General features: G+C 37.6%; 1 protein-coding gene and 1 pseudogene across 14 annotated transcripts; one reads left to right on the top strand and one right to left on the bottom strand.

Annotated features, from left to right (window-relative positions):
• Window positions 1-1,022: 1,022 nt before the first annotated feature.
• On the bottom strand, window positions 1,023-118,946 carry THOC2 (THO complex 2). 14 transcript variants are annotated; one of them, XM_045994883.1, is made up of 40 exons: window positions 118,851-118,946; window positions 99,432-99,490; window positions 93,956-94,047; window positions 91,564-91,615; window positions 86,999-87,069; window positions 86,001-86,122; window positions 85,303-85,436; window positions 71,644-71,810; window positions 61,150-61,242; window positions 58,161-58,316; window positions 57,405-57,577; window positions 55,948-56,143; window positions 54,770-54,793; window positions 45,039-45,080; window positions 44,478-44,608; window positions 44,278-44,379; window positions 37,361-37,445; window positions 36,646-36,739; window positions 36,169-36,249; window positions 34,446-34,542; window positions 32,140-32,257; window positions 31,411-31,590; window positions 30,463-30,627; window positions 25,776-26,051; window positions 24,540-24,681; window positions 23,918-24,075; window positions 22,678-22,806; window positions 22,190-22,321; window positions 21,919-22,103; window positions 21,234-21,412; window positions 20,887-20,989; window positions 19,759-20,189; window positions 19,483-19,541; window positions 17,958-18,074; window positions 12,858-12,995; window positions 12,444-12,513; window positions 12,204-12,361; window positions 10,100-10,176; window positions 9,573-9,612; window positions 1,023-1,860 (listed from the first exon to the last, which is right to left on the bottom strand). In XM_045994883.1, exons 1-39 carry the CDS (start codon window positions 118,919-118,921, stop codon window positions 9,591-9,593), a joined length of 4,881 nt encoding a protein of 1,626 aa, XP_045850839.1. In that variant the 5' UTR covers window positions 118,922-118,946; the 3' UTR covers window positions 1,023-1,860; window positions 9,573-9,590. The 14 variants fall into 14 exon arrangements, with proteins under 14 accessions (XP_045850839.1, XP_045850835.1, XP_045850845.1 ...); XM_045994879.1 differs by having other exon boundaries at window positions 9,573-9,618; XM_045994886.1 differs by lacking the exon at window positions 1,023-1,860 and adding an exon at window positions 3,790-3,920 and having other exon boundaries at window positions 9,573-9,618; window positions 24,540-24,633.
• On the top strand, window positions 1,855-4,118 carry LOC123934801 (annotated as a pseudogene).
• Window positions 118,947-144,179: the final 25,233 nt, after the last annotated feature.

Genomic DNA, 144,179 nt, shown 5'->3' on the forward strand with positions numbered 1-144,179 from the left:
ACCTATGGCTGCTTTCATGCTATAATGACAGAGCCCAGTTGCAACAGGGTATAAACAGCCCATTAAGTCTCAAATATTTACTATCCAGTCCTTTACAGAAATAGTTTGCTGACCCCCAATAGCACTCATTTGGCCCTTATCTCAAGCTAGACTGGAAGCACCCTAGGTACAGGAATTAGGTCTTAATACCCCATTGTATCTAGAGCAGAGTAGATGCTTAAAAACAGCTATCACTACACAAATATAGATTTCCTACTTTCAACATAAATTATTTTTGCACAGTTAAATCCAAAGTTAGTATTATCCATCCTCAATGCATTTCTAGCAAGGATACAACCAAAGTTCACCTGTGTTCAATTAATTTGAGGGATCACCTGTGTTCAATTAATTTGAGGGACAAGGAGAAAAGATCCTGATCCTAAGCAAGTAGTGATCCTTCTGGTTCAAACTCATAATCATGTATTCTTTAAATGTGAATGCAACATAACTGGAGAGCTCCTCCCTGCTACGTTTCAGACAAATGATTCTAAGGTGAACCATAGCTATTTTCTCAATGTCAAAATCATTTTAATAATGCATAATTTCTTTTTATGCCAGGCACATTATGGGTGCTCAACAGTCACTGAATGGATCATTCTCCCATAATTACTGTGTTCATCAATTTTTGCAAATTACAATTACCTGAAAAGGGGCATCAAGATTTATATCCCTATGCCAATTCTCAAATATGCTCAGTATTTCTCAATCCTTTAAAAAATTATAGCCTTGTCATTCTCTAAAAAAAAAAAAATTTAATTTGCATAGATATCATTAGTTCCAAAGAATTGAAGAATAAATGGATAATTTTAGGCACGATTACAACCCACCATTTACCCCAGGTGCAGAGGTTAACAAATAAGATTTTTTCATATTATCGGATGAGAGGTCATTTGAAAACACTGCAGATCATGGACTAAGAAATGAAAAGGGCTAGGAGCCTTACTGAACTATCTTTACTAAGTTATTGTGAATAAGCAACAATATACACAATGATATACAATCATTTGAGAAAACTATTGTTTATTTAGAAAAAAGGTTACACTGGTAGAATTCAGTAGATAAAAAAATTTTCTTTTAAAAATGTCACTGTGAAACTTTTCCAGACGAAAGTTCAGCAATACAAAGCTCCTGTAGCTGTAGAATTAAAACACAATTAACTTTTGGTTGTCCCCACCCCCAGATTTGTCTAACATAATTACAAGAAAAAAATGGCAAGGGACAAGTGAGTGCTGGTACCTTTTTCTTTTTTTAAACAGATTTTAATGTTGTACATGTACTATATAAAATGATTCCTAAGCATTGCATAAGACACTGCTCCCACTTCGTTTTTAGTGACTAATATTAAAAACAGGCCAAATAATAAATTAAAACTGAGTTTTAAAATGAGGTAAATTCAAAATGGTTCAATAATTGTTTATTTTCAGTTTCAAACAATAAAAAGGAAGCAATTCAGATAAAAAAAAAAAAAACAAAAAAACAAAACTAAACCCAGGCAATATTTAGTTATTAACCTAAAGTGAAATTCTGTACATATGTAACCTTATTTGCTTGTTGGGAACCGTATGCAGCACATTGTGCTAAAAATATGGAACAGTTAACACTTTCAGCCATTTACTGAAAATAAACATGTAGAAACTAAGCAACAAGTTAAATACAGTAATGCACAACTCAACAATTTTAAGTTTTCGGCATGGAGCAATAAAGCAGATAACTGAATAACTTAAGAAGATGCAAATGGGCCCTCTTGATTCATAATTCTCGGCAATCTACTCAGGAAAATTAATTTCTGGTCACAGCTGAACAATTTCATTCCAATCTCACCTGAAAGAAACAAAGTGATTATATTGATAGATAAGAAAGGAAGAAGAGAAGGAAGGACACAGGGAAAAGAAAGGGAAGCGGGGGATGGAAAAAGGGACAGAGAGAGGGAAGGAGAAACCAGGGAGGGAAGGAATGGAAGGGAGGAAAGAAGGAAAACAAGAAGGAAGGAAAGAAGGAAGATTTAAGAAACAAAGAAAAATTAATGAGTTCTATCAATAACAAAGGCTTGAATTAAGTCCCTAGATAAGAATGAAATATTTGTGTATTTCTCATCACTTCCCCCTCTCAGAAACCATTAAAGATAGGCACAATATGAGGAGTTAAAAAAAAACACTGAATATTTTGTCTATGAGAGAGGGAGAAGTTGGGGAGGGGAGGGAGGATAAAATGAAAGAGAAACAAGAAAATATTCCACAGGGGCAAGCAATAGCTTGTCAAACGTAAACAGAACAGAGCAATGAAAAGGAACCAATTTTACATGATCAACAAAAAAAAGAAAAATGACATCACATTTTTCACAAGGACACGATTTTAATAGTGACTTATATTAAGATGCAATGTCTGCTAAATTATAAAAATTGCTTTAAAAATATATTGACTTAATTATACTCATTTCCTTTCCTTTATGTACTGACATTTTCAAATACTGCATATTGAAATAAATTCAAAACATGATCATTACAACATGTGGCAAATAACTTCATATCTGCCTAACATTGTTCTCAAATTTTAAACTAATGCTTAAAGCATTAAACTTTATTGACGAAAATACTACATTCACATATTTCATAAAACCAGAGCTAGAAGGGCCTTGGGAAGTAATCACACTTGCATGAAATCCTGGCAAATAATTTACACATCATTTCTATACAGCATTCTGTTCACACCATGTATAACCTTGACATTACCAATTATAACTATGGATACACTAATGTTGAACTTACAATTTTAATACTTAAAAATCATTGTTCCTGTCCATCACTGATGAATGGATAAACAAAATGTGGTACACATTCATACAATGGAGCATTACTCAATTATAAAAAGAAATGAAGTTCTGATACATGCTATAACATGGATGAACCTTGAAAACATGATGCTAAGTGAAAGAAGCCAGACACAAAAGGCGACATATTGCATGATTCCATTTTTATGAAATGTCCAAAACAGGTAAATCCATTGAAACAGAAAGTACATTAGTTGTTTCCAGGGGAGGGGAAGGAAAGAACTGGGAGTGACTGCTAATATGTATGGGGTCTCTTTTGGAGGTGATGGAAATGTTCTGGAATTAGTGGTGATGGCTATTAACATAGTGAATATACTAAAAACCACTTTAAAATTGCAAATTTTGTTATGTAAATTTTATCTCAATTTTTTAAACTGCAAAAGAAAAAAACAAAAGAAAGTGTTGCAATAAAGAGTATCATGATTTCAGTATGGCCATAACTAGAATAAGAAATGGGGGTCTCAATCATGATGATGTCACAGTAGAATTACCGGGCAAGGAAACTTTTGCTGACATACTTAAGGGCACATTAAGGGATAAAACTCCTGTTGCCATTAAAACATGTAAAGATGATCTTTCCCAGGAACTGAAATTAAAATTTTTACAAGAAGCCAAAATCCTCAAACAATATAACCATCCCGATATTGTCAAACTTATAGGAGTTCGCACACAAATACAGCCTATCTATATCATTAAGGAACTGGTTCCAGGCGATTTCCTCTCCTTTCTGAGAAAGAAGGATGAACTAAAACAGTTAGTGAAATTTTCATTAGATGCTGCTTCTGGATGGCGAATCTCGGGTAAAAATTGTATACACAGGGACCTTGCTGCAAGAAACTGCCTGGAGGTGAAAATAATGTTCTGAAAATCAGTGACTTTGGAATGTCTCGTCAAGAGGATGGTGGTGTGTATTCATCTTCTGACTTAAAGCAGATTCCCATTAAATGGACAGCACCAGAAGCTCTTAATTATGGGAGATATCGTTCTGAGAGTGACGCATGGAGCTTTGGCATCCTCCTCTGGGAGACCTTCAGCTTAGGGGTCTGTCCATACCCTGGAATGACAAATCAGCAGGCACAAGAGCAAGTGGAAAGAAGATACTGGATGTCAGTCTCTCAGCAGTGTCCAGAGCGTATTTACCAATACAATGTTGAAGTGTTGGGATTACAAACTTGAAAACCGCCCCAACTTCAGTGAACTTCAGAAAGAACTGCCATCAAGAAGAAAAGTCATATAGTGATGAAACAGTGCCAAACTCAGCCTTCAGGACTCTATCTTCCAGCAGAGTAATGTTTTCTTCTCATTAAAAATGCGTTTATACCACATTACCTGGAACATTCTCCTAAGGTTATTGTTTTATTTTTTTAAATATGTGCCACTCTAATGATTGTAAATAAGAAAGCACAGGTGCTAAATCCAAGAGATAACACAGATCTTTTTCATACTTAGGACTGCTGAGTTTCACAGGGCTTCTACTTCAGGCTGGGTCAGAGCTGGCTGTCCTCCACCTTAGACATCTCTACTCTATCAGTGCTATCAACTGCACTGGTAATACTGTGCTTGCAGAAAGACAAGATTACCTTTAAAAACATCACCTTTTACTAGGTATTATCTGGCTATGCAGGATATCCTGAGGTTTTCTTCCTCCCTCCCCCAACCCCCACCCCTAGAAATTGGCCCTGTTGTATTAGTAAGCTTGCAATTTCCCTAGGTTCTACCACACCCTCCTCCTGGGCATCAGAAAACTGCATGAAATGCCCTTGAAGAGCATGCTCTCAGAGCTGAGTCAGCTAGTTTTAAATGATGTTACTTTATACAGAGCTGTGACAGCAAGAAGCAAGTCTGAAAAGTAGAGTGGTCTGGAGAAAAGAACAGCTAGACCAGCGATCAAAATAGAGAAGAGAAGCAAATATAGATTCAGTCTTCTTATCCAAGGTATGCCCTTATAAACACACACATATTCTAATTTTATGATCAAATTCACCAAAAGATCCTAAGAAATGTTTTAATAGCATAGATTCCTCATAAAGGAGCCCTCTTGATGGCAACAGAATTTTTTTAGAGAAACTAGAAAACACAGGTCCACAGAATTAATAAGATTGCTTTGGGTTAAGTGTCTTCACCTCAAAGGAGGCATCTGAGAATCGGATTCCCTTCATTTCCACCAGTTTCTGAAGTTATCAGGATTTTGTAATCCTATTACACACACACACACACACACACACACACACACACACACACACACACACACAGAGTAGAAAGGCATATATGGATGAAGCTGACAGTTAAAAAGTCAAATGAACATTTATGAAGAAGAAAGTAGACACAGGAGAAAGACATAGGGATAGCCATCTTTTTTTTTTTACGATTTTATTTATTTGACAGACAAAGATCACAAGTAGGCAGAGGGACAGGCAGAGAGAGGAGGAAGCAGGCTCCCTGCGGAGCAGAGAGCCTGATGCGGGGCTCGATCCCAGGACTCTGGGATCATGACCTGAGCCAAAAGCAGAGGCTTTAACCCACTGAGCCACCTAGGTGCCCAGGGATAGTCATCTTAATTCCACTTTACTCCACCATTTACTCTCCTTATACTACTGCTACCTAGGAATTCTTATCATAGTAAACATACTTCCTGAGATGGTCCATGTAGATAAACGTAACAAAGAATTAAAACTGGGATTCTGTTGAACTCTATCTTAGCAGACCTACGGGTGCCTCTCAGGATAAATGCATGAATAAGGGATAGTCATACTCAGGGATAAATGTGGCATGGGAGCCCTTTTCTAGGTGCTCATGCCTAAATCCTAATAAAAACAGCACAGCACCTAGTGAATATTTGGTCTACCCTATGTGAGAGAAAGAAAATAGAAAATTCCTCCTATTCTGTCCAACTTTTTGATATCCTATGAATATCAGTGCAAAGAACACACACCCACTGAATAGTATAAATAAGGGAAATGAAGAGAAAAATAGTTTGTGTCTATCATTTCAATCTCCTAACAAAACTTTCCAATGCATTTAATGATTACTACATATAGATCTAAATGAAAGCAAAAAAACCAGCCCTCAAAAATATGTTGTAACACACAAAGCAACCTCTTCTTAAACAGGGTACTACCAAATGCCATCAGTGAACTTTGAGGGCAAAAAAAGTCCAATGCTCTTTCTCATCAATCCCAAAGAGATATACATAATACTTCTGCACATAGCTCTCCCTGTAGAGTTAACTGAATATCTGAAACATAGCAGGCAATAAAGAAAAATACCTGGTTGGTTGATTAAAAGGAAAGGATGAAGTTTCTGCCTTCAACAAGATCACAATCTAAGGAGAGGGATATGTAACATACTCATATATTACACAGGAATCTGTGAATGAGACTCTGTAGGCAAGCTGACATGCCCACATGTAAGCAATGGGAAACTAAGAAAGAAACTTAACTGAACACTCCCCCTCCTCAATGGGTATTACCAGGACCTAGGACTGTGCTTCACCATGATGACACATTCCTAAAATAAGCAATCTTTGAGCACGTAGGAGGTCAGTTTCCAAGTATGGACTGAAGAAAAAAGGTTCAGAACAGGAACTGCAAAATCAATTGTTTACAGAGGCTAGTATATAATGTAAACAAATGAAGTAAGCTGGGTGGGAACTGACTGAGGTAACTATTAAATAAAAAAAGACCCACTCTCTACCTAAGGGGGGCAGCTCCTAGGATGCCCAGCTGATTGTGACCATGCAGAAACTGGACACAGTGCTGTCAGATGTTCCAATTCTTCAAGAGAAACTGAAATTTGGACTTTTTCATATTGATTAAAACAAAGTTAAATATTATATGAGGCCAAGAAAGTACATTTAACAAGCCACATTCTGCCCAGGGGCTGAGAGTTTGCCCTTGGGCAGAATGTGGTTTAAAGGATAAAAGAGTTAGGTTACACCTATGATACCCGGAGGTAAGAGAAGGACCTGCAAAACAGATTAGGCCTCATTGGAGCATTGGAGTGGAGGATTAGAACAAGAATGTAGTATACAAAAAATACGTATGGGTAGGATAGAGCTTAACTGCTAATGTTCTTTGAAATCAAGAATCAAAGTCCAAGAAGACTGAGCTTCTCAATCTGGGAGCCAAGTCTCAGTACAGCATCTGGTTCACAAAAGGACTCTCAAAAGTTAGCTAAAACCTGACACTTAACAGAGGATCACACAAATCAAATTAAAATTGAGATGCTAAAGGAACCTGGATCGAAGAGAAAAATTTCAATTGGCAGAAGTTTTTAGAGATTAAACTAGAGGAAAAAGTTAAAGGTAAAGCAACTAGTAGTGTTCAAGAGACTAACTCAAGGAGAGGAAAGATGAATTTGGACAAAAACGTTAGCAATAACAAGTAACAGAAGATATAGAGAATAAGGAGAAAGGATTTTACAACTAAAAATCATGAGATAGGAAAAGACAACAGAAGACTTTGGAAGCAATCTAATCTGGGTCACATTTATATATTATATTTTCTTATCTCTAATGTGATCATTTTAATTTTCCGGAAATCAGGGCAATATTTACAAATCAATGTCATTTCCCTATCCACTCTGCTCAAAAAAAAAAGTTCTAGAAACCAACAGTGGATCTTAGAATTAATAACATCTCTGAATCATGGAAATGTGACATTATGCGGCAGTTCTCTTTTATGTAGAATGTAAAATAACTTAAAAAGGGAGCAGCAGATTTGAAGTAGCCTAAAGGTAAATGGTGCCAATCAGAAATGATGAGATTTCTAAAGGATCAAGAACAAGAGAAAGACCTGACCAATCCTAGAATGTACCCAAATAGAAGGAGGCAGCCAGAACAGCTGGAAGAAGGAAAAATCAACCAGAGCCTCAAAAAAATTAAGAGTCTACCCAAGGATAAAGTACAGGACATGGTTGTCAGGAAAAAATTTAACAGCATGAACATCAAGTCAAATATATCTGATATCTGAATTGAGAAGGTTTGCTACAAGACCACTAATCAAACATTTAATACCCAAACCAGTCTTTTCATGCCTTTGGTCCTGAAAGCTTATCGAAAGAGGTAAAATACAAATCCATGGCCCATGTTAATAAGAACGCAAAAGAAATCTGTCATAAAACCTTCACATACCAAAGAATAATATTTAGGTACTAAGTAAAGAGACAATATATAAAATCACAGTGAAAGTGGTCAGTCACAATGGTTGACCCATTCCTAATGAAGATGTAAGTGGTAGGTTTTTTGCTTTCTTTAATAAGGAGACCATGTGAAAGCAAGAAGTAAAAAGCAAGATGCCAAAATAAAAGAAAGTAAAGTGAAGAATAAAAAAAAGAAGTTTATAGTTCGCTGGGGAAGACAGCTAGTTTGTTGGGGCGAGGGATGACTAGAACTGAGGAATGGGCCATCTTTCTAAAGGTCTTCAAGAAAACCTACTAAATTCTAAGTGTTCTCTCATAATTCTCATTTAGCCTATTCTACTACTTAGATAACAAGCAGAGAATAACAAAACTGAAAAGGCACACACCACTTGTTAGAACGTTACCCAGGTGGCCTGTTCTGCAGCCAAAATAAATGGGACAAAATCCATACCCTAAAACTGATACCCTTACACAGAACGGGCTCTCACGCATTTCTGGCTCTTAATTTAAACAACTGCAAATAGCCTTAGTTATCTCTGGTTTCATAAAAGCAGCAGCAAATAATATTAGGGGGAGGGTGGAGACGCAAGTATACTTTATATAGTATATAGAGGTGAATATAAAGTATACTTTATATCATTAAGAAATGATAGCTAATAAGGAAGCAAGAAAATGGGCTATAAAAGAGTTGACAACTTCAAATACAGCCATCTCAATTAAATGTAGAGGGTAAAGCATCTTATAAACCTCAAGAATCCTAAAGCATCACCAAACAAGAGCTATTCAGATGACGATCTGAGTACTCAAAAAAAAAAAAAAAACAAACTAAAGTTCTGAACACTCTCTTCACTAAAAGTGAACTACTGTACACATACAATTTATTTAAAATGGTTAAACACTTTTAAAATCTCATATAGGGCAGAATTACCTTGAAAACGAAACTGCGTATTTTAAATTCCAGAACAAAAAGCACAGACCATATTTTCTGGCCTTGCAAAACATGGCCTGTGGTAGCAAAAGAGGCATAAAAACTTAGAACAAAAATTTCTGGATAACACATCTGCAGGAAAAGGCAAAAAGAGGAACAGAGAACACTAAAGGGCAAGAAAACCTATGTGTGAATACTGGCTCTGTCAGCTAATACCTCTGCTAGCCTCTTCAACTTAACCCCTCAGAGTCTCAGGTTCTTCACCTGTAAGGTGCAGATATCAGCACCACCCACAAGGCTATAGGTACTTTTTAAAAAAAAGGTGATTAATTATCCAGAGAAGTTGGGAATGAGTGGTGAAGAGAAAGCCAGATGTTCTTAAATACATCTTGGTGCTAAAAAAACACAAACAAACAAACAAACAAAAAACCCCTGCATGGCTAATCAGCGAGCTTAAGATGAAAGCAGCTTAAAAATAACTGTGATTCTTGTTTTGCATCTGTACCTGAAGACCTGGTCATTAAGAGTTAGGTGCAAAATTCAAGTTGCATCTTGCAAAATGTATCTAGTTTCTTCAACATTATCAGACCTCGTTTCATATTTCTATCTTTAAATAAAAGGAGGTGAGAAAACACTCACCTTGATTGAAAGTCTTCATTATCTGTGCTTGTCCGAGGACTTATGAGTAGATGACAAATTAAGGGAAAACAACTTTGGGAAAAAAAAAAAAAAGGAATGGTGTCTCAATTTTTAGTGCAGTCCTTCAGTTTGCAGGCCTAATTGGCTCTGACCAGCCTGGTAGCTTCAACTTCCACCAGCTCTGCTCATCTGCTGCATCATCTTGCCCTTCTAATTCCCATGCCCCCGGCCCAAGGGACTCCCTGTTCCCTTTCTTCCTCTCAGTAGTAATACAACCAGAGAGAATCGAAATCCCTTCACAGCATAAAACAACCTCAGTCACCACAGAAGTTAAAAAAGAAATGTATCAAGTCTCCCACTTCCGCATTTCGTACATTTGAGAGGGTTAACTGAAGAGACTATTTAAAAGCTAATAAGCCCTTAAACTTTATTCAGACCACATACTACAAGGGTACAATTCTAAACATGACCAGTATCAAAGCTTTCCATTACACTGATTAAAAACTCCAATAAGATGAAAAGGATATTGTTTCTTCTCTTCCTTTCCTCCTGAACTGTCCCGTTTCTCTTTCTTTTCTATCTTTTCTTTATCATGCCTGGACTCCTATAAGGAATGGTGGAATTAGTTTGGGAAGTGAAAACCAAATATAAAAATCAGCTCCAAATCCCTTTTTTTCACCCACTAGTCATACATTTTTCTTCAAAAACGTATTTAATGATGCCAAAAGCACAAGCAACAAAAGAAAAAAATTGGACTTTGTCAAAAACAAAAACTTTCATGCATCAAAGAACACTAGCAAGAAAGTGAAAATACAATGTACAGAATGGGGGAAAATATTTGCAAATCACACATCTCATATGGGTCTAGTATCTAGACTATATAAAGAAGTCTTACAACAGAGCAACAAAAAGACAGACAATCCAATTTAAAAATGGCCACAGCATCTGAACAGATTTCTCCCAAGAAGGTATACAAATGGCCAACAAACACATGAAAAGATGCTCAACATCATTAGTCATTAAGGAAATGCAAAATAAAACCACAATGAGATACCACTTCACACCCACTAGGATGGCTATAATAAAAAAAATTTTTTAATAAAAATAAAAAAAAAAAAACAGAAAATAACAAGTGTTGGCAATGATTTAGAGAAACTGGCACCCTCATACATTGCTGGTAAAATAGAAGCAGTCCAGCCACTGTGGAAAAGTTTGTTGGTTCCTCAAAAAGTTAAACATAGCATTACTATATAACCCAGAAATTCCACTCCTGGGTATACGCACAAGAGAACTAAAAACGGGTCTTCAAACACTTCAGAGCAGCACATGAACATTCATAGCAGCACTATTCACTACAGCCAAAGGGAAACAACAAAAAAGTCCCATCAACTGAAAAATGGATGAACAAATGTGGTATATGCATATAATGGAATATTATTCAGCCATAAAAAGAAATGGAAGTACTGATACATGCTACAGCATGGAAGAATCTCAAAATATTATGCTAAGTGAAAGAAGTCAGACACAAAAGGCCACATTATTATGCGATTCCATTTATATAAAATATCCAAAACCGGCAAGCCCATAGAGACAGAAAGCAAATTAGTAACTGACAGGAGCTAAAAGGAGAGGGAAATGGGGAATGACTGCTTAATGGGTATGGGGTTTCTCTCTGGGATGATGACAATGTTTTGGAACTTGATAGACATAATGATTGCACAACACTGTAAATATACTAAATGCCACGGAATTGTACATTTTACAATGGCTATCTTTATGTTATGTTAATTTTACCTCAATTAAAAAAAACACTTATTTAAAAGGAGCAGCATCACTTTTAAAACATACAGAAATTTTTTTTTTTAAGTAGGCTCCATGCCCAGGATAGGGCCCAAGGCAGGGCTTGAATTCACAACCCTGAGATCAAGACCTGAGCCGAGATCAAGAGTCGGAAGCTTAACCGACTGAGCCACCCAGGCGCCCCAAAGCACAGAGAAATTTTAAAATGATTACCTTATAATTTTCCAAAACTGCTTTTAAGAACTATGACTATGTATACAATAATGCTTTTGAAACACTTTATACCTTAGTAATGACTTGCCTACTTTATGGCAGATGCATGAAATGTATTATGAATATCATCCATGAGTATCTAAGAAAATGCACATTATACTTAGTTTGAAAATCAAATACAAGTTACAAACACACAAGTTTATTAGGAGAAAATGTTATAAAAATGTTTTTAAAATCACAAATAATAAAGACTTTATGACAATGTAATGATCAGGGAGAAAGAATACACATGACCATATTTTAATCTCATGAATGTAAAGAAACCAAAACACTGCTGGCGAGGAGGAATAAAAGAAAACACAAAAAGAAAAGGTAAAGGGTAAAGCTCAATGAATAGAAGCAGGTGGGGGTGGAATGGAGAGAAAAGGAATTTCAGAGATAAACTAATTCTACTCCCCAAATTGGCTGGAATTCCCCCCAGATAACCCTCCCCCACTGACTCCTCTTCCCACCCTCAAATAATTAAACAAAGACTTTGATTATCAAATTAACTCAGTATTTGCTAAATACTCAATTTTTTAAGAAAAAGCCTTTTGTTCCACTGTTTCCCTAATTTACCTTTTTGCCACCGGAGGAGATTTTATCCATCTTTTCAGATTTAAAAGAATCGCCACCTTTTTCTTTGCCTGAAGATTTTGACTTATTTTTTTCCTTGTCTTTCTCATTTGGGTAAGGAGACTCACACGGACTTTCACTTTTGTGTTTTGAAACCCCCACTAAAAGTATAAAAGAAAATCATGAAAGCCTTTTCCAGTTCAGTTTGACGACAGCTTTGAAAGCATTAATAAATCTACCTACTTGTTCCATTTTCCTCTTTTCGCCTCTTGGCTAAGTCCGGTGGCACTTCCCGGTCATTGTTTGAATGATCCTAGAACCAAGAATTGTGAACTACATTGATCAAGAGTTTATGTTTTTGTTTTAAAATATTACTTTTATACAAGGGCACAGCTAACTAGCATTGGAGAGTATTGTCAGTCCTTTCACACTGCAAAATGACATGAAAGACAAGCAGAGCTGGTAGAGATTGTTAGGCTGAATGAAGATCCTTACTACTGTAGAAGATTCAATTCAAACATGTTTTAGGTGAAAATACCACTTAAAACACCAAATAACAGCCTGCCATGCAACAAACTAGTACTTTAAAAGAGGCAAAAACACACTACCATACACGATATAATGACTTTCCAAACTAGTTTTTAAGAAGTTACAAACCCTTTTCCGTTCTTTCCTGTCCTTTTCATCTTTTTTCTCTCTTTCTCTGGATCTTTCCCTTGACTTGTCCAAGTCTTTCTTGTCCATTTCTCTCTCCTTACTCTTGGACAGTGGTGGAGGAGTATGATTAATGTAGAGCTGTTAAATTAAGGCAATATTACTAAAGATTATTAGTTTTCCAGTATCGGCATCATCTGCTTGATTCTTTATTTAATGAAAAGACAATTGGTAGTTAGACCCAAAGTCAAAACTGGTCAGCTGTCTGGATTACAAGAGGTGAAATAAAAGCATGGCACAAATTATGCAAAGACTTCAATTCTTGGCCTTACAAAAATTTTCATTTAAACTCAACCAGTTCATTCTAGTCTTAAATGAGACTGAGACTTAATGGAGACTTTTATAGCTCTATTGTAAAGATCCATAAGCACCACTACAGGAGTCCATATGTGAAAAATAATGACTGAACTCTTACTGTTAAAAAAAAAAAAGATACAAACCTCTACACAATCAGGAAAATTTTAAACAGTTTTACCATCCACTTACAAGGCAAGTGATGACAGTGAGCCAAAGTATAAAATAAAACCTCACCATGACTTTACTAATAAGTCTTCTTTGCCTCAGCATATACCATGCATACGTTATCTTAAAATTTTTTTTGTAAATATAAAGGCTGCATATTCTCTACTTCTGAAAGCACTCCGATTTCTACCAAATAATCACAATGGACTGCAAAATTTGTCTCACTGGTTCTAAGGAGCTCAGAAAACCATTTGGTCACCTGAGGATGATTAAAAAAAAACTCAGAGACTGAAAAATGATGAACTGATATCTGCCTATTGTTTCAAGAGGCCCACAAACAATAAACAGCCAAAGATAAAGGATGTGCTACCTAAATAATTAAGAGACAACCTTAATAACTTACGCAAGTTGTAAATATGGAAATCTAGTATAAAAGAAAACATTAAGAAAGTAATCAGATACCTATCCTTACAGCATTTATAACTGTGCTACAAGCTTATATTCAATTTTAGACATTACAAGTAATAGGTAGCAGAATATGAAATACAACTCATTACATTAACTACACAATCCTAGATATACCTTAGGAATGAAAACAAATAGTGAGTCAAAAGCCAAATAGTTTTACATGAGGAAATCCTTTGTATTCAAAGGAATACATAAAAAAAAGACCATCAGTTTGGAAATTAAAGAAACACTTATTTTTTAACACCATCAAATATTTTCAATTCAGTTGGCTGAGAAATACTGCCATAGCAATGCAGAAGTAGATTCTTTAAAATGTCAATGTTTAAAAGTTGATGATCAACTGAAATAGACAAAATGTTTATTAACAACAAAGAGCAAAAGAATGAGAAACAGTCATGAAAGTGCTTGTCCAAATCGTACTTTTGCTGGGTTAATGCCCTATACAACACTTCAAGATTTTCTAATTGTGAAGTTTATTTATATTTAATATTACTTATGAAACTGGTAAGACAAAAGAAATAATATATTCCTATAATACGCAAAGATTTCTCTAAGGGAAGTACTGCTTAATTCTCCTGATAAAAGAAAAAAGGGGGTTGTGATTACAAATAAGTACACACAAGCATACACATGCACACACGTGCACATGCACACACACACTACTCAAGAATGAAGTTTTTAATTGTGCCTAACTTGAATTCTGTATTGCAAGGAATTGAGAAACTTATATATTCTTACTTCAGAAATGTACCTAATTCTATTCATTCTTCCTACCTTTCTAAGAATAATTCTGATAATAATTCTGATCACAAGATTCTTTTCCACAGTAACATGCAGTCTCTAACTGCCTACAGAATAAAATGCATACTCCTTAGCTTAGGTACTTCCAATCTCTTCACAATCTTTGTACAATTATATCCTACTATGGGGCAACACAATGCACTCCATGCTGTGGCTACCACTGGCTCCCTAACACTCTATCCTTTCCAGCAGTTCTCTTCACTAGAATGGTCACTCACATTTCTCTTAATCTCTTAAAATTCTACTAGCTTTCAAAGAACTCAAAAGCCATCAGCACTTCAATTGTCTCTGAACTCTGCAACTCACTTTCAACTCACTTTCTGTTGCATTCCTATATTTATTATTTTATATTAACCTTTTTTTGTGACAGGCATTTTCTATTAATTTCATGTCACTTATATTTGTCCATAACAGTTTCCAGTATGGCATGGAAGCTTGTTTTTTCTACTTTAACACACTTCCTAGTGCCTTATACACAACCGAGTACTCAATACGTGTTTGCCAAACAAAATGAATGACTTGTTAAATTGATCGGCATATAACGTTGGCGGATTTTACTTTTGATTTGCTTTTATTCTTAACATTCGGATCAATAAGTCCAAAGACATGACTGATTTTCAAAATCTGTTAACAATACTATACTGACTTTTTTAAGACTACAGTATATAAAGATGGTCTCACTTGTAGGTTTCCATTTGATTATAAATCCTTGTTTTAAGATGATGAACAGAATTAAAACCTGAATTCTGTTTCGAGTGGTCACTGTTGCTCTCCTCAATTACAGAGAGGCATGGGTAAAGGAAAATGCTTTTCACACTTCCTTCATCAAATGTAGCTGCTAGGTTTGCTAGTTGAATACATGAAATACGCCAATTGGAAATTGGGGGTGGAAGGCAAACAGACAGAAAAGATTTGGATATTAAGCTAGATTTTTCTCCCATTAAAAAATCCCACTTGAAAAGCTAAATCTATGTATTACTTTTACCATGGATTAGAAAGTGAAAATAATAATGTAATAAAAAAAAAGATCATCCCAGGGAAAAAGCATTAACTAAATAATTAAAGCATAGAAACAATTTTATATGTACAACTGACAACAGAACATGAAAAAAGACACAGATCATTCAAATCCTCTAAAAAGTAAAAGCTACCCCAGAAACAGTGAGGGATATAGATTGTCAATTTTAAAGATCACTCAAAGTCTGGTAAATTTTTTTTTCTGAGACATTCATATGCTATTGAACCTTCCCTACACATATAAAAATGCAGACCAGTAATCTGTGGATACTTTACCAAACTCCAAAGGTGTAAGAGTTCATTTCAAATAATTATAACACCTAATCATATCACCGAATTAACTATACTGAGAGCTCTAAGGATCTGAAAAGTGGTATGAATCACGTGATTTTTACAAGTGCATTCAGTGCCATTTTCAAAAATTTCTGGTTGAATGTGGAATAAATCTATTGAATTTTAAATACCAGAAAATCACTATCTTTTTTCAGAGGGGGAATAAAGAGACTGACTTAAAGCACTGTAATTTTAAAAACAAGGCAAACACACTAAAGGAGTTAGGAACCCGTTTTGACCACTGCTGAAATGGGTGCTAAGAATCAAGGGACCCCGGCTCCTGGGTGGCTCAGTGGGTTAAAGCCTCTGCCTTCGGCTTAGGTCATGATCCCAGGGTCCTGAAGTGGAGCCCTGCATCGGGCTCCCTGCTCAGCAGGGAGTCTGCTTCCTCCTCTCTCTGACTGTCTCTCTGCCTACTTGTGATCTCTGTCAAATAAATAAAATCAATCTTAAAAAAAAAAAAAAAAAGAATCAAGGAACCATACATTTTTTTGCAATATTTTTTCATTCAGGTAAGAATATTTGAAGAACCTTAATTTCAGTCCAAGTTTTGGTGCCACTGGGAAAAGATAAAGAACTTTTCTAGTTTCTTATTTGTCCAAAAGACACTACCCTCCTGCCCTATCTACCTCACAGCACTGTTATGAGCATGAAATGAAATAACGTGTTTATCTCACATGTTTTATTTTCAAAAGGCTTTTACAAATGTAAGAAACCATAATTTTCATCTCTTATGAGAAATTCCAGTTAACTGTAACAGCAGGTTTCAAACTGCTTCAAAGTATGTTTCAGGAAATAAATACTCCCCAGGTAACATTGTTAACCCATGAATTTAAAATAGCCCGCACAAGCCACTGATGTTTAAAACTGACATACACAATCCCAAACTGGTTATGAAAACCAACTGTATTGCAATACATACTTAATTTAGCCAATAAAAAGTTTTACTTTTTTAAAAGAAAGCATTCACACAGTACAGCTAATACTCTTTTGATTAATACAGTATATTCTAAAAACAATGCTACAATTTCAGGACAAAGGCACATTAGCTAACCTAGACTATTAAAAAATTAGTGCTTACTGCCCAATATCCACAGACATTTCATTATAAAACTAGAGATCTAAAAGAAGTTTGTAATGTCAACTGCCTTTGTTTCAAAATTTCATTTTGTATTGGTCCACCAGTAAGAGATAATACTTATCAGATATAAGAGGAGGCAAAGTAGAAAATCAAAGTGAAATAAGGTACAAATTTTATAGTAAGTAGACAAAATAACATGAACAATGGACAATTCAACTACAATAATGAGGTGAACTCTGTAATAAGATACACAAACTGCACATTATTTTTAGAAGAAGAATACTCAAGAAAGTAGAGTAATAGGCAAGAATTAATACTGGCATGTAAACACGATCATCAAGTTGAGTATTCCCCACCAAGAGAATGGTTAGTTGACATTAGCCAGATTTCTTAATATTCTGCTACAACTACCAAAAAGGTAGCTCAGCAGAGGCAAGAGAAAGAGTTTTATAGATTGAGATGGGCTCAGTTTTTAGAACAGTATGTGAATGCATCAAATTTCTTTTCTGGTCTTTTGGGTTGTCTAAAAAAGTCAGAAAACAACCTGACAGATTTGTTTTGAGAAATTAAGTAAGCTTACTCCCCAAAACAAACCAACAACCCCTTCCCCAAACCTTAAACTTATTTCCAGATTTTGAAGCATAAAAGGATAATGCATAACACAGCAAGCAAAGAGATTATAGAAATGTTGCCACATTACACGCATTTAGTAACAATCTCCTTAAAAGGGACCGCTGTCATCCATTGTTTCAGTTTGTGATAGGTATTTTTAAAGGTTATTCACTAGCTTACTGAATTTACTAGGGTGAAGGTATCTATTAAATAAATGAAGAATTCTTTTTTTGTTTTACTTAGGCATGATGATTTTAAAAGACTCAAACCTTTGCTGAAGACTCCTTGAGTTCGATGAGACTGTCCTGTAGAAAATGAATGGAGATGACAGGTGAGCTGGCATAGTTCTCAGAACCCAGAGGAACTTTGGGAAGTATGGCTGTAACCTGGAAATAAACCAGCTACTTCTTGTGAGGATAAATCTTGTGGTGTCAATTACTATATGAGTATCAACAATAGAAAACAAAAGCAAAACCATGTAATGGAACTGTAATGTTAAAAAAACTAAATTATATGTACTCAACATAACAAATAAAAATCTCTCTGCTCATAATTTAAAGATAAATGTCAATGCCACATTTTTCATAACACAGTACTTAGGCTATAAGTAACGTTAAGAGGCTTTAGAAAGCAAAACACTTTTCTGCCTCCACAGAAAGTTTAAAACAGTGGAGGTCACTGTGGAAGAACATTATCTTACATTTTCATAGTTGTTAATTGGGAGGTTTCAAATTATACTTATGACTCTACCATAAATATAGACATGTTTAATCCTAGCCAAAAGACTTAGTGGCATTATATTAACAAGAAAACAAAATGTATTCTCTACAAGAGTAGTCACTTTTTTGCAAAGTGCCTCTGATGGTGAATCTCATGCCTCCCATTAAAAAAAAGCACTTTAAAAAAAGAAAGAAAGAAAAAGAAATCAACTACAGTATTTCACCACAGTGCTCTTGATGAAGAATTAGTTAACTTACAGTTTTAAAAGTTCAACGTACTGCAAATTCAAAGATTCCATGAAATTAGATGACTTTAGAATTAAAATTAAATATGGAGCAAGGAATGGCTACCCTGAGTCTTCAAGAAGGCTACACCCACGATTTTGTGCTGCAGTTGAATGCCTGGGGTTTCTCTTTGCTGGGTGGTAGGATTGGATGCCACATCTGCTTTTATCGTAACGCAAGGTTCAACTTGTTGGGAACCCAATGGGTATAAACAAACCTCCAAGGGAAGATACAACAGAAGCTGCATGCTCACTGAATATACACAACTACAGGAGAACTGATCACCAAGGAGACTTTAAAATGGAACTCCTTTCAAGATTCCTTCTTAGAAGGCACACATCGGTATGATGCTCATCAAGAAGCTTGATGAATTCAGAGGTATCTTGTTTATCCTGTATCATCCAGGAAGTCTTCAGTGCTATGTATTCTTCAATATTTATGCTGAAAAATAGGCTTCATTCTGCTGAAAAGATTCATTTGCTTGTAGCTACCATTGCACTCCAAAAAAGACTGCTTAAAGCAGTGAGGCACTTCTGGGTAAAATTTTTCTTGCACTTTGAAACACTACAAAATTAGTGCTAGGTCCTTGAAGTTTTAATATTTTTATAATAAAAATACTCAATAGGAAAAAATATCAGTCCACCAATATGTAAAAAATTCATTTTCTAATGCAATATAAAACCTCCAGTGGCTCCAGTGAATACTTGGCACAAGACTTGAAGGAAGTCAGGACACGTATTCCAACCAGGTGAGCCTAACATGGACGCTGCCTTCCTCAGGCTATACTAACCTTTACTGTTGAGGAATGTGATGGAGAAGGGTGGGTATCAATTTTGCGGCGTTTTTGTTCTGTTGGTACAAAAAGAAATGGTCACAGTAAGATAGTTTTCTACTTTTTCCAAACACTTAAAAAAATCACCATTTTAAAAATCACCATTAAGGTCATCAAGTATCCGCTCCTCCCACAAGTAAAGTCCCTAGATAACTTGCCAAAACAAGGAGACAAGAACCAACTATACATTAACAAGCACCAAAAGTAAGCAAATATAAATAAAGGCAAACTTGCCCCTTTCAGGCTCTGCAACATCTGATCGGGGAACAGGTGACTTCAAGGACCCAGAAACTGGTGTTTTTTCTCCTCCTTTAACATTTTCCTTTGATTTCATTTCCTTTGCTATATCTCTTTCTCTGGATGGCTCTTTCTCTCTTTCCTTTTCTTGAATCGATTTTGATTCTACATTGGGGACAGAGGTTTTGAATTTCTCATCTTTAGCTTTTTCTTCCTTCTTGAATTTTTCTTTCTCTTTGTCAGACTTAGGTGTTCTTTCCTTCGTCTCTCTTGCTTTTTCATCTTTGTTTGGCCGCTCTTCCTTCGGTTTTTCTTTACCATCTTTACCAAGTACCCTGGCCTCTGGAGTAGTAGCTGGAGTCTTTTCTTTTTTCTCTTTTTCTTTCTCTTTCCCTTTTTCTTTTTCATTTTCTTTAACAGCTTTGCTGCTTAAGAATAAAAACATGAGATTTTAAGACAAACTGTCATAAAACATAGTCCATGTTACAAATTTTAAAGAGTTTCTTATCGACTCCAAAAATACTAGAAGAGTAGCCCTTTGAAAACTAAAGGACTTTAAAGACAAGTGAAAAGAAAGTACTACTTCTTTTTTTTATTTTTAGGAAGTACTTCTTTATTCAGTAAATAATAAATGACCAAGTTCATGAACAGCAGATTAAAAAAGAATGATTAAAATGATGTCAGGCCATTTTCTGTATGTTCATAACCTCTGAGGATTACTGGGTCACAACCAAAAATTATTCCACAAGCCGACCAAGGGTGCTACTATCAGAAGCAGGATTACTTGGCTGGATGGATCACGGGTCGAAATCAGTGTAGGCTTCTCTTATGTTCACTATCCTTACCCAGAATGCCCACAGCATGCACTCGATCCTAAAATGTTTTTCTAACTTCACCACTTACCTTCACCTGCGTGACTCAGCAGGGGAAACAATGTCAGTCTCAGCATTATATAAAACATAAGGAGGGCAGTTAAGCGCATCATCAAATTATGGGTACATATAAAATTTCAAGGTCCGGCATAAATGACTTTCATAGTATTCAAATACCAGCCTCTTTCATTCATGTCTAATGAGGTTAATCATATATGAATTCAGAATTCTGACATACAGTCAGTGTCCCTACCTGTTAGAGCTACTGTTTCCATTGCTTGAATTCCCTTTCGGTGTGGCACTAGAAGCTTTATTAACAGCTTTCACACCACACTGAGATCTCTCCCTTGATTTATCTGAAATAAAGTAAAGTTTTATTTGACAAGCCCCTAAATGTAAATAAACTACAATTTCACAGCAAAACAATTAGAGATTAATTAGAAAGAAACAAAGGGCTAATTTCTTCTTGACAGTTACATACTCCTACCTAAGGAATAAACTATAATACTAGCCAACATTTTTTTTTGTCATGTGATATAAAACATCTTAGGTTTGTTTAAACAAAGCATATTACTTATAAATTTCTACAAATAAGCGTACCAGTCTCCTCAGTACTGCTTTCATCTGACTTAGATGCACTTCCTATCGACGATGAAGAAGGCCCACCACCAGGCCCATTTTGTACACTGGCAACTGCATTCCTCGGAGGGGGGTCTTTGTGATGAAACTCATTTTCAGGTATCATGTATGACTTTCTACTTTTCAACTGCCCAGAGTAGCTGAAAGTCGCACAAAGTGTTTAAATATACAAATACAAATCAAAAGCACAAACTGGAGTTTAAAAGAATAAAACTAGCAAGTTATTCACTCTGCTACTTCGTTTCAGAGAATAAAAAATACTAATTTTCAATAAGTTTCTGAAGATCTTTATAGAGAGCCCCAGGTGCTTTCTTAAAAAATAAAAGTTTCAATGTAAACTAATTCTTAAACTAAGATGCCTTTTTTCCACTACTGAAGACCCAAAACTCAACTGACGATAAAATTACATTTCCTCCAAACCAAGACATATTGTATATGACTTTTGAAACTATCATCCAGTATAGACCGGAAGCTGATAATCAGAAGTGACAACTCTCACCAGCCTGTGGGAACATGATCGCATAATCTCCCATAATCTCCTGAAGTAAGGCAGAAGATAAACTTCAACACTGTAAAACATTTTAAAGTCTTCAGAATCCTTCTGTCATCTAGTCTCATAAATCACATTAAAGTATAATTGTGTTACCCCATAGCCAGTGCATATAGATCTGGCCTCTTCTCTTTTTCTTCTTGGCAGATTTTATGCACTCTTCTTTCCAAAGCCTGACCCAAATTCAAAACTTTCGGGTACCAAGGAAGTATTTTTGTTAGCACAATCAAAATATTCCTGATGTGAGTATATTCGCCTGTTTCAAGGCAATGTACGGATGCCTACAACAAACATTTTAAGATCTATTATTATAAAAGTACAAGTATAAAGAGAAAAATCACCTTTAAGAAACATAATTTTTTTTTACCTTGGTTAGTTTGTAATGCCATTTATGTACAACATGTCGAAAATTTTCATAATCTAACTGGTCAGCTTTATTTCCACCATCAAATCCAGTGGCCCGCAATATAGTTAGGAATCCTGGATAATTTCCACATTCCTTGAAAATAACAGGGGGTTGTTAAAGAAAAATTCTGCTCCTAAAATAGCAGGAGCTAAAAACTTAAGTGGACTAAATTAATGATTCCACACAAAAACAAGATGTGTATTTGAATGACAGGTAGTTTTCACAGAAAAGTTCAGTTTATTCAATGGTATGAATTTGCAATGTCAGTTTGAGATAGATTTTTTATATCTATCACCTTTTAATAATGAATGAATGATGTTTAAATTTTAAACACTGTTTTACAACTGACTCTTAAACTTGGCTTCCCTTTCAGAGCTGAACAACCTAAAGATTACTGAAAGCTGTTGTTAGATACATGGGTAAAATGTAAGGGTGTTTATTAACCATACCTTTTCATACGTGGCTCTGTCACTATGCCACCTGGTCACAGTCTCTAACATGCAGCAAAGAAATCTCCCATATCGACTAGCTTCATTTTCGGTACAGCTTGCAACTGTGTAAATTATATCAGAGAAAACCTACAGGAAAAATGTTTGAAAAATAAAAACAAATCAAGGTCAAAATTAGTTCAAAATAGTAAAACGCTGTTATAGCAAATCATAGTAAATTAAACAGGTTAGTTTAGTCAAAATGTATCTTCCCTTTCTATAGTCACAATTCCAGAAACCTTTATAGATTTTGGCCTTTGTGAGGAAATCGCACATTCATAAAGCAACAACAACAATTTTATTTTTAAAAAACTGATTTACAATGACAGTGGAAAAAACTATCATTATTATTACAACACAACTTCTTCAATGAAGACTTAGCCACAGATATTACCGGAGTTAGGAGGACAATAAGCAGAGACGAGGCTGACAGAAACTAGAAATAGGCAGCTGACATGCTATGACATATACTACATTTTTAAACCTCAAATGCAGTCATTTACTATTAAGAAAAAAGCCAGATGCGAAAACACATAAATGTGATCATACTGAAAAGCATCCCTGCTTTTATGTATGTGCGAAGGTATAAGCTGTTTTGTTTTTTGAGGGGGAGAAAGTGAAGGTTAAGAAAAGAGTTCTATATGGACTCTGAAAAACAACCAGAGGGTTATGAAGGGGCGGCAGGGGGGTGGGGGGGGGTGGGAGGTTGAGGAACCAGGTGGTGGGTAATAGGGAGGGCACGTACTGCATGGAGCACTGGGTGTGATGCCAAAACAATGAACACTGTTATGCTGTAAATAAACAAATAAAAATAAAAAAAATAAAAAAGAAAAGAGTTCTATTATGACAAACATATAAACCCATATTATGAGTTAAAAGATTAACTAGGAGTGCCTACTACATGTCCGGCACTATTCAAAGCACTTTTGTGTACAGTGACTCGTTAATCCTCACAACAATCTTACGAAGCAAGTACTATTATCCCATTTTATAGGTAAGAAAACTGAGGCACAGAGAGGTTAAAAAACTTGCCAAAGATCATATAGCTAAAAAGTAGCAGAGCTAGGATTCAAGTTCAGGCACTTGGCTCTAGAGTTCATACTTTTAACCACACACACAATTAATATCTCTATAGATTATAATGTTTAGCTATCTTTGTGTGAGACTTTTTTTTTTTAAGGTTGCAATAAAAAGAACTTACTCGATCATAGCAAAGAAGTGTGGAAAAATTTGGAGTTTTCTGTTGATGTACCAATTCAACAAAACGAGCACAGTAAACAGCATCAATTGCTGAAAAAATACATCGAGGGAATATACACAGCTGTAGAAATTTTGTGATGGTCTCATTTTTGGTAGATTCTAAAAATAAGGGAAGAATATATTAAGTGGTAAACTTCTTCCTCAAGTGCCTCAAGACCTCTAAACATGACAACATATTAGTTTTAGTGTAGAGAATGCTATCAAAAAAACCCCACAAACTCTTTATAGTTTGTAACCAAAAGGTCATGCTTTGAATAAAACTTTCATTTTCACTCTATGGACATAAATTTTCTATCTATAACTGCTCCAGAAACATGACTTCATACCGAAAGGCTGGATGATAAATTGCTAATATTGTAGTTATAAGTTAATTTCACCCTCAAACTAAATTAGTTCCTTCAGTGAACATGTGAGGTTGACTCTGCATTAATGAATAACCAAAGAATGGGACAGTGAACACTGAGCTGAAATACAAACATAATACACTTCAACACCTCTGAAGTTGCAGAGGTTTGCTTTTGTAATTTGGCAGTAGTAGGAATGTAACAGTTCCAACAACTTACTTGCTAAAAGCCAGTTGTCCTTTTCCAGTTTCAGTCTCTGTAGAACTCGCTGTACATGTTCCATCTGTTTCTTTTCTTCTTCAAGAAGCTTGTCCTGAAGGGCAGTACAACGCTCTTTCTCTTTTTTCTTTTTATTTGGAGGCTACGAAGTATAAGTTAGATACTTTTCTAACTACATGCACATTACCTCCCTTCCTTTTAATTAAAAAATTCAAAAAGATCAGTGCTGGTATTTTATATTAACTACTTCACAGGGATATTGAGGAGTCCACCTGAATGTGCTTTCACCACCATTCAACAAATCCAAAATCTGGTTTTCACATCAAAACAGGCTACCTTCCTAGCACTGATACTTTTAGTGTCAAGCATCAAGTCATCTTTGACTCTTCCTTCTCCTTCATTTCAGCATCCCAACTGCTTGTAAGTCTCATGCATTCCCACTACCCCCACCAATAGTCTATGTTCTCAGTACTTCACAGTGAATTACCCTAAGAGCCACCTAGCTGGACTCCAGCCTGATGCCAGTCCCTTCCCCTAATAAATGCATCTTTCAAGCCACTGTCAAGGGTAATCTTTCCAAAATACCGTTTTTTACCATTATCACTTCCCTGCTGAGGAATCTAATACAGCTCCCAATTTTATCAAGTCTTCTTTTCTATACTCTGGTTTCTCTTCAGATTGCATAAATCTTTCCCCTTTTACTAAAGTCTTCTTTTCTAACTTTAACTGCTCTACATAATCTGGTCCCATCCGAACCATTCAAATTTATCACTAAGCCCATTCACTACAGTCAAAGGGGTCTCTTAAAACCTTAAATTACTTCATACCTTTGCTAGAGCTCTTGAGTGGCCACTCTGCCTCCTTATTTCCAAACCTAATCTATCTTCAAAGCCTATCCAGCTCAAGACTCACCTCTTCAATAAAGCCTCCTCCTAAAGAGTTCTCCTTTTGGGAACTCCTACTGTTCTTGCAATTGGAGTCCCATGGATCATTTTAAGTTGCTAACACAATCTTCAGTTAGAAAAAAAAGGCAAACTCAAATACTTTTTGTGTGATCATAACTGCCACATATTCACCAAGCCCCTGCCCCCACCCACTCAGAGGTCACCATTAACTCACTTAGGAAAATACTATGTAGCAATAAGATCATAGCTTTAAGGAACCTGAACTAATACAAAGCATGGGTAATGTCAAATACCATGAAATTATTGTACTTGAGCTACTAGAACCACCTACCATTTCCTGATTGTCATCAATTGCTTTCATCTGGACTTTAAGTTTATTGACTTCCCGTTCATAGCTGGTGTGTGGAACTGCAAGGTCGTACATTGTCAATGACCAGAATGTGGCATAGAACTGAGGGCTGATATCATCCCAGACTTTGGAAACATGTAAGGAGACCACTGCTTCATGGACAGGAGCCATCACCATTTCACATGATGTAATGTACTTATGAACTTTATGTTGTTGTTTACTTCCCTTTTCTGATTTCTTAAGTTCATCATATTTAGACTGGAGATAAAAAGTAAAAACAAACACAACACAATTTATTGCACTAACCTTCATAGTATAAAAGCCTATGTTCCCTTTTCGAGAATCAGAAGACAACCAATCAAAACTGTTGTAAGAATTCTAAGTTCTTACCAATGACATTTATTTTAAGATAAATCATCCCTGGAAGCTGTTCTCATCTTTAGTCCTATGTGCTCACTAGGAGCTTTTAAGAAGATTCTTATTAAATCTGACCTGTTGCATAATAAATAGAGTATGTGTACCCCCTCCACCATCCATATCCCCAACCGTACTCTCTCTTACTACTACGTTAAGGATTGAACATACAGGGTTTCCATTCCTGCTTTTAAAATCTTCAAGGAAACCAAGTAAAGGGTCTTAACACTGGTAAAGAGGCATAATGGAACTAGTAACAGCCAATCAGCACAGGATGCTTTATTACTTCACACAGCCCCTATTGGCCATTACAATTTGTCGATTAAGAAATTGGATCAGGGAAAAAAAAAAAAAGAAAGAAAGTGGATCAGGGGTGCCTGGCTGGCTCAGTCAGTGGAACGTGCAATTCTTGATCTCAGGGTTGTGAGCTCAAACCCCACGCTGGGTGTAGAAATTACTTAAAAAATAAAATCTTTAAAAAAAAGAGTGAGAAAGAAATTGGATCAATATTAAGAAAGGCTATGAGAAAGTTACTATGAGAAAGTTGCTAAGTAGGGTGACTGACTATCCAGGCTATGAGAAAGTTACTATAAGACTGCTAAGTAGGGTGACTGACTATCCAGGTTTGCCAGTGAATGAGGGGATTCCCAGCATGTAAGAGTATAGTGCCAAAACTGGCAAAGTCTCAAGCAAACCAGGACGAAATGGTTACCCTAATGCTAAGCTAAATAAGACTTTTTGTTTTTAAGATTTTGTTTATTTGAGAGAGTGAGCTTGCACGAGAGAGAGAGCAAAGGCAGTGGGAGGGGCAAGAGAGGAAGGGGAAAACAGACTCTCCACCAAGCAAGGAGCCCAACATAGGGTTCAATTCCAGGACCCTAGAATCACAACCTGAACTGAAGGCTGATACTTAACCAGCTGAGCCACCCAGGCATCCCTAAGGAAGCCTCTCTATGAATGGATATGGTATGTTAGAGTTTAAAGCATGTGGGAATTGACACTGTAGCTTTTTTAGACTGGACTGGTTTATCCTAATTTGGAAGAGAGTAGGAGAAAGGCCATACTCTTAAGAGTATGAGGAAAAGAATCTGTTAGTACAATGGGAGGGAGCTACCTATTAGTTCATAGAGTATAACACCAAATGTAAAAAAGAAAATAATACCAAGTGTTGTTGCTATTGTCTCATGTCCTTCAGTCTCTTTAGGATGAAAATTTTGTTTGATGAACAAAAAAAGATGAACCTAAGAGGAGATCTAAAACTCACTTCTTTTTGTTAGAAAAGCATTAAATCATCACAGTTTGTGTATGAATTAATGTACACATTAATGCATAGAACCCCAGAACTAGAAGGTCACAGGTCAAAGGTTCCACTTCCAGTTCTGCATTGTGGTAGGCAACATTCTTGGCTCCTTACACTCCACCTGTCTTCCCTCCTAAGTGCCTCTGTAACCCAGGCTAACTGGACTGAAGATATACCAAGTACTTTGTTTCAGAGGGTATCTTAAGCAGCATCTTACAATTATTATAACTACAATCTGAGAATCTCACAATTTTTCTGTAAGTGGAAAGATTTACCTTGTTATTACCCCCATTTTAGAGAGCATGCTGATAATTATGGAGACCACACAGGTGAGAAACTACAGACAATATTACTTATGAGAGAGAGGTCCCAATTACATCACAGACCCTGAGAGATTAGCAGCAAGAATAAGGAAGTGTTTTTGCACTTTGAGGGAAGGTCCTGTCGATGGTAACCAGTATCAATCTATGTGAGGCAGAATAACATCTGCTAAGATTCTAAAAAACATAGGATAAGCAGAACCGAAACTACCTGTATAGGACAGCTTAACTACCTAATTTGGGCAAGATCTAGAACATAAACTGGAGGAAAGCCTTTCTTTCAGAACTGTGTTACATGGTGGGTCTCAACAATAGAACTGAAAATTAGGTTTATAGGTATGTGAGGGTAATGATGTGGTATAAGAGCCCCCACCTCCCCAGTCCTTGGGTTCTGAATTTGTCACTTTTATTGCTAGGTACTGACCTAGTCCCCATCTAGTTAAAAAAAAATTAGGCTTGATCAGAAAAGACAATTATACTTCACATTTAACTAGGATGAATAGTTCCTGATCTAAAGTTAGTTGAACTCCCTCTTCAAGCTTATACCTTTAGTCAAATGGAGAGTCATAACAGCTCTACATCTCAAGTTACCCAGTGAACTACATCTATGAAACAGAACTGATATCCACAGTTATTGCTATATTTCTAATTCCTGTTCAAAAAGCTCTTGTTGGCCCAATAACCTAAACAGTGTGTGGCTGGCTGAATTATTCCCATGAGAGCCTACTCAATTTATCAATTTATGGAAGGTCCTAACAGTCCTCCAATACTCATACCCTCTCATCAAAGGCTCTTCAAGAGAGGCTCTCACCCAAGAAGTAAAAGCAAGGATCCCCAGGGAAGTCTGGGTGTCCATCCAGTGCAATCAAGGGTGCCAAAGAACTCCTTTTCCAGAGGGTGTTATGTGGCCTATTGGTAACAGACTTACCCCTGATTTGGCTATATAGTCACCTCTATAGAGTTCTTTGTTTTCCTCTGCAACCCTGAGTGGGAAATTACATTTCTTTGTTTAGATTTTTGTATCTCTTAAATGACAAAGACACAATATTTTACAAAGGCTACAGAAAAGGTAGTTATTGGTATGAATGACCTATTCCATTCCTGACCTGGAAAAATTCAGGCAACCAGGTGTTCCTGTTTGCTAGGCTTCAATATCACTGATTAGTGTATTCACTTCTCAGTAACGCACAGGGCAGGTCAGAATTCCTGAAATGAAGCAACTCTCCCACCTCAGTCCTTCAAGAAATCAGGTCCCCTGCCCGCTGTATAGCTGAGACTTATCTATTGAAGGGTCAGGTGACAATGCAAGACATAACTACACAAAGAGAGCACACAATTTTCTGGATTGAAAGATTCTAAAGGTGGGAAAAGAGCCCTAATACTACCCCACCCCGTCCCCTTTTCCCTTCTAGAGAATATAGCATGGTATTGCTATGTAAGGCTAATCAAGTGATAATTAAATCAATTAACAGTTACTTGTTAGAGGGAAGTGTGACACTGTAGCAGCTGATATGTAAACACTAACAGCTGATGGTCAATTAAATGATCAATTAGACCCCAAATTTCTCAGTCACTTTTTTCCACACCTCTACTACACAACCCTATATTCCTACTGAGAGCAAAGAAGGGATCCTAGTTTAAGAGAAAGGACCAAGATCTTCCCCCTAGAATCTGTAGTGAAAGCCTTCCTTGAGCAGTACAGACTTAAAACCATCAACAAATAAACAGAAGGGCCAGAATTCAAGCCTACACAAAGATGAAGAATATGCTGGGGCTCCAGTCAGAATGGAGAAGTACTATAGTTTCCGAACACAGGCCTGACTGTGGTCTGAAAGAAAAGGAAGAGTCAATTCCCATTAGAGGTCACTGCTTTGCAGGCAGGAATCCAGGTGGCAGTTAGAGAAGAAGAGGGAGGGTAGTCTCCTCTTGTCCTAACCATCCTTACAGTCAGAACTGGGATGCCCTACTTGGGAAGGCTCTGGTTTGCTTCTGTGCTTTTCTCTTTTTAGTTGTCTCATTTAGGTGGAGAGAAATAAAACAAGAACTAAGAATACCTCTCCTAGAAGTTACACAACACAGCCTACAAGAGTTTTTAGAATGTTTGGGGATGGTTAGGTCTTTCTGTCTGTCTCAAGGTAGTATGAATAGCAAGTCAACTGACAAGGATATTATTCCTGAGGAAAGAGGATTCTCTGTATTCAACAGGAGTTTTTTGCAGAGTCACCAACCATATTTTCCTCCTTCAGAATCAATTAGTGCTTGTTAAAAAATAAGCAAACACAAAAACAAAACAGAAATTCCCAGGTATTACTGAAGGTTACTACATTAGAATCTAGGGACAGGGGATTGAGGGGATTGAGTCTCAAAGATGCTTCACTGGTGACTCTCATCTATAATAAGATTTGACTGCTACAGTTCTACAGGGCCCTTAAGATATCAACCTGGACAACTGGTGGTATAGTACTGGTAAGACTTACTTTTAAAGGGAGCATTTTCATTGTACACTGTTCAGAGATGAGTACTAACAAAAGAATAACTCTCTAAGAGACATAATCTGTATCTGTGTCAAACTAAAATACATTTACAGTTAAGAAATAATTCGGAATCATTCCTGAATGGCAGCAAAGACACTTACCGAAATATGGTGTGCATACATTGGCCTAGACAGGAAAAATGCTGCATCATGGGGTGTATGAAATTCATTACAGAGCACATCAATTGAAGGCACTCGCTTTATATAATCTTCTGTGCTTAGATTAGATGCTAAAAACCCACCAAACTGTACCAGGGTATCATGACACTAAATTTAAAAAATAAGACAAAAAACACAAATGTGCTACCATTTTATGAAACCAATATAAAAATTTTCCAAAATGATTGTAATGTCATTTTAACTGTATTTTGATTAACATTTAAGAATTCAAATTTTACAACTTAAAAGAACTTTAGAGACAATCAATAAACATCATCATGTAATCACATTACCAAATAAGATGTGAAGGCCCTGAAAAGTTGATGAATCTAAGGCTTTAATAGTCAACAAATTCTCAAGTTCCAAGCTATCATTCATCACTTTTAGTAACAGGATATATTTACCCTACATCACATACAACAATTTTATGTATACAGAATTTCCTTGACCTTAAAAGAGGAATACTTTATAAAATATATGGGATCTTTTTTCCCTTGTAATATAGTTGGTGATAAACATATTTTGTAAGCTAATCACAGGTTTTACTGCTTAATATTTATGGATATATTTTATAAAGATCACAACTACTTTGTTCTGATTGAAATTCCAGATTTCCGGAGACCAGAAAAGATGTGAAGAGCAAACTAACAACTTGTAGTTAACTAGTAGTTAACTAGTAGTACATACTACTACATCTCCTAGAGTTTTCTCTTAAATACCGTAATATGCGCAGAAATAGCCCCTATTTCCAGAATGTCTAGTTTACATTAGAGCTGTTTCACACTCATCTGATGTCCAAAATGACATTTTAAAAATTTTATCACATTCCATCTTCTCCATTATCAGGATATAAAAAAAATCCACATAAACACAAAAGTCACTTTAACTTGCCTGATCATAGAGTTTTCCCACAAGTTTCAAATGTTTCTCTCCACCTTCTTGGAAAATTACCCCATTCCTCTGCTGAGCCATAAGCAAACAGAGAGGAAGAGCAAGATCATGGTCCAATAGTGCATCCTTTAATCTCTGGGAGGATTTTTTAGTGTTTCTTATCTGCCCAAAATAACCACCCTGCACAAGAGAAGACATAAATTTACCAGTGCACACTACATTAAAATATGGTTTCTGATTTGAAAAAGACACAGAAAAGGCTCCATTACAATCCTGAAGATAAAAAATTTTACATTCCTTCCCTTTCTTCACAAATTTTAGTGATACCGTTGTTGATTACAGTCACTAGCTTAAAGATAACTGTCAAATGTCTTTCAACTTCTGCATATTTTCCATTTTCCACCTTGCAGTCCCTCATAAAGGATTATTATTTATTTGGTAACTATATTCAGCTTTACACCAGTTAGGATATCAAGGACCACAGAAGACTTGATATTTACTTCTCTTACAGATGTAACAGTCTTTTATACTTTGTTTCAGCTTTTTGAAAGGGTTAAAGTCACTAGTATATCTCAATTTTGAAAGGGAGGTGAGGGCAGTCATGAGTGAAGGGTACATATGACTTTGACCATTTGGTTTCATGTACTTGTGTGTTGTCTCGAGTCTTTAGTATGAGCATGCGTATATCTGAAACTTAAAAAGTCAATTAAAAAAATTAGCAACTCTCACCTCAGCTTTTAATTGCTCTCCACCAGTCATGGCTTCTAGTTGCTCCATCGTCATTTCCTCTGTAATTTCTATTCCTGCCATTTTTTGTACCACTTCTTTCAATATAAGCAGGTCAAAACTATTCAGAAAAAATAAGAAACAGTCTGTAGTTGAAACTTCAAACATAAAAGTGACAATATATATTATAATTAATATGTTGAGAATCCCCAAAATATTTGTATATAAATATAAGGAGAAGGGGCTGGAGTAGTTGTTAAGGAAAAACTGCATTTCCAGAACTATACTAAAAAATATTTGGGGCATGTATTGGGTTTATGCTTATTTTAACTTTTTCCTCAGGAATAATTTCAAACTTACAGGTAAGATGTAAAGACAGAAAATAGTACAAAGCACACCCATATGCCCTTTACCCCAACTTCGCCTATTACTAACATTCTTACTCCTGTTCACTTTATCATTTGTGTTTTCTCTCCCTCCCTCCCTTTCTACACACACACACACACACACACACACACACACACACACACACACTTTTTTTTTTAACCATTGGGAGTAACTTATGTAGTAAGCAACATCATTTTAAAGGCACATTTTACCCCTAAAATTCCAAAGGATGTATTTCCTAAGAGTGAATTTCCTAAGAATATCGTCTCTTAACCACAGCATAGTTACCAACTTTAGTAAACTTAACACTGATATAATACTTTATTGTTCATATTTCGTTTTTATCAGTTTGCCCAAGAGTCCTTCACAAAATTCTTTTAATGTTTTTTACTTTTTTAATTCAAGTATAATAAACATAGTTTATATTAGTTTTAGTCAGGTACAACATAGTGATTCAACAATTCCATGCATTATTCAGTGTTCATCATGGTTTAAGTGAACTCTTATCCCCCTTCACTTCTTCATAGTGTTTTTTTTATCCTCCAGTACAAGGTAGCCAATACATATATATGATGGTATAAAGCCATCTCTCTAAATAATCACACACACTTGGAAGGGATGGAGGGAGTGAGGGAGTGGAGAAAGAAAAGGAAGGGAATGGAAATTCTAAGTTGTGGTGTATGACCCTAAGAGGACAGCCTTAAGAACATTTGTTATTGTGCTAATAGTTATGCATTTTAATTCTCAAAGTTAAGAACTGTCAATGAAAATAACAACTTGTGACTTTCAAGATCTTCTTTAATTAGTTAAGTAATGAAGATAAAGTAGAAACCTTCTTTCCTACAAAACAAATACAGATGTTTTTCCAAAGGTAAAGCCAGACATACCCAAGACACAAGTTAATAACAGACAAAAGGCAGTTTTTGAAGATTCTTAAGTGCTTACTCTCTCACCTTGTCTACCTTCCCTAAACATAGTTTATGAAAATGAGCCTTCATGCAAATTAGTTTGCAACAAGTACCCAAAAAAGTTTTAATTTTTCTTTAAACTATCTTTTAATTAAATACTATATTCATAGTACAGAAAATTGAGCTATAGATTTAAAAATAATATTATATTCTCCTGGTCCATAGACACAGGAAAGTAAAGTGTATAGGAATGGTGGAGAGATGCACACAGTGTAAATGATACACTGATAAAATCCTAAATTTAAATTTTTTAACTTTTCCCCAATTCAAAATAATAATCTGTCACAAATTACTTAGGTAATACTTGTGTGGAACACCAGATAGCTTTACAAATTTTTGTTTGCTCTCTACCAGAAAGTTTTGGAAAACAATTTCTAGTTCTTTGATTCTCGTCAGTCTACTGCTGATGAGGTTTACTAATTCAAACTCTAAACATTGACAGTGGTCCAGAATAAAATAATAAAACCCAGTATTCATAAAGAAGACATTGTCCAAAAGGTATGTAAGCTGTATGAATCTCTGAAGTTCAAAATCAAAAGAAACTATGTTTTTAAAATACCGTATACACCCTCAAAATATGTTCCTACCATATGCTTATTAACGTAAAGGCCAATTACTGTCCAGCAGCACAATCAACAATGCAATACATTTTGTCGTAAGAGGATTTACAATATACCATATAAACCATTTACTCAAGAGCCTAACAGGTAGTCAAAATGAATTGTTTTTTTAATGAGTTACATATATAGCCAAATATTACATTTCTTTCTGCAAAAGAAGTGTTTATATATGAAATTACAATTTCTTTTAATTAAAGAATTCCATATAAGTGAGCAACTATTCTACTTAAGCCTACAAAACAGTTTTTCAGAATAATAGCAATCTCAATATCCCAATACCACCAGAAGTACTCTAATTATTGAATTTCATTTACATATGATTTGCTATGAATACCTTTTGCCTGCCTTTAGCTGATTAGCCACATACTGAAGAAGACCAGCAAGATCAATTGGATATTTACGAAAAACTGCACCACAGAAACTAGCCAGACCTATATGAAATAAAAAAATAGGGCTTTTAAAAAACAGTTCATAAAACCAAAAAAAAAAAAAAAACACAGTATTAAGTGGCATTTCTCAACTAACTCAATTTCTAAAACAAAATGAGGTAGGAATAATTGTACTGCTGATGCCACTGAATGGAGTTTTACAATTAATAATAGCTAGTATTTATTGAGCATACATATGCTAAGCACTATACTAAGTAAGCACTTTACGTTAATTAACTCATTTAATTTTTGCAATAATCATCTCAGGTTGGCTTAAACTCACTGATGAGGAAAATTTGGAACAGATATATCATGCAACTTGTTCATGTCACGTAGTTGGTATGAGGTAAAGCAGTGATTCAAAGCTATACGGCCTGACTCCAGAGCCAGTTGGGCCACAACAATTAACTGGGCCACAACAATTAACCAGGCCACAACAAAATCTTGCAGATCACTCAGTAAATTTGAATGATCAACAAAACACACTAATGAGTCAATCTCTAAGGAGCTGCACACAAAAAAATCTCCCAACTAGAAACATACTGCTAGTTGTGGAGAGGCAAGGAAACAGGTAAAGCACTGCCAGACCAAGAAGCAAACAAAAGGCCAATTTTAACCAATAGTCCTTACTTTATGAGTAGGGAGAAAGCCCCAGTCAAGACAAGAGGTCCTAGTAAAATCAAGTGATCTGTGACCTTTTTAATAATTATTTGCTGAGCACCTTAAAGCATAATGGACAAAGCACAGGTTCTGCCCTCAAGGAGCTTACAGTCTAGTGAGGGATACAGAAAAGTAAGCTGAAATAACCGATAAAAAAAAGGTTCCATGGGAGTACAGAGAAGAGCACCTAATTCTGACTTTTGGGTAGGAGCATTAGTAGGGAAAGTTTTCTGAAGAAAAGTGACCTCTAAGCTGAAATCTAATGAATATATAGATATGGTGGAGGAAATGAGTAGACATGGAAGGGTATTCCAAGTGGAGGCAATAACATGTACAAAAAGGCCACGGAAAGTGTAAGTATTCAGTATTAATGGAGGAGGGGCAAAAGATGAGCCTAATACATTGAGTAAAAGGACCTGATCCCACAAGAACTCACTTGTATGACTTAATGCAAATTTTAGACTTTAAAGGGCAATGGGGAGCTACCACAAGATTCAGCTATCAGATACAACAGGTTGAAAGAAAAGGGAACTCACAGCTAGAAATCAAAAGCACAAGATATTTAAAATAAAACAAGGCTAGGGTTTCCATTAACAACCACATTTTTCTTCTTTTAAGATGACTGAAACCTCAGAATGGAAAGGAGAGAAAGGAGAAGAGTTCCCTTAAGATTAATTCCTCTAAAAAAAAGATTAATTCCTCTAAAATAATAGAAGGGAATTTTTATCTCCCCAGTAATGCTTGCACAAATTCTATGAGAGCCAATACTGGACTCTTCAGTTGGAAAATTAGTAAGTACTATATGAACTTCCTTACACAGCCGAAGACTTAGAGACACTCTGAGAGCAAGCTGAGTAGCTAGGTATTCTCAAAACCTCTTTACAAACAGGCCCTTAGCATTAGCAATAGGATACTTAACATGGCAATTACAACAGATGGAAATTTCCTTAGAAAAATAAAAATACTTACTCTGAAGCCAACTTGAGATGGTTGTGTCATCATGTTTCATTCTCTCCTTTTCTGGATTAGCTAAAGCTTCAATGATACAATCTTTTGCACATTAAGGAAAAATTTTAGGTCACTACATCTCTAACAAAGACCCTTTAAATAATAAGAAAATGCCACATCTTGGGGAAAAAATAAAATTGTTAGCTTCAAGTTACTACAGATTATTGAAAATTACACTTACTGCAGTACCAACTTTTACATCTTTCAGGACATATTACCATGTTAAAAAGTTAACTTGTTCTCTCCCTATACACAACAGACACACACACACACCAACTCCTGACTGCCCAACCTTTAGATCAGCCAATGGAATTAACCTCATATGGTTATTAATGGAATTCAGAGTGAAAAAGAAAAATAAAAAGAATGAAAACAAATGTTCACCAGTTAAGACCTATGAAATGTGAAATTTATGTATTACTTCACTTGAAAGGATACAGGCCAAAACATCATAATTCAATGAAGTGAGGTATTTCAAAGAATCTACTACAGGTGTTATTAAATTATCATACTTCTGTATTTGTGACAAGATCTAGAAGATAGCAACAAAAGACAGATAGCATTTACTCATCAAAAGGGAACTTTTGTGCTAAATAATAGCTATACTTTTTGCTTTTCAAAAGAAACAATGCTTAAAATTAGTTTCCTTCTACTTTGTATTTATATAAAACCTACTATATTCTATCATTTCTTAGGAAGTATTTTCTTAGGCTATATTCTTTAATTAGGAAATAATTCCAGGACATATAACTTGACTTCTGGAATGATAAATGCCAAATGTCTTTCAGAAATCTTTCTAAATATGAAAGCATTACGTCGGAGTCACAATGAAATGCGATTCAAATGTTTCTAACAACTAAAATCAATAAGTAATGCATCTCTTTATTAATATTTTTCTAAATCAACATGGGGTAAATAAAACAATTTTAGACTGTTTGACAACAGCAGTTACATATGACCAAAAAAGCAGATCAACGTGTTAAATATACTGTATGCTGTTTTATTTTTAGAGTAACTATACAGTCTCATTTGCTAAAGATTTTTTCCCTTAAAACTATCATTTCTAAAACTTCATCATTCCATTTCCACTTGTGCTGATTTAAAGACAACAAAAAGGAAAATCCCTTAAAATAATATTAACCTCAAAACATACATAATCAAACAAAATGGTTGGATTGCTGTGGCTCAACTTCCCAATTTGTCTTCCGGAAGGCTTCACATTTTCCTTGGTTAGACGCCTACAAAGGGGAAAAAGGTGGCAGAAATCATGTTAAGTCTTTTCCCTTATAATGTTGATAGCTTTGTTATATCATAAAAAAACAAACAAAAAAACAATTCTTTCCCAAGTATCCAAAATGGATCCATGTAAAACCACCACATTCTTCATATACATTACTGTAGGCCTTAAGTTATTTTGGTTAGGCATTCTCCCAAAGGGTATTAATGCTTAACATTTATAATACGTACATTTCCATTTTACAGAAATAGTCTAATAAGCAAAAACTCTTAATGTACTCTGCAAGTATATAAAACTCCTCTTGAAGAAAATCATAATTATTTTTTTAAAGATTTTTCTATTTATTTATTTGTCAGAGAGAGAAGGTGCACAAGCAGGGGGAGCAGCAAGCAGAGGCAGAAAGCAGGCTCCCTGCTGAGCAAGTAGTCTGATGCAGGACTCAGTCCCAGGACCCTGGGATCATGACCTGAGCCAAAGGTAGATGCTTAAACAACTGAGCCACCCAGGCATCCCAAAAATCATAATTATTTTAGATTTAGAAGTGCTCATTTAAAACCCTCAGGTTGCCCCAACCTCCCACCCCTGACCCTTCAAAACCCTCAGGTTGTTTTTCAGAGTCCATAGTCTCTTATGGTTTTGAAGGGTCAGGGGTGGGAGGTTGGGGGAACAGGTGGTGGGTAATGGGGAGGGCACGTTTTGCATGGAGCACTGGGTGTTGTGCAAAAAGAATGAATACTGTTACGCTGAAAAAATAAATAAAATGGAAAAAAAAAAGAAGTGCTCATTTATCAGTTTAGGTATCAAATTCAGTGTAATGCAATCAAATACCTCATACCATCCGTCTAAATTACCCTAACAGAGTAACAGCTACCAATGCTGCATTCCTTGATAGAGGAAGTTCTCTGGTTTTCATGTAAACAATTTTTGAAAGTAAACAATTATTTTAAAAACTCAGTTCTACTCCTTTCCTTCCTCTTTAGTTCTTCCTCTGCTCAGTATTCTTTTAACTAACATTCTGGAAAACTTGTATCTATGAAATGCTTACAGCTCAAAATTATTACACAGCATCTTAAACTTCTGATATTATATAGTAAATCTAGAAACTTAAAAAAGCTGATGACTAAAAGCTTTCTAGAACGAAAATACAATAAAACGAAGCAAATAATGAATTCAATTGATAGTTCAAGGAATGGGACTATTCTGGAAGTAACAAACTTGATAATTATCTTAAGAAGTTTCTTTTTTTTTTGAAGATTTTATTTGTTTATTTGACAGAGATCACAAGTAGGCAGAGAGGCAGGCGGGGGGTGGGGGGGAGAAGCAGGCTCCCCGCTGAGCAGAGAGCCCCATGCGGGGCTTTATCCCAGGACCCTGAGATCATGACCTGAGCCAAAGGCAAAGGCTTAACACACTGAGCCACCCCGGCACCCCCTTAAGAAGTTTATGACAAAATTGACCCATCAATCAAAATTATTTCATCATCAATTGCTCCCCCTTCCCATTCTCCATTGTCCAGTTTCCTTTTTTCCCACAGAAAAGAGAGACCAATCAAGTTTGAAACTTTGGCTATACTCTATTCCACCTTCAAACTTACTGCCACCTGTCCCTACTTCTGACCCTACTACTTCAGGTGGTCCTCCTACTTGCCAAAGCAGATCCATCCTCTCTATACCTTTTATCCCATTCCCTTCTGCCTCCACCCTGGAGGGAAAAACAAAAAAAAAAATAAAATAAAAGGAAGACTTTCTTGATGATGTCTTACCCTTAAGCTACCATGGTGTCTGGCATATGGAACACAATCAATGACCATCTGTTGAATGAATTACTGAATGCCTTACAGCGGATGCATTTTTTAAACAGTAATCAAAACTTGTGAAATTCTGTAAGTAATAAATTAATACATTCTGTTCCCAAAATACAAAGTTTAATCAATACCAAAATCATATTGTTCAGGCCTGGTGAAATAATTACAAACAACAAAAATCCAAGTACATTAAAAATTCTATACATACTCTTCTCTAATACATATTTTTATTAATTCATTCATTCATATTAATGTCTTCTATAAAAGGCAAAGAGCTAAGCACGTGGAATACAAGGATGAATAATAGCTCCTGCTTACAAGCTTAGTCTAGCTGGGGAGAACACCTTAACCTATTTTTTTAAATTTTACATTCTTAAATCCAGCAAGTTACAGAACAGTATTTATTATATGCTATCAATAGTACAAAGGGGGAGAATAATGTTTTTACATTCACCTATACATACACAAAAATCTCTGGGAGGATAAATAAGAAACTAAACAGTGGCTACTTTTTTCCTTTAGGAGGACTGAGTCAATGGAGGATGGAATGAAGACTTTTTATTATCTATCTCTTTATATTTATTGAAAGGTAAGCCATGTGAATGTATAAACTATTTGAAAGATTAGATAATTAGATAAAAGAAAATAATCACAGCAATATCTAAACGGTATGATAGCATCATATGTATATGGGACAGCAGTGGCACAAACAATAAACAGTCAACTGTGCTTGGCAGTACGTACTACAGAAGGCTTTGTGAGGAGCTAACACTGAAGCCCACCCTCCAAGGATGATGAGGTCACCAGATTGAGAGAGGAAAAAGAGGTAAGGGAAAACCTGTTCAAACAGACGAAATGAAAAATATATGCAAAGAAAAAGGAGACCATAGTACATTCTGGGAAACTTAACTGACTAAGCTCAGCACAGCTGGAGGTAGAATTAGCTGGCAAAGAGGTTGGAAATGGGGAGGAACAGAGTATGAAAGATGTCTTACATCACCATGTCATAAAGATTGACATATAACCTACAGGCAACAGTTAGTCACCAAAGGATACTGAAGAAAGAATAAAGAATAAAGGTACCATAATACTCCAGATAAAAGAAGTTAGTGGCAGTAAAGACACAGATTCAAGAGATCTGATAATATTTACTATACAACTGACCTCTGAACAACATGGAGATTAGGGGCAACAAATCCCTACACAGTCGAAAATCTGTGTATAATTTGACCCCCCAAAAACCTTAGTTAAGGTTTTTAGCCTACTACTGACCAGAAAGAAGCCTGCCTAATAACATAAATAGCAGATTAACACATATTCTGTATCTCATATACTATATTCTTACAATGTAAGAAAGTTTTTTAAGTAAGAATATTACAAGTAAGCTAAAGAAAATGTTATTAAGAAAATCCTAAGGAAAATACATTTACACTACTGTCAATACTGTTAAGCTTACATTGTCTATCTACAAGATAAACAGTCTGTCAGTACCTACACCAGTATTATCTTATATGATACAAAACACTGTAGATGTTATATGCATCACTAACACTAGACATCAAAAATGAAAATAATGTGAAAAGAAATTCGTATTTATTTACAGGTATAATGATTCATGCATTGATAACAAAACAGCAATAATATGATTGCTTTATGGCAGCCTAATATAATTGATATGATTGCCTCATGGTAGCTTAGCCTATATGCTAATGAATGAATCGTTATCAAATTTTTATAGCATATAGCATTACAGCATATTCATAATACAGTACTGGAAATACTGTTACTTTTTTTAAAAACCCACTTATCTGTGATAGGCTGATAATGCAGTTTGTCCAATTACAAGAAAGGCATATTACACAATAATACAATTCTTTGAAAGCAAAGTTATAAAACAGTAAGAAAACAAACACATTATTAATTTTGTTAAATATCATTCACCTATGCCTATGTAAGGATAAGCTACCCACTTGTATACAAGTCTTGCACACAATATCCTACATGCCGATGATAAAGAGGACACAAAAATATCTCCTATAGTTCTTGCCAAAAGGTTAGATTTCACATGAAGACACACAAACACAACAGGTAAAATTTATTAACTGTATATCATGATGATTATTTACTATTCATTAAGTGGAAGTGAATTAACATAAAGGTCTTCACTCTCATGTTGGTTGGTCTTCTTGTCTCAGGGATGGCAGAGTAGAAGAGGCAGAGGAGGTGGAAGGAAGGCAGTTGAGACAGGCACACTCAGTGTAACTTTACGGAAGTAAATGGTAATTTCTGACTTTTTTGCTTTTCTACTTCTTTAAAAATGATTCTATATGGTACCTAGCCTTCTTTCACCATTTGCTTTAGTTTCAGTGCTCATATCACAGAAGGGTCCATGTCATAATAGAAGTCAAAAAGCAGTCTAGAATGTAAGAACCTTCTGCCAGATTGTCCAGTGTCAATTTGTTTCCTGGCACCTGGTATTTATCTTTTCCCTTCAAGGCTCAGGAGCTAGCAGCTTTATAGATAAGGGCACTCCAGATCATAAACCTGACTGTGTTTGCACAAAACAATAGAGTTAGCCTATCCCTTCCTACCTTAAATCCTGGTGCTTACTCTTCCTTCCTCACAAATAAATGTTCTTTGTGGCTTTATTTTCCAGAATAGGGCAACTTTTGTCTGCATTAAAAATCTGTTCAGGCAGATATCAATGATTTTCTTAATGGCATCTGGGAACTTATCTACTTTCTGCCTCTTGGTCAGCAGAAATGGCTTCTCCTGTCATCTTGACATTTTTTAAGCCAATCTCTCTAAAATTATCAAACCATCCTTTGCTGGCCTTAAATTCTCCAGCTTCTGATCCTTCACCTTCCTTTTGCTTTAAAGTTTTCATATAATGAGTTGGCATTTTCTCAAATTATATTAGAAATCAATAGATATTTCATCCTTAAAGCAATCCTGCACCCACAAAACAGCTGCATTTTCAATACAAGATAAAAAGGTATTTCACAAAAAGTACAAGGTTTTCACATCTGCTGGTATAGCTGCAGCAATGACCTCATGAATTTCCTTAAAAAAAAAAAAAAGTCCTTACACTGGATTCATTTCTCTCGAAACGGCAGATAGCAGCAGCTACAGACCTCAATCTATGGTACATTATTAAGCAATTCACCTTTTTCTTGTAATGTCATGACTTTTCTCTGCTTGTGAGCACTTCCAGCAGCACTAGAAGCACTTCGTATGGGTCCCAGGGTGTTATGCAAGGCGTAAGGTATCACAATAAACACGAAAAATATGTAAGAACCGTGAGAGATCACTTTTTACTGCAATACACAATTTGCTGGGGAGATGAACCGCTCACACAGAGATGATGAGCATCACACAGTATTTTAAGCAGATAACAACACTTGAGCTCACTGCATAGCAACAGGGGGTGGTTACAAAATTATTATAGTAGTATGGTATTACAGGTAGTTTTATGCAGTTATGACTTAATACTAAATCTTCACATATGTTTACATCTCTTGACTATGAATGGCACATTGTACAGTCTGTAAATGTGCATGTAAGTAAGTTCTGGTAAATTTTAACTCTGTAGAATAGATTGATGTATATTTTACTGTAGCAAATAATATATGCATTCATGACATACCTAACTTTTTCTTGATATTTTCAATATTTCTAGGCTATGTGATTTATAAGTTTTTTCAAATTTGTTTGAAATCTCCAAAAAAATTTCCAATACATTTATTGAAAAAAATTCACATATAAGTGAATCTACATAGTTCAAACCCATGTTTGTTCAAGGATCAACTGTATTATTAAATAATCCACCTAAAGCACTTAGTTCACGGCCTAGCACACATAAATATTAATGGCTCCATAAATATTAGCTGTTGTTGTTAAGCTTAGATTCCTAAGACCAGAACTCTTTTGCAAGAACCAATTCTAATATCATCTCCTTCTATGCCTTCCCCAACTTCCACAGGGTGAAATAACTCACTCTCTTCTCTATCCTCCCAAATAACATTATATATACTGCATAAAGCAACTACTAAACCAGACTGCAATTGTGCACACACCTGTTCCCCCAGTAGACTGTGGCCAGGGACAGTATCACTGGGCAGACAGTATCACTGCATACTGTCAAATCTAGTTAAACTAGAGAAGAAACTATTTTAATTAGAATAACCATACCACTGCATAAACATAAAAGATATGGCAATCAACAGCCTTGATGAAAACACTTGTAATACAGCAGTTATTTAGCAGCATATAAACTAAATATAATTATGATTTTCATAATTGAATTTCAGTTTGCCAAGAAGTAAAAGCACACAAATGAAGAGAACAGAAATTTTTCAGAAGTTGACTCAAGGAGGTAGTTCTGCATAATTCCATTAGATTTTCCAAAAAAACAAAAATTTTTTAAGATCTTATTTATTTGAGAAAGAGAGAGATAAAGCACACGTGCAAGCAGGGGTAAGAGAAGAGGGAGAGGAAAAGGCAGAGAATCCCAAGCAGACTGTGTGTGCTGAGCACAGAGCCCAATGCAGGGCAGGATCCACAACCCATGAGATCACAAATTAAGCCAAAACCAAGAGTCAGAAGCTTAACTGACTGAGCCACCAGGGCACCCCAGGAAAAATCTTTATTATGATAACTTTTGGCATAAGAAATTTCAGAACTTTGACCACATTTTATAAGCCATTAATTGTATTATGCAAATTGGACAAAGGCCATAGTAGGCTGTCTTTTAAAAACAGACTCACCCTATAATATGATGCATTAAAGATTATTAAATTTTACAGCTATGCAAACATGACAACTACAAAAACTAACTTGGCAGTCAAAATGAGCTAAAAGGCACAAAAATTGATAGTCATTCTATCTGCAGTATATAATCGGCTATACCATTAAGCAAATACTCTTGGGCTTTCTCAGAACTGAGGCTCAGACATAAGTTAGCTGGAAGAAAGGAAATTAATCCAGATATACTTTAGGTTAGTATGAAGAAAAGTAAATTAAAACTTACTTCATGATATACTTGGCTCTGTCTATTGTTTGGGCTTTAACTTTTACTAATAGTGGGTGACTGTTATAAGTTTCATTCTTCCATTGGCCATACAGACGATATCTTAAAAAATGATGAGATGAAGAATTAGGAAAAGTTAAATACTTAGAGGTTAATGCACAACAATAGTAGTTAAAAATACAAAAATATTATGTATTTACCTATGCTGATATGGAAATGTTTTAAACATTCCCCACAGTTCCTCAGACATACAAGCATTGCAGTCCATCAAAGAAAGAGATGGAAGAAGTACCTGGTCAGTAATGCTAAGTAAACAGCTAAGGATAACTTCCTAAGAAGAAGGGAGGAAAAATTATTTTAGTAAAAGGTCCACATTAACCCCCCCCCCCCAAAATAAGTCTATGTCAGCCTTGGAAAAACTGCCATTCCCTGATCTCATACCACACCTCATCTAATTTCCCACACTATCACTGCCCTTTTCACAATGGATATTTGTGCTTCTCCATCTAAGGGAGCAATGAGGTGAGGTAAGGAAAGGGGTAGCAAGAGAATAAGGGACTCATATTATCCCTCTTCCTTTCTCAACATGGTAATCCTCAAAAATGGGAGTTATCAATCTTAAAAGATATGTCAAAAACTATACTAAGCATGTGGAGTACAAAATATTCACACGGTGATTAAAGCTTGTTCACAGTAAAATTTACAGTATGCTGTACAAAGACAAATCAGATACAATACATTGGATTTTTCTAGTCTCTTACCGTTTTCTCTTTATCTTCTTGCTTGCTTCCATCAGACTGAAACTAAAATTAAAAAAAACTATAAATAAAATGCAAAAAGGTTAAGATTATGATGTCACAATTTAACATCTAATTTGAAAAAAATTAACTTGCACATGGTTGTGAATTTTTTCCTTACTTTCTAAATAAGTGTAGATTTTAAATATAACCAGTATTACTAATTAACATTTTTAAATTTCACCTATATTTCTAACTTCCAAATCATTTGCAATATTCATGAATTTTAAATGTCAATTTTATAAGCCAATTCTTTTCTCAACCTCATTAACACAAACCAAGCATCTTAAAAATTGACCTAAGTATTTATTATAAGATTGTATCCAGCACAATTTAGTTATGATGCATTTGTATTTTTCCATCCAAAAGTTCTGATTTTCTGCTACGGATTTAGTAAAATCTAAGACTAAAGCAATAACACAAAAGATTAAACTATGTTTTAATTCACCATTACTTAAACTCTCAATGAGAAGCCCAAAATATTAGTAACATTACTGACAAAGACCAAACCACTGCCTAAGTTGGCCTGAATGAAAAAACTTGGGTCATTTCCTATCAGTGATTTGCAGATGGACCGCTGAAGTACCATGTTTGATGCTGATGCTGTCCATTCATTCAAAATGAAACAGTAGTACTTGTATGTACACACAGGCAAGTGGAGAGTTAGAGGAGCGTGCAAAGGCCAAAAGGACAATTGAAGCACTGATAGCCAAGGACAATCTAGATTTCTGGGAAGAATTTAACTCAATACCAAGTGACAAAGGGGAAAAATGCTAACATGCAGCTAACAAGCTTATTACCTTCTTGGCAGAGATGGGTATTTTGTGCACGTATGTTTTCATACTTGGTAATTTAATGGATACTACTAAAGAGAAATCTAACTTCTGTGCAACATTTCCACATAAGACTAGTTCTGGGACTGCCATGTCATCTTGATGGGGGGAAAAACACATAATCCCCCCCCCCACTTTTTTTAATCAGCAAGTTAAAAAGATATGGTTCCCTTTCACAGAAACAGCTATTAAGTCAACATATATCCTGGTCAGCAAGTAAAGGTCAGGTTATGAAGGAATGGCCTGGCAGAAAACAAAGTAGATAGCTGCTTTGGTTTGGTTTGGGGCAGGGGGGTAATTCTGGTGGCATATTAGGAAGAACTAGATTTACAGTATATTCTGTCAGGGATAAGGACAGTTAAGCCACTCCTTTTCTAGTATATTATCATTCTAATGAAGCTAACCATAGTTTTCTACATAGAAATAAAACATTTTCTTACCTACTAAACTGTCTTAATTCCTTTACTAAATACTTATTTACGTTTGTAATGTCTATATGTCAGTTAGATACATTCCAATCCCTTGATGCTTTTTCTTTTAGTTTAATTTGCTTTTTAATTTAGAGTAAATATAAAACTCTCCATTCCCATAGTACAACACAAAAATTTTATTGAATGGCCAGTCCAGGAAGAAAGGGAGGAAGAAAAGAGGGGGAGAAACAAAATATACCCATTTCATTCATTCATTTACTATGTGCCAGACACTCGGGATTCAAAGATGAACAGAACAGAGCTCCTATCTTTGAGGAAGTGACAAAGACAGTTCCCATCTTTGAGGATCTCTTGAAGCGTAGTTTACACGTACCAATGTACAATGAGGAACTGAATTTTTATGTCTGAATAAAATCAAGCATAATTATGCCTAGACAGACCATCAACTGAAAATAGCCCCATGCAGGTTCCATTCTTGCCCTATAGTGAGGGAGGAGATGACAAGGCTGCATAAAAGAACTGGGCAGAAAAAGAATGTAGGCCCACCAAGGGGGGGTTTCTGGAGAGTCAAGAAATAAAGCTTGGTAAAAAGTTGTATAATTTAACTAGATAAATTACTTTATCACTGATGTCCTACTTTTAGTATCTCCAATCATGAATATTTGAAATGCTACTTTATACTTTATTTCAGAAAAGAAAAAAAAGAAAAATAGATATGTGACTAGATTTGAACCTGAAGCTAGATCTAAGTACACTGTGGCACTATTTTCACCTTCCTTATTTTTCTCCTTCTTGTTAACTGCCATTTATGGAGTACTCACTATGTGCCATACAGTAGACTAAGAATTTCCCATTTAGGTCTTAAAACTTTAAGGAAATCTTTTTGCTAGAAAGGATCCAACTAAGACCCATCAAAATAACTTAGAAATAGGAAAATATAACCTACAGGTTAAAAGTTACAAGGTCATGAGTTTACTGAGCCTGAAGAAGAGATAAATGAATTGCCTTTCAATGTTTTGGTTCAAAGCTTTGTTTTTATCTTTTAATCAGGAACTCTTAAAATTATATAAAACAGAATCAGTAATATTGATACTACATCATTTCTGAAAACAGAGATACTAAATGGAAAAGTACTATCTTCCAACACATTTCATTCTTAATCAGTACAAATCTGTAGCAAAGAATTAATAATATGGTCACCAGTACACAGGATGACCATATGTACTGGTTCTTGCTTTTTATCCCAGTGTATGTAATAGCACAACCTTTCCATCTTGAGTATCCTGGTTTAGACAATAAAGCACATGGTATCCCTTCCCTACCACATGAGTATCATGCAAATTGCAGTAAATGGACTTGTGGGAGTAGTTTAAACATTAAAATATAGCAAACAGAACAAAACACTGAATAGCTACACTTGGTTTCATAAAATTCACCACCCAAAAGTAATTACTTTGGTTAAAAAACTGATTATGATATGAAACTGTGCTGTTTTACACAAGCATAGCTCTAACAAGCAGTGTGTAAAAATGGGTATTTTGGGTGCACTTAATGAATGTGAATATGTGATTTACTTAAATGAATTCTCTTCATAAATGGAGTTCATAACAGAAGTCTGCTGTAAAACAAAAAAATTGCCCTGTAAATCTATCTTTAGGGAAAATTAAAGTTTTCATATGGAATTCATTTAAAGGGATATGGCCTTGTGTTTTACTTTACATTCCCCCAAAAGCAGACCCTATTCAAGTGCAGACATAATTTGGGAAGCAACCCTAGGTACCACTAGTAGGAATTATTCCTGCGAGTTAACTGGAGCTTAATCCCACTGGGGACTCTGAGGGTCCCAGAAGAAATACAACTCAGGATTATCCCATCTCAAAGCATGGTAGTTACACACTAACACCAATCAGTTCACTGGTTGAGAGCTGGGGAGAGGGGGGCAAGGTGAATTAGTTCTCTAGCAATTCCAGGATACCAATTCCTATACTACCTATGTGGGCTTCCAGGGCCAAAAAAGCCCTCAAAGAGAGATGCAGGTGCCAATAGTTGAAAATTGGGCTGGCACGCACCAAAATGATAAAGACCTAGTGTAGAGCCAAAAGAATACAGATGGAATCTAATAGCATCTGCTATGCCCTGCATGGACAAATGGCCAAACCTCTAAGAGTTGAATCTTTCACAAATATTTTTCATTTTTACAACCTGAATTTTTTTTTACTGAAACTGAACATTGAGGTTCAACTTCAGAAAACCATCTTTGAGAGGAGGCACAAGGATCAAATCAACTGCTTACAGTGTGTATCTGGTGCACACTAAAAATCTGACTTTTCTTGCACAAAATATACTTCTTAAAATTATACCGTTTGTACACAGAGTCTACATTTGCCTATTAACAGACTTAGTATCTGCCTATCTTATATGTTCTTATATTTCTCTTAAGTAAAATGCGTAGTTAATGGTAAAAATTAAGAACCTATTTTTAATTTTATTACCTTAACCATGATTCTACATCTTGATTAGAATTGTCATATATGACATCTTGAGCTAAGATGACCTTAGTTCAAATACAGGTGACAATACAAGTACAAATATAAACATCCCAACAGTTCTTCCCTGCTCAGACTCATTAAATAGCAAGAATGTTATAGATTAAATCTGGTCTCCAACTTTGGAGTTCATTTGCTTTGTATAAGACTTAAAATAGCAAAAGTACATACAGGAGCTTAGTAAACGATGCCAATGAGAGCTGCATCTGTCTCTTGAACAGTAAGAATTATAATGCAAGGTTCTAATTCTCCTAAAAATATTCTTACAAAATTTTTGTCTACTTAAAATTGGAACCTGGTGGCATGTCTATAGCTACCCCTCACTAGTCCACTCACAAAGCCCCAGCAATAAAAATTTGATAAAAAATTTGTTGTTACTAATTTATAACATAAATTTCCACAATGAAAGGGGGGAACATCTGATTACCACCACAATGTAAAGAAGTCGAAGACATTCCTATATAAAAATCAAATCTTCTCTGATGGGTAAATGAAGCTGCTACTTTAAAGTAGTATCTATTATTTAAAGACAGAGATAGATTAAAGTATATTAATACTTTATAACAAATCATCAAAGCCAGTGCAGTGACAACTAACAAAAGTGGTAACTTACTATGTTATGAAGAATTCATGACAACTTTAACTCTCTGAAGTTGAATGCCTAGTTAATGTTAGTATCTAATTAATGTTTAGACAAATCTTATTTGATTCTCACTGCAACTCCAGGAACTACATAAGACAAATATTATTACCACTCATCTCTGGCATAGAAAAGTCACATTACTAACATGTAGCTAGCAGCTCATCCTGATGAAACCAGTCAACCTAACAATCAGTATGTAATGCCTTAAGTTACTTTGTTTGGGGATAGCCTTAAATAAAGACTCTTTGTGGGCAAGCTAGGTTCTAAAGTCAGTGCATACAATGAAAATTACATATACTCACAATTACCCTTAAAAGTCCCTTAAAGTATCTATAAAGTACACAGATACATTATCTTTCATTTAAGTCCACTAAAAGACTGTTCTCCCCCTGTACTATTAGAAGAAATCACTGTTAATCACTTGAACATGAGATGGGAAAATGAATTCATGTGAACATGAAATGCAGTAACTGGCTTGCATTTAGGGGCCATGTCACATGAACACCCATTACTTTAAAAACTAGATTCACACGGAATATGGTGAGAGACCTGAGAAACTGAATCAAATGGAGAGAAAAAAAAAAATCCTCCCATTTCGCCCTTACTCCTAGGCATATACACTTGAGTATTTGGATGGAACAAGCCTGGCCACATTCACACAAATTAAGCACAAGTATGGTATAATTCCCCTGTACTTGTCCCTTTGTCCAGAAGGAATGTTAACTTTGAGCTCTAATCTACACAACCAGAGTAGATCTTCAATTTTGAAAAGAAAAACAAAAGAAAAACAGTAAATATCAAGCCAAAATTCTAAAGTAACTGGTTCAAAAAGTAGAGCTTTGGAATCAGTGGGCTAAGGCAGATTCTGTCCCTAGCAACCCTGATTTTTGTTATGAAAAATTTCAAGTTTATGTAAAAGCTGAATGGGTGGATACTGCACTATCAATAAACACCTCTTATACCTACTTTGCAGATTCAACAATTAACATTTTGCCCTGTTGACTGACTAAAAAATAGCAGGCATGACATTTTACCTCAAAATAATTCAGTATGCATCTAAAAAGGACATTCTTCCACATTACCACAATATCATTATAGCAGCTAGCTATTCCAATTATCATCCAATGTCCAATCTAAGGAATATTCTGACCCTCTGACTCTAGGTTTTTCAAGCTTCATCTATGAATCAATTTAAAGCACTCTGGCTTTTACCAAAGATCAATAAAAAAAGAGCCATATAAACAGCCTGGCCAGACAAATGAATTAAGATAATAGAGTGAAACAGAATTTCTTTCCCCTATCCCTAATGCAATGAACAAGGTATGCCTTGTTGTTTTAATGCTCCAAATTCACCACCAACCAAGCAAAAAGGAAACTATGCTATTAACTTCAAGGGGATGGGAGACACACACACACACACACACACACACACACACACACACACACACACGATTCTGGTACTACACACAGTGTGGTATGGCTCCTGCCCTTAACCCAATCCCAGAAGTAGTACAGACCAAGGAAGGTAAGTCAACAAATCCTTTAGGCAGTAAGAAAGACCTGCAAGGTAAGTGAGTAGACTGAGGAAAAACTCTTGTGAATAGGAGCCCAGCAGGACTCTGGCAAAGGAAGAACCAGCTGCTAAAGCCTGCTGTCATTCAAAAGAACTGTGCTGGGGCGCCTAGGTGGCGCAGTGGGTTAAAGCCTCTGCCTTCGGCTCAGGTCATGATCCCAGGGTCCTGGGATACAGTCCCGCGTCAGGCTCTCTGCTCAGCAGGGAGCCTGCTTCCCCTCTCTCTCTGCCTGTCTCTCTGCCTACTTGTGATCTCTGTCTGTCAAATAAATAAATAAAATCTTTAAAAAAAAAAAAGAACTGTGCTTAGATGGCTGAGGGAGTCAAAGCCTAAGGGAGCTGGCATACCCACATGGCTGGGCACGCCTAGTACAGGACAGGTAACAGTATCTCAGAAGAGAAAGAGAGATACACGAAATGAGGGCTATACTCAGCCTCACTGAGCTCTTTCACTCCCCATGATAGACTACAGAGAAGACTGAAAGAAGAACTCAATACTCAGACTGTAGCTTGGGGGCTTAAGGCTGGTCATAAATAAGGTAGGAAACGTAAGAGGATTCACTCTCACTATATCAGAAAGAAGTCGTAAACAGGGCTACATATTAAGATGAAAAGAAATGCTGTGGCTACAATAGAAACATAAATAGCATGCCTCAACCCTGCCAAAAAACATATAAAAGGTAAATGAACTCAGTATGGATGAAAGTAGAACACAAGGACAGAGGCAGATTCTCCACAAGTATCTACATATAGTCATAGAAAAAAGTCTTAAGGATGATCCTGATAAAACAAGAAAAGCTTGATGAGATACACAGACTGAGATGAAAACAGATTGTTGAGATAAACAAAATAACAAAATACCACTAACAGATTTAATTTAAAATAGCAAGGAATTTGAAGAATTGCAAAATTTAGATAACCTATCATTTCTTCCACTTCAGACACACTACATTTGTATAGGCGGGAAAGCATGATGATTTTGAGCTTGGCCTCTAAATCCAGGTTGCCTGGATTGACATCTCAGCCCTGCCCTGTATTAACAGTGTGACCTGGGACAATTTACGTAACCTAAAGCATAAAGGATATGATAAAGATTCAATGAGCTGATTCACATGAAGTACTCAGAATAGGACCTGGCCCAGAGTAAAGAGCTCAATATTAACTGTCACTATCACAAAAAACTTAATCCATTAACATCAGCCAGATGCAAAAAAGCACCAAGGAATTCATCTTCAGGTGTGTAGGTGCTGTCAAAACCATTTAAGTATGTCAGATGAGCATGTTAAAGCTATGCTCTATAATTCAAGAAAATTAAAGATAGTAAAATCTGTCCATTCATATAGAAATATTCTTTAGAGCTACCCCCTCTTTTAAGGCTGAAATAAAGACCAAAATTGGTTAATATACTAGAACAACAGTTCTCAAAGTTTGGTCTTTGAATAAGTAGCATCAGCATCACTTGGTAACTTGTTAGAAATGCAAACTCTCTGCAAACTCTCTTCAGTGGGTTCCACACCAGACCTACTGAAATCAGAAATTCTGAGGACAGGACCCAACAATGTGTTTTAAGACGAGCTCCAGGTGAGTCTAATGTATGCTGAAGTTTGAAGATCACTGTACCAGATGGTCCTATGTTATGTACCTCAAATTTAAGAAACACACAGATAAATGATTACAAATAACTGTAGGCTAGAAGAGTATTCTGTTAAGTGAAGCTGGTATAACTATATAACCAATATTTTCAAAATATGCATAAATTATATATACAAGCAACCCCAAGCTTATAAATGAGTTGTTAAAGTCATTTAATTATATTATTTGGAACTAAGGTCAAATTCCTCCGTTAGAAACAATCTTATATAACCTAGTTAAATTCCTTGCTAAGCAACAAAAGCCTTGTAAACCTATAAACACAGGACAAATGATCTGTTACAGTGAAATATTTTCATGGGTAAAAAATGAACCAAAATTCTAACTCCAATCGTTGGAAAGATTCACTTTTCCTACCACAACCTTAGCAATGAGAGAAGACAGATTTCTTCCCATACTGTGATCAAAATAAACATTTTCCTCTTCCTTTCTGCCCTTCTACCTCTGTAAAAATAGAGACTGGAGTTAGGGGCAGGCACCAGGCACAACTGTGATAGAACAGAGGTACAGGAAAGCTGCGATGGAGATGGCAGAGGGGAGGGGTGACCACTTTAGCACCTGCGCATCTTGGTAACAATACTATGTTTGTGCATATGTTCATGCATATGTCTATGTATAGGACTTCCACAAGTTGGATGCTTGGTCTCCTGCTTACAGGTTTATAACACCTGCAGCCAAAGAAAGAATTTCAGAACAAGATATGAACATTAAGATGTTCAGTTAAAAAGAACAGCATTAGTGGGTGAAGGTAAGATGAGAAAGAGGCTATATACATTGTCAAAAAAGTATCTTCCCACAAGGTATATATTAGCAACAAAGGAAAAAAAATAATTGTACCCTAGAGAAACCTGGTAGCGCATTACCTTAACCAAGTGATCAATGTTAACATCACCAGTAATGGGACAGATTGACTTCATATGCTTCCCAATATGAGGCACTGGAAAAGACAACCCTTTTGTTCTTTGAACAGGCACTAGTAACATGACTCATCCCTGGGGATTATTTTAATCCCCAGAATTAAAATAATGAAACATCATTATACTTCCTTTTTATATATATTATATAATAAATGATTTGTATAGTGATAAACTACTCAGATTTGTTTAATAATATAGTATCAATTTATTGATTTTGATAATTATAGTGATTTTTTCAAAAGATTTTATTTGAGAGAGTGAGAAAGAGAGCACGGGCAGAGGGGAAAAGCTGAGGGAGAAGCAGACTCCCTGCTGAGCCCGATGTGGGACTCAATCCCAGGACTCTGGGATCATGATCTGGGCCAAAGGCAGATGCTTAACTGACTAAGCCACCAAGGCACCCAGCAGATTTCTTTAGAGTACCTTTACACAATGTAAATTTGTGAGTATTTGAAAAAAAAACAGGTAAGTATCAAAAATCAAATCAAGTATTTCAGGTGTCAAGGGATTAATGTACAACAGCTGATAAATTTTCTGTACAGTTAACTGTTGTCAAAAATTGAAATTAGATGCAATCGCCAAACACTGGAGAAAACTGTATTTGTACTTATAACAATTTGCAGATTCTTTTGGTAGCCTTGTTTTATAATGGACAATGATGTACTCTTCTCTGTTTCAAGACCTTGGGTTAGGCAAAGATCTCTTAGAACACAAAGAGAAAACCATAAAAGTACTGCTAAATTGGAATTAATCAAAATTTAAAATTTTGCTTTTTAAAAGACAACATAATAAAAAGGCAAATCAGAGAAATAATAACAAAAGACAACCCAATTAAAATGGGTAGAGATTTGAATAGACATTTCGATAGATGATGATTACAAATGGCAAATAAGAACATGAAAGACGCTAAACATCACTGATCAGGGAAACATAAATTAAAAGCACAATAGGTAACACTACACACCCACTAGAATGATTAAAATTTAAGAGTGACAATAACAAGTGCTGATGTGGATGTGGAACAACTGGAAGTCATATACAGGGATGCAAAATGGTACACACATGTTGGAACAGTTTGGCAAAAAGTTAAACATACACTTACCCATATGGCCCAGCAATCCCATTCCTGGGGAAACAAAAACATATGCCCCCCCCCCAAAAAAAGACTTGTACAGGAATATTCATCACAGCTTTATTTATAATAGCCCCCAACTAGAAACAACCCCAATGCCCATCAACTGGAGAAAGCATAAACTCTGGTATGTCTATCTAATATTGCTCAGCAATAAAGGAACTACTAACACGTGCCAACAACTTGGATGATTCTCAAAAGCATTACGTGAAAGAAACCAGAGAAAAAAAAAGAGTACATTCTATAAAATTCCATTTATATGAAGTTCTAGAAAAAGCAAGACTATAGTGACAAAAAGCCTATCAGTAGTTGCCAGGAACCAGCAACGAAGGGACAGAATTAAAGGCAAAGGGGCAAGAGGGAACTTTCTGGGGTGATGAAAATATTCTCTATCATGGTTGTGGTGGTGGACACACAACTTTGTCAAAACTCATCAAATTGTACACTTCAAATTGGTGAAGTTTACTGTATCTAAACTGCAACTCAAAGCCGATTTTAAAATTTCGTAATAGCCTAAATGGCTACCGTTAAGGTATTAACTAGAAGGGAGTACAAGGGGAACTCTGCAGTAGTGTTCTAATTTTTTTTATCAGGGAGGGGGATACATGGGTGTTTAGTTTGGAAAAAGTCACTGAAGTGTACAATTATGATTTGTGTTACTGTCTGTACATTTCATTTCAATAAAAACTTTACTAGAAAAGAATGTATCCTCAACAGTCTGACTTCATACAAATAATCACAATGATTCAAAATTATAGCCAAGAAAATAACAGAGTAGAAGTAAGGGGGAAAGAAAGCTAAGTTGACCACTGAAATTATAAAGGGATTCAAAAAGCAATCACTTGTCCAAAGTACATTTTCTTTTGCAGGGGACTTGACTAATATTCTACCTAAATTTGAGAGATAGAGAGAGAGTGTGTGTGCGTGTGTGTGTGGCACACGCATATAAGTGGTTAGGACACAGTGGACTTTTCCCAAATCTTATTCAATGTAACCTTTTCTTAAATTTAAGTTCACTTTTCATTTCTTTTTTTTTTTTTGTAGTTCACTTTTCGTTTCTAGAGATACGCATAAGACAAATATACACAGGACATTTTCATTCTAAAATTTAGTTTTCTGCTTAGAAGGAAAAAAAAAATCTTACTAACCTCTTTCATAAATGATTTGCCTATGCGCACCACTTTTGCAAATAAAATGGGATCATGTGAAAGGTGAGGACCAAGGTAACAGAACATATTAAAGACATCTCTCCTCAAATCTTCAAAGCTCTCTGCTTGTTTTGGTGCCCTCTTATTTTGTAAAGCATTAACAGGTGAACCTTTAGCACCTTTAGGAACGCCAACTCTATAAAAAGAAGCAAAATTTATATGTATACTATATAATACCCCATTTTAAATTAACACAGTCATATTAATCAGTAAGTAAAGCTTTTCTTGTTCAAATCTGATTTCTATATTTCATTTGTGCCTAACTTTATTAATTAATACCAGGTAATTTAGCTGGTTGAAAAAGACAAAAACAATACTTATTTGGAAAAAGAAATCAGAGCTCAGAGAATGTTTCAAATTAACTGCATAAGGAAATCAGAGAAACACAAATTTCAAGTAACATTTAACATACATCATATGAATTTGGTTTTAGTTAAACTTGGCCAGTATCAGGAATTTGGATATGGGAATGGGGAACAAGGGATGGACCTCAGAGACACTGGAAGATGAAACAGATAAACATGGATATAACAACAGTGATTCAAGTCAATAAAACACTTCTCAATCTGGGTTCCACTAACTAGACTGAGTATGAGGTAGGTGGTGGTAGGGAAGGTGAGCAGCATAATGAAAGAGGGTGTCACACTAAAAAGGACAGCATGCCCAGAGTTCTCACCTGCTGAGCAGGTGTCCCGCTGTGGAGTCACAGGGGTCACTCTTTGAGAAGAAGCCTTCATGGTCCATAGCCCAGGTGGCACTAAAGGCAGCAGCCAGCAGCTATGCACGAGTCACAAGGCTGGGGCTTTTGAGGCAGGCTCTGATCTGTGGGGCTGAAGCCAGAGCTGCTGCCAATATTGCTCCTAAGTATCCTGCAAGTAGGCTGAGGGCTAGAGGACTGGTCGACACAGTAACTAGGGATGATGAGAAAGGCTGCACTAGCAATTTCCAGAACAGCAGCCTATATGCCAGAAGAGATAAGGCAAGCAGAGAGGCAATGTCCTCACTTAGAGCCACTCAACCCGGGACAGAGGAAACTTACACTAAGTAAAAACCTGAGGAATTCTCTGCCCCCCCCCCCACCAAGAGAGGAGGAAAAGTCAAAAACAGAAGAATGGAGTTTTCACTCTCAATGGAGTAAACCCAACCTAGATGTCTAACCTATAGTTTTTAGACTACACTGCAGCACACCTTCTGCATCACCTGGTCTACACGTTAGGAGACAAGTCACTGATTCATATGTGTAATACTGATACACTCTATGAACAGTTCTTAGCATCTAATAAAACATACTAAAATGTTTGCTTGGTTGAAGAAGACAAGATAAATATGTAGATTTTTTTTTTTGTAGTCCTAAGCTATTTCTACCTCAACGATTAGAAAAGCATACTGTAACATACCTTCGGTAGAGAGGCTCAATAGTTATGTGAATGAGCTTGCAAATAGCAAGGGCTATTAGCTTATGTGAAGCTGCATAGTATGGAGGCATCTGATCCATAATGTTCTGTGCATGCTGCCAATCACCAATCTTTAACAAGGCTTCCAACAAACCAAGTTTTTGGTTGTCAGGCGGCTAAAAATGAACAATTACAGCAAAGATACTCAGAATATAGACACCAATAAATCTTAGTATTTTTTCATTTTAAAAAAATTGAGCTCAACAACCACAATAATATATGTTAACAGCTGCCACTCATGGGAAATGCATATTTCCCTGAAAGTACAATCAAGTTTTTTAGCTACTGAAAAAAACAATAGGATATGCTCTTTCATTTAGCAGACACAGCATGACAGTTCATAGACTTGGAATTAAATTAAGTTCTATTTAATGTTTTACTGTGCCATAGGGAACTAGAATTCATTCATCTTTGAGAATCCCCTTAGGACTTGAGAGACATTAACACACAAAGCACAAATATATTTTACTTAGGATACATTCTGAAATTTATTTAAGAAAAAAAATGGCAGCCTCTTTTGGGAAGGTGCCAATCAGATTAAAAACAAAACCACCTTAGCAAATCAGTATTCCAAAAACCAGATTTCACCACCATCAAAATTAATGTTATTTTCCCATAAGTTGATTAACTATTACAAGTTAAATTTCATAATTCTAAATCCAGAAGACAATGTTAATTTTACAAAAAGGAACCATATACCTTCTCTACTTTCTCCTCTTCTTTTTCCTTTTCTTTCTCTCGCTCATCAATTTTTTCAGAAGACAATACAACCATCGTAAGTTTTCTAACAATTTGCTTAGCTTCTACAATTTCTCGTTTGTGTTCATCCATAATGCAATTATCAGCTGGAAGAAGCTAAAAATGGTTCATTAAAGTTTCATAAAACAGCTAATACTAGTTGTACATATAAAAAGCAAACACTATCTATTCTGAATTGATGAAGTTTTAAATAAGGTCTAGCCTACTAATGACCATGATCGGCCTTCAAAATAAGTTTCTCTCCATTATTTTCTTATAATCTAACAGGGTTAAGTATCTGAATTTTGTACGCCTTTTAAAATCAGATAGCAGTTCAAAGTTCCACATCTTTCTGCTAGAGGGCCTACATTAATACAATACTACAACAGTGGTGCTTACCATTGAATTTATTAGTTTACTCAAAATATATAACTTTCATTAAAAGTATCACAGATTTCCCCTTTAAAAATCAAACTGCAAATTAAATAAAGTACAGCATATGGATCCAATTTGGGAGACATGAGCTACTGAATTACATGAAGGGGTTAAATTTAATTCCTCTAGATTAAAAATCTCAAGTAGAAAAATCATGAGCAACTTGACATCTCACTTTTCATTTTCTAATACCTATCTAATACCTATCTGATGACTTATGTCACAAACTAGTTTCTAGCTTATTATAAAAGAGAAAGTCGTATGTGTAGAGTCAACCCTCCATTATTAAAAAGGAGTAAATATCCCCAGTACAGCCATCTTGTATGAATAGAAGGTTAATGTAGATATTTCATAAATAAAAAACACAGACACAAAGAAAAATATAGCAACAAACCATTATAGTTCCTGCTAGGCACTATGGTGGGCTATAAAAGAAGTGTTCATGCCCCCAGAAATACATAATCTACTTCAATAACTAAGTCCAATGTAAAGTAAATAATCACTAAACAATAAAAGGAAACAGTGAAATATTAAACTATATACTGTAGACTTCATCCCATTAGTCCAAAATTGGAGGCAGGAGAAAAGTCACTATCGACTGATGGCAAGGAGGTAAGCAAGACTTTTTCTCATTCTTTCTACTGTCCACTAGCCATCAAACCCATTTTTATTACTTTACTTATATACCTGCCAAAGGTACATCTTTTACCTAGATTAATGCAACTGCCTCTAAAAACCTCCCATTATGATGACTAATAAGTTTCTTATTAGTAGTAGTAGTAGTAGTAATCTCTTCAACCAACGTGGGGCTCAAACTGACATCCCAGAGATCAAAAGGCACACACTCCACCAACTGAGCCAGCCTGACACCCCTGTAAGTTTCTTTTACAGTTCCTCTCAATTATAGTTTTGTGTATTTTGAGAATATGTAATTAAATGCATATGAAGTTACAAATGTTTTATCTTCCTAGTGAACACAACTTTATTTATTATGATGTGACTATCATTTTCTGCCCAAAAAGCCCATTTTGTCTAACAATAATAATTTCCCTGGCATATTTTTCCCACCATTTACTTTCAGCCTTCCTTTGTCCTTAGGTTTTAGAAGTCTCGTGTGAAAAATAAGCAATAAACTGGGTTTTAATCCCATCTGAAAATCTTTGACAACTTAACAGAAACACCTAGGCCACTTGAATTTATTGAAACTCAAACATTTCAGTAATAATCTATCACCATCTATCATCTTTCCACTTGTCCTACCAGTCTATCCTTGCCTATAAACTCATACCTGCCTTTGAATTCCCCTTTTTCTGACCAAGTTTCCATGTTCTCAGTTTGTAATATCACTTTTCAACTTTAAATTTTGAATGGCTCTCTAGTCCAAACAAGAAAAAATTGAAACGCCTTACTATGGCACTTAAGGCCCTGCAAAGTTTAGCCCCAATCTACTTCTCCATTTTCATTGCCACTACCCTAAGCTCCAACCACTATGAGCTTCCTTCCCCTAAGGTAGTAATGAAGCCCCTTCAACCTTCCTGCCTTTATACTCAGTTAATTCTACCTACAAAACTTCCCACCTTTAGAGCCAGGCCATTACCATCTCATCTACCAACATCTCAGTTCAACATCACTAGTTTGAAAAAGCCTTCCAAAATCCGCCCCCCAGATAGACATAGTCACTCTCTATTCTGAGCCCTCGTTGCACTTTGTGAATACCTCCAATATAGCAGTTACTACATAATGAAAAATGTTTTCTTCATTGGAACTATGACTGCTTCCAAGGTAGAGAGTAAGTTTTATTCAACTCTGTAACCATAGTACATGAGAGACAAGAAGTCAGAAAGTGATTTTTAAATACAGTGAAGATGATGTTGGCTTTGGACAGGTTTAAGTTCATAGATACCCTAATGTGCAACCAAATATAATGGGAATTTCTATACTACAAACCTAGTTTTTTCAAACTGACAGGCTAAACTGTAGCTAAACTGGAAGTCATCAATCACAATCACATACACACTCTTCCAAATCCTGGATCCAGCAATAAAAGCACAATACTGGTCATTTACTACCCAGTAAAAACATAAGAAAATCCATTAAAAATATACAGAGTTCTCATTCATCTTGAATGCCTAAAATTAACATTTTGGGGAGAAGGAAAAAGTATCTAGGTAATCCCATATTTCTGATAATTTGCATGTAACAGAGAAGTCCAAAATCAGACTGGTTAGAACTTGGCCTCTCTCCCCATGAGATATACCTTGCTGACAATTAAGAACTTTAACTTCATATCCAACCTCAAACTCTGTAAGAGTGACAGAGGGTATTTCATTTCCATAGTTTGTCAAAGAAATAAATTCACTCACTTCATAATGTAAACACAAAGCAATAATGCATTAGCGCTTCAAAAATCATAACTTGAGAGACTGACCAACCTTGAAGTGCTATTTGGCTGCCTATTCCTCTTCCCACCCCTGGGATGGACAGCCAAATATTCTTAGCGGCCCACTTGACTTACATGTACATAAAGATCATCTAAATCAATAAGATTAAACTGTAGAAGTACTGCAGCAACTCTGTATAAAGAAGAAGGAGTCTCTCCATTCGGTTCCTTGAAAAACAAAAAAAAAAGTTTCTATTTAGTGCATAAAGTAAAACTAAAATCATAAACTTTACCTACCAACAATCAAGAACAATTTCATCAAATAACTAGATCAACAATAAGCTTCTTTGCTCTTTATGATCATACATGACATCTGAACTAAGGACAAAGATAATTAAGTCAACATCCCTTTTGACACTGGAACATTTTCTGATGAACACAAATAAAGTACAAATTACAGTACATGCTAATATTTCAATAAAATCTGAAAATCAAATAGAATAAGTGAGATTTTATACTGCATAATACTTAGTTTTGGGTTTTGTTTGTATGTGTATTTTCTTAACTTGCTTTTTCAAGTAGTTCTCAGTGTAGATGCAAACAACAATGACAAATTTGGAAGTGCTGAACTATCTGTGTCTACTTTATAGTTTTCTCCTTATTCTTTTACTTCTTAGATTTTGTACTAAATATATCTGCTTATCAACTGATTTCCCCCTTCAAAACAGGTGTCTATACATATTACATCTGGATAAATCAACATCTTAAAATACAGAATGGCCAATTCCAGTGGACCCTTCACAGAAACAGAAGGATCTTTGAATGCTATCAAGAAGACTTCCCCTAATTTTTAAACTGCTTGGGGTCAGCTGAATGGAAGACTAAAGTCACGACAACTGGCAATTACTAAATGGCCAAATGCAAATAAAAAGCAAACAGTGGCAATACATTATGTTCTGCTTCTACTCAACACTGGAAAGATCTTTATAAGGTTCCCCACAATTGTGATAGGTGTTATAGATGTAACACACGAAGCTAACCAAACTAATGGATATCCTATAAAGAAGGCATTGTTCACTGTATTTTTTAAGATAAGTAAGTCTTCCACTTCACAATAGTTTAAATAGCTATTCAGTATCAAAACATTTTCCCATAAAAATAAATGGTGGTCAGGGTCTCAGAGCAAACCCACAAAAGCTTACTATCTGACTTGAATCCACCAGGCACACTCTTATTATTCCCATTATCTCCATTTCAATGGGTTTACCACAAGAAGCCCCTGACTCCCAGGCCAAACATCAACTCCCATACTCTTCATACTGCTCTGCAAAATCCCCGTTCTGTCCTAACACACCTTTCTGCACTCTTGAAAAAATTCCATGGAATCCTCTGGAATTCATAAACCATCCTCAGCAAAACCCTTTATATACCCTGAACTTCTCCTCTAACTGTTCCCTTCATTTTCTTGCTCAAACAGAGGACTCCCTAGGAACACCACTCTCACTGTAACCCAGTCAACTGGTGGCTCTTTTGCCCACACCCCTCACACTACTAGGCCTGAGGGTGGAGTACGAGTCATCTTTGCTTTTTATAGTTGTTTTCAGATTATTGTCCCACCACCCGCCCCTAATGCCCACCCAGCTTTTAATTTCCAGTCACTCCCTATCCCTCACTATTGCTAGGATCTAGTTTCACTCCATTGTGGTCAAAGAAGATATTTTGTAGGATTTCAATGTTTTAAATTTTTTGAGACGTTTTGTGGTCTAAGAGTCTATCCTGGAGAATGTCCCATTGCACACTTGAGAAGAATATGTAATCTGTTGCTAGCTAGATACTGTTCTATGTATGTCTGTTAAGTCTAACTGGTTTATAGGCTTTTCAAGGCATCTATTTCATTTTGTCTAGTTGTTCTAACCATTAATGAGAGTCGGGTATGGAAATGTCCAAAAATTATTGCAGAACTATTTCCCCTTGCAATCCTGTTAGTGTGCTTCATATAGTTTGAGGCTCTGTTTGGTGCAAACGTGTTTATAATGGTCTTGTCTTCATGGGTTGACCCTTTTATCAATATATAATGTCCTTTTCTGTCTCTTGAAAAATTTTTGTCTTAGAGTCTATTTTGTCTGATTTTAGAAGAGCCGCCCTAGCTCTCTTGTGGATACTATCTGCTTAGGATTTTCCACTTTGAACATATTTCTATATTTGGATCTAAAAGTAAGTTTCTTATAGGTAACATATAGTTGAATCATGTTTTATATATTCTGCCAGACCACCTTTTGATTACAAATTTTAATCCATTTAAAGTAATACCTGACAAGGAAGGGCTTCTGCCGCTTTTTGTTTTCTATAGGTCTTATATATATTTTTTTGTTCCTCATTTCTTCCATTACTGCCTTCTTTTGTGGGTTTTTTTTTCCCCCTGTAGTGTAGCCTTTTGGTTCCCTTCTTTCCTTTTCTGTTTTTTAGTTATTTTCCTAGTGGTTACCCTGAGTATTGCAAGTGATCTTTTTTTTTTTTTTTTTTTTTTTTAAGATTTTCTTTCTTTCTTCTTTCTTTGTCAGAGAGAGCGAGCACACAAGCAGGCAGAGTGGCAGGCAGAGGTGGAGAGAGAAGCAGGCTCCCCGCCGAGCAAGGAGCCCGATGTGGGACTCGATCCCAGGACCCGGGGACCATGACCCAAGCCAAAGGAGCAGCTCAACCAACTGAGCCATCCAGGTGTCCCGCAAGTGGTATTTTAAACATAATAATCTAGTTTGAACCAACACCAATTCAACTTCAATAGTATACAAAAACTCTTGACCTATACACCTCAATCCCTCCACCTTTTATATTTACATTGTTTACCAATTAGATTTATAATTAGTTTTATTAGTCTTTTAAATCATGTAAGAGAAAAGGAGGAGGTACAAACCCCCCAAAATACAGTATTATTGGCTTTTATATTTACCTATACAGTTACCTTTACCAGTGTTCTTTATTTCTTCATATGGCTTCAAGTTATTATCTAGTGTCCTTTTATTTCAGCCTGAAAGACTTTCTTTAGCATTTCTTGTAAGGCAAGTCTACCAGCAATGAATTCCCCCAACTTTGGTTTATCTTGAAACGTCATGAATTCCCATTTTTGAAGGATAGTTTTGCTGGATACAGATTCTTTACTGACAGTTTTATTCCTTCCGCAGTTTATATATGCCATCCCACTGCCTTCTGAAGTGAAATCACCTGTTAATCTTATTGAGGATCTTTTATATGCAATGGGTCACATCTGTTTTGCTGCTTTCAGAATTTTCCTTGTCTTTTGTTTTCAACAATCTGAGTATAATATTCTTGGTGTGACTCTCTTTGAGCTTATCCACTGTTTATGGAGCTGTTTAGATTCGTATCTTTCGTCAAATCTGCAAATTTTTCTAACCTTTTTTTTTTTTGAAAAAGGTTTTTTCAACCTTTTTTTCTAACATACTTCTGTTCCTTTCTCTCTCCTCTGTTTCTAGGAGTCCAATGTACATATTGGTATTGGATAGTGTCCTATAGTCTCTCAGACTTTGTCATTTTTCTTCATTTGTTTCTCTTTCTGCTCCTCATACTGGATAACCTCAATGGCTCATCATATTGGCTGATCGTTTCTTCAGCCTTCTCAAATCTACTGGTGTAACCCTCTAGTGAATTTTTCATTTCAGTTATCATACTTTTTGACTTCAGAATGTTTGGTTCCTTTTTTTTTTTTTATAACTTCTATTCTTTTTTTGATATTCTGCCCGGTCTCCTTTAGCTCTTTGCCCATGGTTTCTTATACAGATCATAAACATATTTAGAACTGGTGATTTAAATTATATACTAAGTCCATCACCTGGACTTGCTCAGGGATAGTTTCTATTTTTTTTCTTGTGAATGAGTCATAATTTGTTTCATTACATACCTCACTATCCCTTGGTGAAAACTGGGTATTTTGAATATTATGTGGCACTCTGAAAATCAAACTCGGCCCCATCTGGGGGGGTTGTTGATGCTTATTGTGAGTTATCATTGTTTGCTTGTTTAGTGACATTTTGTAAAGTCTATATTATTGTCATGTTGGCCACTGAAATCTGTGTTCTGTCACCATAGTGGTTAGCTAATGTTTTGAGTTTTCTTGAAGGCCTGAAGCCAAAAAAAAAAAGAAGAAAAAAGGAAAAAAAAAAACACTCTCCCAGTGTTTGCATACTAGGCATGCCTCAACACTTGGCCAGGTCATTCACAATTCCATCTTGGTCTTCACTTCCTGCTTGTGCAGAGCCTGAAGGCCAGCCAGAGGAAAAAGCCTAAGATCTTCTCAGTCCTTTCCTAAGTATCCAGTTCTGGGCATAAGCAGGCCTTTTGTTCCAATTCCCTGGTACATGTTATTCCCCTGTATTAACTCATTATCCATCTTCTTTCTTCCCAGGCTTTCAGTCTTTCTATTGTTCGTCTAACCATTATCTCTTGCTCTAGGCTGCTAAAGCCAGTAGTTGTGCCTTTAAATCCTTTTGGCAAAAGCCACCCCAGCTCTGGAGATGCTCCTAGTAAGGCAAAACAAAAACAGGCCCTTGCACAAGTCCTTAAGGGAACAGCCAGAGAGGCTGCAACCCACAATTCTTTATGTCCTCTGGCATTAGCAAATCTACACTAGGAGTGCAGGTTTCTATCTTCATAGCCATCATCGATCTGGACATAAGGGATAGTAGGCAGGCAATTTATAACATCACAGTGCTCTCTTCCCCAAAGCAGCAGCTTCTTTCTTCACCCAGCCTTTCCTTGATTGTTTTAAGTTTTTTACTAAATTCCAGAGTTCTGTAAAAGTTGACTGACAGTTTTTTGCCAGTTCATTAGTTGCTTTTATGGAGGGACAGTGCTCTGGAGTTCCCTACTCTGCCATTTTCAGTCATGTCCTACTGTTGCCATTTATGGACTCCTGGGTCACTGCCCATCATTTAGTAATGATCTTATAGCTTCTGATTCACTGTCACTCTGTCCAACTCTATTCCTTTCTTAATTTTTGGAGATATTTCATATATTTCATGCTGGCCTCTTGGCTCCTGGAATTCATCTCTTCCAAAGATCTTCTCCTCTACCCCATCTCAGCCATTCACTCCATTTCCTAAACTTTAATATTACCAATACCTACAACCCCTCCAAAATGTTTATTTCATGTATCTACCCTCACAGAGATCCTTAATCCTGCTGGACAATCATACTCTTTCTCTCATTCATTCTCCTACTCTCCTACATAACTATTTCCTACCTTCTTTCCTAACCTCTCCTAACCTCCAATACCTCCTCTCTCAGCTGATGACCTTATTTGTTATTTCGGCAAGGAAAGTGGAGCAATCAACAAAATTTCTACAAACTCTCATTCTCACATCCATCCATCTACCAACAGCCGTACCTACATTTGCTGCTACCTTTTCAATTATTATTCTAGATGAACTCTCTATAATCCCATTTAAAGTCATTCCATCCACTTAAGCCATAAACTCCATCCTCTCTATCCAAGAACATTACTCCAATAACTCTCTCCTCTCTCCCATACATCACCAGTTTTGTGCCTTTCTACTCAATCATTCCCATGAACATATAAATGTGTTCTCTCTTCCATCTTCAAAAAATAATCTCTCTTGAGCTCACGTCCCCTGGCAGCTACCTTTGTGTCTCTTTGTAACAACTGCTTTAGAGTTGTCTACTCTATCTCCAGTTTACTCTCCCCGTTCTCTTAAAACCACCCCAACTTTACAAAAATGGCTAGTTTTGCCCTCCCTGGTGATAAATCCAATGACCAAATATTAGTCCTCATCTTAAATGACCTATAAGAGGCATTTAACAAAGTTCATCATTCCTTCTTCCATTTAGCTTCCAAGATGCTACATCTTCTTTATTGTCCTCTTACCTTATGCATTACTTCTGTATCTCCTTTGCTGATTCCTCCTCTTCTCCAGGCCTTTAACATTGAAATGCCAAGGCTCAGCCCCTGGTTCTTTTCTCTTGTCTCTCTAGACTCAACTCTTGGTGATTTCATTTAGTATCACAACTTTAAATATCGTCTACATGCTTCTGACATCTACATTTCTATTTCTAACCCAGTCCTTTCTCCTGAATACCAGATCTATACATCCAGTTATTTACTCAACATCTCACTTGGATATCTAAGACATCTCAAACTTAAAATATGCAAAACTGGAATTCCTGACTGCTACCCACAGTACACCAAACGCATTCCACTTGAAATTTACTCCATCTCATTTGATAATAACACCATCCTTTTTTGCTGCTCAGTACCAAAAAAAGGGTTAGAAATAGCCCCAACTCTACTCTCTCACATTCTGTATCTAATCAGTCAATGAATACGATTGGCTCCACCTTCAAAATATATTCAGAAGCTCATCGACTTCTACTGCTACATTAACCATATTGATTCTTTGATAACCTAAGTCAAAATACACACACACACAATGCCTTCCGTCTCTCTTTTCTCTTTTTCTCTCATACACACAAACTACTCATGTCACCATTACAGGCAGCTACTTAAGTCTGATCCAAAAACATTGGTCTCCTTGTTGTTTTCCAACACATCAGGCATGCTCACACCTTAAGGCCTTTGCGTAGGCTGTTCTCTTTGCCTCGGGCCTCTTCCCCAGATATCCGCAGAGTTTAAACCTCACATCATCATTTCATTGCTTAAATTTATCTTTTCAATGAGGTATACACTCACTATTCCAGGTAAAATTGCAACCTACTTCTCTAGCACTCCCATTCTTCCTTACCCTGCTCTACATTTTTTTTTTTTTGCCCCATCTCACTGATCACCTTCTAATATACTATATAATTTACCTCAAATATAAGCATCACAATGGCAAGAATTTCTATTTGTTTACAGATGTAGCCCCAGCATCCAGAACATTACCTGGCACATAAGAAGTACTTGATCAATACTTTTTTTCTTCGGATTTTTTTTTAAGTAATCTCTAGACCCAAAGCAGGGCTCAAACTCACAACCTGAGATCAAGAGCCTCATGCTCCACCAACCCAGCCAGCCAGGTACCCTACTGATCAGTATTTTTTTTCCCCAAAAGCAGGCTCCATGCCCAGCATGGCGCACAGTGCAGGGCTTGTACTCATGACCCTGAGATCAAGATCTGAGCTGAGATCAAGAGTTGGATGCTTAACTGACTGATCCACCCAGGTGCCCCTGCTTAATATCTCTTAAGTGAGTGAATTTAAGTTATAATAATGCCTAGCCACAATACCACTATTACTACTATAGCCGTGTTCTGAATCCAGAAATCAAGGGGCTATGATATGTGGGTAAGCGTCGTCATCTCCTTCCTCTTTCCTGTGGCAAGACAACTCTAGCCTTTTGGTACCCTGACACATTCTATTACTCCTTTCTTTCTGTCTTTGTGCTAATACTCATGCTGTCCCTAAGCCCTCTATTATAGCCATCCCTGTTAGGGAACTCAAGCAGATGTGCCTGACAAATTTTCCAAAGTCTGCTTTCAAACTGCTTACATCCCCTGCCACTCTTCCAAGTCAAAACATCCAGTATAGCCGATCCTGGGTTGAAAATAGGATAAAATCACTCTCACTGACTTCATGGCATAAATAATCAGCTTTTCCTAGGAATCCTAGCATTAAGGAAAAAAAAAAAAAGAAGCCTGTTTATCCAAATAATTCCCAACTGGTGAAAATCTGAGTTGCGGGCAAGTGGAATGAACATTTTCAGAAAGTGATGAGAAGAGGGGAGGGTGGAGTAAGGCAAGAGACCAATACACAAGGGTGACAACATATGCCTAGGAGCCAATTCCCAGGCTTACGTGCCCTAAGCAGTTCTTCATTTTCATAGTTGTCCTCACTTTACCTCTCAGACCACAAATTACTGAAAATCTCTGACATTTCTTTTTTTTTTTTTTTTAAAGATTTTATTTATTTATTTGACAGATAGAGATCACAAGTAGGGAGAGAGGCAGGCAGAGAGAGAGAGAGAGGAGGAAGCAGGCTCCCTGCCAAGCAGAGAGCCCGATGCGGGACTCGATCCCAGGACCCTGAGATCATGACCTGAGCCGAAGGCAGCAGCCTAAACCACTGAGCCACCCAGGCGCCCCAATCTCTGACATTTCTTCGTCTACCCTCAGTGGTCCTTAAGACTACAGATTTGTATAAGATAGTTCAGGCAACAGAAACAAAGGAATGGTGTTACATAGAGCGATATGAGGGTTACTCTTTCCGATAATAGGTTATTTCTAAATCAAATGTTTCTTGACTGGGTATTTCTTATATAAGAAAAGGGCCAATCCTCTACTGAAAAAAAGGATTATTCCAACACTGTCAAACCCCCAGGGATATTTTAATTCAGCTCAAAAGTGTTACCATTGTGAGGAATATTTTTATATAAAAATTTTTAAATTCTGAAACTTTCAACTAATAAAGCTTGATGTTATGCAGTAGGTCATCATTATTCACTGTAATATGCTCTGAAACCTACAGTCTCCCAAGCCGTATCCTATATTCTAATTAAGCCCAAGTTAAATTTCAGCCACCTTGTCACTTTAGCAGTTGGCTTCATGTTCTCAAACCCAAAGCAATCATGGTACCTCCTAAGATATGACAAATATTTCAACTCCTCCTTCCTTGTACTAAGAGTAGACTCCCTGGCTGTTGGTAGGAACAGGGAAAGCTGCCATGACTAATGTTTGAACAAAGATTAAGTACTCTTGCCTGAAAACCCTTGTTTGTTTGTTGTCTTGTTTGGTATCAAAATGCTACATGAAGTTCTGATCTGATTTCTCTTCTGGAAAGTCCCAGAAAATGCAAAATAAAAGATAAGCAGAGGCAACAGGTGGTGTTACTTGAGAATCCTAAAAGAAATTGTCTTAATATCCTGAATTTGAGCGCCGAGAACAGGAAAAGACCTTCTTTACCAGAGTATACTCAGTGCCTAGCAAAGCAACAGCATATCATAAACATTCCATAAATGAGTATTTCTTTTTTTTAAAGATTTTATTTATTTGACAGAGAGACACACAGTGAGAGAGGGAACACAGCAGGGGGAGTGGGAGAGGGAGAAGCAGGCCTCCCGCTGAGCAGGGAGCCCAATGTGGGGCTCAATCCCAGAACCCTGGGATCATAACCCTAGCTGAAGGCAGACGCCCAATGACTGAGCCACCCAGGTGCCCCCATAAACGATTATTTCTTGACTAAGTATCCCAGACAGGTAGACAAATCAGGAATGCTCTACCAAAGGGACAATAAAGGCCTTATTACATTAAAATCCTCCATGCTATCATGAAAGTTATCTTCTTAAAAACGCAGATCACTCAGTTACAATTAGTGAGCATTTACTATAGGCTAAATTAATTCAGAGAAATTGGTAAAATATAGATCCCGCCCTAACTGGCTCACAATCTGGCAAAGGACACAGATATAGTTTATGCTACTATAACCTGGTAAGTGCTAGAAGTCTGTGTCAAGTTTTATAAGAACAGAGATTAAGTGCCAGAAGTCTGTGCCAAGTTTTCTGAGACCAGAGATTAAGAAATAACTAATTCCACATGGGTGAAGTGCCAGCAAGACTTTACAGAGCAAGTAGAACTTGATCTTAAAGAATAAATAGGAGTCCTTGAGATGAAGAAAAGACAGGTGAGAGGGATGAATAAGAAGAGTTTTCTAGTTATAAGGAACTGCATATAAAGGTCTATATATACCAGTGTCTATACCTAACTTTAGGAAATAGCTAGTAATTTAATATGACTAGAATATTAGATCTGAGGGGGAAAAAACCAGTAAAGGTGAGGCTGGAAAGAAAGAATGGGGACAGACTGTGAAGAGCCTTTTCTGCCACATTTAGAAGTTTGAATTTTATCCTGCAAAGGTTTTTAGAGCAGTGTGTCAATTCGATCTCTTTTAGAATATAAGAGAAGTAATAATATGAAAGATAGACTGAAAGAGAAATAATCAGAAACACAGACTTGCTAGATAACTACTATAGTGATTTAAGTGAAAAATAATGTAAAATACATCTCAAGAGTTTATCCACGTCCTTAAAAAAATTCCCATGGTCACTGCCTGTATAATAAAATTCTAATTCAACACGGTACTTAAGGCCCTTGACAACCTGAAGTGTGCCCACCTTTCCAATTTCACTTCCTGTTCTTTCTTTTCCCTCTATCTTACAATCCAGCCACACCAGACTATGTACCATTTCTTCAATCCGTTCATACTGCCATATCTTCACTCATGCTATTTGTTATTGCTAAACAGACAGTTCTCAACAAGCTCCTACTCATCCTTCAAGGACTGAGTTAAAAAAGAGTTATATCTGTAAAGTTTTCTCTGATTTCATCTCTCCCAAAGCAAAAATTTATTATGCCTTGCTCTAGGCTTTCACATCATATCATTCATACTACTAATACAGTACTTATCATACAGCATTGTTAGCTATCCATTTATCTACCTGCTTTGCTAGAATGGATGAGCTGAAACCAATCATTTACAAATAAAATTCAAATTAAGTTATACACATAAAACCATGTGATTTATCAATGTCTGTATATATATACATACATATGTATACACATACACACATACACACACACACACACACACACACACACACATTTTTTTTACCTGGTAAAACTTGAATTTGAACCCAAGAATATGACACAGTGTTTGCGGTTCACACATACTCATGTAAGATTCTAATAAAGATATAAAGAAGTCATCATGTTCTGGCCTGCATTCAAACACTTCTAAAATGACATCCAAAACTCTATTGGGATCCAGATTAAAGCATCCTGCAACAGATGAGATATACATAAATTCAAAAATGATTATAATCATTTTTAATTAAATCATTAATTTTCAGGGACAACTTATATAACAAGATAGAAATATATTTAAAAACAACTTTTTACAAGTTTGCTTTCCCTGCATCAGAGGATAACCTTTATAATTTTCAAGATGATCAAGTCCACTCCCCACATTTTATAGATGAGAAATATGACTTGCCCAGGATTACAAAGTGGGTTAATAACAGAACTGGCGCTGGAGCCCAGAACCTGCAACACATAGTCAAGTAAACTTTCCTCTGTGTCACACTGTCTCAGGTCTTGATTACTCAGGCTAATTAAAGAGATCCACATTTTTAATTCTCAGGAAAATATTACAAAAAATAATCCATTCACAAGTTAGGCAACTAAAGGGTTATAATGTTTTAAGAAGCATTTGGAATGTTGGTAAACAGTTAAAAGTTCAGGTTCATAAAAGCAGAACATCGTTTTTAGAATCATTTCTTAGCTTTTCTTATATATACAACAAAACTATAAAATATAACTGCACCACTGATTTATATCTATGGTTTTTGGCAGCATTCTAAAGAGAAAACAAGTATACTACTGATACTGAAGAGATGAAAGAACACCAAGGAGTTGGGGACATAACCAAAGAATATAGATAATACAAGCAAAGAGAGGAGGAAAACAATCCAGGCAGAGCCAGAAAAGAAAACAAAAACAGCACTGAATAGGTCCCGATGGCTACTTACCCTTGCTAATCTCTTGGGAGTAAGCTCAAAAGGGCCAATGGACACAGATTTAATAGACATTCCTATCAGCCACCCTATTCTTTTTTTAAATTTTTTAAGGTTTTATTTATTAGAGAGAGAACACAAGCATGGGGAGCAGCAGGCAGAGGGAGAAACAGGCTCCCCACTGAGCAAGGAGCCTGATGTGGGACTTGGTCCCAGGACCCTGGGATCATGACCCAAGCCAAAGGCAGACACTTAACCAACTGAACCCCTCAGGTGTCCCAGCCACCCTATTCTTAATACATTATTAATTCCATTTGCATCCAGCTTCACCTGTTACCATAATTGTATTATAGTGCAGTCCTATCATATGTTCATTTAATTTATGAGAATGCAACCATTTGCACACAACAAAAAAAGGCGAAAGAAATAAATTTAAACAATACAGAAGTTCCACCCACCATTCCTCTCAATAAAAGGTATGCTTATAACCCTGAGCACGAAATATCAAGCCGCTGTCCCCTCAATTTTTATCAATTCTCATATGCCTTGCACATCAACCTGAAGGGAACTCTATTTTAAATTACATATTTTTCATTAGACATAGCGCCTCCATGTAAGCTAACCACCTCACTGGGGCAAACAAATATTCATTTCTTCTAATGCTGGAGGAAGAAAAAACAACTGTGTTAAACTTTAAAATGTTAGTTCTGAACACTGTATTTTATAGATGACCTAAAGAGATTTTTCAAAGAAATTTCTTATATAACCTATTATAAGAGACTTCCAGAGTTACTTCTATTAACTCTACACTTAGTTATACTGAATGCTATAAACTAATATCTGATTCACAGTATCTTAGCAATCACTTGGAAAACCAAACTCTCCAAACGTAAGAAGTATTTCTTGCCTCTTTTTATGAAATCCAAAGTTAAGAATACATTTTCTTCTATTTCTCATACTAAAGGGAAAAAAGACTAACACAGTAATGATGTCTTACTGAAAAGAGTTCCAAATTTTCACATATTCTCCAAATAAATATTTACCTAAAGTTCTGAGAAGAAAACTTCTAAATATTTTTATCTCTCTTTATACCTCCAAAAAGTATGGCCTATGAATGTAGAAGTGACTCCAAAATAGCAAATGGATTTTTTTAAAGATTTATTTATGAGAGAGAGAGAGAAAGCATGGAGGAGGGTCAGAGAGAGAAGCAAACTCCCTACTGAACAGGGAGCCCAATCCCGGGACTCCAGGATCATGACCTTAGCCAAAGGTAGTCAGTCGCTTAACCAAGTGAGCCACCCAGGCACCCCCTGCAAATGGAATTTTTAAAGGCTGTTAGTGGAAATATAAAATGTCAAATGGCACTACTTTGTAAAACTGGCAATTTCCTAAAAAATTCAACTTATAACTATGTTTATATGACCCAGCCATTTCATTCCTAAGTATTTTTTTTTATTCCTAAGTATTTAACCAAGAGAAATAAATGTCTATGTTCATACAAAGACTTCTACAATTGTCTTTATTAAACAACTTTCTTTATAACAGTGCACACTCAAATGTCTACTAGCATGTAAATGGATAAACTGTATTACACTGTAACTGTAGTATATACAGTAGACTATTACTGAGAAATAATAAGAATAATACAACAAAAACATGGATGAATCACAAAATAATTATGCTGAATGAAAAAAGCCAGACCAAAAAAGAATACTCATTATATGATTCCATTTATAAAAGAATTCTAAAAAATGGAAACTAATCTAAAGTGACAGAAAACAGACTAGTAGTTGCCTGGAGAGGGGGAAACAGAGTGAAGGAAGATGAAACGCAAAGGGGCAAGAAGAAATTTAAGGCAAGGGGACGATGGTAAATGTGCATTATCTAGATTGTGGTGATGTTTTCACAGATGCATACATAACTCAAACTGTACACTTAAAATATACAGTTTATTTATGTCAAGTATGCCTCAATAAAACTGAAAAAAATACCTCCAAATTCCCCAGCCTTGTAACTGCTCCTAATTTACTAAATATAAAAATCCAATCACCAAATAAAAATACTCTATCAGAGGGGCGCCTGGGTGGCTCAGTGGATTAAGCCACTGCCTTCGGCTCAGGTCATGATCTCAGGGTCCTGGGATAGAGCCCCGCATCGGGCTCTCTGCTCCGCAGGGAGCCTGCTTCCTCCTCTCTCTCTGCCTGCCTCTCTGCCTACTCGTGATCTGTCAAATGAATAAATAAAATCTTAAAAAAAAATACTCTATCAGAGATGACAAAAGACCCATTAAATATAATTTTGAAAAAACTGCTGATTTGTAATTACCCATCAAGCTACAACTAGAACATGTTACATGGGAATGTTGTGCTTCATTCACATTGTTTTAAAGTTTCTTTTCTTTTCAAGATTTTATTGTGTATGAGAGAGAGTATGTGTGCGAAAGAGAAAGAGCACTAGCAGGGTGAGGGGTAGAGTAGGGAAGCCTGATGCAGGACTTGATGCCAGAACTTCAGGATCATGACCTGAGCCAAAGGCAGATGCTTAATCAACTGAGCCACCCAGGCGCCCCTAAAATGTATATTTTCAATGTGCTACAGTGCAAACCACCTTCATTATGTTTAACAGTATTACTGCATCAAGGCTATTCTATCAGTGATCTGCACTGTTAACTAACTCCCAGTTTCTTTCTACGTGCAATTTAAGGCAGTAATCTAAAAGAGAAGATATGTACTTTTTTTTTTAAAGATTTTATTTATTTATTTATTTGTCAGAGAGATAGAGCACAGGCAGGCAGAGTGGCAGACAGAGGCAGAGGGAGAAGCAGGCTCCCCGTGGAGCAAGGAGCCCGATGTGGGACTTGATCCCAGGACACTGGGATCATGACCTGAGCCAAAGGGAGCCACTTAACCAACTGAGCCACCCAGGCATCCTGAAGATATGTACTTTTATTTATAACAGATATCAACCTTTGCATCTTTCACAACAGAAAAACTGGCTTATGAATATTCTACTGAGTGTCTCAAGTTTAGCACAACCAACTAAAATGACCTTGCTCCATAAGATGGAAAAAGTAACCAAACCATAGATTTAGAAAATGATTTTTAAAACCTTAAAGATCTGCTAGGTAACAGTTAAACTATTTCATACAGAATAAAACTGTAGAAACAACCAGTAAGCTTGGAATTTCCAAAGTATTTTTTTTTCTAATGGCAGCTATGGCAGAACATAGGCACTCTTGTGCTCAACCATCTTAGAAAGGCTTTCATCTAGCCCAAACATCAATAGTCATGTGATCTTGAGAGAGATCATAAGCCAAGTTCCCTACCTCTATCACCAGCTACATTAGAGATATATACACACATATAATGCTGAGGAACAAACAGGGAACCATACTTGAAGGAAACAAGTGGAAAAATAAAAAAGTGGCAGAGCTGTAATGGCCATAGATGCTTTTAAATAATTTAAATTCTATTTAAGTAATATAATTTATATATACTTAAATAATTGAAATTTCATTTAAATAAACATTAAATAACCACCTGATACGTGCCAGATGCTTGTGATATGAAGATTAATAAAATGCCTAAAAGAGAGTTTACACCTTTTGGATGACACGTCTTTTTAGAAATGCATTGAAAAAGTAAAGTTCTCCCAAAGATAGACAAGATGACACTAGTCATTATTAAAGCAAGTGATTGCAACTAGAGGCAAAAAAAAAAAAAAAACACTAATTAAACTGACAATGGCTGTTTGAGGAATATGATGTGCCAAACGGAGATTCCTAACAGAAAAAAAAAATCCCAAGATAATATTGTAAACATGCCTGGGAGAGATGTTCAACCTGTACACTTCAGACAAGGAAACAGAATAGCTTCAAACATCACGTTCCAGACAGAAAGGACCTTATGAGACATGGAAAAACCATGTTTTAAACAAAAGGATATAATCTGGCATCTAGAATTACTTTAGAAACAGGCTATGCTGTAATCTGAATGCTTCTGCCCCTCCCACCAAAAATTCTTCTATGGAAATTCTAATCCCCATTGTGGTATTTCAGAAGTGGGGCCTTTGAAAGGTGATTAGGTCACAAGAGCAGAGCCCCCATGAATGAGAGTAATGCGCTTAAAAAAGAGAGCTCCCAGGGGGCACCTGGGTGGCTCAGTGGGTTAAGCTGCTGCCTTCGGCTCAGGTCATGATCTCAGGATCCTGGGATCGAGTCCCACATCAGGCTTTCTGCTCAGTGGCGAGCCTGCTTCCCTCTCTCTCTCTCTCTCTGCCTGCCTCTCTATCTACTTGTGGTCTCTCTCTGTCAAATAAATAAATAAAATCTTTAAAAAAAAAAAAAAGAGAGAGAGAGCTCCCTTGCCCCTTCCACCATGTGAGGATACAGCAAGAAGTCAGAAGTCTGCAACCTAGAGGAGGCCTTCACCAAGAACCCAACCATGCTGGCACTCAGATTTTGGGATTTCCAGCCTCCAGAACTGTGAGAGATACATTTCTGTCGTTTATAAGCCACCCAGTCTGTGTTAACTTATTATAGCAGTCCAAATGGACTAAAACAGGTTAATAAAAACCTGTGTTAGATTACATCTAATAAATAGTATTTGCAAAGAACTGTGCATCTCAAGGAAAGAACCAGAAAACAAAGATGCAGAGAAATGCACCTAACAAAAGTATAATTGTAAGAAAAAAATTTATGTTTAAGAACACCAATTGCTGTCTTCTTTTTCATAGCAGAAAAAAACTTCTTCATAACTAGCATACAGTAAAGAAACTTCAATAAAGCAAAAATGCAAAGGAGGTAGTCAACGGGCTTCCCTTTTCAAGAGAGAGCAGAGAGCTGACACAAAGATAAGATGCTTCTAGGCTGGATGGCCCTTATATCCAGATTAGTCCAAAAATAAAATACTAAGTACACTCAAGGTAACTTAGTCAAAATGGTTAAATGTCCCATAATATGCCCAAGAATCATTCAGTCTGGGGTCTTCTTTTGTTTTTAATGTTTCTCAGGTTACTTGCCAAGCAACCAAGAGGACTTCTGAGACTGAAGGTACAGAGGTCCTCACCATAACTTTCCCCACCCCTAGCCAAATCTACAACTTTGGATACCAGGCAACAAATCAAGATCCTGAGGTTTGGAGAACAGGCCTCTGGTTCTCGGTGAGTAGGACGGGGTTAGAGCCTAGGCCAAAAAGATCTTGGACCACTAAACCCAAAACCAGGAAGAACCATTTCCACTCCCTAAAACTCAACTCAAGTTAGCTAGCTCCGAGACTAATTCTTTTGATTTAGAGTAGAAACCAGCATAGTGTGGCCTGCGGGTGAAATCCATTCAGTTTCCGTAAATAAAGTTATACTAGAACACACTTATTTACATACTGTCCGTGGTTACTTTCAAACTACATCAGCAGAGTTGAGTAGTTGCAACAGAAACCTTATGGCCCACAAAGCAGACAAATATTTACTACCTCACCCTTTAGAGAAAAAATTTGCTGACTCCTAATTTAAAAGAAAGAAAAGGAATGCCTATTATTTTTTTTGAAGGGCATTCAGAAGAGTAGAGTTATAGTTTAGCTCAACAATCAAAGGTGTCCATCTCTGTTATCTTTCCTTGAATTTCTAAAAGATGACTTTTGCCATCTTGATGCAGGGTTCATCTTTGAGTGGGGTTTATGATTTGGTAGCTGAAGAGCCTACTAATCACTATCCATTCCCAATTAATAAGTTTTTCAAATTTACTGTCAAACTTGAAATCACAACCACCATGCAGACTCATAATGATTCTCCTTCTTTGCTGACTAATGCAGAAAACAGTCCCTATCTGACAGGATATAAACCTTGTTTATTATATTTAGGATATAAACATTTTGATGTACCAGAATATTTTAGGGAACAAATGACTAGCTTTTAATTAAAGATGATAAATAAGGATTTCTCCTGACCAGACCAAGTGCCCTGAAATGTAAGTGCATTTATTCATTTTTTTTTCCAAAGATTCCACTCAATCACTTGACAGAGAAAGATCACAAGCAGGCAGAGAGGCGGGCAGAGAGAGAGAGTGGAGGAAGCAGGCTCCTTGACAAGCAGAGAGCCCAACGTGGGACTCAATCCCAGGACCCCGAGATCATGACCTGAGCCGAAGGCAGAGGCCCAACCCATCGAACCACCCACGTGCCCCTGTAAGTGCATTTAAATGCATACCTCCCAAACCTGGTATCAGTTCTGCCAATGGCTAGTAAAGGACATCAGACCTGAGATAGCTTTGTATGAGGTATTATGTCCAGACTGCTCCTACAGAGAAAACGATGGGAATAAACAAGGGGAAACTTGTCCAAAGATGCCATGAAAATAAGATGCTGTGTCAGTGAACTGCTCTGGCCAGATGAGACAAGGCATGCATGAAGTCTGCATTGAGGGGAAATTCCACAAATTTTAACATCGAGAGAGTACTCATTGGTATATGTGCTGCCGAAGCGAGCACGAGAGAGTACTCATTGGAATTGGAGTCTTAATCTCAATTTTCATGTCAGTGAAAAATTCCTTTCTCAGACAATGGGGGAGAGGACAGAAGCAAGCCAGAGAGAAACAAACACGGAGTCAGGGAGATGAGCTTACTAAAATCTTCCATGTCAAGGGAAAGAGGCTAAGAATCACTATAAATTCTGTAAGAAAGAGAGAATTTTCATTCATTTTTTTCAACAAGTATTTATTTGGCACCTACATACCACGCACTGAAGTTAGAGGTACTAAACAAAACAAAATCCACTACTTTCGTGAAGCTTACATTCCAAGAGGGGTAGAGAATAAACTGCATTTCATGTTTACGGTTGTTAAGTGCTCTGAAGAAAACACAGTGAATGAAAGAGAGTGCTGAGGGGGATGGCCAGGGAAGGCTATAATGAGGAGGTTACATATGAGTGCTTCTGGTCTAGTGTGCTTGGGAGTTCATTTGATAGCCTAGAATAGGGGTTTAGCCCAAGAAATCCAATTCTTTATATTCAAAGAATATCCAAGTATATCACGAGCTTGCAGTTGTTGACTACCACATTGTTCTTCAGAGACAATAATATAACCTGTTCTGTAGGAGAGCCACCTTCAAGATAAGAAAGTAGTGTGTACTTTCCCAGTTAGATTAAAGCATAACTTCAAGAAAATCTCTTTGAAATGTTCCTAACATAACAAAGGACTAAAAAGGTATAAACCCACAAGGACTAAAATTAGAAGAAACAAGGACAGACAAGAAATGTCAACAAATACATAAAATAGAAACAAAAACAAGTGCAGAGTTTACATAGCATAAATTTTTTTTATATTTTTTTTTTTAAAGATTTTATTTATTTATTTGACAGAGCGAGATCACAAATAGACAGAGAGGCAGGCAGAGAGAGAGAGAAGGAAGCAGGCTCCCGCTGAGCAAAGAGCCCGACGTGGGACTCGATCTCAGGACGAGAGAAGGAGCAGTGGGGAGGGACATGGGGTGGGGGCGGAGAGGGAGAGACAGAGGGAGAGAGAGAGAAGCAGACTCTCTGATGAGCAGGAAGCCCAATGGAGATCATGACCTGAGCCAAAGGCAGACGCTCAACCACTCAACTGACTGAGCCACCCAGGCACCCCAGCATAAAAATTTTTACGTGAGAAATAGCTTAAAAGAGTACATGACAGGATGTAAGGAAAGAAAAACCTATAGGAAAGCATTATTGCCAAGCAAGCATCTCAAGCTAGATCAAAATGCTGTAGGAAAAATGTAGAGCCCACCCTGAAAAGAATAGAAAGGAAACCTACAGGAGGCTTTTTAAAAATAGGTCACTGCCACAAAGTTAAGCAAGAACCCTGAAGCCAGGGGCGCCTGGGTGGCTCAGTGGGTTAAAGCCTCTGCCTTCGGCTCAGGTCATGATCTCAGGGTCCTGGGATGGAGCCCCGCATCCGGCTCTCTGCTCAGTGGGGAGCCTGCTTCCCTTCCTCTCTCTCCTCTCTCTCTCTGCCTGCCTCTCTGCCTACTTGTGATCTCTGTCAAATAAATAAAATCTTTAAATAAAAAAAAAGAACCCTGAAGCCCATGGGCTACCAGTCTTGGTGGTAAACTGACAATAGGAGGAAGTAGCAAAGAGACTAAATCAGCTGCCAGAACTAGACTCACTTCAAAGGGGAGGGGAGGAGGGGAATAGGTGATGGGGATAAAGGAGTACACTTGTGAGCACTGGGTGTGGCATGAAAGTGTTGAACCACTGTATCGTATACCTGACTAATGTTACACTTACACTCTGTTAACTGCAATTTAAATAGAAACTTTTTTTTTTTTAAAGATTTTATTTATTTATTTGACAGACAGAGATCACAAGTAGGCAGAGAGGCAGGCAGAGAGAGAGAGGAGGAAGCAGGCTCCCTGCAGAGCAGAGAGCCGGATGTGGGACTCGATCCCAGGACCCTGAGATCATGACCCGAGCTGAAGGCAGAGGCTCAACCCACTGAGCCACCCAGGCGCCCCTTAAATAGAAACTTTTAAGAAGGATAAATTTAAAGCAAAAGCTCCTTACCTGCTATACCTGCTGATCACCAAAAGCCTAAGCTAAAAACAAAGGTAACTGTATCTAGTTTAATCCGGGTTGCTATACACAGGAATGGAGCAAGAGAATGAGGACTGGAACACTTCCTCTCTCTTTCTTAGTCATACATAAATTTCCAAAAGTGGAGAAAAAAACTGAGAAGTGGAGCATAAGCATCCTCTAAAATATAACCGGTAAAGCAGGGAACATGACTTCTACAACAGGTCTCAAAATCTAAGACATCTATGTGTTGTAAAATCTTCCCTAAGATAGCATAACACCTAACAAATAATAGCAAAAACTCTTTCCATTCTGAAAAATCAGGATTCACTACTTTTCTACTATTCATTCCTCCTTTCTACAGAAGCCAACTATTTCCTTCAAATGCTCAACACAAATAAAAAGAATAAAGCTGAAGAAATTCTACTTAAAAGGTAGGGTGAATAACACTTCCCTATCTTTTTTACAACATCTGTTGCACTTATTTTAACAGGTTGTTGTAAAGATAAAATAAGGTATGCATCAAAGTCCCTTGTAAAGGTATTTTTTAAATCAAGCTAAAAAAAACTAAACATCTCCATGTTTCGAGAGCTGAATAAAGATTTTATTAAAGTTTCACATTTGCTTATTTTGAAAGAAATACCAGAGAGAACAGAAATGAATAAAAAGACCCAGCACAGGGTGCCTGGATGGCTCAGTGGGTTAAGCCTCTGCCTTAGGCTCAGGTCATGATCTCAGGGTCCTGGGATCGAGCCCCGCATTGGGCTTTCTGTTCAGTGGGGAGCCTGCTTCCCTCTCTCTCTCTGCCTGCCTCTCTGCCTAATGTGATCTCTGTCTGTCAAATAAATAAATAAAATCTTTTAAAGAAAGAAATAATTTTAAAAAACCCACGCAAGAGAAGAGAAATAATAAAGATCAGAGAAGAAATCGATGAAATAGAAACCAAAAGAACAGCAGAAAAGATTAATGAAAGTAGGAGCTGGTTCTCTGAAAGAATTAGTAAGACTGATAAACCCCTGACCAGACTTATTAAAAAGGAAAGAGAAAGGACCCAAATAAATAAAATCACGAATGAAAGTGGAGCAATCACAACTAACACTGAAGAAATATAATTATAAGAACATATTATGAGCAAACTATATGCCAACAAATTAGACAATATGGAAGAAATGGATACATTCCTAGAAATGTATAAAATACCAAAACTGAACCACAAAGAAATAGAAAACCTGAACAAACCCAAAACCGGCAAGGAAATAAAGCCATAATAAAGAATCTTCCAACAACAGCCCAGGGCTAGATGGCTTCCCAGGGGAATCCTACCAAACATTTACAGAAGAATTAATACCTATTTTTCCGAAACTGTTCCAAAAAATAGAAATGGAAGGAAAACTTCCAAACTCATTTTATGAGGCCAGCATTACCCTGACCCAAAACCAAAGACCCCACCAAAAAGGAAAACTACAGGTCAATATCTCTGATGAATACGGATGCAAAAATTATCACCAAAATACTAGCCAATAGGATCCAAAATTACATTAAAAAGATCATTCACCACAACCAAGTGGAATTTATTTCTGGACTGCAAGGCTGGTTCAACATCTGCAAATCAATGTGACACACTACATCAGTAAAAGAAAGGATAAAGAACGACATGATACTCTCAGTAGATGCAGAAAAGGCATTTGACAAAGTACAGCATCCTTTCTTGATTAAAACTCTTCACAGTATAAGGATAAAGAGTACATAGCTCAGTATCATAAAAGTCATCTACAAAAAACCCCCAGTGAATATCATTCCCTATGGGGCAAAACTGAGAGCTTTTCCCCTAAGGTCAGGAACACGGCAGGGATGTCCACTATCACCACTGCTGTTCAGCATAGTAAGAGAAGTCCTAGCCTCAGCAGTCAGACAACAAAAAGAAATAAAAGGCATCCAAATTGGCAAAGAAGTCAAACTCTCATTCTTTGCAGAGAATATGGCGCTTTATGTGGAAAATCCAAATGACTCTGCCCCAAACTGCTAGAACTCATACAGGAATTCAGTAAAGTGGCAAGATATAAAATCAATGTACAAAATCGGGTGCATTTCTACATGCCAACAATGAGACAGAAGAACAAGAAATTAAGGAGTCAATCCATTTACAATTACACCCAAAACCACAAGATACCCAGGAATAAATCTAACCAAAGAGGCAAAGGATCTGTACTCAGAAAACTATAGAATACTCACAAAAGAAATTGAGGAAGACACAAAGAAAAGGAAAAACATTCCATGCTCATGAATTTGAAGAACAAATATTGTGAAAATGTCTATGCTACGTAGAGCAATATACACATTTAATGCAATCCATATCAAGTTACCATCATCTTTTTCCACAGAAATGGAACAAATAATCCTAAAATCTGTATGGAACCAGTAAAGACCCTGAATAGCCAGAGGAATGTTGAAAAAGAAAACCAAAGCTGGTAGCATCACAGTTCTGGACTTTAAGCTCTATAACAAAGCTGTCATCATCAAGACAGTATGGTACTGGCACAAAAACAGACACATAGATCGATGGAACAGAACAGAGAACTCAGAAATGGACCCTCAACTCTATGGTCAACTAATCGACAAAGCAGGGAAGAGTATCCAATGGAAAAAAGACATTCTCTTCAACAAACGGTGCTGGGAAAACTGGACAGCCACATGCAGAAGAATGAAACTATTTCCTTACACTGTACACAAAGATAAACTCAAAATGGATTAAAGACCTAAATGTGAGACAGGAATCCATCAAAATCATTGAGGAGAACATAGGCAGCAACCTCTTCAACCTCAACTCCAACAACTTCTTCCTAGACACACTGCCAAAGGTAAAAGAAGCAAGGGCAAAAATGAACTATTGGGACTTCATCAAGATCAAAAACTTTTTCACATTAAAAGAAATAGTCAAAAAACCAAAAAAAAACAACCAACAGAATGGGAGAAGATATTTGCAAAGGACATATCAGATAAAGGGCTAGGATCCAAAATGTATAAAGAGCTTATCAAACTCAACAACCAAGGAACAAATAATCCAATCAAGAAATAGGCAGAAGAAGGGAGCATACATTTCTGCAAAGACATCCAAATGGCCAACAGACACATGAAAAAGTTTTCAGTATCACTTGGCAACAGGGAAATACAAATCAAAACCTCAGTGAGATACCACCTCACACCAGTTAGAACAGATAAAATTAACAAGTCAGGAAATGACAGGTGTCGGTGAGGATGCAGAGAAAAGGGAACCCTCCTACACTGTTGGTGGGAATGCAAGCTGGTGCAACCACTCTGGAAAACAGTATGGAGGTTCTTCAAAAAGTTGAAAATAGAGCTACCCTACAACATACTGGGTATTTATGACATACTGCACTACTAGGTATTTACCCCAAAGATACAAATGCAGTAATCTGAAGGGGTACCTGTTCCCCAATGTTTGTAGCAGCAACGTCCACAATATCCTAACTATGGAAAAAGCCCAGATATCCATCGCAGATGAATGGATAAAGAAGATGTGGTGTGTGTGTGTGCACACACACACACACACACACACAGGAATATTATCCAGTCATCAAAAAATGAAATCTTGCCATTTGCAACATGGATGAAACTAAAGGATGTTATTATACTAAGCGAAATAAGTCAATCAGAGAAAGACAATTATCATATGATCTCACTCGTATGTGGAATTTGAGCAAAAAGGCAGAGGATTATAGAGGTAGAGAGGAAAAAATGAAATAAGATGAAACCGGAGAGGCAGACAAACCATAAGATTCTTAATCTCTGGAAACAAACTAAGGGTTGCTGGAGTGCAGTGGCTAGGAGGGATGAGGTGGCTGGGTGATGGGCGTTAGGGAGGGTATGCATTGTGGTGAGCACTGTGTATTGCCTAAGACTGATGAATCACAGAACTGTACTCCTGAAACAAATAGTAAAATAAAAAATAATAATAATAATCAAAAAGGAAATGAAACACACAGGTAGCACTGACAAAAAGATTTCTCATAAATATCATCCCAAATTTTATTAGTACTGATAAAATCTTCAAAGTATAAGCTAGACACTTCTCTCATTTCTTAATTGAAAAAAAGAAACCTGTAAGGGGGAATGCATTCATTTTGTCTTTACAGATATTCTCCAACAGTTTAAAAAAACTTAGTAACACATACTATTATTAGATATATGTCTTACCTATTAAAGATTTTATATTTTCTAAGATTAAATCACTAGTAATATTTCCAGATAAATCTTGCCCCAATTCAGCAATCAGCTTGGCATAACCTTCATTCTCTTCTCTTAACAAATTGAATTTTTGCTGCTTATAACTGAAATTAAACATCATAAGAGGGATAAAATTAATTCAATTAACAAGCTTGCATACAAGTAATGTATTCTTCTCACTGAATTTTCCTCTCTCGTATATAGAACAAGTATAAGAACAGTTGTTAAGGTTTTATTTCTTTGTATATTTTTTAAAATAGAAAATAACAGTGATTCATAAGAGACACCCCAATGTTAATTACACAGAGAAAACTAGTAACACAAAGAAAGAATATTGCTAATCTCAAGGAACAATAACATGACACTATTTCCACTGCTAAGAAAATCCCTAGAGCACAGCCATACTTGTAAATTATTTTACTGGTAATAATAAAAGCACTGAATATTATTTTAACTTCTAATACAGAGAAAAGTTAACACTGGTTTCACACAGATGGAGTTCACTGCTGACTCAATAATCCTAGGTTTCTTTTAAAAGGAAAAAACACAAGACATGCTAACATCAACAACAAAAAAAAATTTTCAAACTGCCCTTAGAAACATCAAAATGAGAACTAAGGAAACATACTCAGATACTTGATCTGCAACATAAAGATACATGTACTTACAAGAGTTTTGTCTTGATTTTAACTGACTTTTGATTGAACTGCTGTGATTGTTTGATAAGCCCTAATGATTCCAATGTTTCTGGATCCAGGCGTTCCTTTAGAACTGTGTCTGAAACTAAATACTGTATTAAAAAATATTAAAGGCCATTTATTCCTTAGCATTGTAATACATCCACAATTTAAATGCATTCAAAATAATTTTTCCCAAATAAGAATATTAAAAATCACATTAAATATATATCAACAACTTTTGATTTACTTAAAAAAAAAAAGCTTGGAACTTCAATTTAACAAAAATGATGACTCTCCAAATACTGAAAAATGTGACATATAGCTCTTCAAATAAAACTCACTAAAAAATTATATGCGTGCTATACACAGCCTATAAATGACAAGAACTACAGATGAAATTGATTAAAACTATGTCTGTCAACTGAATTTTTCTTTAAGATTAATACAGCACTTCAGCCTTTGTTAGTTTCTACTGTTTAAGTCAAATTCTAGCACAACAAAGACAAGGACATCTTCCAGTTCTGAGTAACAGCACTTCTCCTTGGTTCTAAATTTATGAACAGAAAATGGTTTACTAGACAATGATTATGACAAGTTCTAGAATTTATTATTTCTAAGCTACCTCCATTCTTTATCTCCTTCCCTAATAAAGAGTTTATGAAAAACTGCTCAGTTTAAAAGCTGTCCACATCATTTCTACTCACTCAATAGATGCTTACCTTTTCCTTATTTAGGAACTTACTAGATCAGGAATATCATAAAAAGTTTGATATATACAGAGAGTTTAAGTGATATAAAGCATGCATATTTCACAGAAATAATTAGCATGTCTAATTTTACAAAGCATTCCATTTCAAAATCCAAATCTCACCTTATAATGACTAGCCAACTGAATGTCAGTATCTTCCTCCATTAACATGATTAACTGTGATAACAACTGTTCAATGTAAAAAATCTAGAAAGGGAAAGTATTTTTTACAACTTACCAAACATGCTAATACCAATTGTGTAAAATAGTCTCTCTTGCTTTTTTCTTCTAAACAATTTGTCTCAATATCTATAATGATGGAAGAAAAAAAGATGAAAGTTTGGTTGATTTTTCCAGACTGTCTGCAGCACTATAAGATACTTATTTTCTTTAAAACTAGCTCATTTTAAAATGCCTCATTCTGAAATTGGAAAAAAATTTGGAAACTATAGTAAGCAGGAACTGTCCTTCATATGTATATGAATGCTCAGAATTAATTTCTCCTGATACGGCAGACTGACCCTGTGACCAATGGCATATCCATAAAATGGTAAGTTGATTACACAGGAGTTATAGGCTATGGCACTGGAAGCAACAAAACTTCAAAAAAATAATGTTTTCAAAAATGGAAATATTCAAGCAAAGTTTAAATGACAACACGTTAGAGATGCTAAAGAAGAGATTCCTTCTTTAGGTGCAGAATTGAACTAGGTGACAACAAAGATCTCTTCTAACACTAAAAGATCCAATTACTTGTGAAGATTAAACCTTTGACCTTGGCCACCTTGATACCACATTCTAACCAAACTACCTGGCCATCAACTCTATGAAAAGACAGTATTAAAAGAATATTTTTAACACCCTATTTTGAATTACAATTTGAATAGTGAACAAAAATTTATTCATGGTTTTTATTTTCTTCCTACTGAACTATTAAGAAGCTGAAATCTCCAAGTTTTGGTAGATTATTCAGAAAATTTGTCAAAAACTTTTATGAAGTATTGAGGAAATGAAACAATTAGTTCTTAATGCCAAGTATCAAAAAAGTATCAAAAAAGTCAACCAGGACTGACAGGATTACAAAACTAATCTCAGGATTACTGCTTTAATGATTACTAATGATTACTACTATATTAAGGTCAACTTTTAATTTACAAGAGACACCAATTTTAGTGATATAATAAAAATTGTCTTCTAAGGGTTCTATAGTTCTCCCCAGACGTCCTACCACTGATCTGCTTCAGTTTACTTTCTATTGCCATCACTGAGAATCAAAAGAGAAAGGAATTTATCATCAAACATATCCACATTTTCCTGGCCCTTCTCCCCTTTCCCATCTTGGACAGTGCCATTTCCCAATATCCTGGCCACTGCAGCTAAGCACATGGTCAGCTCAAGCATACTAAGAGAATTTCAGGGTATAATTTATAAATATAACCTGCAATACAATCTCATTCTCTCAATTAGACTTTTAATCCACGTGTATCTCATCAATCCCTTCCAGAGACTCCTAGTTGTCTCCCTGTTAGCCCGTCTTCTGGTTCCTCCTCAGGCTAGAACTTGAAGGATACTGACCTTGAGGGCTCAGGACTAACCTGGGCCCATTCTTTTAACAAACATCTATCTACCAAGGCCCAAAAGTCCCTAATGTCTACCCCCAAAGTCCCTCTGTGATCAGAGCACCTGGATAGCAGGTTCATCCTCTTTAAGCCAAGTCTGCTCTCCTCTTAGCCGTCTGACCTGATCAAGATACCACTCTCTGGGTTCTTTTTTTTTTTTTTAAGATTTTTTATTATTTGACAGACTGAGATCACAAGTAGGCAGAGAGGCAGGCAAAGAGAGAGGAAGGGAAGCAGGCTCCCCGCCAAGCAGACAGCCTGATGCGGGGCTCGATCCCAGGATCTTGGGATCATGACCTGAGCCGAAGGCAGAGGCTTTAACCCACTGAGCCACCCAGGTGCCCACACTCTCTGGGTTCTGACCATATTAAGAAATGGTTTATTAATAGGACCTCAGTAAACTTCTTTGATGAGCTATCTCAACAATCAATACAGGATTCCATTATCACAATTATGTCTTCCCTGCTTCTTTCTTCTTTTTGTCCTAATGAAGTTATTCTAATAAATCCATTCATTATCCCTTAGTTATCAACCCTGAATCAGTACCTAGTAAATTCTCTTTAATTTCCCCTATGATTTTACTAAAAAGCCCTCAACCATTTCCAACCCTAAGTACTAGTATCACCAACCACCCACCCAGCTCAGAGGTCCCATCAGTGTATCAAATTACATCAGACTTCCTTCTCCAGGTTAATATAGCTCTCAGGCCCCCTCATCCTTACATAGTTGTTGTTGTTTTTTTTTAAGATTGATTGATTGATTATTTACTTGACAGAGAGATCACAAGTAGGCAGAGAGGCAGGCAGAGAGAGAGGGGGGAAACAGGCTCCCCGCCTAGCAGAGAGCCCGATGTGGGGCTCGATCCCAGGACCCTGAGACCACGACCCAAGCCGAAGGCAGAGGCTATAACCCACTGAGCCACCCAAGTGCCCCCTTACATCGTCTTTTAAAGAAAACTGTAACCTTAACCAGGAAAGTACACCAATGATCTTTCTTATAACTCTTAAAATACCAGAAAGACAACATGATATAGTAAAAAAAAAAAATTACAGGCTCTGGAACCAGAAAGACCCAGGTTCAAACCCTGCTTTACTGGCTATGTGGCCTTGAAAAATCCCTTTTCTGAGCTTCAACTTTCTGATCTGTACACCTACTTTACATAAGTTGCTGTAAAGATTAAAATGAGATTAAATGCATAACACAATGCTTAGAACATAGAAGGTGCCCCCAAAATAGCATCTACATTATTATCGCCAGTATCATTAATAGAGGTAGCTCCCATTCTTACTCCTATTCCCCTAGTCTGGTCTGGAGTCATCCTTCGACCATTTTTTTTTTCCTGCTAACGGTGAAGGTGGGTGAGTGAGGGGACAGGTGAGGGAAATTTCTCTTTCCAAGTTTGCCATTCTAATCTCGCTTACAAAAACTGACTGGCTAGGGCACCTGGGTGGTTCAGTGGGTTAAGCCTCTGCCTTCGGGTCAGGTCATGATTCCAGGGTCCTAGAATCGAGGCCCGCATCAGGCTCTCTGCTCAGTGGGGAGGCTGCTTCCCCCCCTCTCTCTCTGCCTGCCTCTTACCTACTTGTGATCTCTCTCTCTCCCTCTGTCAAATAAATACATTTTTAAAAATCTTAAAAAAAATGACCAGCTAAAAGAAATTCCCCAAGAGCAACCAAACATCCTCATAAATTTATGTTAATAATAAAAAGCAATGACTTGTAACAATAATTCATATTACTAAGTAACTATGAAGGGAAAATATATCCTAATAGAATAAATCAAAAAAGAAGTTACTCGAACTTACTAGTAAACTGATAGCTGATAATTATCCAAAGACATAAAATATACTCCTGACACTATCAAGGAACAAAAGCTTCCACAAAATGTTACCTACAAATCACTCTTTCAGTCCTATAAACTTATAGTAAAAACAATTTTGTTAATTTTTGTTTTGTTTAAAAATTTGTTTCAAGTTATATTTATATATAACATAATGTAATACCTTTAGCACCTGCTTTATGAAATTAAACTTATAAGGTTTTGTTGTTGTTGCTGGCATAAATCAATTCAAAAGACAGTATGAACTTATACTTTATATCCAAACCAGGACAGTTTTAAAATTGAAGTAAGATGCTATTAATTATGCCAGGGAAAACAAAACAAAAGTGGGACATACGGTCACCCCATCAGTGGTCTGCTCTTTTCATTTACCATTCACAGTCCATATACATTTTGATCTGTTCTGACATTACTGCTGTTATGAAATCTTAAACATCCTGAAGGATCAAGCATCAGGCATTCAGAATTGATGAGATCAAATTCCCAGATTCTCAGTAAGACATTTAAGTAACCTATCTATTCTAGGAATTAAGATTAATGAGCTAAATTAATTCACTCCAGCTTGACAAACTCTCAGAGGATGTCTTATTTAATTTTAAAGTGAATATTACAATGTCTGGTAAAGGTTTCTCTTAGATCAAAGTTTTAGAAAGCATAACACTGATGGGGAAAACTGTGCTCAAAGTTATTTTAATTCAAATCTAAAATTAAGAGAAATAAGTTTATAATATACATTATTTTTTAAATCCATGCTTCCCATGGAGGGACACTACCTTTTGTTCTAAGTCAAAGAAATATCCTTTTTTATCTTGCATAAATTCTTATTTATTCTGGACAAATAGAGAAGTTGCTATTTCCAAAGCTGGTTTCTCATCCTCAAAACAAAAGTACTTTTGATTATTTTGGCTCTTCTTGCTCTTTCTAAAATTAAGAAGAATCAAAAGAGTATAATAGCAAAGTAAATACCTCTTGAGTGTCCTAAGTTTGAGATTCTGACATTCATTGATAACCTCCACTGAATGAGATTAATTATGTGGTTACTAAAATCTGAATAATTCAGACTAACTGAACTTCAAAAAACTTAGCTTTTTACTTGAAATGACTTAATTTAGCTCAATTTTATATAAACATACATTCTGCAAAACTCAAACTATTTCAATTATAAATTATGTCCAAAGCTAGTTTCTAAACAGTGATCATACTCACATTTGACTTATAACACTATATTCTCTATAAATTAAAAAAAACAATATAATCTAGTTTCTACAAATTTGAAAGAAAACATTTTACCTAAACACAGTACCAAACAGCACTTTTACAGGTGAAATAAAGGTTTGATACCTACCTAATATGCAGAATACATCAGCAAGAATGGAGGGCATATCCTCACGAAATTCCTAATTATAAAAATATAATTATTTATAGTAAATACAAGAATAGCATACTAGCAAGTTTGGTTTCAGAATAATACTCTTCAGTAAAACTTAAAACCTAACAAAACCCCAACACCCCTAAATAATAAAATTCAAGTTTCATAATACAGAGAAAACAGAAAGAGACAATAGTTGGGGAAAAAATGTTTAAATGTCTACCAGAATAATACTCTTCAGTAAAACTTAAAACCTAACAAAACCCCAACACCCCTAAATAATAAAATTCAAGTTTCATAATACAGAGAAAACAGAAAGAGACAATAGTTGGGGAAAAATGTTTAAAAAAAAAAAAAAAAAAAACCTAACATGCACCTGAGAAAATATTAAAGAGCATTAATGAATGACACTTTTCCAATGAAGTTTCATGTTAAAAACCACCGGAATTTGGGTACCTTAAACCTACTGTTAAAATGGTACATTTTTTATCTACAACTTTAAATGTGCTCATGCCTGAATCAACACTGATTTATGCAAAAGTCCTAGTGGTATCAGAACAGAAATCTAAAAAATACAAAAACAATTACAAGCTGTCATTCCATAACTCAAGATACTCTGAAGATGAAAACAATTACCAAAAATCCATCTTTATTTTCTTTATGCACTGATGTTTGCAGCCTTTGGAGAAACTAAGCCAAAATTCTCCCCTCATTTCTGGATGAAAACTTCAGCATTTATTCTAGATTAGTCTCCTGACTTCCTACCCCCATGCCTAATTTTAGAAACATTTTCCATTAGTAAGGATCAAAGTTCAATCACTGCAATTAGTTTGCTGGCACTATAGCAACCCTCAAACTAGCCTATTTTCAGAAAGTAAAGGAAAGAAATATAATCCTAACAATAAAACCGGCAGCTATAAGAGACATGCAAGATATGCTTCCATGGCTAAGGCAGAGGACTATGGGACTATGAGAAAGCCATGAGAAAGACAATCCAGCTGCAAAGGTGTATATAAAGACTCAAAGGACGGGGAAGCTAAGTAAAAACAAAATACGTATTAAGTCCATTTGGACTGTTCATTTTCAAAAAATGGGAAAAACATTAGAATTGAATCCTAAACAGACTATACCAACGGCCAATTTACAGAATGAATGAACCTTAACTGCACACCACTTTAGTCTCAAAAGTTTCTTAAGGGCTATGAATTTCTGCCATGTCTACTTGAATCCAAGTACTCGGGCTACTTGAAGAAAAGAGTAAGACAAGAGTTTTCAATATGGAATATTAGTTGTTGAAAAAAACAGACTACTCCAACATGAATTAATACTGCTGTGGTCAGATAGAGACAGTTTAAGGATAGAAGAGAAACTCATACTGAACCTCAACTGCTCAACTACATTTCAGTATGTAGGGGGGGAAAAAAAATCACAACAGCTAAACATAGAAGTCCTTTGTGACTATCCTCAGAAAAGCACAGAAAGCGTATGAAGGAGATTACCTATCCTAACAAAAATAAGCTAGAGAAGCTTAAAGCAGCACAAGGGAAATTCATACTGGTGTCAAGCTCCAGGTCCTACACCTCGATAATACTCATGAAAGCTGCACTCAACTATGTAGATAATTTAATTTATATAAGGTTAAAATCCAGCCTAATAATAACAGAATAATATACCACTTAAATAAGTTAAGAAACTCAACTACTGGTTTACAATCAACACCCTTACAATTTAAGAGCTCATCTTACAATTCAAATACCAAACACCCATGAAAATTATCTGGTCTGAATCTAACTTAAATTCTCTAATAAATAAAAGAGTGAGACAGAAAAATCACATAAAGGTTAGGAAAAACTCTAGTTATTAATATTTTCTAACAGGAAACACATGAAAATTGGCATCTAGTGAGCATTAGTTAGAACTACACAAACTCAATTTAAAATAATTTAATTCTCAAATTTTAAAATTTATTTCATTTCTAGACATAACTGCAAACAAAAAATGTTTCGATATGCTATACTGGGAGAAAAATATTCTAGTCAAATTATTTTTATAGTAGCATTTTTAATTAAGTATATAATGATTTTGTTACAAGGCAGGGGTGGGGTTTTTTGTTTTTTTTTTTTGCCCTCAGCTTACCTAACATTTTCTGCTTTACTCACAACCAGACAAAAAGATTAGAATATCTTTATTTCATCCTAGCAACAACAGCTTACCAATATTGCCTTAAAACATTTACTACTATAATTTTGAACAAAATGAAATGCAAATTATGTACTTTAGGGATCTTTGTATCAAAGGCAAAAAGAAATATGTAATAATTATTAAATTTTAAAAACGTGTGTGTGTCTTTGTGTGTGTATATACTTACGCTAATGTCATTAAGAACATTAGATGCCTGTTCATGCTTTAGATTTCCTTTAATGACATGGTAAGATAACTCATAAAGAGCCTGCTGGAAATCTGTTGAACATAAAAGAAAGAGTATAAGAATACAATCTCTCAAACATAAAAGGTGGGTCCTTCTGAGGGAAGATCTCTATATTTCCTACTTCTTGAAATTATATCAAAAATAATAAGAAAAATATACTTTTAGTGCTTTTCTCTAGCAGATTTTTTTCCCTTTTACTTTCACAAAAACACAACACTAAAAGTAGAAAATAGTTAACCTTGACTCTACTACTATAACTACTGCTTAAACATTTCCTTCCAATCTTTTTCAATATATTTACATATTTTACATATTTGCAATCACAGTGCACATCACTTGGTACTCTGATTCCCCCACAAACACTTTTTGAAGTATTTTATCATGCTACCAAAGTCTCCAAAATTATTTTCAATGACTGCATGGAATTCCAGCAGGTGGATATAAACTAGTGTAACCATTTCTCTCACCAGAAAATTTCACAGATTTTTCTCAATATATTCAGATTATAGTCAATTTAATCTCAGTGCTACACTGACAGCAGGTAAAGAATACCAGTCAACATAAAATCAAGTTTTATCCATATCCTACTCTCAGAGAAATTTCTCCCCAAATCTAGATCTTTTCTCCTCTAGTTCCATAAGAATTCAAACTAAAATAATTATATACATACATACAAAAGAAAATGGCAGTTCTGTGAGAGCTGTCAACCACAAATAGTCACATTCACAATTACCATAGCTTCCTTCCCTGGAGAAGGAATGGGGGGGTGGCTAATGGTCATGTGAATGCCTCCTTCTGGCCATATTTTTCTTAAGTTCTGTACACTGAAAATTTTACCTCCTTCCTCTCATTAAAAGTAGAACAATTGTATGGTGACAGATGGTACCTATGCTTGTGGTGAGCATAGCATAATGTATAGGTATAGAGTTGTTGAATTACTATGTTGTACACCTGAAACTAATTTATTATGTGTCGCCTATATTTAAAAAAAAAAGGGTAGAAAAACAAGTAGCTCTAAAAACAGCTGTAAAATAAAGTCAATTTATCCTGCTAAAGGGAATCAATACTCTTTCAGGGCAAAATAGCAAGTAAAACATCAAATATTTGGGGCATCTGGGTAGCTCAGTGGGTTAAGACTCTGCCTTTGGCTCAGGTCATGATCTCAGGATCCTGGGATCAAGCCCCGCATTGGGCTCTCCGCTCAGTGGGGAGCATGCTTCCCCCTCTCTCTCTGCCTGCCTCTCTGACTATTTGTGATCTCTGTCTGTCAAATAAATAAATAAAATCTTTTTTAAAAAATCAAATATTTAAAAATCTTCTCCCAGGAGCACCTTTAAACAACCTCATTTACAATGTTATTAATTTACAATTATTTTACAACGAAATAAATTTGTCCACTAAATTATCTGCTAAAGAAATACAGCCAGAGGGCGCCTGGGTGGCTCAATGGGTTAAGCCTCTGCCCTAGGAGTCCTGGGATCCAGCCCCACAACTGCATCCCACATCTGCATCTGGCTCTCTGCCCAGCGGGGATCTTTCTCCACCTGCCTCTCTGCCTACTTGTGATCTCTCTGTCAAATAAATAAATAAAATATTTTTTTAAAAAAAGAAAGAAAGAAAAGAAATACAGCCAGAGGGAGCCTGGGTGGCTCAACAGTTAAGCAACTGCCTTCAGCTTAGATCATGATCCCAGATCAAGCCCCATGTCCGACTCCCTGCTCAGTGCGGAGTCTGCCTCTCCCTCTCCTGACCTGTGTGCTCATTCACACTCACTCTCTCTCTCTCACTCCCTCTCTCAAATAAATAAAAATATTTAAAATAAAAAATATTTAAAAAAGAAATATAGCCAGAGTATTTCAATTTCTTATGAAGAATTCATTATTAAACATATTCTATACCTTTTTCATAAATATGCCTTCATTATACTTATAATAAACTATATAAAAGCTAAAATGCAAAGAAAAACTTTTCTATCTGGTAATACGGTAGAAATATGAAGTTGATTTCATGCTTTCAATTTCCATTATTAAAATGCTTTTATAACAAATAGGCACTTGTTTTTAAAGTTATCCAGGGACACCTGGCTGGCTCAGTCAGCGGAGTATGCAACTCTTGATCTCGGGGTTGTGGGTCCGAGCCCACATTAGGTGTAGAGATTACTTAAAAGTAAAATCTTTTCAAAAATTAAAAACAAGGGGACACCTGGGTGGCTCAGGCGGTTAAGCCACTGCCTTTGGCTCAGGTCATGATCCGGGTGTCCTGGGATTAAGTTCTGCATCGGGCTCCTTGTCCAGCAGGGAGCCTGCTTCTCTCTGCCTCTGCCTGCCACTCTCCCTGCTTGTGCTCTCTGTCTCTGACAAATAAATAAATAAAATCTTAAAAAAAAACTTAAAACTAGGAGCGCCTGGGTGGCTCAGTGGATTAAGCGTCTGACTCAATTTCGGCTCAGGTCATGATCTCAGGCTCATGGAATTGAGGCCCACATCAGGCTCCACACTCAGTGAGGAGTCTGCTTCTTTCCCTCTCTCTACAGCCCCCTCAGAGTGTGTGCTACCTCTAAAATAAATAAATAAAATTAAAGTTATCCAGATAACTAAGTTTAAGAAAAAAAAAAAACAATCGCTCTTAGAAGGACAAAACAGCTAAACAGCATAAACTAAATTCCCAGAAGAATATGGGCTCATAGGAGCTGAGGAAATTCTAATCTTAATCAGAGAAGGAGATTAAAATAGAGAACAAATAGCCCAGGTCATTTTGCTGACACTAAGTGACATGAAAACAGTCGTTAATGTCATCCACAAAACAGCAAAGGCAGTCCCCAATTCATATGTTTTTAAATGCCCATTTACATGGTTCAGAACATCTATTATATTTTAGCCACTGAAACAAGAAGTGGTATTTTAAGACTACCAAGGCTAACCCCCCAAAATCCTGTAAAATCTATACTAAAGTTGAAAAACATTATGTTTACAACGTGGAGGAAAACTTAACAAGCCTTATAATTATAGACAGAAATAAATAAAAGATTTTATCTTAATGCTAACATTTCAGAAAAAGTAGGATTTTTCCTTTATTTTTAGTATTCTCCACACCGAGAGTAGGGCTCAAACTCACGACCTACAGATCAAGAGTTGCATGCTCTTCCAACTAAGCCAGCCACCCCTCAGAAAAAGTAGTTTTAAGGACAGCCACAAGTAAAAGGGACTTCTAGAGATTCTTAGAGATTCTTTGTGGGATTTCAACATGGAAGACACTAGTTCTTGGTTATGTCAGGAATACTCATGTTTACCAGTCATCATTACAGTATCATTTTACTGGGGGGAAGGGATTTATAAAAAAGAAGTAGTGTGAGCAAAGGATACTGAGAAGACAGGGGCAGAAAGGGAAAGGGCTCAGGGAACACTGCCCAAACTCAATCCCCCTGAGACAGAACGAAGGAAAATTCTGAAGAAATGACATTCTTAGTTTTCTGCATGGACTACCAAATGAAGCCCTTAGACCAAAGCTTGACTGTTGGCAGCTATCAGCCAAAGAATGTATGTATTGTGGAAGTAGGCAAGGGCAGGTAAAAGACAGCATCAGCAATTCAGTCAATGAGGTCACACTCATAACTATTTTTGGTTTCACACATGAATCAGAACAACCATGCAAATTAACAATAATCTGGTAGTTATTAAAGATCCATACAGTCCCTTTTAAAACTGAAGAGTAATCATCCTGTGTTACATTATTTCAGTTTTTTGAAAATTCTTTCTCTTATTTTACCCAGATAAGATTTCAATCACAGACAAGATCAAAATTAACTGAGAAGTTATAAACTTGTTTTAAACATAGAGAAGAAAAAAAGTTAGGTATCCAAGTGCTTTTAGGAAGGAGTCTTTCTTTACTTTCTTACAATTCTGGCAGTCCACTGACTTATTCAAAGAAAAGGCATTACAGGGCACCTGGGTGGCTCAGTCTTTAAGCGTCTGCCTTCCGCTCAGGTCAGGATCCCAGGGTCCTGCGATGGAGCCCCACATCAGGCTCCCTGCTCAGCGGGAAACCTGCTTCTCCCTCTCCCACTCCCCCTGCTTGTGTTCCCTCTCTTGCTATGTCTCTCTCTGTCAAACAAATAAATAAAATCTTTTTTTTTAAAAGGCATTATAGCAACCTCAGAAATCTTTATGAAAGATCATGCAACTTTAGAAGCAGGCTAAACTGGAAAATAATTGGGGGTGCAAGCTAGTAATGTTAATACAGGTCTTACCCAAATGACAAAAAAAAACAAAATACTCATTTGTTAAAAAGTGCTTTCCACTCAAAACTTCAAATGTTCTTTAAAGTATACACTCTCATATTAAGATAATATTTAATTTTTGATAAAACAAAAGTAAATTTATCTATAGAAAAACGTTTTTAGGGGCACCTGGGTGGCTCAGTGGGTTGGGACTCTGCCTTTGACTCAGGTCATGATCTCAGGGTCCTAGGATGGAGCCCCACATCAGACTCTGCTCAGCAAGGAGCCTGCTTTCCCCCCACTGCCTGCCTCTCTGCCTACTTGTGATCTCTGTCTGTCAAATAAATAAAATCTTTTTTAAAAAACTTTTTAATCTTCTAGTCACAAAGGCATAATTCAAATAACTATAATGAATTTTATTTAAAATAGACTACTGGTTATAAATTATTTTTTCCAGACTGAAAAAAACCGTTATTGGTTCTACCCTCAGTGAAAGCTGCATATGAAAATGCTTTAAACTTACTAGACATAATTGTTTTTGTCCCTCCTTTTCTAAATACAAATGCCTAATTTTAAATTATAAATGCTAAACAGTAAAAGCCTTTAAAATTAAAATTTACATCCTGTTTAATTATATCTTATTTAATAAATCATACTTGTGATATGGAGTAAACAACTCCTTTGCTTTTAATGTTTTCCATGACAACTGCCTTTAATAAGATCCCCAGATACTACCTAAACATAACCAGCTTTAGTAAAAACACCACCTCAGTTTCTGGAAATTTCCTAATGCAAACAAGATCAGAATAGTTTTCCCATGCTAGCTCTTCTCTTCTGTTTATGACTGATAGCTAGCCTGTGTAATTTTTAATACAGCTAGCAACTGCTGATATTTGGCCAAATATACCATGTCACAAGGATAAGAGCCAAGCGATACATAACTATTATGCAGGGGGTATAGCTCAGTGGTAGAGCATTTGACTGCATAACTACTGTGCAGATCAAACATCTATATACAGAAATATATAGTCTTACTATAACTACAGTTTTAATCCTAATTATACTCTCATAAAGGCTTTATACAATGTGAACTATCTCATATCTTTTGTTTTTCATTCATAACAATTTAACAGAAAACAGAACATCTATTAATTTTCACCAAGCCAAAAATAATAGCTATGATACTTTTAAAAGTCTTACCTCTGTAAGTTGAACTATCATGGCTTTTATTTTCACTGAGGATCCGGCACAAATGCAAACTAGAATAAAAGAGAAATAATCTGCATTCATTTTCCAATCCTAATATAGATGACCCTTAGAGAGCAAATTATATCAACTAAAAATATTTGGAAACCTATCAGATGTGTTTAAATCTATTAGTTTATAATGAGAATAAAACAAACCTAAAAACCCTAATTGGTCAGAACTTGAAGATGCTAGTAAATCAATCATTATTTTTGAAAATGGGAAATGAATAAAAATCAAGCACTTATTCTGCCTTTCACATACGAACCAATAACTGATAAGAAATGTCTCTGTACTAAAGTATTTCAGATAATAAAGAAAGAATGACAGAAGAACATCATCTTTCAAAGATCCCTAATAAAGGATCTAAGCACCTATCAATAGCTGTTCAAATCATAAGAGACACTGAAACATTTTGTGTGTTCTAATGATGAGGAAAGAATACACCACCCACCTATGAAGTTGTCTTTAAGGAAAAAAAAAGCCATGAACCTAAATTTGAACTGTGGGAAACTCTGTACAATGACCCAGTCTCTTCAACAAAAACACTGCAAGAGGTGCCTGGGTGGCTAGGTTGGTTAAACGCCTTCCTTTGGCTCAGGTCATGATCTTGGGATCCTGGGATCAAGCCCCATTCAGACTCCCTGCTTGGCAGGGAGTCTACTTCTCCATCTCACATTGCATGCTGCTCCCCCTGCCTGTACTCTCTCCATATATATCAAATAAATAAAATCTAAAAAAAATACACTGCAAGGACAAATTAAAGATGCTGGGGAATCCTCTGGGTAAAAAAGCCTTGAGAGATACATCAATCACAGTGTTTGGATCCTGTTTTAAACAAGTATTTTTTTAAATTAGTATTTCTGAATCGCGGTGCCTGGATGGCTCAGTTGGTTAAGCGACTGCCTTCCGCTCAGGTCGTGATCCTGGAGTCCTGGGATCAAGTCCTGCGTCAGGCTCCCTGCTTAGCGGGGAGTCTGCTTCTCCCTCTGACCCTCTCCCCTCTCATGCTCAGTCTCTCTCTCAAGTAAATAAAATCTTTTTTTAAAAATTTAGTATTTCTGAATCAACTGGAATATTTTATAAAGATCTTATAAACTTTGGGGGTGCCTGGGTGGCACATTCAGTTAAAGCATCTGACTCTTGGTTTTGGCTCAGGTCTGATCTCTGGGCCATGAGATCAAGCCCCACATGGGCTCTGTGCTCATCAACAAGTGGGCTTGAGTTTCTCTCTCTCTCTCCTTCTGCCCCTCCCCCGCCCAGCTCGCTTGTGTGCTCTCTCTCTCTCTCTCTCTCTCATGCTCTCTCTCAAATAAATCAACACAAAATGATTTTATAAATTTTATATAAATGTATCTTTAGGGGCACCTGGGTGGCTCAGTGGGTTGAGCCTCTGCCTTCGGCTCAGGTCATGATCTCAGGGTTCTGAGATAGAGTCCCGCATAGGGCTCTCTGCTCAGCAGGGAGTGTGCTTCCCCCTCTCTCTCTGCCTGCCTCTCTACCTACTTGTGATCTGTTTGTGAAATAAATAAACAAAACCTTTTTAAAAATGTATCTTTAAAAGATAGTACTAAAATATTCACAGATAAAATGAGAATGGGAAAATGGGTGAGGTTATAGGTGAAACAAGACTGGCCTGCAGTTGAGAACTACCAAGCTGATTGATGATTTCATTAGTATTCTATATTCTCATGAGACTTCTTTTCCCAATAATAAAGTTTAAAAACAAAAAATCTGAAAATTGAAAAAAAAACCTTGTATTTCAAATACCTTTTCATTAGATTAATTTAAACAATGTAAAGAAGGATAGATACACACAACACAGTGAAAAGAGGTATGCATAACTGGAATTCCAGAAAGAGAGAACAGGACAAAAACAATTTTTGAAGAAATAATAGCCCAGGGCGCCTAGGTGGCTCAGTGGGTTAAGCCGCTGCCTTCAGCTCAGGTCATGATCTCAGGGTCCTGGGATCGAGTCCCGCATCGGGCTCTCTGCTCAGCGGAGAGCCTGCTTCCCTTCCTCTCTCTCTGCCTGCCTCTCTTGTGATTTCTCTCTGTCAAATAAATAAATAAAATCTTTAAAAAAAAATAATAGCCCAGAATTCAGTTTTTTTTTTTTTAGATTTTATTTATTTATTTGTCAGAGAGAGAGAGAGAGAGAGCAAGCACAGGCAGACAAGAGTGGCAGGCAGAGGCAGAGGGAGAAGCAGGCTCCCTGCCGAGCAAGGAGCCCGATGTGGGACTCGATCCCAGGACGCTGGGATCATGACCTGAGCCGAAGGCAGCCGCTTAACCAACTGAGCCACCCAGGCGTCCCCAGAATTCGTGAAGTCCACAACTGGAACATCATAATAAAGCTAGAGAAACCCAAGACAAATCAGTAAAGCACCTGAGGAAAAAAAAAGACAGTTCTTCAGGACTTCTCAACAACAACACAGAATGCAAGATATAGATGAAAGATACATCCGAAGCGCTAAAACAAAGTATCTGCCCATCAAAAATCTATACGCAAAAAACAAAGTTCCAAGTTCCAAAAAAAGACAAAATAAGTACTAAAGTTCAAACAAGTAACTGATTCACACACTAAAATAAACACTTAAGGATGTTTTTTAGGCAGAATAAAAATTATTCCAGAGAGAACTTTAGAGTTAAAGCAAGAAATGAGGAAAACATGGCAAGTATATGGGTGATTCTAAATGAGTATTAACTGTTAATAACAGTGGCTTGTATTTAAACATGTGCAGTATTAAATATATAGATAAATGGAAAAATATTATTTAAATACGTCAAGACTTATGTGGGTTTATCCCAAACACAAGAAGTTCATTCAAGTTAATTCACATTAAACTGGCTTTTAAAAATCACACGAGTTCAAATAAGTGATTCTGAAAAAGTAAATAAAAATAAAAATCATACAAGTTCAACAGATACATAAAAGACATTTGACAAAATTCAACAACCATTCACTATTTTTTTAGAAAGACTTAAAAATAGGAATAGAAAGGAACCATTATAATTTCGTAAAGCAGCAGTTCTTTTTAAGATTTTATTTATTTATTTGACAAAGAAAGTCAAGGAACACACCAGGGGGAGCGCCAGAGGATGAAGGAGAAGCAGGCTCCCCACTGAGCAGGGAGCCCAATACAGGGCTTGATGCCAGGACCCTAGGATCATGACCTGAGCAGAAAGCAGGTAACTTAACCAACTGAGCCACCCTTAAAGTAGCAGTTCTAATAGTGTGGTTCACAAACCCCTGATGCCCAAGACACTTTCTAGAATTCTGCAAGGTCAAAACCATATTAATAATAATACTAACACTTCATTTCCCTTTTTTGCAGTATTAACATTTACACCAGAAGTTCATTTCTTTTTTTCTTAGAGGGGGGAAGGGGCAGAGGGAAGAGAGAGAATCCTCAGTAGCCTCCACACCCAGCTCGAAGTGCAACACAGGACTCAATCTCACAACCCTGAGAGATCACAACCTGAGCCAAAATCAAGAGTCCGACGCTTAACCAACTGAGCCGCCCAGGTGCCCCTGTACTAACAGTTCAATAGAAAAGGAAGGAAAGTCTGCAGGCACCTTAACATATCAAGGCACTTGCATCAAACTGCTTCATTGATTCTTTGTGATCAAGAAATAGAAAGAGGGACACCTGGGCGGTTCAGTTGGTTGAGCATCAGACTCTTGATTTCAGCTCAGGTCATGATCTTATGGGTCCTGAGATCGAGCCCCACATTGGACTCTCCGGTCAATGGAGAGTCTGCTTGGGATTCTCCCCCTCTGCCTCTCCCCCAACCCACATGTGCATGCTCTCTCTCTCTCTTAAATCAATCTTTTTAAAAAAAAAGAAATCAAAGGAAAGAATAAAGTCAGTCCCATGTAAGATGTCACCAAGTTATTTTATTTTTCGTGACCATTCACAAAACAAAAGCCAGTTTCACTTAAAAAGGTACTTGAACTTGATGGGAGTGGCATCAGCAAGATGGCAGAACAGGAAGCCCCAAGTTTTCCTTCCTCCCAAAGAAACACCAACTCAACAACAATACACATACCAATTCCCTTCATGAGAAATTCAGAAACCAGTTAAGAGGCTCCTGCACCCTAGGTGAGCACTAAACCAAGTGCATCAAAGCCAGCAGAAAAATTCATGTCACCCTTTCAGCACAGTCCCTACTCCCGGCACAGCACCATCTGATTGGGGAAAAAAAAAAAAAAAAAATTCCCAGTTCCCAAATTCCCCCTGTGGACAGAAAGAGAAGACAGGACTTCACAACCAACATTCTGACTTGGGGTAGGGGCTGCCTGAGGAACTAGTTTCTTTCCTGAACATCTTGGAGAACAGATGGGACCTTGTATACCTTAGGTGCCTGAGGCCTGCTGACAACAAAAAAAAAGCTGGGTGGTAAGCTGCAGATTCAAAGAATCCACAGTACAAAAACAAAACCAATGCAGCTCAGCAACCTCTCCCTCGGGGGAGAAAAGAGTATCCAACACTCTGGCTTTTGGGGGGACTGCCTGAAGGACTGGTTTCTGTTTAGTTTGACCTAGGGCAATGACGGCCCCCAGCCTACTCAAGCTGCCTAGGGACCACCAAGAACAAAAATGAGCTGAGTGGTATGCTGCTACTTCATAGGACCCAGAGTACAACAGATGAACACCAAAGGATACAAAAAGAGTACAAGCTTCTGAAAAAAGACAACTGGAGGGGCACCTGGGTGGCTCAGTGGGTTAAGGCCTCTGCCTTTGGCTCGGGTCATGATCCCAGGGTCCTGGGATCGAGCCCCGCGTCGGGCTCTCTGCTCCGTGGGGAGCCTGCTTCTCACTCTCTCTGCCTGCCTCTGCCTACTTGTGATCTCTGTCTGTCAAATAAACAATAAATAAAATCTTTTTTTAAAAAAGACAACTGGAAAATTCCTTTAATGTGGAATCTCATACATTAAGTCCAAGACACATCCAGAGAAAAGGTTTGAGAAGGCCCCCAGAATCTACAGCCAGGCTCACTGGTAAAGGCCTTTCCCTGTACTAAGCAGCAGTTCACAAAGACTGGGATAGAGGAGTGTTTTTTCAAATACAATCATACAAACACAAAATTTAAAAGAACGTAAAGAAACAGGGAAGATGGCCCAATAAAAGGAACAAAATGAGTCTCCAAAAACTGACCCTCAAGAATTAGAGATACATGAGTTACCTGACAAAGAATTTAAAATAACCATCATAAAGATGCTCAATGAGCTCAGGAAAATGATGCATGAATAAAATGAGATTTTCAATGAAAGGACAGAAAATATTTAAAAGGAACAAAACAAATTTTGGGAGCTAAAGAATGTAATAAGTGGGGCCCCTGGCTGGTTCAGTCAGTAGACCATGAAACTCTTGATCTTAGAGTCATGAGTTCAAGCCCTATATTGGGCACAGAGCCTACTTAAAGAAAAAAAAAAGACTGTAATAACTGAACTGAAAAATAAAGAGGTTCAACAGCATTTATGGATAATCACATGCAAAAGAATGAAACTGGACACTTATCTTACATCATATAAAAACCAACTCAGGGGCGCCTGGGTGGCTCAGTGGGTTAAGCTGCTGCCTTCGGCTCAGGTCATGATCTCGGGGTCCTGGGATCGAGTCCCGCATCGGGCTCTCTGCTCAGCAGGGAGCCTGCTTCCCTCTCTCTCTCTCTGCCGCCTATCTACTTGTGATCTCTCTCTGTCAAATAAATAAATAAAAATCTAAAAAAAAAAAACCAACTCAAATGGATTAAGTACTTAAGTTTAAGATCCAAAACTATGCAATTCCTAGGGAAAAACACAGGGGGAAAACAGAGGGAGAAGCAGACTCCCCGCTGGGCAGGGAGCCCAATGCAGGACTTGATCCGGGAACTCCAGGATCATGACCCGAGCCCAAGGCAGTCACTTAACCAACTGAGCCACCCAGGCGCACTATGGCAATGATTTCTTGGATATGACAAAAAGAAAAAAAAAACCAACCAAGTAGGACATCAAGCTAAAAATCGTATGCACACCAAAGGAAACAATGAGGATGAAAAGGCAACCTATGGAATTGAAGAAAATATTTGCAAACCATATAAATGATAAGGGGAACATCTATAATTCAACAGCAAAAAAACAAGCCTCCCTCTGCCTGCTGCTTTCCCTGCCTGTGCACTTGCTCTCTCTCTCTAACAAATAAAATCTTAAAAAAAAAAAAAAAGGGCAAAGAGCTTGAACACATTTCTTCAAAGCAGACATACAAATGGCCAACAGTTATATGAAAAGATGTGCAACATCACTTATCAGAGAAATGCAAATCAAAACCACAGATATCACTTCTAAAAGGATGGCCATTATCAAAAAAACAGAAACAGGGCACCTGGGTGGCTCAGTGGCTTAAAGCCTCTGCCTTCCGCTTGAGTCATGATCCCAAGGTCCTGGAATCGAGCCCCGCATCGGGCTCTCTGTTCAGCAGGGAGCCTGCTTCCTCCTCTCTCTCTCTGCCTGCCTCTCTGCCTACTTGTGATCTCTGTCTGTCAAATAAATAAATAAAATCTTTAAAAAAAACAGAAACAATACCTGATAAAGGAGTTATCCAAAGTATACAAAGTACTCTTAAAATTCAATTAAAAAAAACTCAATTTAAAAATGGGCAAAAGACCTTAACAGCCATCTCACCAAAAATATATAGATGACAAAATAAGCACATGAAAAGATGCCTTACATTGTATGTCATCAGAGAAATGCAAATTAAAACAAGATACCACTACATACCTACAAGAACAGCCAAAATCTGGAACACCACCAACACCGAATGCTATTAAGGATGTGGCACAACAGAACTTTCAACATTACAGGTGGAAATGAAAAATGGTACAGCCATATTAGAGCAGTTTGGTGGTTTCTTATAAAACTAAACATACTCTAACCTTATGATACAGCAATCTCACTCCTCGGTATACACCCAAAAGAAGTGAAAACTTATGTCCACACAAAAACCTATGCACAGATGTTTACAGCAGCTTTATTCATAATTGCCAAAACCTGGAAACAACCAAAATGTACCTCAGTAGGTGAATGGATAAACTGGTACATCTACACTATGCAATTATTCAATACTGAACAGAAATGAGCACTCAAGCCATGAAAAGACATGGGGGAACCTTAAATACATTATTACTAAGTGAAAGAAACCAATGTGAAAAGGCTATATAGTATGTATTTCCAACTTCGGACATTTTAGAAAAGGCAAAATTATGGGCAGAGTAAAAAGATGGAGAGAGTATGGACTACGGAGAGACTAAAAAGATGAGTGGTTGCCAGGGGTTGGGGGTAGCCAGAGAGATGAGCAAACAACAAAGAGGATACTGAGGGCCGGGGAAATACTCTGATACTCTAATAGAGGATACATATCAGTACACATTTATACAAACCCAAAGAATACACAACATCATAAGTGAAGCCAAAAGTAAACTATGAACTTTGGGTGATTATGATGTGTCAACACAGATTCATCAATTGTAACAAAGGTACCACTCTGGTGGGGAACATTAAAAATAAAGGAGATAGCTATGTATGCGTGGGGGCAAGGGGTAAATGGGAAATCTCTGTACATTCCTCTCTATTTTTTGGTTAACCTAAAACTGCTGTAAAAAAAAATTAATTCTTTTTTTTAAGATTTTTTATTTATTTATTTGACAGAGAGAGATCACAAGTAGGCAGAGAGGCAGGCAGAGAGAGTCAGAGGGAAGCAGGCTCCCTGCCGAGCAGAGAGCCCGATGCGGGACTTGATCCCAGGACCCTGAGATCATGACCTGAGCCGAAGGCAGAGGCTTAAACCACTGAGCCAAAAAAAAACAGAAAATAATAAGTGCTGAAGAGTGGAGAAACTTGTGAATTGTTGGTGGAAATGTAAAATGGTGCAGCAACTATGGGAAACCGTATGGAAGTTCTTCAAGAAATTAAAAACAGAACTACAATTCAGCAATCCCACTTCTGGGTATTTATTCACAAGAGTGGAAATCAGGATTTCAAAGAGGTATTTACACTCCCATGATCACTGCAGCATTATTCACAATAGCTTTCAAAAGGTAGGAACAGGGCGCCTGGATGGCTCAGTGGGTTAAATCCTCTGCCTTCAGTTCAGGTCATGATCCCAGGATCCTGGGATCGAGCCCCACATCGGACTCTCTGCTCAGCGGGGAGCCTGCTTCCTCCTCTCTCTCTGCCTGCCTCTCTGCCTACTTGTGATCTCTCTGTCAAATAAATAAATAAAACCTTAAAAAAAAAGGTCGGAACAATCTAAACGTACATCAACAGATGAATGTATAAAGGAAATGTGGCATATACATACCACTGAATATTATTCAGCTCTAAGAAGGAATTCCTGTCATACACCACAACACAGATGAGGCTTGAGGACAGTATGCAAAGTGAAATAAGTCAGTCACAGAAGCATAAATACTGCACGGTTCTGCTTGTATGAAGTTTATCTAAGGGAGTCATATTCATAGAAGCAAAAAGTACAATTTCAATAGTTGCCAGGGACCAGAGGGAAAGAGAAATGGGAAGCTGCTATTCAATGGGTATAAAACAAGACGGAAAAGATCCAGAGATGTATTGTACAAGATTGTGCTTATCTTTAACAAGAGGGTTCTGTTCACTTAAAAATTTGTTAAGGAGGGGCGCCTGGATGGCTCAGTGGGTTAAAGCCTCTGCCTTCGGTTCAGGTCATGATCCCAGGGTCCTGGGATCGAGCCCCACATCAGGCTCTCTGCTCAGCGGGAGCCTGCTTCCTCCTCTCTCTGCCTGTCTCTCTGCCTACTTGTGATCTCTGCCTGTCAAATAAATAAAAATCTTTAAAAAAAAATTTGTTAAGGCTGATCTTGTTATATGTTTTTATCTACAATAAAAAATGTGCCTGATGAAGTAGTAAAAAAATATTAACTTAATTAAATCCTGAGCCCTGAGAATATGTCTTTTTTTTTTTTTGAGAACATGTATTTTAATGCGACATTAATGGATGGTACATGTGACAAAATGGAAGGTACACATAAAGCCATTTCTGCCACACACCAAAATATTATAGTTGTCTCCAGGAAAATCACTTAAGCAACTGTTTAAATTGTGAGCTGAACTCGCTGCTTTTTCATAAAACGCCATTTTTACTTGAAAGAACTGACAAACAATGGTTATTCAGATTAAGTCTTTGGCAGGCGTTTTCTCAAAAATGAACCAACTGAGCCAGTCACTTCAAGGAAAACAACTGAGAGTATTTGTTGCCAATGATAAAATGTGAGGTTTCAGACAAAAATCCAAATACTGAAAAACTTACAGCTGCCACCATGAACTTGACTAGTTTCCAATTCATAAAAACTTTCCTGATTACAGGGCGCCTGGGTGGCTCAGTGGGTTAAAGCCTCTGCCTTCGGATCAGGTCATGATCCCAGGGCCCTGGGATAGAGCCCCACATCCGGCTCTCTGCTCAGCAGGGAGCCTGCTTCCCCCTTCCCCACTCGCCTGCCTCTCTGCCTACTTGTGATCTCTGTCTGTCAAATAAACAAATAAAATCTTTAAAAAAAACTTTCCTGATTAGTTCAGCAATGATAATAAAGAATGTGGGGTTTTTTAAATTTAATACAATGTACTGTCGTCAATATTTGGAAGAGCTGCATCATTCAGTGAACCAGTATTTTCCAAATGACCAATGCGTGATGTTGCAAAATAATGCATGGGTAAAAGATTTCAAGTAAAAGACAAATGCATTTTAATTCAACAAAGTACAAAAAGTTCACTGATGTGGTTTCGGATTTGGCCTTGCAATAAGCCATTAAGAAACTACCACTTGGGGTGCCTGGGTGGCTCAGTGGGTTAATAAGCCTCTGCCTTTGGCTCAGGTCATGATCTCAGGGTCCTGGGATCAAGCCCCACATGGGGCTCTCTGCTTGGCAGGAAGCCTTCTCCCCCCCACCCCACCCCCTGCCTGCCTCTCTGCCTACTTGTGATCTCTGTCAAATAAATATTTTTTTAAAAAAACTACCACTTAACAAATTTTGACATGATACCAAAAAAGAATAACTACAATTATCTGAAAAGACTATTAAAATTCTCCTCCTTTTGCCAACTATTTATCTGTGTGAGGCTGGATTTTCTTCATATACATCGTCCACAACAATATACTACAAATCTTACTTCATAGCACACATAAAAATCAACTCCATTTAGGTAAGGCTTAGAAATGAAAAGCAAGGGGCGCCTGGGTGGCTCAGTGGATTAAGCCGCTGCCTTCGGCTCGGGTCATGATCTCAGGGTCCTGGGATCGAGCCCCGCATCGGGCTCTCTGCTCCGCGGGGAGCCTGCTTCCTCCTCTCTCTCTCTCTGCCTGCCTCTCTGCCTACTTGTGATCTCTGTCAAATAAATAAATAAAATCTTTAAAAAAAAAAAAAAGAAATGAAAAGCAAAATAATACACCTCCAGATCATAGTAGAAGTTCATTTGCCTTGGGATGGGGAAAAGACTGCTTTAACACAAAAAAACTACTAATGATAAAGCAAAGTATCAATAAATTTGACATTAAAATAAATAACTTCTGTTCGTCAAAAATCACCATTTTAAGAGTGGAAATGCAAGCCAAAGAGTAACAAAAGATATCTGCCACATAAACAGTATGACCCAGAAAGGACACAAATGCAGACTCTATAAAGAACTCCTACAAATCAATGAAAGAAATGCAAACAATCCAACAGAAAAATGGGAGAAAAAATATAAAGCCTTTCACAAGAAATCAAAAATCCAAATGGCCAGTAACCATTAAAAAAATGCCCATGGGGATATCTAGGTGGCTCAGTCAGTTAAGTGCCTGCCTTCGGCTAAGGTCATGATCCCAGAGTCCTGGGATAGAGTCTCACAGCAGCCTGCTTCTCCCTCTGCTTGCACTCCCCACATGCTTGTGCTCTCTGACAAATAAATAAAATCTTTGAAGTCTGACGATATTAAATATTAGCGAGGATGTGAAACAAGGTGAACTTTTATACACCTGCTGTTGAAAGTCTACTTTGAAACGGTTTCACAGTTTATAGGAAGGTTAAAGTTAGTCACAATCCAGAGCCCAGCAATTTTCTACACTTCAGTATATATCCCATAAAAGCACATGCTTATATACACCAAGATACTTGTTTCTACTGGCACTGTTGACAATAGCTGAAATTTCAAAACAGCAAAATTGTTTATCAATAGCGTAAGAAATAAAAAAAAAACCTGTGGTAGAGTTATGCAACGGAGCATCTTGTAACTATGAAAATCAAAGAATGGCTAATACTTGCAAAAACATCAATGAATCCTAAAGACATAATGTTGAGAAAAAGCAGCCAGATACAAGAGAATACACCCTCTATGATTCCACTTATAGGAAATCAAGAACAAACTTAAGCTTATAGGGTAGTAAAACTGTAAATAAAAACAAGGATGAGAAAACCAAAAAGTGTGCAATCTGGAAGGGCAGCTATCTTGACCTAGATATGAGTAACATGGGTGTGCATATTACAGTGATTCTTTAAGCTCTACATTTAAGTTTTATACAATTTTCTACGTTGTTTTAATGGCACAATTTACAAGAAGAAATATTCTGATTACAAGTTGCACAAGGCTCTTAACAAAAAAGAAAACCAGTGAATGCGTGGTTTTTACTTTATGTCTAGCAATCCTTTTTCTATAGTCAGTAAAACAATAATTTTTAGGACTTCTAGAATATTACTCTATATCACACCTAAAGTGAAATATGCCACATTACAATCACCCACAGAGAAAATATCTACTTTGCAGATTATCTATGCTGTTGCAGCTCGCCACTCTGTCTTTTGATTATTTCAATACTCCATCATCATGATGAGCAGAGTTAAGGCTGTTTGAAGTCAATAAAGTAAACTTTTCTTGGTCAACAATTTACATGTAGGTCTCACAAAATTATCTTCAAAGAATAAAAAGGCCTTGCCAATGGAGACTAATTAAATCTGCATAGTTTGAAAATCTCATTTAGTTATGTTTCTTAACCAACATCTATTAAAAAAACAAAAAGAAGAATTTCCAGAGAACACATTATAAACGGTAAAATAAACTGATTAAGTTTGACCCCAAGTACTTTCAACCACTTTCCTGAAGAACTAGACAAGCCTTCCCGTATGTTAAGAACAGTGGTTAAGCTTTTTAATTTCTCAAAATGTTAAACCTACCACAAACTTATCTGAAATATAAAACAAAATCAATCTTCCTTCCAACAAGCAACACAGAAATACCTGCTTCAGACTAGCATCAGAAAATGTAACCCAGGGGTGCCTGGGTGGCTCAGTGGGTTAAAGCCTCTGCCTTTAGCTAAGGTCATGATCCCAGCTTCCTGGGATCAAGCCCTGATCCCAGGATCCTGGGATCGAGCCCCACATCGGACTCTCTGCTCAGCAGGGAGCCTGCTCCCCCCCTCCCGCCCCCCGCCTGCCTCTCTGCCTACTTGTGATCTCTATCTGATAAATAAAATCTTAAAAAAAAAAAAAAGACAATGTAACCTAAAAATATCTACCATCTAGCTCTTTTTTATTAAAGAGTAAATATTTAAGAAAGCTGATGGGGCGCCTGGGTGACTCAGTGGGTTAAAGCCTCTGCCTTTGGCTCAGGTCATGATCCCAAGCTCCTGGCATCAAGCCTGCTTCACCACCCCCCCTCCCCGCCCGCATCTCTGCCTGCTTGTGATCTCTGTCTGTCAAATAAATAAAGAAAATTCTTTAAAAAAAAAAAAGAAAGAAAGAAAGAAAGTTGGGATGCCAGGGTGGCTCTATCAGTTAGGTGCTTGCCTTTGGCTGAGGTCGTGATCCCGAGGTGCTGGGATCTAACCTCACGTTGGGCTCAGGAATCCTGCTTCTCCCTCTCCCTTTGCAGCTTCCCCTGCTTGGGCTCTCTCATTCTCTCTCTCACTCACATAAATAAGTAAAATCTTTTAAAAAAAAAAAGGTATATCAAGATCACTTCCATATCTGTTATGAAGTATTAAAACAATTCCTTGTGGTTCTCACTGTCCCCAAAGGTTCAATTCCCTTTAGAAAGTAGTAGTAGGAAACAATGGTTTTTGACAGAAGAATGGAATGCAATCAAGTAACTCATCTTTCCCTTTGTATCCAGGCTACTAAAAAGCAAAGTCAATTATTCCTTCTTATGGTGAACATATTTGCTTATTCACATTTTCAACAGCTTCATTTTTAATTTGTTTTAATAAGCTTAAAGCATGTCTTTCACAGTAATTTTTCCAGTGGAGAGGAGGGAATGTCAGTGTTCCCACCTCATCCCACCTAATCTAATGGTATAGCCATTGTTAAATAATTTTAAGAAATAATGAAACATAATTCCATTTTATCAGTCACAAGGCCACAAACATACTCATTGGAATGTAGGTGATAACGTCATCATGAACTATTCATTAGCATCTCAAAGATTTGCTCAAATTGTGTAAGGAATCATGGATGGTTTAACACTATAAGGCAATTGACCTGCATAAGATACTTTTATTTCCCTAGTACAAAACAGTTCTTCCCTAGTTGTAGGAGGAAACTAAACCAATTGCTAAGACTGTTTCTCCAATCAGTCGATTTGTCCATGCTCTTCTCCCTAAGTAATTCACCAACAGAAGATCAATCATAAAGTATCCTTAAAAAAAAAACAATTCTGGGACACCTGGGTAGCTCAGCTGCTTAAACGACTGCCTGCTCAGGTCATGGTCCTGGAGTCCCGCATCGGGCTCCCTGCTTGGCAGGGACTCTGCTTCTCCCTTCGACCATCTCTCTGACCCTCCCTCTTCTCATGCTCTCTCTCTCTCTCATATAAAAATTAAAAAAATAAAATAAAACAATTCTGGGTGGCTCAGTTGGTTAAACATCTGCCTCTCTCTCAGGTCATGATCCCAGGGTCCTGGGATTGAGCTCCACAAGCACTGAGTCTCGAATGGGGCCCCTCCCACCCCCACTCCACCTCTGCTCAGCAAGGAGCCTGCTTCTCCCTCTCCTGCTCCCGCTCCCGCTTCCCCCTTGCTTGTGCTGTCAAATAAGTAAATACAATCTTTAAAAAAACACACACACACAAATTCTGTTTCTGAACACTGCTTGTCTTACCACACCCGTTAAACAGTTTCAGTACTCTATCCTGAATTACAAAGGAAGAAAAAAAACAAAACTACCACCAGCAGCTGTCCATTTTAATATGGCTTAAAAAATAATCAAATAGGGGCGCCTGGGTGGCTCAGTGGGTTAAAGCCTCTGCCTTCGGCTCAGGTCATGATCCCAGGGTCCTGGGGTCGAGCCCCGCATCGGGCTCTCTGCTCCGCAGGGAGCTTGCTTCCTCCTCTCTCTCTGCCTGCTTCTCTGCCTAGTTGTGATTTCTCTCTGTCAGATAAATAAAATAAAAAAAAAAATAATCAAATATTCTCCCTCAATCTAAATGATTACTTTATTCCTCTCATAACTTCCAAATAATTAAGTTTGCCAGTTTTTCCACTTTTAAAACAATTTGGTGCTATTATGGAGATGCTGTCTCAGGTCCCTGAGAACAAAGACATAATCTACATGCCGTCAAAGATCTGTGAACCTTAAACTGAAATGTCTTAAATTCTTCCAAGGACTCAAGTATTTTGTGAATAGTTCTTGAGTATTTAGGTTTCCACCTTACTTGAACCCATTTTCCAGTAAAAAAGGAAACAGCACAAGCCTGAGCTACTAGATTATGGGCAACATCTCAAAGTTGGCTTCACATATGAAACACTGATGTCAACCTGTGCTTCAATTAATTCTTAAAAGCAAAACACAACAAAAAAGGTTAAATTTGGTGAAGCAAAGTACTACCTCTACTATCATTATCAGAACAGAAATATAACACAAAAATGAAATATTGGGCATGCAGTTTTATCTCGAAACATGTATTTATAAAAATGAAAATATTCACTTAAGAGGAGGAAAGGGAACAGGAAATGTTAAAAAAAAAAAAAAAAGAACAAAGGTTCCTGCACATGAGTACATTAATAGCGCTCTCTCTACCTTAATATTTAACCACTGGAGAATAATTTAATTTTTCTAACAAAGAAAGCAATAGCCTAGAAAATCTCCTGATATTGCTACAACAATTTTTTGAAAAATGCATTTCTCTTACCAGGAAAAAGGACTAAGACTTATTCTTAATTTGTGAATACAGGTCAAAATGAGAAAATAAATGCCAATGAAAACTAAAATATGAAGAAAAGCCTTCAGATAAAACTTCAGCTAAATTCAGAGCATCTTATGAAGAAGAAGGAAAAAAAGACTCAACTACCAAGACAACTCTCTTTGAATGATTATTTGCCATAAACTCCCTCCTCCTACCTCCCTCTAAAAAATTCAGGTCAGACAGCATTTAATGAATGTCCAAGTGCACTTAGATAAGTTCTGGAAGATTTAAAATCATTTAGTAACAGCAGAAGAAAAAGAATGGCAATCAAAACATCTGGCAATTAAATTTTAAAGGCTTATTATAACTACCAATAATTTATAAGGTGAGATCTAACAGAAACTTCTAATTGATATGTAAATTTTTAAATTAAGTTCTTTGAACAAACAGATAATATTCAACAAATATAAATATTTCAAAATTAGACCAAGTATGGACATGAGGCTAACATCTTCAGATTAAAACCTTGGAACATAAGTCCTCCATTAAGGATGCTTGTGACACACAGAAATGCTGAGTTCACTGTGTTAATGTTTTCTACTAAAAACAAAATTCACACTGGATCTACCAGTAACATGCAAGTTTATTAGCATAATCATGGCAAGTCCTATGCTAATATGAAATTGTCAAGAAACTAAAACTCCAATTCCAAAATTAAAGTAATTAAATCCTTATCTTTCATATGTGGCAGAATTCTTAAGTTTGCATTTAAATATGAAACTTGTAAGAACAAATCTAAATGTTACTAAGAAAGATGCTTAATAATTACGTTTTGGTATTCCTCCTTTGTCCTTTTGGTATCTGTGGGGAAGGATCACTTTAAAAATTCTATAATTTGGGGTGCCTGGGTGGCTCAGTGGGTTAAAGCCTCTGCCTTCAGCTCAGGTCATGATCCTAGGGTCCTGGGATCGAGCCCCACATCGGGCTCTCTGCTCCGCGGGGAGCCTACTTCCTCCTCTCTCTCTGCCTGCCTCTCTGCCTAGTTGTAATTTCTCTCTGTCAAATAAATAAAATATTTTTTTAAAAAAAGTTCTATAATTTATTATTAAAGACATAATCAGTATCTCTGGAAATACGTTAGCTAGGTATGTGACTGACCATTTAGACAAGCAAAATACAGTTTTTTCTTGTCCCCATAATTACCAAACAAAGCTTATTCTTCAAAGCCAAGACTTTCCATCTTAATACAGTTGCTTTTCATGAGGCACAATTAAGACACTGCCCTCTCTGTAAGTTACTAAATGCCCCGTGTATCTCATGTGTTGCTTTAACACTATATGGCTGAGGTTGACTACAACTCCCAAAATACACTGGTAAGAAGTGATAGACAAGAAATGAACTAAAAACCTCATGAAATACATCATGCATTTTTCTTAAAAAGGTAATTTTCAGTCAAGTTAAATCTCATCTGCTAATTTATCTCATTAAAAACTGAAAATCCACCCAAGATATTATTTTAAATATTGGTCATATTCTAAAAGCCAAATCTATAAATGGATTCACTAATAATTTATTGGCATGTTAGCTTTGTTTTTAACATTTCTAGTTGCTGGTTTATATTTAAGAGGCTCTGTTCTCAAACAAAGGAAAGGATTTTTGGTAATATATTTACAACACCATCCATTCTAATAAAATCAAAATCCCAGACACAAGAACTCTGAAGTTAGACTATATGCAACAAAGTTTTGAAAGAGGAGAAAGAGGTCAAGCAAATGAAACCTAAGTACTGGATGGTGATGTGTTTGCCTATTTAAAATATTTCATTATGTCATACAACTAATACCTTGTGCTCTCTTCATATAACAGAATACGATTATAAAAATGACTACACTGATTTGGATCTATATTTCAAACTACATTCCTCAAGCCATGGAGTAACTACATACAAATAAGCCCTAGCAACAGTACTGAAAAAGCTCTTCAGGAATAATATGGGTAGCATGGATCATACAAATATACATAAAGTGAATCCAAAAATCTCATTTTGACAAGGTATTTCAACCTCCTACATCACTGTTTTTCTCCAACCACTGCTGGTAAGAAGTCAAGCAGAATTTCACCTCCTAGCCTTAATACCCCTCATTCTAAGGTGAAAGTAATAATAGTAAAACTGTCAAAAACAGCTGGAAGGAGGAAGCTGAGCAATCTACAAAGATGACAAGCCCTGAACAACTAAGTAGGTAAAAAAAACAATGAACTGATTTATCCGTGTGGGGAGGTTATCCTAATCTAATATAGATGAAAATGATGGTTTGGTTAGGTAACCTCCCATCCTGCCTTCCCTGCACACAAGGAACTTAATAGCTACTTGGTAAATAGCATGTACAAGGATCTGGAAAATGTTCCTAACAGTTAAAAATGTTTATCGAACAGACTTCTCACTTAATAAACAAATAAGCACTCACTCTAAGCATATGCTAGAAAAGCTAGGGGGAGAGGAAGAAGGGGTGAGAGGCGTGGGCACGGCGGGGCGCGGGGGGGGGGGGGGGCGGGGGGCAGGGGCGGGAGGGTTTAACCAAAATAAATATGAAACACAGTCCCCACTCTTCAAGGGTCTCTCAATTCGTTAAGAGTACAAGAGTAAGCAGGAGAAAGAGTCAAAGGCCAATTAATTGCTAACCTGAGTGGTACGGACTTTAAGAGCAAGAGCTGTCCAGAGAAGTTTAAATATCTAAAGATTGGAATATTACTTTTAATAGCTATCACTTAAGCACTTACTATAAGCCAAGTGCATTACAGTCATTATTTAGTCTTCACAACAATCCTTTGAGTACTTATTAATCCCAATTTACTCAAGGGGAAACGGTCAAAGTGGTTAAGGAACTTACCCAAGGTCACTCAGCTAGTTAAGTGGCTAAGACCGCCGCTTACCCAGGAAATACAATTCTAGAGCTCACAGTTAAGACTTCGTAAAGCAGTGCGAGTGCGCGCCGAGCGGGGGAGGCCGGGGGGGGGGGGGGGGAGGCCATACAGGCTGGCAATATTACACGCGCAAGATCGGGCAACGCATTCCCCGGGTTTCGTTCGAAGCAACGAAGTTCCAAAGATTCGTTATCTTTCGCACCAGCAACCGTAAACTGACGGGGGGGCGGGGGTGACGACCGCAAAAATGGCTAACGAGAGTTAATCTCATACACTGCCGAACTTTAGCTAATAAAGCGATTCAGAAAAAGAAATTAAAAATAAATTATTTGTTTTTGAATCTAGGGGTTTACTGCTTAAACGATTTCTTTCTTTCCGAGAGAGCGCGAACTGAAATTTTGGGCGAGGAAACCGCGGGTATGGCAAATTACTGTTTTCTGTATTACCGGGGGAAAAAAACAAGTTTTATGACTAAAGGAAACGCGTTATTCCAGGTACTCGAGAACCTTGGAGAGTTGCCAAAATTAGTTGCAGTCCCAGGACAAAATGGGGTTTAGGAAACATTTAATGACGAAAGTTGAATCAAACCCGAAATGGCTCTGAAGTGAAAAGACTGAGCAAAGAAATGCCGATAGGTCTTCAGGAAAAGCGGCAATCCAGCTACACTTCTCCCACGGCTAGTGGCGCCGCGCGAGGCCGGGACAATCCGAAAGACCGCTCCCCGGGAGGAAGAGAGGTGCCAAGAGGGGCTCTTCGCGACGCCCAGGGCATCGCCGCCGCGGACAGAGAAGAGAGGAGGGAGTCGGGACGATTCGCCCTCGTCCGACTTCGGGCAAAGGAGGCTACGGGCTCCAAACTGCAGAGTCGAACGAGCGCAAAGTGAAGAAATGGGACAGAGAGATGGAAAGTCCGAACCACCTCCCCCCCACCACCGGCGCGGCCCCGTAAAGAGAAAGGAGCCAAGTGAGCTCAAGCGAAGAGGGGGACAAAAAGAGACGGAGCGGGAGCGCGGAGACCCGCAGGGGCGAAACGGGAGTTCTGTTAAGAGACTAAAAGAAGACAGCCTACGGAGGGCAACGGGGATTTCAAAGAGGCCAGAGAAGGAAGGAGGTCGGCGACGGTTACCAGCACCTCTCCTCCCCGAGTTCGAAACTCCTAACCAACCCTCCACACCCGCCGCCCGGATGGGGGAGGGGGCACATCTTCCCCCCACAACCTCTTCCCACTTGGGAGAGCACGGCTGACGCCCGGGCCCGGCCCGGCCGTGAGCGCGCCTCCAGCCCGGACACTCACAATTCGCCTCTCCCTGATTTCTCCCAGTTCTTTATCCACTCTACGGGAACCACCACAGTTGCGGCCGCCATCTTCCCCTCACTAGTAGCAGAGGCCCGGATGTGTAGCACGCGAGCGAGGGGTCAAAGGGGAGCACCGCCCACGGGGAATGCCGGGAGCTGCGAGTTCGGTTTTCGATTTCCCGCCCCACTTTCCTCCCCACCCGCGGAAACCGGAGGCATTACCTCCAACCAGGTGGCTGAGACCCGTGGGTTCCTTTGCAGAGTAACTACGCCGGCCGCGCCCTCTACTACCTTTGCCCTAGCTTCCCTTTAGAACAGGAAAAATGCCATCCCTGGCCGACTCAGAGCCCTTATCTTCATCCGTAGTATCTACTCCAGGCCAATAATTCGAACATATACTTTTGAAGCCCCTAGTATGTGCTAGACAGTGGGAACAGAGAAGCAGTAAGTCATTGTGCCTACCCTCAACGAGCTCACAGTCTGTGGGAAAGAAAAACATGAGCAGATCAATTACAATACACCCAACTAACTGCTGAGATAAAAGAAATTAATCAGGAAAGAAGCAGCTATTTACTATGTGCTAGACATGCTAATACAAGGGATACAAGCAGAAACTGACCCTTGGAAACACTTGAAGCCACCAGCGCTGACACCCTACTGTAATCGGCCTCTGTCTCTGTAACCATAGACAGAACTAGGGGGCGCAATTACCATAAGAAACAACTTGTTTACATTACAGAGTCTCAAAGCATCTCCCGACAAGATACTAAGATTTCAAAGGCGAAATAAAAACTACAGTGGGAAAACATGGCAGACACCGTCCTTATTATGATGAAAATCAGCTCGCCCAGAAGTGGACATCATGTGCCTACTGATAAGGTGCTAAGAAAAACACTAACCAATTTTGTAGCGTTCATGACACCAAAATTCGCATAACCTGGATTTAATCATGAGGGAACATCAAACAAACCCATAGAGGGACAGTCTACAAAATTACTGGCTTTCGCTCTTCAAAATCATCAAAGTCACTAAAGACAAAGACATATTGAGGAACTCCTCCGGATTAATAGAAACAGACATGTCAACTGATCCCCAGCCAGAAAAAGAACATTTTTCTTTTGCTAAAAAGGGTATTACTGGGACAGCTGACAAAATTTGAGTATCTATAGATTAATAATACGGTATCAATGTAAATTTCTTGATTTTTATATTTGTGCTATGGTTAATGTGAAAGTCCTTGTTTAAGAAAATACTGGCTGGAGGGGTGCCCGAGTGGCTCAGATTTTTGAGCGTCTACCTTCCGCTGAGGTCATGATGTCCAGGTCCCCGGATCCAGCCCCATGTCAGGCTCCCAGTTCGGTGGGGAGTCTGCTTCTCCCTCTCCCTCTGCCTCTCCCCCTGCTTGTGTTCTCTCTCTCTCCCTCTCTCTGTATCTCTCTCAAATGAATAAATAAAATCTTAAAAAAGAAAATACTCGCTGGAGTATTTAGAGATAATGGGGCATTATGTTACAACTTACTCTAAAATACCTCAGAAGAAAGCCATAGGATGATTAAGCAAATGCAAAATATTAACATTTTAGGAGTATAAGTGAAGGACATGCAAGGATTCTTTGCTTAATTTGTGCAGCTTTACAAAACAAAAAAGTTTTAAAAATAAGTGTTTGGCAGAAATTTTAGAAAATGTAGGCAAACCAAAGAAAGAAATCCTACCACACATATATTTAGGTATGAACTTTAGATCTAGTATTTCTTGGGGTCCTGGGTGGCTCATTTGTTAAGTATCTGCCTTCTGCTCACATCCTGATCCCAGGGTCCTGGAATCCAGCCCGCATCGGGCTCCTGACTCAGCGGGATGCCTGATTCTCCCTCTCCCACTCCCCCTGTTTGTGCTGCCTCTCTCGCTGTGTCTATCTCTGTCAAATAAATAAATAAAATCTTTTTTTTAAAAGAACTAGTATCTTCTAAATTTGGTAATTTTCACCAAAAGCACCAGGTTCGTTTGCACTGAAAAGCTGTTGGAGAGAAAGACTGTATTCAGAATAAGTTCTGGAGAAATACTACATTGTTCATGATTGTTTTTCATCAGCTATATCTAGTCTCCTAACATCCTGTCTGGTTTTGAAATCCTAGAACCACTAATTAGAAAATACACACTGCTTAGTTCCAATGACATCTCATAAAAGCCCTTTGCCATTTCAAAGAGGTTCAGAGATACAAGTGCCCACTGATCTTTTAATTTTTCATTACTACGGATTTTTCAAGTGTCAACAAAAAGATATAGTGAATCTTTGCTGTACCATCATCCTCACTTGAAGAAATGTGAAATCATTATTACAGGATAGTTTCTGTGATACAACAAACACTATTCTGCTGCTTCTGTATACTTCATTGTACAACGGATAGCAGTGGGCACTATCCACATATGAGTCCAGGTAATTCTTTTTTTAACCCACTGAGCCACCCAGGCGCCCGAGTCCAGGTAATTCTTTACAGAGGACAGGGAGGATCCTGTGTATTGTAGAACTCCCCCTCCCCCAAAACACAAGTTGTTACTGAAAGTCTCTCCAGACATTGCAAAATGTTTCCTGCAGTGCAAAATAACCCCCCTGTTGAGAGCCACTGACAATATTCTGCTGTATTGTAGTTTACCTTGCCACTTTATCACAGTGATTTTTCCTTCCAAACACTGAACTGTGCACAGTATGCATACTACTCAGTATGCCACAAATGTGGTATGACTTGACTGAAGTGATGCCCTTTGAAGCTTTGATTTTCCCTTCTCCCAGAGCCTGCAGAACTATTTTTACACGTTATGATGACTCCTTTAGGAATTCCTCGGAGCTAATTGGCTTTTCACTCTATAAGACTGCAAAGCTATCATATCTTCTGCATCTTTGCTGGTGGCTTGACTGTTCTTTTCTATCAGAGTCTAGTATTATCCCAGCAGCTGAGAGTACTGCTCCTGGGTGATCTCACTGGCTCCCAGGTACCAGTGGACTAGGCAGGGACTAAGGTCTGTGATGAAGGCTAGGGACTGGGTGGTTTCAATGTTGATAGTCTGATGCATGGAGTGATAGTTTAATTTTAGGTTACTGTAAAGTCAAGAAAAACAAGAAACAGTAAATAAAATAATCGAAGAATGAATGCAAAAACTGCACCCTTTGTGGAATTGTGCCCCAGAATGCTGAGTATTGGCAATGGATTTCTATTAACTAAAGACTTAATTATGTTAAATATACATATTAAATTTTCTAGGATAACCACTAACATAAAAGGATATTCCATCTCTTCCAAACTACCAAAAGGGGGGAAATTAAAAGAGAGAAAGAGAAAAAAATCAACCAATCCAAAAAAGGCAAGAAAGGAGGAAAAACTTTTTGGAAAAGTAGGACAAAGAGAATAGAGGAAGATGGTAGATTTAAACTTAAATATATGAATAATTGCATAAAATGTAAATGAACCAAATGCTCCAGTTAAAAGTAAAGATTATCAGTCTGGATTTAAAGAAGTCTAGCTATAGGGCACCTGGGTGGCTCAGAGGGTTAAGCCTCTGCCTTCAGCTCAGCTCATGATCCCCGGGTCCTGGTATCAAGCCCAACATCAGGCTCTCTGCTCCGCAGGGAGCCTGCTTCCCCCTCTCTCTGCCTGTCTGCTTGTGATCTTTCACTCTCTCTCTGTCAAATAAATAAATAAAATCTTTATCAACAAAGTCTAGCTATTTTTAAGAGATACCCCCAACACACACACACACACACACACACACACACACACACACACAGTAAGCTTGAAAGTAAAAATGATGGAAAAATACACAGGTAAATAGTATGATCAACAAAAAATAAGCTGTTATAGCTAGATTAAGATCACACAAAACAGACTTCAAAGGAAAAATAATTACTAGATTTAAAGAAAGTTATAAGACTCAGTTGGTAGAGCATGGAACTCTTGATCTTGGGGTTGTAAGTTCAAGACCCATGCTGGATGTAAGATTACTTAAAAATAAAATCTTTTAAAAATAATTTTAAGGGGAGTCTGGGTGGCTCAGTCAGTTAGGCCGCTGCCTTTGCCTCAGGTTGTGGTCTTGGGGTCCTGGGATAGAGTTCCCTGTCCAGCTCCTTGCTCAGCAGGGAGTTTGCTTCTCTCTCTGCCTGCTTGTGCTCTCCCTCTGACAGATAAGTAAATAAAGTCTTTTTAAAAAGAAGAAGGTTACGGGGCGCCTGGGTGGCTCAGTGGGTTAAAGCCTCTGCCTTCGGCTCAGGTCATGATCCTGGGGTCCTGGGATTGAACCCCGCATCAGGCTCTCTGCTCAGCAGGGAGCCTGCTTCCTCCTCTCTCTCTGCCTGCCTGTCTGCCTACTTGTGATCTCTGTCTGTCAAATAAATAAAATCTTTAAAAAAAAAAAAGAAGAAGAAGGTTACAATATATTGATAAAAATTTCAATTCAGGGTGTCTGGGTGGCTTAGTCATTAAGCGTCTGCCTTTGGTTCAGGTCAGGATCCCCGGGTCCTGGGATCAAGCCCCCCATCAGGTTCCCTGCTCAGGGGAAAGCCTGTTTCTCCCTCTCCCACTCCCCCACTTATGTTCCCTCTCCCGCTTTCTCTCTCTTTCTGTCAAATAAACAAAATCTTTAAAAAATTCAATTCAACAGAAAAATGTAATAATACTAACCTTGAATGTACTCAACTGCTTTGACTATGTGAAACAAAATTTAACAGAAATACAAGGAGAAGTAGACAAACCACCAACACTAAGTTTTTAGTTCATCTCTCTCATAAATTCATAGATGACACAGACAAAAAAATCAGTAAAGATTAAGAAAATTTGAACATCAAATGAACTAGCTTGTTCTAGTAGATATACAAAGAACACTGTACCTAGCAACTGGAAGATAAACATTCTTTACAAGAACACATGAACAAGTCACCATGTACAGATTATTCACTGATCAAAAGCACCTAGCCAAGGGGACAAGTGGAGGTCAAAATCCATCCTAAGCTCCACTTGCTAAACCATGTGCTCAGGTATGGTGTTACATCTATCTGGAAGAAAGAGCACATTTTCCTAATTCATACAAAAACAATATGTCATTTAGTAGTGATCCAGCACATGAAACATTCATGAAAGTTAATCATATGCTAGGTTAAAAAAAATGTCAACGAATTTCAAAGACTCGGTCTCAAACAGTTCACATTTTCTGACCATACCGCAGTTAAAGTGGAAATCAATAACAAGAAGATAAAGAAAACATCTATGTTTGGAAATTTTAAAATATACTTTGAAATCACATATCAAAGAAAAAATCATACTAAAAATTAGAAAATACCTAGAACAGATCAATAATGAAACTATTACATATCAAAATTAATAGGGGCACTTGGCTGGACCAGTCAGTTGAGGAAGTGATTTTTGATCTTGGGGTTGTGAGCTCAAGCCCCACCTTGGGCATAGAGCCTAATTAAGAAAAAGGAATCTAATTTAAAATTACGGATTGTAGCCCAAGTCATAGTTAGAAAGAAATTTATGTCGTTAAAACTTTGTATTATTAAAAAAGTAAGGCTGGGACACTTGGGTGGCTCTGTCGGTTAAGCATCTGCCTTTGGCTCAGGTCATGATCCCAGAGTCCTGGGATCAAGCCCGGCATTGGACACTCCCTGCTCAGTAGGGAGCCTGCTTCTCCCTGTTCTACTCTCCCTGCTTGTGTTCCTGCTCTGCTGTCTCTCTCTGTCAAATAAATAAACAAAATCTTTTTAAAAAATAAAAATTAATAAAAATTTAAAAAGAAAGAAAGAAGCAAGTTTGGAAATTAAAAAGCTAAGCATCCAATTTAAGAAGTTACAAAAACAGTAACAGAGTAAATGAAAGAAAACAGAAATAAGGATATTTCAAAATAAGAAATACTAAACAAAAAGAAAATGTTCAAGGGTCGGGGGTGGGAGTTTGGGGGAACAGGTGGTGGGTAATAGGGAGGACACGTATTGCATGGAGCACTGGGTGTTGTGCAAAAACAATGAATACTGTTACGCTGAAAAAAATAAATAAATTTTTAAAAAAAAGAAAATGTCCAATACAAAAGAGCAATAAAACCCAAAACTGGTTGGTTGAAAAGTCTAATAAGACTGATTACAAAAATGGGAGAAGGTATATATAAACAAATATTAAGAATTGTATCAGTTGGGTTCTTGACAGGAAACAGATGACATACTCAAAGTGGATAATTAAAGACAGGGGTTTTTTTAGATTTTATTTGTAAGAAGTCTCTACACCCAATATGGGACTTAGACTTACAACCCTGAGGTCAAGAAGCACATGTTCTACAGGCTGAGCCAGCCAGGCACCCCTAAAGACAGTTTAGTTTGTATATGAAAGAACCATATACAAGGATGTGGGTGGGCTGGATTAAGGGAAATCAACAATGGATGGTGAAGAACCTCAGGGCTAGCAACACTGGAAGATGTTAACACCTGTAAGCCTGAAGGGACAAGGAGAGGGAATGGTTACCAAAAACTAAGGCAACAAAGAAAAATAAAATAAAATAATGAGGGAGGAACATTCAACAGGAACTGTGGCCTTCTGTAGAGGAATCACTGCCAACTCACATCCCTGCAGGGAGGGAATGTGGGGAATAAATTTTCTGACCTTTCCCTCTTTCCACTATCTGATCTCCTGCTGCTAATACCTTCTATTGGCTGACAGCTACTGAGAGCCATAATGCAGGGGGGCCAAATACAGTTAATGTGGGTCAGGGAACAGAGGTAAGTGGAGAAGGATGTAAAGTGAACCTTGAAAAGGAAAACAGAGAATTCCCAGCACTGACCATTCCTTTTGTACCTCCACACCACTCTTGCCCCTCATCCAGATGAAATCCTCATGATCTCAAACAAAATGTACAAATTCCCATCAGCTACTATATCATTGCAGGGGGGTGTCAATTCGTTCATATTCCCACATGAAATCTAAAATATTAACCACCACCAGTGTTTTTCATAAAAAGTAGAAAGGAAAGGGTGCTCTAAACATAAAACATAGTTGCCATAGGGGCACCTGGGTTGCTCAGTCGGTTAGGCCTCTGACTCTTGATTTCAGCTCAGGTCATGATCTCAGGATTGTAGGCTCAAGCCCCGTGTTGGGCTCCCATGCTGGGAGTGGAACCTGTTTGAGATTCTCTCTCTCCCTCTTCCTCTGCCCCTCCCCCTGCATGCACTTGCACGTGCTCTCTCGATAGCTCTCTCTCTCTCACTCTCTCTTAAATAAATAAATGTCTTTTTAAAATTTTTAAAAAAGAAACATAGTTGCTATAGTCTCTGCTTCTGTAGCTTGAAGTAGACCCTAAGTTGATAATCATAGCTTCAATTTTTCTGCCACACACTTCATGCTTCCCTTGCCTAGGATAGGCATACATCCTAGGATAGGATACATTCCCTGGTAGAGTGATCTAAACCTTCATCCCCACAGGGTATCTGAATCCTTCTAATCTTACCTTGACTATGTTGCCAGTTTTCACTGACCAGTACTATTGAACAAGGGAGTGATAAAAGGCAACATAGTGAAACCCTTGAGTTCTAGAGATAGTTCTCCTTGCTTCCATTGCATAGGAGCAACCTAATCTGCCTTTGGTAATCAGGATAGACCACCCAGGTCTGTACAGTGACCCCTTGTCTTCCTGTTAGTTAAACAGCATGAAGAACACAAAATGGCCAGAGGGCAATATTAGTTTCCAAAACATCAGAATCCTGACATGTTCCCTGGTGGAAGCATTTCTCCCTCAGACATTAGAACCTCTTAACCCACTGAGTCCAAGATATAGGGATGGGAAGCAAATATTTCTTTAGGGGGAGAGGTCAATCCCACCTCACCTCTGGAATCCTGGACCCATACATTCTGGCTACAAGAGAGATGATATGATATATTGGCCCCTGGTTTAAAGTATCTACTAAGTTCTGTAGGACAATACCCCAAACTTGCAGGTTATGGTGCCATAACTGAGCCTTTGGCAGGAAATGTCAGCATTCTATCAAGTCAGTTTTTTCTGGGTGATGAGACGTATGATAAGACCAAGGAATTCCATGGAGACAAGCCCATGGCCACACTTCCTTCATGCTAAGCTGAATTTCTTTGTTGGAAGCAATGTTGGGTGGGATACCATGGTGATGAATCAGGCATTCTGTGAGTGCACATGGTGGTGCTGGCAGAAACTTTGCAGGCATGAAATGCAAATCCATATTCAGAATATGTATCTATTCCTGTGAAGACAGTGGGTGCCTCCTCCGTGATGGAAGGGGGTTCAGTGTAACCAATCTGCCACCAGATAACTACCTGGTTCCCCCCAAGGAATGGTGCCATATTGGTGCCTCAGCGTTTGGTCTCTGCTTATAAGCAGATTACCAATTCAAAGTGGTGATAGACAAATCAGTTTCAGTGATAAAAGACCCATATATACACCCCATCCCAGCTGCCACAGCCATTTTGTATATGGGTCTACTGAGCAAGCACTAGGGTAGCTAAAGAGGCTAACATCAATAGAATAAGTTATCTTATCCACCTGATTCTGAGAGCCTCTTGCACAGTGGATATCCTCTAGACGCAATTGTATGGAATACAGATATCTTCACACTTCTGACCCATTCTAAGAGGCCTATGCATATACCCTTTTCCTAGGCTTCCTTGTCACTAAATTCCTCTCTTTCTCTTTCCACATTCTTCACCATCTAGCCAACATGTTAGCTTCTGCCCCTGAATCAGTCTACATCAGTGTATTAGACCATTTCTCCTTCCACCGAAGTAGACAACTAGATGTACTACTTGAGAGGCTTTTCCTTTACCTCTGTCTTCAGGGGCCACCCCTGAGTAGAGCTGTCAGCCACCTGTGACCCACTTCTGCCAGGTGCCAGCCTACCAGGCAGACCCATCTATAAAGCCATAGGCCTACATTTTCTTGCTCTGTTTAATGATTATAGGGAACTCTCCTTAATGCCATATGTAGGGGCTGATGGAAAGCCAGAGATATAGTAGGAGCAAGTACTATGTGAGTGTGAGCTAGTTCCTCATTCACTTTACTTTTACTTTCCCAATTTTCTCAGATCTGATTTCATTCACAGTTTCCATTTAACAATGGAATGCTGCTGCACATGGCCCTTTGTTGATTGGGTGCATTAGATAATACTCATTTCCTAATGGCCATATCAAGTCACATGGTCTCCTGGTGTCTCATGGTCAGTAATTCAGTCACTGTCAGAACCTGGTAGCAATACAGGCATTGCCTTTCAAATGGAAAATAATCATCAATTAAGGAAAGTCTGGCTTTACTTCAACACCCTAAGAATCTGTGCTGTGATGCTCCTATTGAGGCTTCATAGAACACCTACCACAGACTCAGTTTGTTGCTGAGGTTTTTCTTGCTTCGGATCCCACTCAAAACTGGCATCCTTACAGGTTACTCAGTAAATGGGTTAGAGAAGCATACCCAAATAGAATATATGTTGCCTCCTAAATCCAGAGAGGTCCACCAAGTATCAGTTTCTTTCTCTGTGGTGGGCAGTGCAAGGAAACAACTTATCTTACTTCAGAAGAGATATTCTGGCATTCCCCAGATCACTGGACCCCTAGAAATGTCATCCATGCAGCAGGCTCCTGAACTTTCACAGGGCTTATCTCCCATCCTCTGGTCATGAGGCATCTAGAACACTTGATTCTTCCTGTCCCTCAGGGTCATTAGCATAATACCATCCATATCACGGACCAGCATTATGTCTGTGGAATAAAAAGACAAGTTCCTTCTAGACGAGATTATGACAGAAAACAGCACAGTTTGAGATAGCCCTGAGGTAAGAGAGCCAGTACAAACCATTTCTGATTATCTCTGCTCATGATAGTTTCTAGGTCAATAGGTGCCAGAGGCTGGGTTGATTTACTCCAATAAAGATACCACATTAAGAAACACAGTTGTGAGAAAAAAAAAAAAAACAGTTGTGATTGGTGTCACAACCTGATTAAATTAACAATAATTCAGGGGCACCGGTGGCTCAGTGGGTTAAGCCTCTGCCTTCGGCTCAGGTCATGATCTCAGGGTCCTGGGATCGAGTCCCACATCGGGCTCTTTGCTCAGCAGGGAGCCTGCTTCCTCCTCTCTCTCTCTGCCTGCCTCTCTGCCTACTTGTGATCTCTGTCTGTCAGATAAATAAATAAAATCTTTAAATAAAAAGAAATCTAATAAAAAAAATTAACAATAATTCAAAAGCATTCTCCAAAACTTGTATGCCTTTACCCACAGGCTAAACAGGCAAGTTATATAGGAGCATGTGGTTGGAGTCATCATGATTTCATCCTTCGAGTCTTTGGTGGTGGCTCTTATCTCTTCAATTGCCCCAGGAATTTGGTGTTGCTTTGGTTTACTTTCTTGGCAGTAAAAGTGAAAGGGGCGAGGGATGCAGTTCCAAGGGTTACTACTTGACCTTTCCTACAATGAGAGACTTACCTCCATGGAACATGAGTCAGAAAAATAATATGTGGCGATTCGGCCAAGATGGGTCCAATTTCCCACTGAAATGGACTCAGACCAAGACCTAATTTATCACCTGACTCCCTAAGACCCCATTCTGGAGATAAACCACAGTGGCACACTGTCCAACAATTAGCATCAATTCAGAACTGAAATCTTATAACCTTCAGAAAGTGTCAGATATTTTCTTTGTCCTGGTCATGGCCTCCTAGTAAATGACCATAGGTCTCAGACTGCAGAATGTTTGGAGGAAGATTTGTAGTTTATATCTGTGATAGCATTGCAGTAAGGTCCTTTCTCAAAGAGATCTGGCCTCCCCCTTAACCAAGGAGCTCAACAACAACAATAACAAAAAATAAAGGACTTCCAGATCTGTGAACCGGCTTAGTAGATCTGGGAACAGAGTAGGAGTTCAAGAGTCTGCAAAATTGGGGCACCTGGGTGGCTCAGTGGGTTAAAGCCTCTGCCTTCAGCTCAGGTCATGATCCTGGGGTCCTGGGATTGAGCCCCACGTCGGGCTCTCTGCTCCATGGGGAGCCTGCTTCCTCCTCTCTCTCTGCCTGCCTCTCTGCCTAGTTGTGATTTCTCTCTGTCAAATAAAAAAAATATTAAAAAAAAAAGAGTCTGCAAAATTTTTGCCCACCAGACCTAGAATTTTTCTGTTTCTCTATATCACATCTATTTCATTTCTAGGAAATTCCATAAACAATCACCCCCTGCAAGAGATGGAGATCACCTGCTGCAAGAGATGGAGGTCAAAACACTCTATCCTTGTGCTTTATGTCAGTTGCATCCATATTAGTTCCGACAGTTAAGCACCATCACCTGGACTTTACCCTTTAGGACCGCATTATTCGTTTTGAAATCAGGGCATCCGATTCCACTGAAGCATCTCCCTCCCACTATTATCTCTGGCCTACGGAGGTTATTCTGTAGAGTTTTCTAACCATCTGGCTCCAACCGTCTGGCTCCCTTCACTGATGTATTTCCTTTTTTTAAAAAATTAAATTCAGTTAGCCAGCTTATAGTACATCATTCGTTTTTGATGTTGTGTTCAATGATTCATTAGTTGCATATAACACCCAATATATTTCTTAATGCTTTAGTGCAGACTGTCCTCCCAATAGGGTGACCGGCTGGTGCAGATTTTCCTGGGACTGCCACAGTTTTAAAACTGAAAATCCCACAACCCAAGAAACCCTACTACAGTCTTCATATGAGTAGAGTTACTGGTAGGCACTGAGAAGATTGCATGTCATAGATCCACTTCAACATTCTCTTCTCCTTGGACATTAGAGCTATACTGAAACCCTATGATTCTTATGGGAGAGGAGACAATGAACTGTTGGAGGTGTTGGTCCTGAGGAGAATCAGTATTGTGAGAAAAAAATGCCCCCCATGGAAGTCACCAAAAGGATTTTAAGCAGAAGAAGGCTGGTACCATTAGACAAAAGACGTACGAATCCTTCTACTGGCAAGGAAGTTTCAGGGAAACGTGGAGGCTAAATTTTTCTCGACTTCATCTGTTTATGCCCAAATATTTCCACCCAGTGTGTTAGGGTCCTTTTCTTTCCCCAGAAGAGTCCACCAGTTAACCTCAGAGCTCTAACAAGACCATACCTTTAATCAGTGCTGTACCTCTGCAATGTTTATTGCAGTTCCTGGGCATGATTATCAGGTATATCCATCTTACAGTTCCAGGAGAATAAAGACTACTTGAATGGTGACAGTGAGGCTCTTTGATTTTCCACTCTGATCTGTGTTGTACATTCAAGGCTTTCCATTTGTCCTTTTTTCTGTATAAGCTCTCTACGGTCATCAGAAGCAGTTAGCCCTAGCTACATCCTTTGCAATCATCACTGTCACCATAGGGACTAAGTGCTCTAGCCACTTGATTTCCCAAAGCTTTGCCCTCCACTTGTATTCCATTTCAAGCCACCATCACTGATAATTTGAGTAATCATCATTCAGTGCATACCACGCATTACAAGTGTCTCATTTCCCCCTAGAAAAGAGGTTGTCGCAGATTGCATTCTTTAGGAAGCCAAAGCTGAAATTGAGTTAGGATGCAAAGCATTTACTGGAGAGTGAAACCTGTGAAGCAAATGAGGAGGCGGTAGCCTGGGCAGAGGCAGTACAGGCAGGCAAAACAAACTCAAATCCAAAATATGTGTCGATTCCATCAAAGACAACTCACTCTCCCTTCCAAGGTGGAAGGGGTCTAATGGAATTAAAGACCATAAGATGCCTGGCTAGTGTTCCTTTGGCCATTGGCACTGTATAAATGACTCACCCTTGGTCTCTGCTTTTGGCTTCTTGGGCACTCAGCAGGTGGCAGTAGCTAACCCAGCCTTGGAGAAATGAAGCCCATGCTGCTGGACCTACACATTGCCTCCCTCCCTACCTGCCTGCATAACCATCTCTTCGGGGTCCCATGGCATAAGTACTATGGTGGCCAAGGAGAAAGTTTGGCTTATCCACCTGGCTGGTTTTGAATCTACTCTGCAGTGGATGCTCTTTGGTGAATATTAATGTAAGACAAAGATACGCATATTGGGAACAAATACCAGGGGCCCATCTACATATCTCTTTCCCAGACATCCTTGCCACTGGTATGGCAGCATTGTTCTTCTACACATCCAATGAGCCAAGATACTTTCCACTTTCAGGATTCACTGTGTATGTCCACATACCAGGCTTCAGCTCCCTCCATAGAAAAGGAATGCCTGGGGTGCCTGGTGGCTCAGTGGGTTAAAGCCTCTGCCTTCAGCTCAGGTCATGATCTCAGGGTCCTGGGATCGAGCCCCACATCGGGCTCTCTGCTCAGCGGGGAATCTGCTTCTCCCTCTCTCTCTGCCTGCCTCTCTGCCTACTTGTAATCTCTGTCTGTCAAATAAATAAATAAGATCTTAAAAAAAAAGAAAAGAAAAGGAATGCCCAAGGGTACTGCCCACTGGAATAGTTCCCTTTAGCTGATAGGAAAGGGGGCAAAAGAAATGGGCAAGCATTTCTCGGAAGAGGCCCAATGAATGTAATCAGAGAAACGCAAAATAACATATTATGTACACATTATGCCACCAAATTGTTGACAATTCAAATTTCAGTGTCCATATATGAAGTTTATTGGTACACAGCCAAGCTCCTTCATCTACATATTGTCTCTGGCTGCTTTCCCACTCCAAAGGCAGAGTTCTGTAGTTGCATCAGACTCTGTGGTTCACAAAGCCAAAAATGCTGTCAGCTCCTTTTCTAGAGGGTAAAGTTCAAGAAAAATTTAAGTTAAATTAAGGTAAGTTAAACACAGAATTTCAACATTTCTATCTTACTCAGAACATTCTTAGGAGCAGCATAGAGAAAAGAATAAGGAAGAGAGTTAACCTCTTTCCACCTGGAAAAGATCACTGGGAAAAGATCCAGGGAGTGGTGACTAAAAAAGAAAAGTCAGTGTTCTCAGACTTGAGTGGGCATCAGAACTACCTGGAAGGTTTCTTAACAACAGACTGCTGGGCCCTACTCGCAGGGGTTTCACTCAGTAGGTGAGGCTTCAGAATGTGCCTTTCTAACAAGTCCCAGGTGATGTTGCTGTTGCTGGTCTGCAGACCACACTTTGAAAACTGCTGCTCTGTGAGTTAGAAGTGATTCCTAAACTGAGGTACTCCAGCAACCTGCATCAGAATCACCTAGATCCCCGGCCTCCTGGTGCTTACATTTGAGTGAAGAAGCAATAGAATAAACAATTAAACAAGGGGTGCCTGGCTGGCTCAGTCAGTAGAGGATGCAAGACTCTTGATCTGGGGATTGTGAGTTCCAACCCCATGCGGGGGGGATTACTTAAATAAACTTAAAAAAATAAACAATTAAATAGATATATAATGTCATATAAAATAAAATGGATCGCGGGAATGGAGAGTGATAGGGCATGCTATTTAAGACAGGGTGGTCAAGTCAAGCCCTTTCTAAGTAGATATCACAGGACAGAGACTTAATGAAAGTGGAGAGCAAGCTATTAATAAATTAACATTGATGTTAATTAATATCAATATGTTAATATGTGAGGGAGGAGTATTAGAGGTAGAAAGAACAATCAGTGCAAAGACCATGAGACAGGAATGTGCTTGGTGTGGGTTCCCAGAAAAATCCAAGGCCAAGAATTTGACTCTGTTCTTTCTGGTTCCTTGTGTTCTTCCTTCCCAAGGGCAATAAGCTTCAGTTTATTCTCTATCACACAAATAGAATCGTATAATACATGCTGTTCTGCAACTTGCATTTTCCCTTAGTGATAAATAATGAACATCCTTTCATGTCCCTACGTTTAAGATTGGTCTCATTGTTTATGAAGGCTGAATATTCTTTTGTAGACATGTACCACACGTTTACTTTTTAAAAATCAATGATTTGTATAACCAGTTTTCTGTAGATGAACAGTTAGATTGCTTCCATTTCTTGGCTATGACCCAGAAAATGCTACAGTATGCTTTTACATATGTGTGTGTGGTTTGTGTCTGTGTACTTGTTCATGCATTTCTTTATGCACTAAAAATATATTGAGCTGCCACTGTATGTTCAGTACCGTGTTATATGCTGAAAATACAATGGTAGGCAAAACAGACATGGTATTTATTCTCATGGAATAAAAGATCTACTTGGAGAGAAAAATCACACAAGAAATATGTACTTACAAACTTCAAGAAGTGAGAGCAAGGTATGGCAGACAGTTGTTCAACTAATCCAACTCCCACTCTCAAGCCTCCTTCCAACTAGAGTTTTGGCCAATGAGACAAAAGTGGATTGTGGGAGGCAAATCATGGTCCCCTGAATCACATCCCAATCCCCAGAAACTGTGCATATGTTGGGTTACATGGCAAAGAATTAAGGTTGCAGATGGAATTAAGCTTACTAATCAGTTAACCTTAGGAGAGGGAGCGTAAGCCCTGGGTGGAAAAGAAAATCACTAATTCCCACTCCTGAAGCCAATATTACACTATATGTTAACCAACTAAAATTTAAATAAAACTGTGAAACAAAAAGAAGAAAAAGAAGGAGGAGATGGAGAAGGAGAAGGTGAAGGAGGAGAAAGAGAAGGAGAAGAGGGAGCATATCCTGGATTATCCAGAAGGGCCCAATATCATCACAAAGATTCTTAAATGTGCAGGGGGGGGGGCACAAAGTCAGAGATGTGATGACAAAAAGCAGAAGTCACAGTGATGTGATTGCTGCCCGTGAAGATGGAAGGGGGCCACCAGTCAAGGAATGCAGGCACCTTCTGGAAGCTAGAAAAGGCAAGGAAACCGGTACTCCCATAGAGCCCAGAGAAGGAAGGCAACCTTACTGACACTGTGATTTTAGCCTAGCAAAACCAATTTCAGACTTCTGACATCAAGAACTGTAAGATGTAAAAAAAAAAAAAAAGAACTGTAAGATAATTAGCTTGTGTTGTTTTAAGCCACTACATTCACAGAACTTTGTTATAGCAGGCAGAGGAAACTCATGCATGGATTCCTTGGGAAAACTGTTGCTTTCCTGATACACGTATCATCCCTCCCTCTTCTACCTTATTCTTTTCTTGAATGTGGAGCCGTAGAAGTCATCCAGTGACACTAAGCGAAAGGCCAAGAGAACTGCGCAGCCATCAGTCCTGATATGGTTGAGCTGCTGAAGAAATGCCAGCCACCCCTGACTTCCAGCCTTCTAGTTCTGTAAGGGGGAAAAAAAAAACCAAAAACAAACAAACAAAACATAAATCCATACTTTTCAGCTCTTGTAGTTATCCAGTTACATGCAGACAAAAACATCTCTGAATGACAAGTAAGTATAAATGGCTATGAGGAAACATCACATATCACAGACACCTAACTCGGTATGAAATGTGTGCATAGTGGGTGGCACCTGGGTGGCTCAGTCGGTTAAGCGTCTGCCTTTGGCTCAGGTTGTGATCCTGGGGTCCTGGGATTGAGCCCCATGTCTGGCTCCCTGCTCAGATGGGAATCTGTTTCTCCCTTTGCCCCTCCCCCTGCTCATGCTCTCTCTCTCTCCCTCTCTCTCTCTCAAATGAATAAATAAAATCTTTAAAAAAAGAAATGTGTGCATAGTGGAATTTTTTTTTTGTCCAACACCCAATTCCCCTTCCTATTCGGAGGGGAATTCCCAGTGTGTACAGCCTTGGTGGACTGCACTACCCACTTCAAAGTCTAAAGGAGGAAATCTTTCATCTTCCTGCCCCTTGGCAACCAGTGCACAGGGCACACGTTCACCTCAACAAAAAAAGGACACAAGTGTACATAAAGAAAAGGTTAGGGGCACCTGGGTGTCTCAGTGGGTTAAAGCCTCTGCCTTCAGCTCGGGTCATGATCTCAGGGTCCTGGGATCGAGCCCCGCATCGGGCTCTCTGCTCAGGGGGAGCCTGCTTCCCCCCCTCTCTCTCTGCCTGCCTCTCTGCCTACTTGTGATCTCTGTCAAATAAATAAATAAAATCTTTAAAAAAATAAATTTTAGGGGCGCCTGGGTGGCTCAATGTTAGGTTAAAGCCTCTGCCTTTCGCTCAGGTCATGATCCCAGGGTCCTGGGATCGAGCCCCGCATCGGGCTCTCTGCTTGGCAGGGAGCCTGCTTCCTCCTCTCTCTCTCTCTCTCTCTCTCTCTCTGCCTGCCTCTCTGCCTACTTGTGATCTCTCTCTGTCAAATAAATAAATAAAATCTTTTAAAAAAATAAATAAATTTAAAAAAAAAAAAAAAAAGAAAAGGTTAATATCCTGTGTTGATGCCCCTCTCAATTTTCCCTAAGCATTCGTCATTGCTCTTTCAATGACTTCTTATTGCTGGCACCTGTGACTCTGCCCAAGGACTTGCTGGCCACAGGGGTGTGCTTAGCCAGAAGTGGCAGGGAGTTAAGGTCCATAAGAGCAAACCTCTCAGTGATGAACATGAATATAAGAAAAATATCCCAGCCTCCTTGTTTCCTGAATGGAAAACCTGAGGCCTATTCTATTTTGTCTTCCTGAGGTCCCAATAGATTCCAGTCCCAGTGGCCCACAACACTAACCTGCTCATTAACAGACCTTGTATTGTTTTCCATGTCTTCCCTGTCTCACTCCCCCATTTTGCTCCTTGGCTTCGTAAGATTACTTTCCAAATAAACCACTTGCTCTCAAATACTTATCTGAGGGCCTGTTTCACCCAAAGTAAGACAGCTGGTACCAGAAGTGGTCTTTTGAAGTAGACCTTCAGCATGGGATTCTGGAATTGGATTACTCATACAACACAGGAATACAAAGACCTCATTACTGCTGGTAAGTAGAGAGGTGGCAATCTCTAGCATGCCGTAGAATGACAACTGATGAGACTCTCGCCAATACTGGATTGGGATAAGATATACAAATGCAAGGAAATGAGCTGGTTCTTGCAATAGCTCTAGCACTTGAAAGATGAAAACTTTGAGAGTCAGGGAGTTGGTTTGTTCTTGTCAATGACCATAGAAACCCTAAAGAAAGCAAATGACATGTATGGTTAGCCAAATATTAGGTCAAGGAACAGTAGGGAAGCAGAAGGCCTTCATGGGAACTTTTATCTTTTTTCATCGCTTCCAGAAAGGGGGCAGGCTAGGCTAAAAATCAGTTCCAGATTTGGTTGTGAGATGATAGAGTGACAGAAGAGGATGATGCTTGTCTTCCTTATGATCTGCCCCCACCTCAGCGTATTTCTTCTAGGGACAATCCTTAGTATGGCCCAAGCAGAGAAATATCATTTCTGGTAGGAGATAAAAGAGATTAGTCACTGAATAGTTGTAGAACTTAGTGAATATATACTTGCTGGAGTTGAGAAAATAAACCTGGGAATGGATCTTGAGGGTGCTGCGCCAGGGAAAAATATAAAACTGGATATGGAAGAGTTTTTGATATTGGAACAGTCTCCCATGACTCAGGATTTCACATCCTGGCAGGGATACCTGGAGTCAGTCCTAGTATGCTGCTGGAATGGCTCCTTGAAACAGCAAATCCTGTATAGTAAATGAAGTGGAGTTGTTGGAATTGCCTTGACAGAGTTCTGAGAGAAGGGTTAAAAAGCTCAGAGGGGTGGGGCAATTAGAATGGCTTCCTTATGTAAGACCAGAAGGCACACTAGTTGATGGTGTCCCCTGGAAAGGCCCAGAGGACTTTTTTTTTTATTAAGGCAATAAGGAATGTGTTACTGGCATTGTTGAAACGCTCCATGGTGGTTGTCTTCTATGGGTCTGGATTCATGATAGGGAAGACGACTAGTATCTAATTTAGGCTCCTTGGCGTCAATGGGGATGATAGGATTCTAGAATAGCAGAGGCCAGGTGGCAGCAGTTAATCGTTAGGTAAGTGTAATAACTGTTATAGACACCAAGTCTGAAATGGCAAAGATGGGGCTCTGACCTGCGAGGAGCTGTAGAGATGGCTAATAAACTATGGCATTCCTGGGAACGATACAGATGGCAAGCTATACCAGTTCACTTGAGGCGCCATAACAAAATACCAGACTTAGCAGCTTAAACAACAGAAATTTATTTCCTCACAGTTCTGGAAGCTAGATGTCCAAGATCAAATTGTTGGCAGGGTCAGTTTCTTCCTCACAGTTCTAGAAGCTAGAAGTCCAAGGTCAAATTGTTGGTATGGTCAGTTTCTTCTGAGGCCTCTTTCCTTGGCTTGAAGATGGCTGCCTTCTCACTGTGTTCTCACATGGTTGCCTCCTCAGTCTGTGTGTGGTCGGTACCCTAATTTATTATTCTTATAAGGAAACCAGTCATATTGGATTTGGGCCTACCCAAATTACCTCATTCTACCTTAATTATGTCCTTAAAGGCCCTATCTCCAAATATCTCACAGTAGGACTTCAACATATGAATTTGGGGAGAACACAATTCAGCTCATAACAGAAACCAGCAAGAGTATTTCTTATAAAACTAAAAAAATAAAGATAAACAAATTAAGACAACTTGAGCAGTAGCCTGTCAGTTGTCCCAGTGGAAAAATCATGATCCTTTCTCGAGTTTTCCATCCCTGAGCAGTTTCTCAGACCCAGAACTGATCAAGTGAAGAAAGGTCAAGTCCTGTTGAGGAAGGACCCTGCAAAGCAACAGCAAATATATACAGTTATGATTCCAGTGACTCTGCTTCCACAGGACCTAGGCCATTCATCAGTGTGACTGTAAAGTTGGGGGAAGGGAATATTTTAAGAATTTGATGTCAGGGAACCTAAAGCACCATCTCAGGGTCCTCTGTTAGAGTGGGATATGTGGAGGTTTGGTAGGAAATGGAGGCTTGGCCCAAGTCTTACAGTGAAGCCAATGGATCCATACCCATTCTGTGGTCATTTCTCTATTCCCTGAGTGTATTATTGGAAGAGACATATTCAGTAGTTAGAAGAACCCTCAAATTATCCCTCACCCAACAAGTAAAAGCCATTATGATAGAAATGGCTAAGTGGAAGCCTCAGAAACTCCCTTAAGCCATCCAAAATAAGAAGTGATACCATATCCTGCTAGGACTAGCAGGAAATAGTGCCAGTTTCCTCACCTCTTCCCCAGGTAAGACAACCTTGAGGTGTGTTCCACAGCCACCTAGAGATCCCCAGGAGGACTGAGACCCAATTGCCTAAAACAGACCTCCTCACTAATGCACCTTGCATTGCTTTCCTTCCTTCCCTGCCTCACTTTTCTATTTCCCTACTGATGTTTATCACCTCCCCAAATAGACTATTTGTATCCAAAGCCTTGCCTCAATGTCTCAAAGTGAGGAAACCCAACCTAACCCATCTCTTCTCTGGCCTCTGTTCATACTGAAAAAATCCACATATGGAGGGTTTTTGTTGCCATTGTTGTTGGTTGTTACCCCCCAGAAAACTCATGCCATACACACTGTTCTGCAATAAACTTTTTTTTTTAAAGATTTTATTTATTTATTTGACAGAGAGAGAGATCACAAGTAGGCAGAGAGGCAGGCAGAGAGAGAGGAGGAAGCAGGCTCCCTGCGGAGCAGAGAGCCCGATGCGGGACCCGATCCCAGGACCCTGAGATCATGACCTGAGCCGAAGGCAGCGGCTTAATCCACTGAGCCACCCAGGCGCCCCTGCAATGAACTTTTTTTGTTTTCTGAGGCTTTATGGAAATTCTTCAGACCAATAAATTATATATAATTCATATTTTAATAGCTGTGTCAAATTCCATAATATGGATATCCATATCCACTCTCCTACTGCTAAACATTCAGGTAGTTTCCAGATTTGCTTCCATAAACAATGCCGCCATAAGCATTCTTAGACATATAGCCTAATGAACCAGTACTTCTTTTTATATAAGATAGACTTTGAAATTAAGGATTGCTAATCAAAAGGTATGTGTATTTTCACTGACAAAAATCTACTTTCAGGGGTGCCTGGCTGGCTCAGTTGGAAGAGCATGCAACTCTTGATTTTGGGGTCATGAGTTCAAGCCCTACGCTGGGTGTACAGATTACTAAAAATAAAATACAATTGAATAAACTTTTTTAAAAAAGATTTTATTTATTTATTTGACAGACAGAGATCACAGGTAGGCAGAGAAGCAGGCAGAGAGAGAGGAGGAAGCAGGCTCCCTGCTGAGCAGAGAGCCTGATGCGGGGCTCAATGCCAGGACCCTCGGATCATGACCCGAGCCAAAGGCAGAGGCTCTAACCCACTGAGCCACCCAGGCGCCCATAGAATTGAATAAACTTTTAAAAAATCCTTTCAAATAATCTACCTTCAGGGGCACTTGGGTGGTACAGGAGTTAAGCATCCAACTCTTGGTTTCAGCTCAGATCATGATCTCAGGGTCCTGACATTGAGCCCCACATTGGACTCCGTGATCAGTGGGGAGTCTCCTTGAGATTCTCTCCCTTTCCCTATTCCCCTCCCCCTGCTTGTTCTCTCTAAATAAATAAATAAAATCTTCAAAAAAATCCACAACGATGAAGGTGTGTCAAAGGGACACAGGAGCCAAACTGAAAGAGCTTCTGATAACCAAAGCTGGAACAACTTTTTTTTTTTTTAAAGATTTTATTATTTTATTTATTTGACAGAGAGAGAGATCACAAGTAGGCAGAGAGGCAGCAGAGAGAGGAGGAAGCAGGCTCCCTGCGGAGCAGAGAGCCCGATGTGGGGCTCGATCCCAGGACCCTGAGATCATGACCCGAGCCGAAGGCAGCGGCTTAATCCACTGAGCCACCCAGGCGCCCCCAAAGCTGGAACAACTTAAGTAACAAGAAAAAGTTGTGTTGGATTGTAAGCATACAAAACATATCCATAGATTCATACTGTTATAAATAAATTATTATATAAAGAAATAGGGGAGAAGAGACAAATCTCCCACTCAGAAGAATTCCAAATAATTTATGTATACACTCTGTCCTCAAGGAGGTGAATCATAACTCCCCACTACTTAAATGTGGACTGTGCATTGTGGCATCCTTCCAAAGAGTAGAGTATAGGCGGTGGGGGGGAGGGACGGTACAATTTTCCAGTGGAGAAGACTGACAAGCGCTACCTCAAACAGGTGATCAAGGTTAATAGGAACAATTACGTTATTTTGATAATATGTCTTCTTTGCTAATATGTGATGACATGGCATGTCACCTCTGTGGTGGTCTTCTTCAAAACCTGTAACACTAGTCTAATATTGAGAAGACAAACCTCAACCGAGGAACACACTACAAAATACCTGACCAGTATTCCTCAAAGCTGTCAAGGTAATGAAAAGCAAGCAATGTCCAAGAAACTATCACAATAAAAAAGAGACGAGAAACATGACTACTAAATGTTATGTGGTAACCTGGATGGGACCCTGGAACAGAAAAAGGACATTAGGGTAGAACTAAGAAAATCTAAATAAAGTATGGACTTCATTTGATAAAAATGAAACCATATTGCTGTTTTATGAACAAATTATGACAAATGTACCACCTATAGTAATGTAAGATGTTCATAAAAGAAACTGGGTGTGAGGTATATGGAAACTCCATACTACGCTATTTTTCTGTAAATCTAAAATTGTTTCAAAATAATTTTATTAAAAAGTAATTGACTATATGTGAATAGGTTTATTTCTGGACTCTAAAATAATTTTATTAAAAATTATTCATTCATCTAAGTTATATTTCTGATATAGTATGATATAGGGGCATGGCTGTTTTCCTTCATGTGTATACCCAATTGTGCCAACATCAGTTTATCAAACAACTTAATTAAACTGCTGCTTTTGTTATCTATTAATTTACAATGCATATTTGGATTTTGTTTCTGGACAAGTATATTTCACTGATCAGGTTTTTATTCCTGTATAGGTACCATACAGGAATCAGTACATTTTGATTATGGTGACTCTATATAACTTTAATATCTGGTAAAATATACTTGCAGCTAATCTCACAAAGGACAAATTTCCATAACATATAAAAAGTCACAATAAAATCAACAAGAAAATGAGCAACAACCCAGTAGAATAAAGGGCAAAGAATATGAGTACACAGTTCACAAAACATAAATATAAATGGCTCTTCAATTTATGAAAACATGTTCAAACTTCATCATAATTAGAAAAATGTGAAATGAAACCATACTTCACAGATACGCAAAGACCAAGAAGTTTAACAAAATGCTATTTTTGTGAGAATGCAGGGAAACACCCACTTTCATACATTGTTGGTAGGAATGTAAATTGATACAACTTATATGGAGAGTAGTTTGGCACCATGTACAAACATTTAAAATGTACATGCTGCTTGACTCAGAAATTCTACGTCTAGAAATATATCTTACATATATAGTTAGGAATATACAAATCATATATACATTGCTATTCATTGAAACACTATAATAGAAGGAGATTGATAAGCTATTTTAAATATTAAAGTCTATCAAAAGAATAAAATAAAATAAATATTAAAATCCATCAACAGAGAACTAGTTAAACAGTGGTATATCCCTAAAATCTAATTCTGTATTCACAAAGGAACAAGAAGCAAGCTCTTTAGGTACATCTCAAAGTTATTGTTAAGACAAAGCAAAATAAAAGAACAGTGTGAATATTGTGGAAAAAAAAATGATTCAAATATCTCTGAAAGTAAATGGGAGAAACTTGTGACCTAAATTGTCTATGCAGAAGATAACTGAGTGGCTTGGGGAGGGTCGGGGAGGGGTGTAGAGCGCTGTATGCCTCTTGGTAGCTTCTGAACTTGAACCATATAAATATTTCGCTCATTTAAAAGAATATATAAAATATTAATTTTTATGATTAATTAAATAATATGAGACATTTATAAGAGTCTTATTTGAATTACATTATATTTGTCATTTGGGGAAGATTACTGTTCTTATGATATTATGTCCTTTCCATTTCTTCAGTTCTTTTTTTTTTTTTTTAAGTACTCTCTCCACCCAACATGGGACTCGAACTCACAATTCTGAGATTAAGAGTTGTAGGCTCCACTGACTGAGCCAGCCAGGCACCCTCTTCGGATTTTATTTTATTTTCTTCACTAAGAAGCTATGCTGTTCTTCATATAAATTCTGTGTATTTCCTCTTCCACTCATTCCTAAGTATTTTTTTAAGTTTTATTTATTTAAGTAATCTCAACCCTCAATATGGGACTTGAACTCACAATCCCGAGATCAAGAGTCGCACGCTCTACTTACTGAGCCAGCCACGCACCCGTCATTCCTAAGTATTTTAAATTTTTATCAGTGTTGTGAATGGGATACTTTCCCATTACTATTTCTAGCTGGTTATTGATAACATAAAGAAATATTATTGGTTTTTGCCTATTTTCATGTAGTTAAACATCTCATATTATTGGTTTTTGCCTATTTTCATGTAGTTAAACATCTCACCAAAAACTTGTATTACTTCTGGTAGTTTTTGTGAAACTAGAATCCGGTAAGTTTCTACAGATATAATTTTTTAAATAAGATAATTTTGGCGGCATCTGACTGGCTCAGTCAGTGGGGCATGTGACTCTTGATCTCGAGATTGTAAGTTCAAGCCCCACGGTGGGTGCAGAGATTACTTAAAAAAAATAAAATCTTTTAAAAATTAAATATAAATAATAACAAATCAAAAATAAATAGGATAAGTCTTGCATATTCTTTCTGATGTGAATTACTACCATTTTAGTTGTGGTAAAAACTGAACACACCTGAGAGAGAGGGAGAAAAAGAGAGAGAGAGATAATGGTATAAATAAGATTGAAGTTTCTTTCTTACATAGCTGCTGACTAGTCCGGACGGGTGAAACAAATACCCTTCTCCTCCAGGTTGTTCAGTAATCCATGTTCCTTTCATCTTATTGCCCTGGCATCTACTGGAGTGTTCTACTCATCTGCATGGTTGAAGTGGAGTTACAGTTACATCTATGTTCCAAACGGTGAGGAACAGGGTGGGAGAAAAGTCTAGGATAAACAACTTCCTTTTAAGCAGTTGAGGGATAGGCTGACCTCATCACATCCATGCATATTCCACTGGTGCAAACACAGTCATATGGCTGCACTTAGCTTCAGGAGAAACTGGGAATTATTGTCTCTCAGCCATGTGCATAGCTGAAACTGTATTTCTAAGGAAGAAGGGGAGAACAGAATTTTGAAGACAACTAACAGTAGGCTACACATAATACTTCATTGTCTTGTCTTCTCAATTAGAGCATCCAAAATGTTGAAGAATAGTCGTGACAGTATCCTTCTCTCATTCATGATTTTAATGAAAATGACTTTACTATTTTACCATTTAGTATGTTTGCTATTGAGTTTTAGTAAGTAGTTTCTTTATCATATCTAAGTAGTTTCTTTTAAATCTCTATTTTTAAA

This window comes from Meles meles, chromosome X (assembly GCF_922984935.1).
Source record: "Meles meles chromosome X, mMelMel3.1 paternal haplotype, whole genome shotgun sequence".
Classification (NCBI taxonomy): Eukaryota; Metazoa; Chordata; class Mammalia; order Carnivora; family Mustelidae; genus Meles; species Meles meles.

Bases quoted from the DNA above. Each gene is read 5' to 3' on its own strand.
- THOC2 (XM_045994879.1), bottom strand. From the start codon at position 118,921: ATGGCGGCCGCAACTGTGGTGGTTCCCGTAGAGTGGATAAAGAACTGG. The intron at 99,491-118,850 runs GTGAGTGTCCGG...CTTTTATTCTAG, and splicing joins AAATCAGGGAGAGGCGAATT to TTTGCATTTGTGCCGGATCC. The intron at 10,177-12,203 runs GTAAATTAGGGA...CATTCCTTATAG, and splicing joins TCTCCTCCGGTGGCAAAAAG to GAGTCCAGGCATGATAAAGA.